The sequence below is a fragment of the Diuraphis noxia genome, unplaced genomic scaffold (genome assembly GCF_037042655.1).
Source record: "Diuraphis noxia isolate RWA-SAM2 unplaced genomic scaffold, SU_Dnox_SAM2 contig0009, whole genome shotgun sequence".
Lineage (NCBI taxonomy): Eukaryota > Metazoa > Arthropoda > Insecta > Hemiptera > Aphididae > Diuraphis > Diuraphis noxia.
The window spans coordinates 3,110,652-3,235,044 of record NW_028301719.1 but is presented as its reverse complement, the minus strand read 5'-3'; the positions used below and the strand labels follow the sequence as shown (position 1 = coordinate 3,235,044).

The following is a 124,393-nucleotide window of genomic DNA, read 5'->3' as shown; positions in this document are numbered from 1 at the left end:
ATGCTTGTAAAAAAAATGTTGGCTATATATTTTTTTTTTTATTTTCAACTTCTATTGTAAAAATATATTATAAGCCTTGTATTAAATTCTCAAATCTTAGAATAAAAAAAAAAAACTTTTATGAATTTCTATCTAAGATAATTTGAACATTGCCGTATTTTTTATGTATTTAGTCAAAATTCAAACTTTGAATGCTTTTTAAAAAAAAATTGTGCCTATGTATTATTAATATTTTTCAACTGCTATTGATACAATGTGTTAGGAGCCTTGTATTTAATTTTCAAATCTTAGATCTAAAAAGAAAAACATTATGAATTTCTATCTAAGATAATTTGAAAATTGCCGTAATTTTTACGTATTAAGTTAATATTTAAACTTCAATGCTAATAAAAAAAAATCGTGCATATAATTATTCTTCTAGTATTCTTATAATATTTTAATCACTATAAAAACAACTAATGACAAATTTTGTATTAAATTTTCAAGTATTTTTATAGGGCCAAAAAAATTTTTTCGACACTTAAAAAAAATTTTCAGAAAAATTGAAAATTTCAGTTGTCTATAAATATCTCAAAAAAAGTCAAATTATTTTGAAAATTAAATCATATAAAGGAAATGCCAATCTTAATAACTGGTAAAATTTTCAAGTATCTACGACTTATACTTTTTGAAAAATAACAAATATTTAAAATCGTTTCAGGATAAATCGTTATCGTTACACTATTTCGTAAAAATTTAAATTCGAACGCACATAAAATTTTTCCTATAATGATGCTTCGAGTTTTCTCTATAGATAATTGAAGGAAAACTTACGAAAAACTTAGTGTTGTATTTTTAGTCTAAGTTATAGACACAAAAGATTTTATGAATTTTCAACTTCAAAATTACTTGCAAATTTTCGCGTTTTCGACAGATTTCGTAAAAATTTGAACTATAAACGCTTATTGTGACTAACAATTTTTAATTTTTTTAGCTACAATAAGAACAACTCATAAAGAATCTTGCATTAAATTTTCAAGTTTTTGAAGTCTAACCCAACATTTTATACCAGCACTTTTGCAAAAATTGAAAATTTCAGTGGTTTATAAATAACTCAAAAAAAGTAAAAAATTAAACTGTATATAGATAACACTAACATAAATATTGGTGAAAATTTCAAGTATTTACAGTGATTAGTTTTTGAATTACAACCATATAAAAAAATTATTGGTTAGGTTCTTTGTTTGGTTTGGTAAAAACTCCCGTTTTTTCTGTCATTTTTTTTTTGTTTTTCTCGATTTTTTGAAAACAGTTGGAAAATGTTTACTTTTGACTTCTATAATGCACCAAGGATATTCACTTTTACATCGGAAACCACCCCCAAAGTTTGAAATTGAAGCATTATTTCGACTAGTTATGCTGTACACAGACACACAAAAAAAAAAAACACTCACATTGTATAATCAATACATTCATCACTTCGATCAGAATCTAAAAACAGTGTAGATTTAGATGTTTTTCTTTGCTACCTATGAATTATGAATATTGACAATTTAATACAATATTCTGCAATAGTTTTTCTTAATGATTTAAAAACACACAGAAAATATGGAGTTATCGAAATTTTTCCTACATAAGTTTGAATTCCGCAATTATAATTATAATTTCGAAATATATACACCTCCTCAAAGTAATAATACTTAATATTTTAGAATCTGTCATGTGTTGTACAACGGACTAACATAATATTGTATTTTATTTTATATTTTAAGGTAAATCATGAAAATAATTTTTTAGGATTTGGTATCTTATTAGAATCTCTTTAATATTATTATTATCCAGTTAAATGTTTATCCTTAATTTTGTTTTAGTTTCCTGACGCTTTTGAGAACTGCTAGAAACTTGACCCCCTTATGTATAAGAAATAGATAACCGAAGCTTCAAAAGGTGATGACATAAAAAAAAAAACACGTCATATCAATATCATATTTAATATTCCACTTAGAATTTAATAGTAATAATGATACAATTTAAAGGGAAAGAAAAAGTTGAGAGACAATATAGCAGTGAAATAAAATAAAATCAAGATTGAATTGTGATGTGATGTACGGGATAAGTATAACAAGTTTGTAATAACGCAAAAATATAATAAAATAAAAATATATATTATATAACTAAAATAGTTAATACAACTATTAAATATAACTAAGGCTCCTGCCAATAGTTATATTAAATAGTAGAAGATAAGTGGATATTAGAAATAAAAAAATAAAATGGTGTTTGGTTGATTTATTGAGTTACACTAAAGGATCTGTATTGTTCTCTACTCTTATAAGAGCTGGAGAATAAGCTACCAGATATAAATATTAAAATTGCGCTATTACCTTCCTCCTGACCGTCGGAGGTTAGGTTAGGTCGTGATTCGAGAACGATCAAGTACACCGCAATAATAAAATGTTAATTATTAAATTATAAAAAATTTAATAAATACAATATTTTAATATATACAATTATATAAGTATATGAGTATTGATGCACATGCACCTTACCTTATTCGCAGCTGTGTTTGATATGCAGTTGACGCAATAAGATAAATAAAGGTTTTTTATTAAACACTCAGATTAAAGAAAAACAACACTGTTAAATTCGATTTTAAAAAAGAAACGGTCCAGCTGTCGCTCGCAATGTCTGGTGTTGAAAAGTTTTTAGGTGCTCCTGCACTCTTGATGTTGTTTTAGTTTTGGATGGTGCTCATGCACTTATGACTGGTGCTCATGCATTTAAGAGTGGTGCACTGGTGCTCATGCACTTGAGAGTGGTGCTCATGCACTGATGAGAGGAGCCGACTTGGTCAAGCCAAGGTCTGCCAATGCAGATCGTTCCTTCCATCAGTGATTAAATAAATTTATTGGGGTTTAATAGTTATTTGCGGGTGACATCTTGACCGTTATTTATTTTATTGGATAACTAAGCAATATACAATTATGATATGTGAGCATATCATTACAAGTTACATAACATAAGACTTGAACATTAATGATAAACATTACAATAGGTTAACAAATGGAGAAAATTAAAATAGTTTTTCCTACCTTATCATAAGTGCAATTTTTTATCATTAATTCATTGTGTAAAAAAAATCGTTAAAATTAAAAATAAAACTTGACATGAAAAATAGTGAATTCTTGTTTGCTGAAACGTTCCAATTACACCTATATAGGGAAGTTAACAAGAACCTGAATAATAATATTATTAAAATCAAATTAATGTACTCAGTGGCGTAGTTACGGGGTTTCCACCCCCCCCCCCCATCATCAAAACAAAATGTTTTTTTATATTGGTTATAATTTTAAATAATAGTTATACTAAATAATTCTAGTACAAATTAACATGTATATTATTATTACTATTTATAATAATATAGTTGTAGAAATTATCCGAGTGTTTACACTTCTATTTAAGAAAACCAATTGTAAAATCGACGAAAACAGCGATAACGGCCTCCGACGTTCAGAACGCCGCGCCGACGCCGGTCCATAATATATATGTTACGGTAAAAGTACGAATACCGGTTAAACCTAGGATTTACCGGTAAATCCTAGGTTTCGCCGACTACTGTTGGTAAAACCTAGGATACACAACATCGTTTGGTCAAACTCCGAATGATTTTTATAGTTCGGACTTTTATTAACGAGATTTGGTAAATCTTAGGATAAACAATCAGTGTTAGTAAAAGTCCTAAAATTTTTACCAAATTTATTAATCATTATTATTATTTAAGTTTATTAGGTACTACATCAATGCCTATAATATATTAAATACACACATTTATATTATGGTTATATATTATGACAACAAATTTATATAATTATTACACAATATTATTGCTGTAATGCTGTTTATTATTATTGTTATTATAATTATTATTAAATACTAATGCAAAACTTGACATATTAAATGCACTAGGAAAATTTCTACTTTAACATTTCCCAAAGTCAATACTTAAATAATAATAATTATGATAATCAAGAAAAAAGCCGATCGCAGTTTAGTTGTCATAATATATAACAATAATATAAATGTGTGTATTTAATATATTATAGGCATTGATGTAGTACCTACCTAATAAACTTAAATAATAATAATAATTAATAAATTTGCTAAACATTTTTGGACTTTAACTAACACTGATTGTTTATCCTAAGATTTACCAAATCTCGTTTGTAATCAATTGGTACCTATAATATAATATCGAAGAGTCTCGCTAGAGACTCCTTTCTGTGCATAAGTAACACCGACCGATAAGAAACAGCACACCGACCGATAGCGTGACTATTATACATTAAGTTTCGTCTCGGCGCTCGGCGCTCGGACCTCTCACTCGTATTATATATTATAAATTGTCCCGAGATATCAAAGTAAAACGACTTCGAAAAAATAATTGAAATCCTCAAAAAATCTACTTCGGAGAAGTAAAAAAGGCTTTCTGTGCGTAAGTTGAAGAGATTGGGAGAAAAGATAGAACTTTGGTGTTAATAAAGATGTGAAATCAATCTCATAGTTCTGTGCCAAAAAGGGCCACGGTTGAAAAAATAGAATTTGGAGCTTATTAAAGAAGTGAAATCAATACCCAAATTATGTGCCTCAACTTGAAAAAATATCTTATTCAAAAAAATGTCAAAATGTTCAACTGTACAAACATTGAAAAAAAATATTAGCACAGAACGGCTTACAATAATAATGAATTACCCATAAATCGGAGTTGTTGACTTGTTTAGTTGTTTACGAGTTTAACTGTCTGACTAGAACTTTTGTTGATTATCTGTAATTCACGCCGTTCTGTGCTAATATTTTTTTTCAATGTTTGTACAGTTGAACATCTTGCCATTTTTTTGAATAAGATATTTTTTCAAGTTGAGGCACATAATTTGGGTATTGATTTCACTTCTTTAATAAGCTCCAAATTCTATTTTTTCAACCGTGGCCCTTTTTGGCACAGAACTTTGAGATTGATTTCACATCTTTATTAACACCAAAGTTCTATCTTTTCTCCCAATCTCTTCAACTTACGCACAGAAAGCCTTTTTTACTTCTCCGAAGTAGATTTTTTGAGGATAATATATACGATATTATTTATAGTATATTACGATATGTCAACCGACATAATATTTCATTTGAGATTGAAACATAAGTAAAATTACATTAAATTTGATAATAATATATATATTATATATATAATATATTTTAACCGCCCCCCCCCCCCCCCCCCAGAAAAAAATCGTATCTACGCCGCTGAATGTACTAGACAATTGAATTTATATTTATCATAAAATAATTATACAAAACATTACCTTTTGTATTTATTTCTGAGATTTAAGTTTATTCCAAATGACATTGCTTTGTAGATCATCAGAACTACAAAAGGAAGATAACGGATTTGTGTGTTTTTTAACTGCATAATAAATTGGAAAAAGTCATTAGATTTGTTGATTGTGTGCATTAGTAATTAGATTGACCTAATAACGCAGTGATGTAGTCGTACATTAATTTTTAGTGAATATACGCTTAAATGCGCTTGATATGTTAACATTGGGGGGCTTCCCTCCACCAACCTATGTCCCAATAAACTAAGTTATTATATGTTGCTATATTACTACTCTACCGCAATTAAGCATTTACAGAGAGCAAAGTCCCCCAAAAGTTACTTTGGGGGAAAAGATTTTAGTACTGTCATGTTTAAGACTGAATGTGCGCCTATGCTGCCAATTAATTAAGGTAAGTGTCTTGGTATTATCCGGTTTTGTTTCGTCATTTAATCGAGCTGGATAAACTAGAGGTTTTTTTCAAACAATGATTTGATTTTTTTACGTACAAATTATGTATTGTAATTAGAGATGGGAGCTTGGTAAATTTACCCGGTAAATTTTACCGGTAAGGTAAATTTACGTAAATTTTACCGATATTTTTTTTACCCAGTAAATATTTTTTACCGTTCTAAAAATCGAGTGACCACTTATTTCAAATGTTTTCATGTGAACATTAACACTAGTAACATTTCTACAATTATAACATTTCACTTTAAATAGGTTAATAAATCTAACTTTTATTTTATTTAGGTATCTCAGTATCTGTTAAAAAATAAAGCAAAGTATGAATAAATTTATAATAAGTTTATTTTTTGTTATTTTTCCTTTGTTCAAATTATTTCACATTTGCATAATTTATTCATCATACATTCATAGGTACAATTCATATATTTTATATTTTTATACAGTTGTATATATTTAAATATAATATTTAATATTTACGTAAAATTTACCGAAAAAAATTTTACGGTAAAATTCCCATCTCTAATTGTAATCAACTGATGTTCAAATATGAAATATTACGGCCGATCCGGATTAAGCATTTATTAGAGGATCGGTGCCTTGTTAAATCGTTAACTTGTTCCGGTGACAACACAATACTTACCCACCCAAATTATTTTTGTATTGATTAATATGTATTCTATATAAATATTAATTGTAACAGCATTAAACCACCATATTCTTGTTTACAACTAACCATGCTCTGTTTTACATTGATTATGAAGATATTACACAATACACAGTTACTATTAAATAAAGTAGTTGTATAATCAATTTTAATTTTTAATACATATGGATTATACATACTGTGACGCGTATCATCCAAAAATTTTGAAAATAATTTTATTAATCCTGTAAGAATAAACTATATTATGGCAGTTTCCATTTTTTTTTTTTGTATATCTATTATTTATATTATACATCATATATGATATAAGTCCAGCAACGCTTCAGGTTAAAATGGTTAAATAAAATATATTGAATGGTTTCAATAAATTATTTTTGTTATTCAATTATAAAATTATATTCAGATGAACATTTAAAATTGAAATTTGAGTTCCAAGTGAACATTTTTTTAACAAAGAGCTTTGGGAGGCTTTTCCGCACACATCCCCTTCCGTTCCTAAATATTTTGATCATTAAATTTTAGCTTAATTATAGTATTATATGTTTTTTATATTCTTGTTACAATATATTTAACTTGTATAATATTTAATTGAATATGAAATTATGTTTTATATTCAGTTTATTTTTTTTAAATATTTCCTAGTTACATTTCATACATTCAGTTAATTATAAAAGGTCATTTTAAATATAATAATATTTATTTATTTGTTATTTATATTTGAAAATACGAATCTGAGCTTGATATGAATGCATATGATGTTGAATCACGTGTTGATAAATAAATAAACTGATGAAGAAAATTTTAATTTTTGTAAAAATACACGGATTCCTGTGTAAGTTATAATTTTTCAATAATAAAACAACTAACTATAGGAAATCAAAATCAAAGGTTCTAATTAGACTGGTTTAGAAGGTATCAATGGTTGGTATAGGTAGCTTTTGCAAATTTTGCCCCAACGAGTGATGGTCGATGGTAAGGGATGCCAGGTTATTAGATAGCTATAAGAAATCAACACAGTCCATAGATTATATGTTTAGTATTTATTCCTGTTGGAGAGGGGAAAATTAAATTATTATTATCACTGCTGCAGGTAGACCGGTGCAACTATAAGCGAGCGATAAGACGTCACTCGGACGACTTAATCGCATTTTATTTTATATATAATTTTAGTAGTGTCATGTAGCTAACCAAAACAACTCCAGTTTCGACGCGTTAAATTGCAACTATTTATGATATTCAATAAAATATTAAAATCAACAATAATTTATACCGAAGTACGGATTTATTACATTAGGTAAACGCTTCGGCCCTATCAATTTCTATAACAATGATTATAATTTATAAATATTGTGTTCGATAAATTTAATAAGTTTAATTAATTAACCATAGGTTTGGTCAACCATTTAAAAAAGCATTTTAAACAATTTTTATGATGGGAAATTCCATTCAATGATTATGAATATACTTTAAATACAATTAAATTAATTAAAGTTAAATTATTTATTACCAAGAAGTTCTTCATCTAAAATAGAAAAAAAAAAAATAATTAATTGGTATCGATTTTGTTATTGATGATCTGATATTATTTTAAACGAAACTATCTATATGGTTGATGTAAGATTATATATCTTAAATAGAGAATAATCACAATTAGTAATTCAATAGAGAAAGAGCAAAACATTTTGAAAATGTTACCATATACATATAGAAAATGCTAATATAAATATTAGGTGAAAATGTGTGAGATTATGAGTTTTTGACAGCGGAAAGATATAATCAATTTTTTCAACATTTCCATTTTTCCTTCAATTTTTCTTTTGCTTTTCCTTTTAATATGTTAGTTGCCACCTTGCCGGTGTTGTCGATGAAATAGAAGACAGGGTTACATCCGGTGTTTCTGGCTGTACACGCGGCTGTTTGAGAATTCTCAATGCCTATCCACGCACTCTATGGCAGTATCAGGTCGACCGCGCCGGCCTGACGGTGATGGTACCTCGGGGCGACGTGCCGTAAGCGGTTTATAATATAACGTGCCGTAAGCGGTTTATAATATAATAGGAACACGAAGCATTTTGTTTTTGTTACATACTTACATCAATAACATACTTTAAATATTATAACACTGTATGTCTGTATAGTATATGTATACCCTACTGATTATTAACTTTACCCACACACTACTATATTATATCACCCACATTATATTCATCACACCCTATATTGTACTATCTAGATCTAATTGCAGTATACCTATCTCTCGATGGTACACAAAATAATCAATGAACAATTAATACTATTTTGAATCACTTTATTATACACAAAACAAACACACAAAAATACGGGTCTCTATGAATCGCTTACAAACATATATCGTCTTTCACTCGAAACCCGCACTGTCCCTCTACTCTGGTGCTTACGTCCTTAAATATTATTTTACAAAGTGCTGCCTCAGCTCATTTGCTTCGTTGGCCTAAAATTACGCAATTTAAACATTTAGCTAAAAGAAGTAATATTTATCTATTATCATTAATTGGCACATGCCACATACAACATAATTTTTTTGTTAAAAATCATTGTAAATCGATACCTCTAGTTATATTAAAAGACAGTGATAACCTTTGTATGGTTTAGTAAGATGATAACAAGAATAATGAGAAAATACTTCCTTTTAGTAGACGAATTTATCTTAAATTTGAAGAAATTGTAAGTATTTTTAAAACTTTTGCACCCGATATATTGTTTATTTCAGAACATTTCAAGCTGGCCATTGTATGATGTGTTCGAACTTCAAACCGTAGTATTCATTTCAATGAGATCCTAAGTTTAATTTTTTTTGCAATTTTTCATAATATTACAATTTAAAAAATTTGTACTGAAATATTAAAATATTAATATTGGAATACATATTTATAATATTTTAAGATCATTTATTTTACCTTTTGGGCATTTTGTAAGCTTATTTTAATATATTTTTTTTAGGTTTTTTTGGGTCATTAAGATCTTGGATCTAATGATCACTTCTACTTACTATATGCACTGTATGCATAAATTTAAAAGACTCGTTAAAAATAGTGCACCATAAGAAAAACACAGAAGTTATGTACCTGTTAACGAAATCTTAAACTCCTCAGAAACACCAGAAAGAGTGGTGCCTAAAAAAAGTTAGAAATAGTATTTAGTTGACAACATAAATAATAAATAAACATAATCTACAATTCACGAGAAATATATTTTTTAATAATTTTATTGATGTCGTGATCAACTAACGATCACAATAATATGAACAATATACAAAATTCAAATAAATATTAATATAATCTGTAATACTGTAATAATACTTAATAATTATTAGTTATCAACATAATCATTGTTATCGTGTATATGTAAAGCTCACAATATAGTAATATAATATTTCAAAATCACTCAATATAGAAAATTATAAAGTTGTCACTTGTCAACATAAACATAAAAAAAAATCGTATTTCAATACAAGAAATTTGAGATTTAATACAAAACTAAAAACTAAAAAAAAACAGACCGTTACACAAAGTGGCCCCTGAGTTCCGTGAGCGCCCGTGACCCGCACCATTTAGCTTTTGGTATTGGGCATCACTTAAGTGAATCGGCCACTAGGTTCGTGTCGGTCAGTGGCCACTATTCGTGTCATCCCCTAATTATCTGTTTTGCAGCCGTATCAGACAACAATCTTGGATGGACCGACTCAATATTTTTTTAGTTTGTAAGGTCACAGAATTTAGACACCATATTAATATAGTCCCCGTGTCATAAACCATTTATATTTTTACTTTTCTTATCATATCAATTTACCCGCGCGCAGCTGGTACAGTGAATCGACCAATATTATACAAACACCTGTCCCCCGATCCCCACCACCAGCAGTGTCCCGTCGTCAACGGCCGTCGCTGGCTGTCGGACGGCACCGCGGGCGCGTCTTTCGTGTCTGCCAGTGTGCGCCGGCAGGGCAGTCTGGTCTGAAATTCCCTCAAATTATTGTACATTCCCCCCCAACAACCTACACTGCTCCGCCCCACTTCGCCGGATTTAACGACAACATCGACCGTTGCGGCCCATGGAACGCCGCATCAATTTTACTACTGCGTATTTTTTTTTTACTTTCCACCGACCTCTGAAGCAACACAACGTAGTTTTTGCTCACGTCCCGTTTCACGGAAACTGCGTCTTGCGTACTTATAAAAGTAAACCACGTGAACGTGACTCCATCGTCGATTCTATGTTAACATTAATGCACCATCACACAATGATGGGCTAATACTCCACCAACAGGCTGTGGGGGCCTCAATACCCGAGACATGATCACCGCAGCTCAACCACGTACCAGTATTATTCTCCAACGACCAGGTGGGCCATGCCGACCACGTGTGCGTTGGTGGCGTCAAGCCAGCCCACCCATATCTGTGGAATACAGCAAGACCAACTACTGCTACACGTCGTAATGTATATAATTCCCCTGTCCCTGTAGGTGCTCGTAGGGGGCCCCGGACCACACTTACATTAATAAATGTTCGACCTTCCTCCCCACCAAATTATTTGGTATACGCCCGGTAACCCTGTGTAGACCACCACGAGTAATGTGGTGTGTCGAGCCCCGTGGGCCGAACGTTTTCAAATGATTTGGGTGTGCAATTTTTGTTATATATTATACTTATTGTATTTGCCATGTGCCACTATATAATTTCTGTACATTTGCCATGTGCCACTATATACTTTTGTTTATATTACATATAAAATGACCATGTAACTAATAACTCATCATTTATATGAACATTTAAAATACATAACTTAATTATTACTCCAATCTCAATTCGTTTTTTTTTTATTTTAGTGATCTTATTTGTCCCAACATAAATCTTGAGGGTTTCATTACCCCATGCGTGTCCAAAGCCTGTGAGCTCCATCGACTTGACCCTCGGGTCTCACGCGGTGCGGCTCACAGGTCACGATCGAAGTATTCCCCTTCGGTCGTGGGTGGTTTTTGATGATCCCCAAAATTATCAAATCCTCACATATGTTGACCGTGACAGGACTCATGTCCAAAAAATTCCCTTTTTTATCACTAATGATTTTTTTTTCTCTATTTTTCCCCGTTAAAATGTAAAATATAAATTTCAATAAGGCAAATGGCAAAATCTTAATATATAAAACTCAATAAATTAATATGGAAAGCATATGGCAATTCTTTATCCAACTTCATCTCCAAATCTATAAGTCCCCTCTAATAATTAAATAATTCAAATCAATTTCCTATGTTCCCCCATATACTAACTCCCCAAACCCACAATTATTGTTCAAAAAAAAAAAAAAAAAAACACATGTTTCTTCTTTTCACATAACCCTCTTGCAAGAGGACAAATTAAATTAAATGATCCCCAAAATTATCAAATCCTCACAAGTTGTTTATATGAAGGAGAAAACATAACAATGTATCGTGCTTTCATAGCACCCACAATTTATTAGCACAAATTTTAAAAAAATGTCAAACTTCTAACTTCAAACGGTTAAAAAAAATTAGGTAAATACATTTAAAAGGCTATAACTTTTAAATCAAAATATGCACAAATTTGTACAAACACTTAAAACAGCATACATAAACACGGTTAAGAAAAAAAATTATTTAAAAAATGGGCGTCTCGGTAAAGTAATTTTATGGTACCAAAAATAATTTCGGATATGCGCTATATATTTTTTTAAATTTCTACTAAAAACAACCTATTAGGAACTTTGAGTTCAATTTTCAAACTTTTCGATCTAGAAATTTTTTTTTATTGTAAATGATGAAAAAAACTATTCACATTTTTAATTTGCTTATACTCGTAAAAATTATTTGGTTAGAATGTCGTGAAAATGATTATTATTTTTTAACTCAACATTGTCAGAAAATATTGATAAATAAAAAATTATCCGGTTAAGAAGTAATTAAGTAAACTGTAAAGAATGTCAAATTGCCTTTTCTGTTTTCATTGAGAAATAATAAGTTACTATTTTACGTCACTAGATATTAAAGATATTATTTTCGTTTTTAATTAATTATAAATAGTAGCAATAACTGTCGTAATATTACGCAGACTTAAGAGGACTGGAGTCTGGAAGTGCTCCGTTTCCAAGGAGTAAACCATAGGCAATTAGTTTAACATTTGAAGTCCCAACGTGCGTGAAGTTGGCACTACCATTTTGTGCTACACACTTCTAACCTCGTCAAATATTTTCCAAATCATTTGCTAACATTTGCTACTCACTCAATGCATCCAAAAACATTTTAGATTCTGAACGGAACGATGCATGTATTGATTTTACAATGTATTCTTTTTTGTGTCTGTGTGCACGATAAGTTGTCGAAATAGTGTTTTGATTTTCAACTTCAGTAGCTTTTCCGGTTGAAATTAAATCTGGTTGGTGCATTAGAGAGGTCAAATTTTGAAATTTCCAGTATTTTTCAAATGCACCGGGAAAAACAGAAAAAAAAATATAATATCCTCTGCAAATATTTTGCAAATCATTTGCTAAACAATTTTTAAAATTTGCATACTCACTCAATCCATTTAAAAATATTTTTTATCTTGGTGGTGCCAATTTCACTCTGACGCTACCACTGTTTCCAAAAAATATATATAGTGGTATTAAATATAAATGTACCGATATATTATATATTATAAATATTTTAACTATATATGTATATAGTATAGTGTTGACAATTTATTATGCATTATTGAAAAAATAATCGTAAAAATGTCGTTAAATCGAAAAATAACGTATTCATTTTGAATCAACATTGAAAGAACAGAATTGAAATAAAAAAAGTTACTTTGTGCAAAACTAAATTTTGCCTTAGTTGCTGTGTTGACGTTACAATATCATCATTACTTTGAATATAATGAAATAACTACCAAGTCTATCAGTTACTACATGATAAGTCTCAGTTGTCAGTTTTTATCTGTCAGTACCGGAATACCGCCATAAATCACAATATTAGCAGGCTATAATATATTGTTATTGGTATATTTGTATTTTGTAGCAGGTATTGTAACAATTCACAAAATATTACTTTATATTTGTTAGTCAACGATTATAAAATATAGAATAATAACATAACGTCTTCTATGATTTTATAACAAATCTCTGGTCAATCTTTAAAAACTTTTTTTGAGATTTCGCATCTGTAAATTTTCTTACGATTTCTTCAAATGAAATATATTATTGCAATTCAATTAATAATTATACATAATAAATCAATTAAATAAATAAATAACTGTGAACAAAGTTAGTCTGAAGTATCTTGCGAGCGAGACGCTCACATAATCAGTAATGCGAAAGTGCATATTGTTTTGTTATAGACTAGTCACTAGTCCATCGAACGGTTATAGACATCGGGTTGCGACCGTCTTATCTTAATTAAAAATATATACTACACCACATACACAGCGAGATATCTATGTGACTAAAGGTCGGCAAAGATATTATATTTTCATAGTAAAAAAAAAAACGAGACAACACGTTGTAACCCCTTCATAGCCGCCCCGTCACCACTCACCACAAATGATTTAACTCTGTTAACTGCATCTACAGGTGTATCAAATTTCAAACTTAAAAACGTATTCAGGTACCCACGTCTTATTTACCTATTATATCCCTTACTAATTTTACCTAATAATTTTAATCTATATTATACTGACCTAAAGCTAAAAATCATACGTTTTAATCTAGGGAATTCACGTCATTTAATGGTAAATTTCCAAATTTTTGACACAAAGAAGTTTTTTAGCTTTTAGCAAAATGTCCCCCTGCATTATACTATTATCTAAAAACAAAAATACTGGAATTACAGACATTAAATTTATGTTAGCTATATTTTTGTCAACAATGCGGTGACACTGTCACGTGGTCCACCGGTCCGGTTAAATAAAAAATAAACGTGCCGATGTATTTTTGGGTAGAACACGATTGAGAACGGTCCTTATCGGCTGTACCTTTTTTAATAAGACAATTGTGAACGTTTTTACCTGATAACTTTTATGCAACGTTGCCACATTAATTAAAAATATAAAATATACAATATATTAATTAGATATAAATTACTATATTTCTTTGAGTTTTTGGTTACAGAATAAACTTACGTGGAATTAAATTTGATAAATAAAAAAAATACACACACACATCATTGTAAAATCAATACATTTATCACTTATTTGTCAGCTTAAGGGATGTTTTTGAAGATCAAAATTTAAAAAATTTATATTCATTTAATGCATATTTATATTTTTATTTGTCAGTTTAAGATTAAAAATTTAAAAAAAATCAAAAATCAAAAGAAAACGGCGGTCTTTTGTTAATCTCAAAAATTTTTGTTCATTTTATAAACAAATTTAAGGTGAATTTGGTCAAGAAATTAAAAAAAAAATCAGTTCTAATCAGCAACATTTCAAAACACCAAAAAAAATATGCCCTTGGATCAAAATCCCAGCTCTAAAAATTATTACTAAAAGTTAAGATAAATGACAACGTCGCTAGAAAAATCGTTCTCAATCGTTTGATTTTAAGGTACAAAATATTGTTTCTTTGATCTGCCGACAATCGTTCTCAATCGTGTTGCTAAAAAGGTAAAACGTTCTCAATCGTACAACACCGGTATTTTTAATATTTTTCAACTGCTATTATATCAACTTATATTAGGAACATTGTACTTATTAAATTTTCAAGTTTTTTAACCCAATGAATTACATTTTATCGACATTAAAAACTAAAAAAAAATTTTTAAAATGGAAAATTTCAAAGGTCTATAAATAACTTAAACATTGTTGAAATATATATGATTCTATGTAATGCCGGACTTCCACAACACTATTAAGAATTTTTCGGGCACTGAGTCTAGGGCTCAAGCCAGAGATTGGCTTCAGTCAGTACAGTCGGTGGCTCGACTTCATCATTGGCCTGAAGCATTCAAGTTAGAAATCGTCCGAACAAAATTGGTTGCTGCCGCAAGTAACTGGCTGTGTGGACGACACTTTAGTACGTGGTCTGATTTTGAAAAACAGTTTGTGTCCACGTTTGCAAATTCTTCCACATCATTAGTAGATTGTATGAAATTATTATTTTCACGTATTCAAAACGAAAATGAATCTTCAGCCGAATACTTCCACGACAAATCACGTCTGTGTCGTGAGGTAAAACTATCGTTTGCTGAAACGAAGCAGCAAATCATTGAAGGTGCTATGTACTGACGTCCCGCTGAGACATCTAAACACGCATATACACGTAGATATGTACAAGTGACCCTGGGGCGTATGATTTCGCCAACCAATTCTATTGTGTAGGACCTCAATAGTTATATCGAAGGCCAAACTTCTAGCCTTTCCAAAATATTACTATAGTAATTAGATATACGAAATATTAAATATGAAATCGTAGTATTGACAGGCGTAACTAGAGATATGATGAATGTCGTCGGGTTATGGAGATTACGTATCGCGAATAACCAGGATGTGGCCGACCGGTCGCATGGGCGTGGGAAGCTGCGATATTAAAATAATACACGCGTACGCTTTTGCACGACTCGGCCATGGACACATACGTATCTTATCGATAGGAGAGGAAATGCAGAGAGTAGGACTATCTGGACTATATAGGAGAGCCCTGATTAGACCAAATTCAGACGTGAGCCACCAGAGTCAGAACAAGCACCTTCACGCCAGACACCAGTCCAATTTAATTATTCGGACTTAGAATATTTTGCAACCAAATCATTTTGTGCAGTAAAAGTGTTTTATTTACATAATAATCAAATAAATATCTAATAAATTAATCACAAATTAAGTTGTTATACTTATTACACCCAATCCATCTACCTCAACACCAGTCGTTTGTCCTCCTGTATGCTGGGACGCTACAAAGGCCTTCATTGCCGAGATTTGTGTTATTATTTGCTTGCTCGTGACTATTCAGATGAAGATTCCTTGCTGGCCGACATTCTATCTTTCACTACGATGAACAGTGCTTGATATGTTCATTTTAAGACTGATAATCAGCCTCCATCGAATCCTCCTGTACGCCAGTCATCTCAAAGGTCTCAATTGACCAAAACTCCTGTTTCAACAACTTCAACCAGTAAGCCGTCACCTTCAATCAATCTAGCCACATCAACTGTAAGATGCTTCAATTGTTCATCATATGGTAATTATGCTGTGTCATGTCCCAAACCTAATCGTGAACCAGGTTCTTGTTTTAAGTGTGGCTCCACATCACATCAGCTTCGAGGATGCTCTTCAGCAGTTACAAACAACAAAGAAGCTTTAGTACTCCAGTCACCTTTAAAAAATGTAAATTCTGCCTATTCTATTAAGTTAGCCATCAAGTTTCCTAGTGATAAGGTAGTTGATGTATTAGCAATTGTTGATATTGGTAGTCCTGTGAGTTTGATAAGACGAAATATAGTTCCTTCATGGTCACCACCACAAGTTCCTCCAATAGCATCATCTGGCTTGGTAGGTATAAATGGTTCCGAACTAGTTGTTTTGGATCAAATGTTCGTAGATGTTTTACCACCAGATGATGAACACCCTATTAGTATAAATATCAATATTGTACCAGATAGCACCATTAAATGTGATTTAATACTAGGTAGAAACTTCTTATCACACCCTAGAGTAGTTTTAACTATAAATAGTGGTTCTTTTGAAATTGATTTTAAGCGTTCAGATATCGTACCTTTTGATGAGATTCTTAGTATAGAAATTAGTCAAGATTGTAAGAGTAATGAGGTAAACCTAAATATTGAGGAAACTTTATCTACCCATGTTAAGACTGAAATTAAAAATATCGTAACTAATTACTATTTAAATAATAGTCCTCTTCCGTCTGGACTTATTATATGTGATCCACCTGAACTTAGGATTGAACTCAAAGATAACAAATTATTTCATTTTAACCCGAGAAGCTTGTCTTTCTTTGAGAAAGATAAATTGCTAATAATATTGGATGATTTGTTAAGTAGAAAAATTATTGAACCTAGTAATTCAGAATATAGCAGTCCTATTGTTTTGGTTAAAAAGAAAAATGGTGAACTTCGGTTGTGTGTAGATTACCGAGAACTTAATAAACGTATGGTTAAGGATCGCTACCCACTACCTTTAATCGATAATCATTTAGATTCATTAAGAGGGAAAAAATATTATACTTTTATTGATTTGAAGGATGGATTTCACCATGTTCGAGTAGCAGATCATAGTCAGAAATATACTTCGTTTACTACTCCTTTAGGTCAGTTTTCATACTTGTGTATGCCTTTTGGTATTTGCAATGGACCTAGTGTATTCCAACGATTCAAAGTTTTTATTTACGTATTAATTATAAAATAATAATAAAAAAAATGAGCAACACAATCGATATTGAACAATGGCTAGAAGAAGATGAAGATGAACTTATTGATGGAAATGACATTGACAGTGAAGATGAGTTGGAGGATCAGGTAGAAATTAATAATGAAAACAGGGATACGGAAAATAGTGACTATGAAATTGAAAGTGAGTAAAGTAGTGATGATGTTGGTCCAATATTACAAAATAAATATTTTTTTGGGAAGGATAAAACTAGATGGAATAAGCAAGCACCTACTAGTACCCATCGAACACGTTCTCATAATATAATTGTTCATATACCTGGTCCAAAATCGACCGCAAAAAATATGAAAACTCATTTAGAATGTTTTTTTCTTTTTTTTGATGAAGTTGTAATAAATATTATCGTCAAAAGTACAAATATAAAAATATCTTTTGTGAAGGAAAATTATGAACGTGCTCGAGATGCTAGGGAAACTGATGATGTTGAAATTAAAGCTATCTAAAATCATGTGAACGTTGTTACAAATGGGTGTGTCCAGATCATTTAAAATATATTTGTATTGGGTGTTGTGATGAAGAGCAAAGTGAAGAATCATCTTAAATTATTTCAAAATGTATTTTTTTTTATGATTAAAAGTTTTAACATGTAAACATTTATAAAGTACTCGTTTTTTTTTTGTAATTGTTAATATAGAGAGCTACACTATACAGAAATATTATAAAAATTTAACTACATTAAGTATCATTACAATTTAAGAAAACAAATTCTAATACATTGAATGAAGCCCGATAATATTGTAAATCCCCGCAAAAAGCGACACTGCACACGACCCATTCTATCAACATTTCGACAACGGTCACCGGCAAGTCGAGCCGTCTGCCGACGTCTCGACACTCTTTTCATGACCACTGACTTTTAAGCACGTCCGCCGACTGCCGAGCCGTCCGTCGACGTCAAAAAGTCACGCGGTTATCATTTGGTGTTCCCGACGTTCCTGTTTTTTTTTAAATGTTCACCGACGCCATGATGGCCTAAGTCTACTATCTGGGGCCGTGGAAGGCCCGGCGGCTAGCATCCACAACCGTCTTCAACGTAACCGGTGCAGATGGGCCGTGTCGATCACGAGTATAAGGTATCGACGGCCGACGAGGCCAGCTCATCGCAGCCACCGGTTACCAACATCTCAAGCCACCAGCAGTCGTCAAGTATTATTTCCCCCCAACTTCTCCTTGTTTTTTCATTTTGATTATGTATCACTATAACTTATTTTTTTTTACTAATGCTCCGTCTTTTTCCTAAGAGGTGCCCCGGTAACCGTCATGCGGAATCGTGGGTTTTTTCCTGTGTCATACCGACGTATGATTATCATTCCATGCGCGGTAACCGCTTGTCGGAGCCGTAGCATTATTTCTTGTATTTTTCTCTATTACTTTCCTACAATTCGGCCAAGTGTAAAATTTTATATTATTAATTTATTTACCCTTTTAATGCACCTTTCCACGTGCGAAATTTTATATTATATTTTAAATGTAACTGTCATGTGCCAAATTTATATTATTAATTTATTTTCCCTGTTTGATGCACCTTGCCACGTGCAAAATTTTATATTATATTTAAAATGTAATTGCCATGTGCCTTTTGATATTATTTTTTTTTTTGTATATTTTGCTATGCAAATTTGGTGCCCCGTGTAAAATAAATCTTATAATTACCTTTAAAATTCTAATTTTGTTACTTAAAATATTTTTTCCCCTTTATAATAAATCTTTGGTTTTCATTAACCACTGCGTGTACAAAACCTATAAATTCCATCGACCTGACTCTTGAGCCAACACGCGGTGCGGTTTATAGGTCATGTGATCAGTGTTCCCCTGAGCACATGGGTGGAAAGTAAGTCCCTAAAAAGACCGAAATCTCACAAATTATTAAAAATATAGATACAACACCTGGAGGTTACAAAAAACATATTCCAAAATTTAAAGGGCCGTATGAAATCAAAACCGTCCTCCCCAATGATAAGTATGTTATTCAAGACATTCCAGGTTTCCAGGTAACCCAAATTCCATTTAACTCTGTATATGAAGCTAGGAATATGAAACCCTGGATCAAAATCTAATTACAAATGTGTTATTTATTTTTTTTTGATTCTGTATTATTATTATTATTATTATTATAAGACAAGTAATACCTGTACTATTACCACTTATTATTTTATTTAACTATTTTATTTAACTATTTTGTATGTTATTAATTACCATTTTTTTTATATTCATATAAAAAGTATAATTATTTTTCATTTTGTGAGAGAGGAGGAGACCACTTCTTGGTCAGGACAGTCGAGTTGTAGTAATATATATATATATATAAGTTAAGATAAGGTGTACGACTGTAGGCTATACTATCGGTATATCGTTGGGTTTTCCTCGTACCTTATACTTATTGTCCGCGCAACCAACGTCCTCTCCAATGCGGATACGGTACGAATCTACGCTTGAATGCGTTATTCAAAATTATTTAAACTATTAATAAAAAGTAATATAGAATCAATAATAATGAGACTGTTTCTTTGGCCTGTTATGATATTTATTTTAATTCATTTTTATTGTTCAGTTGTAAATTAATATAATATGTGTGTATTGCACAAAATAGTAAATATGTATAAATGTGTGTAGCATGCTGGCTTGAAATAATATGTATAATAATAATATTTATAATAATAATTATGTGTGGCCTATTGGCGCAAATATATATTTATAATAATATGATAATAATTTAAGGCTCGTCAGCCTGTTACCTGGTAAAGCTGGTGTTCGTTAGCGGCTTCAAACCAGAACGCTACCGTCTCGGGATGCACAAACTTTAACAATAAAAAATACAATATAATACTATAGTATGTGACAATCCCGAGAACGTACGACTAACGAGCCACCAGCTCGGACGGACAACTCACTGTACATGCAATTCACCACAACAAACAAATCACGTGGTTCTATAAGTACGCCTATGTACACCCTGAATGGGTAAAATAATATTAGAAGTGCACAATGTTGTGAATAAGAACGATACTTACAGAAGCAAATCACAGCACAGCAAACATGAATAGACAACGAGAAATTAACACAAAAACAACAAGACTGAATGAAAAATATTATATGAAATTACGTTTCCGCCGAACGGGGTTATGACTTATGTAATAATAATTATCAGCTTTGACACTGGCTGGAACACCGTGCAGCTCGAGTGTCAGCAAAAGAAGTGCGGATGATAAACGAAACACATAATGAATAAAACGAGAAATTATATAAATGAAGTACGAAACAATAATAAAATTCACAATCAACAGTTTTGACTCACGCAAGAACCGTTAATTACGAACGATAATAATTATAATACAAACATGCGATAATGAGTATAACACTGCCGGCTGATCGCACCGTTATCCATTAAATAATAATTATCGGAAATATTTTGTTTGGGCGCAAACACTTATAGTCGGCTTCAGCCTTCTCTATTTGTCAACTAGTATAGTAGTAGTATTCATATAGTGCGTGTGAGCTATATAGTTTGCGCCACGTACTGTACCAATAAGTGACAGCATTACTTAATGTTATAACCGAATAGTGTTTTTTCTTAATTATATAAAAATACGTTAGACCATTCAGTTTGATTCTTTTCTTTTCTTGTTAATCAACCACATCCTACAAAGAGAAATCGAGTGAACATCCAATGTTGTAATTCAAATGATCATAAAAATTTAATTTGGTTTTCCGGTAGCAATGTTTTATTTAATAAAAGATGAAAAAGTTATGAAGAATCTTGTTTAGAATTTTCAAACTTTAGATTTGTTCTAGTTTGAGAATAAATCGTTATCGTTACGCAATTTCATAAAAATTTAAAAATCAAATGCTCAAAATGTTTCTCCTATAATGACGCTTCAAATTTCCTTTATAGCTATTTGAAGAAAAACTTATGGAAAACTTAGTATTGAATTTTTTAACCTTAGATATAAATACAAACAATTTTATGAATTTTGAACTACAAAATAATTTGCAAATATTCATGGTTTTGACGAATTTTTGTCAATATTTGAACTTCAGATGCTCATTAAAAAAATTGTACATATGTATTCTTATAATTTTTTAACCACTATAAGAATAACTTATGATAAACTTTGTACTAAATTTTCAAGTATTTTGATAGAGCCAAAAAAATTTTATCGACACTTAAAAAAAATTTTTCAGAAAAATTGAAAATTTCAGGTGTCTATAAATATCTCAAAAAAGTCAAAGTATTTTGAAAATTAAATCATTTAAAGATAATGCCAATCTAAATGACTGGTAAATTTTTCAAGTATCTACGACTTATACTTTTTGAAAAATAACAAATATTTGTTTCAGGATAAATCGTTATTGTTACGCTATTTCGTAAAAATTTAAAATTCAAACGCACATAAAATTTTTCCTATAATGATGCTTCGAGTTTTCTCTATAGATACTTGAAGGGAAACTTACGAAAAACTTAGTGTTGTATTTTTAATCTTTAGTTATAGTCACAAAAGATTTTATGAATTTTCAACTTAAAAATTACTTGCAAATTTTCGCATTTACGACAGATTTCGTAAAAATTTGAACTATAAACGCTTATAAACAAAAATTGTGACTAACAATTTTTAATTTTTTTTAGCTACAATAAGAAAAACTCATAAGGAACCTTTTAAAATTTATGGTCATCCAAAATTTTTTTACCGACACTTCAAAAAAATTCTCATAAAAATCTAAAATTTCATTTGTCTATAAATAACTCAAAAAAAGTCAAAATTTTTTGAAAATTAAATTGTATATATTATCACTAACATAAACATTTGGTGAAAATTTCAAGTATTTATAGTAATTAGTTTTTGAATTATAACCATATAAAAAATTCGATTTGGTCGAAAACTGATTTTGCAATAAAAATTCCCGTTTTTCTGTCATTCTTTTTGTTTTCGCAATTTTTTTGAAAACTGTTGGAAAATGTTTACTTTTGACCTTTATAATGCATCAAGGATATTCACTTTTACATCAGAAACCACTCCCAATGTTTGAAATTGAAGCATTATTTTGACTATAGTTATGCTGTCCACAGACACACAAAAAAAGACACACATCATTGTAATATCAATGCATTCATTTCTTCGTTCGGAATCTAGAAAAACATCATTGTAAAATCAATACATTCATCACTCCGTTCAGAATCTAAAAATGTGATTATGTATTTTAATATTTTTTAACTAACTAACTAAATGATGGTTATCATTTTAACAATATAAGGGACCTTACATTAAATTTTGAAGTTTTTGTACACTACAAATAACAATGTCTAAAGTCACATTGAAATATTTTGAAAATTTTATCAAACATAGAAAATGCTAGTATAAACATTCAGTGAAAACTTTATATATCAATAAGTAAAGTATGGTAATTTTTTTTAGAGTCCCCATCAAAACCCTAAATCGATTTTTTCAAAACGGTTAAGTTCCCACGAATAGTGTTTTTCAATTAGATACATCAAAATTGGTTAAAACTAAGCATAGTAACAACATCAAATAAAAAATTATGTTAAGGTATACCTAGTTTTTTTTCGATTTTTTCTTTACACTTTTTACTAGAAACGTTGTTTTAAATTCACAAATTCTTATTTTTTTATTTATTTTTTTTTTTTAAACGCCATACAACTTTTACAATATATTACTTATTAATGAATATAAATTATAACATATTCATTTTTATATACATTTCCAAACATAACACATTGAATATCAATAAATTATAATTATATAGTAGTACATAGTAGGCTCCTAAAAATTAAATTTAACGGAACAAAACCTAAATTAGAAAAAAATGTTTAACTAGTTTGACTATTAACTAAAGACATAGCTCTCCTTAAAGGATTATCATCCAAATAATTTTTTGATACTGAAGCAAGGTAGTAGGGGTCACGAGAACGGGTTGTACCTGGAATGCGAAAACCTATTCTAGATAACAAGTCTGGCGAGTCAATTACACCAGAGACTAAACCATTTAAAAGTTTAATATCACTCATATTTCTTCTTTCGCTTAGGGTGGATAAATTGAGTGCTATTAAGATAGGGTTATAGTCATGGGGTTTATGATTAATGCCCATAGATCGAGAAACCATGCTTAAGAAACGATTCTGAACACGTTTAATTCGAATAATATTACATTTGGTCTTGGAGACCATACCACAGATCCATACTCTACAATTGATCTCACTAGAGTAGTATATAATATTAACAAACATCTTGCAGACATGACCGACCCTGCATGTCGCCTTATAAACCCTAATGATCGCAATGCTTTGCCTACTATCCAGCCAATATGAGGTGCAAACGATAACGTTGGAGTAAAAATAAAACCTAAATCTTCAACTTGGTTTATTCGCTGTAATATCACGTTATCAATAGAGTAATCATATTGAATAATTGAGTGACGTCTCGAAAAATACATAACTTTACATTTATGAATTGCCAGCTCTAACCCAGCTGTATTACACCAATGGACTAACTTATTCAACGATACTTGTAACGAAATAGCATCAATCTCAGATTGAACGCAATTAAATAATTTTATATCATCCGTAAATAATAGCATTTTACTGTCAACCACGATTTAAGATATACAGGTTGGAAGATGAGACTCACAGCTGTGGAAAACGACGCTAGCGCTCCCTACTATCACAATTTAAATCTTGAACGACTCGAACTAATTATCAGTTTATCACACTAAATATTTAATAATTTGAATTTATGGTATATGCCATATGACCATATTGGTAGGGTAATAGGTATGGAATATTGGAATTATAGATAATATAGATTCTATTCCACGATCTAAGATACATACATATAAATATACTTTAAGTACTTACTACTACTACTTAGTCGCAATCGCAAACAAAACTTTGTTATTTTGTATAAATCAAGCAAATAAAAAACAGTGCCGAACTAAAAAAAATTGTCAAAATTAGTTAAATCATGATTAAGAAGGTAATAAGTAGCTAGGACATAAATGTAAAAAGTGTATAAATTAATTAGTTCATAAATAAATATATTGGTTGTTTTATATAGCTTGATAATTATAATAAAATAATAAAATCTATATAGCTTACATTATAATTTATTATTTATTATTACTGTTATACTTGTACAGCTTGAACGCAGACTTCAATAAAATCTTAAATGTTTGGGAAATAATATAAAATTGTAAAATTAAATTAGTAAAAAGAATAATTCTTTTGTAATTATTATTTATTACACGAAACTGAAAATAGAAAATTTAAAATTCAGCAGGCAATGTGGCAACCGGCAGCGATACGGTAGTTAACTTTTCTTTCACATGGAGCGCTTACTGTAATTTCCAGCACCACAAAGAACTCAATTTGGTTCTCACCTTATCATATGCCGATGGGAAACCTGTATATCTTAAATCGTGCTGTCAACAGATTCGCATAAAGTATTTATTAGAATATTAAATAAAAGTGGAGACAAATGCCCACTTTGTGGGACTCTGCAAGTGATTAAATATTCCGCGGATTTTCGGCTAAATAAGGATACAAACTGTCGTCGACCGGTTATATAGGATTTGAACCAGAATAGCAGAGGTTCACCCCCCCCCCCCCCCAATCTATCCAGAATATCAATTAACACAATATGGTTTATGGAGTCGAAAGCTTTAGAGATATCAGTGAATATCACATCAACTTGACTTATATTTTTGAAGCTATCCCTGATAAACGCAAAGAATTGTAAGGCACTAGTTGTTGTGGAACGACCGTCATAAAACCCATGTTGATTTGTTGATAAAACTAGTTTAAATCTACGTTCAATACATATTTTATTAACAATCTTTTCGAAAAGTTTACCAATTAGAGGTAAACTAGAAATTGGACGATAATAATTAGATACTGACCCTGGGTTTCCTGATTTATAAATAGGTGTTACCTGGCTCGTTTTCCATATTGATGGAAATATACCTTCGGCTAATGAGAGGTTAAATAAGTACAATAGAGGATATTTTAACTGTGCCCTAATACTAAATAAAAATTGAGCTGATATACCATCAGGCCCACGACTCTTAGTTGTTCTCAGGGATAATAAATTTTCTTCTACCTCATCAAGTTCAATAGTAAGTCTAGAAGGCAGAAATGTAAATGGTTTAATGCCAATACTTTCAGCATTCCAATGTGGGGGGAGGGGGTAACGGTGATTTATATACGGAATTGAAAAGAAGTGCAAATAGATTTGCAATATCTACGTCTGATGCAATAATATCACCATAATGCATCACATTTGGGATACCTGATGTATTTCGGCGATTATTGGTAAACGACCAAAATTTATGTGGGTCATTCTGGAGAGAAGTATTTATCTTACTTAGATAGGACTCATATTGCCAACCTTGACTCAAGTTTAACTTGAGCACGTAAAAAACGAAAATCTATGACGATAGTGCACTGTGCCGAACTGTTTCAGTTTTTTGTGTGCAATTTTTTTTATCAATGATTACATTTTTCAATTTAAGTGTTACCCATTTGGGGAAAGTTGAGCGGCGAAATGTATGAACTGGTACATATTGCTCAATTAACGTTATTAAAATTGTTTGTAGACGACTAGCTGCAGCTTCAATTCCAAGATTGTTAAACTCACTTTTCCATTAGTAATCGAGTTATAATCGGCACAATTAAAATTACGGAATGAGCGTTGATCATCCAATTGAGGTGGCACATCGGGCATGGAACATGTAATGTTTAATGGTGGATGATACTTATCTGGCATAACTAATGAGTCTGGTGATGTATCAACAACTATGTCTAATTCAGATGTGTAAACAAGGTCTAGGAGTAAACCAGCCTGGTTTCTAATGGAATTATTTTGAGAAAAATCTAAGATACGATATACATCACCTATTGCCTTGACATTGTCATTAACGGTACCCAATAATGACAATCCCGAAACACTATTATGCCGATTAACATTTGGTAAATTGAAGTCACCACACATAATTCCCATATTAAACCCAGAAGACTGCCACAATTCATCAACAGTTTCAGCATGTGCCGTGTATAACTCGATTGGGGCTGACGGTGGTATATATACTCCTCCTACTAGTAATAAATGTTTCTTAGATATAGATAATTTAATAAATAGCTGTTCGACTGACTATACAGCACAACATAATAATGAGGGACATAATGTCTGTCTCACCGCTATCAAGACCCCACCACTTCTAGTGCATGTACTGGTATATGCATTTCTATCAGCTCTAAATATTGTAAATCCAGTAAAACCTAATTTTGCATTCACAATATCCGAAGAGAGCCAAGTCTCAGTTAGTATAAATATGTCATAATTAAGTATAGGAAAATTAGATACTACATCATGTAACTTAGTCCGAAGCCCACGAACATTCTGATACATAATTTTAAGATTAAACTTAGAACTCAGACTAATATTAGGTAAGTTGCATTGCAAATTATAAGATAAATTATTTTTATTATTATTTGAATAAATATGCGACTTAATATTATTAACAGTAATCTTGGAATTAGTATGTTTTTTAATAAAATCAGTAAATTCTATTAAAAAATTATCAAACAATATGTTAGCATTAGTACATTTATTACAAGTTGGATTAAAAGAAACATGCAAATTAGAATTAAGCAATTCATTAAGGCATGATTGATTATTCACTGGCCTCAGTCCCGACCAGTGACTCCGTTTTTTGAGTGTTACTTTGTAATCGCAGGGACACCTTTAACGTAAGATATTACAAAATTTGATTCGCCTGATTTATTTCTATTCTCGAGTTCTATATGAGCAGTACGGAGTAGCTCCCGTTCCGACGAAGTCTTGTCACGGATTATTCGAAGACCATCGCGAATACTACTTCCGCTTCTAACTGCCTGCCTGAATTCGGATATGAGTTGAGCTGCATTTTCTTTTGACTTACAAATTATTTTTATCGATCTAGGTTTCTTGGCCTTATTATTACCAAGGCGAACTAATTTGAAATCAATAGGTAAATCAGTTTGAATGGGTGACAAAGCACTAGATAGCTCAGCACAATCATCGGAGATTCTTTGATTAATTGAAGGTGAATCCGACTCAGGAAGAACATATATAATTACGTTATATTCGGAAGAATTTCTCTCAGAAATTTCGTGAAGTAACTTTGACGACACTTCAGAATCTGAAGTGACGGCCGGTTTTGATTCCAACTGAGCCACTCGAGCAGAAAGTGCAGATGATTCCTCGCGAAGTGCCATGTTCTCGTGCTCCCATGCTCAGAGATTTCATTTTTTAAAGAGGTCAAACATCCACGGAGTTCTTGAAATTGTACCGATTGAGAATTTTGTATTTCAAGAATAGCTTTCATTAAGTCATCATTAGAGTAAGTATTGTTGGTCCGCTTAGACATCGAAGTAGATGTACTACCATCTGAGGCATTACGAAGAACAGGACCACTTCCTAATGGGCTACTTTTAGAAGAAATATTGGATTTAGTTGTCGGGTTCAAGACAAGGCAAGATAGGTAAATTGTTGGACAATTAAACTAAAAATACTGCCTTGAATGACTTGAATAGGCAAAACAATTTGCAGCAAATATGCGACTCGGACCACAGAGTAATAAGAATATAGAGGTGGCAATGTGAAATTATTATGAGGCTCAAACAGACACGATGCAGTGTGACCATTACAGATATAAATAATTATGGAATAATTCTATATTATATTATTTTAAACTTTAATAAATTAATACAATAAATTAATTTGGAACAACTAACAGTGAAACTTAGAAAACTTGCATAATGTAATAGAAAATAGTATAATAACTATCCGACTTCAGAATAATTTTATCAATTTTGTCTCGTCTTTCGTGCTTTAATAGACATATTGGACATTTTTTGGGCTACAGTTTAATGTAAAAAAAATGTAATTTCATATTATTTTTAATGCACTGCTCCACTATTAATTATATTTACTATATGTTGTAAGCACTAAAACTTTAAAAAAACTTGGGTTCTTAATATGTGAATCAAATGAGTTCAATCTTTCGTCTTCATTGAAAACTGTATACTACTCATTGATAATATGCAAAGGCTCAAGTAGAGGCCAAACACTGGGGGTACTAAAATTATGTAGAGGATAAGAGGATACAGACCTGTAAGGAAGTAGTACCCAACCACCAAACACCTACCATACTTAAATTTTATAATTACTATAACCATTCCAATACACACTATAAAACCATAAGCACACTAATGTTTAAGTATATAACAGTAAAATTAATAATTATAGATAACAATTTCAATATCAATCATTAGGTAATAAGAATAAAAATAACCTACTTATTTTAATATTCTTATAACTCTATGGGTTAATGATACAAATAAGATTCTTATTTCATAAGTATAAATCCGATTTAAATAAATGAAAGGTATGTTGTGTTGTATTGTACATATTTTAATATTATATAATATCTTACTAAGTTACTAATAGTAGTTATCTTATATACTATATAAATGTATACATATACTATATAGCACTTACCTATGAAAAGTAATATGCTCCTCTTTGGTTTTTATTTTATTTCTGCTTCTACCACAAATAGCACAGCTTGACATTTTAACAGTAATAATGTACTATTATAGTCTATAGTGTATGCTTAAATAATATAGTATAATACTTAAGTAACTACTTAATATAATTGTTTACTGTACGCTGTACGGGTAATATATTATAATAGGTAATAGCATGATATAATATAATAAATATTATTGAATATTTAGTTATTTGGTATCACTGACTAGTAGACCATACACTAGACTATTTTTGTCTAAAATAATAAATAGGTAGAACGCAGCGCTATCTAGCTTTAAATGTATTTGTTAATAGACACACATGGTGGTGAAAGTAGTATCAATACAGCATATGAGCTGATATACAATTGCCATCTCTATATTCTTATTACTCTATGACCCAGACTAATGATAGTATGTAATGGTTTCAAATTGAAGATAACGCTGTTCCGTATTATTACGGGTATTAAATTAATGACACGGAGTGTTCGATCTGACCTTGAGTCCTTGACACGTGCCGGATAACTATTATCGCGTTTGTGCGCTGTGCAGACCGAAATATAACAATAAGATATAATATAGTATTATTATCTTAATTAGTCTGTTGAGATGTAGAAAACGGTCTTTAACGGAAAATACTTTAAGCGATCAGACTCAACATCTCATCACACACGCACTTTTTTACATAATATGTAGGATTTTTAAATTTAAAAAACAGTCAACTTAAAACGTGAAAGAACACGGAGCGAGTTTTTACACATCAACGCTCTATCTAATAATTCAAACATTCTATACTGTTTCAACAATCAAATGATTTGCATATTTTTGTTATTTTGAAAACTTAGTGAAGCTCATGTACTAAATGTTCAAATCGAAGATAGACATTTTTATGATTTTTAAACTCCAATTAATTTTCATGATTTCGATGAATGTTTTTAAAATCCGAACTTCAAACACTCATAAACAAAATAAATAGATAAAACTTCCATAAAATTACAAAATTCAAAACTTAATATTTCCAATAATTAACGATAAACAAAAACGTTTTACAACATTTCCATTCGAAATAATGTAAAACGTATATTGTTTGGTTAATAAATGCAATCTTATATGTTAATCTTTCTTGAAGTATTTGGGTAATAATACAATTTTAGGTGTTATTATCAATTAGTGAACCCAATATTATGACGATGACAAGTATTTCATATTCTTCCCTTCATGTAACATTGTAACATCATTCAACTTTAACCTTTTGGAGGCCCCCCAAAGTGATTCACACCGGTGAACATTTAACCAATTGTTCATTACAATTTGTAAGTGCTTGTTTTTGATTTTGTAGTTTGAGCCACATGATAAAACATTTGTGTACATAAAGGTATAACTTCATAATATTATATAAGTGAGCTTATGCTTTGAATTTTCAAATTTCTTATAATACAATATCCAATACATTCAATGTTTTCACGATAACCTTTATAAAGATATATCAGACATTTCAACTACCCACGAGTAATACTTTTAAATTACATCAATACAACTAAAATTCTTATTCTTGGTTATTTAATATGTAATTTAATTTAAATTTGAACTTAAAATAACTATAAAAAAAAACTGTATATGACGTATAGTTTTTAGATTTTTTCGTTACAGAATTAAATTCTTACGCGGAACATTGTTTTAAATTTTCAATCTTTAGCTATACAGTTTAAACGTTATATAAATTTTTGACAACTAAAGAATTTGTTAATTTTCATTTGAAGAACTTTAAATGTTTATAAAAATAATAACGTGACTATGTATTTTTAATAATTTCCAACTGCTACTATATCAACTTATAGGAAACCTTGTACCTATTAAATTTTAAGTTTTTTGACCCAATGAATAAAATTTTATCGACATTTATATAATAAAAAACTAATAACACGGAAAATTTCAAATGTCTATTATGAATTAATTAAATCTTTTATCATGTTTCGGAATTAATAAAAAAAAAAATACGGTGTAAATTTCAAGTGTCTACAATTATTCGTTTTTGAATAACAACAAAATAAGAATATCGGTACAAAAGAAATTCAGTGAATATCCAATGTTGTAATACAAATTCTCATAAAAATTTAATTTTAATTTCAGGTAGACATTTTTTATTTGATAAAATTAGAAAAACTCATGATGAATATTGTATTGAATTTTAAAATATTAGATTTAAAAAGATAAATTTTTAAGTTTAAAAATTTTTTAAATTTTCGTTAAATTTTTTACGTTTTTTATAAAAATTCTAACTTTAAACCCTTATCAAAAAAAATTTAACTATTTTTAATATTTTTTAAGTAACATTGTTACAATGTATTAGGTTCATTATATTGAATATTGAAGCTTTCTAACCAAACGAATAACATTTTACTGTCATTTATATAAAAGTGAACTAAAAAGATTGAATATTTCAAATATCTATAAATAACTTAAAAAGATTTGAAATATATTGAAAATTTTATCAAGTAGGTATTATAGAAATTCCCAGTATAAACATTCAGTGAAAAATTCAAATATCAATAACTGATTTTTTGAAAAATTCACGTTTTTTCTTAAATTTTTTTTCCCGGTGCTTTTGAAAATTACTGGGAATTTAAAATGTTGAACTCCCTCCCTAATGCACCAACTATATTCACTTTCCGACCGAAAAAACTACTGAAGTTGAAAATCAAAGCATTATTTCGACGACTTATCGTGTACAGAGACACAATAATATAAAATAAAAACACATCATTGTAAAATCAATACATTCATAGCTCTGCTCAGAATTTAAAACGTTTTTGCGTGGATTGAGTGAGTACGCAAATTTTAAAATTTTCAATTTTAGCAAACGATTTGCAAAATATTTACCGAGGTTAGATGTTTGTAGCACAAAGTTTTGGTGCCAACTTCACGTATGTGAAGTCGCGGACCTATACTGCTGTTGTATGAATTAGTAAATAAACATTTGTGCAAGTGTCTAGCGCGCTACCGCCTACCACTATTACTCAAATATTAAATTATAACTTATAACAGTATGATATTTCGCGAAACATCTAGAGGTTCGCACACGCACGCATTTGATGGAAAAATCTACGTTCTAAATTTACTTATAACATACAGTTATAAATTAGTATTCTATAAATTAACAAATATTCATTAAAAATGCCTACCTTTCTTAACTAAAATAATAAACAGAACCAATTGATTACATTAATACAAAGATCCAATTTTTTTAATTTATAAAATAATTTAATTAACTCCACTCCAAAAAGGCCGATCGTTCTAATAAATTTGTAGCTCAACTTTACTCCAACACTCTTCCAGCAAACCCATCAAAATGCCTCAACTGCAAATGACCTACTCAATATACGAAGAATAACTAAAGTAAATCACTCAAGGCCAGACTTTTCTAATGTGAAGTGCCTTAAAGTTTCTCATTGTTAAGCTAAACTTTTTAGTTATTGTGCACCCTAGTACAGATTGTATAGAATTCATTATAATTTTTAATAAACGTTATTAGAGTGTCGGTAGCGATATTTTCAACTTTCTAAAATTCTATAACATTTTTTTGTAATAGAACATTTTCTGGTCGGAACAATGTCCGAATTTTAATTTTACTTTAAAAAGTGCTAATTATAATAAGTTACTAATACATACGTGACCAATCTGCCGAATCATAATCTGAAGAATTGTCTGAAATTGTATTATTAGGTATAGTATTAATGTATTTCACTTTCAAAGCTTTTAAAAATAAAATTTTACATTACATTAATACGATCTATAATATCTTATGGAAAACTCATTATTTTAAAAATCTGTGTCGTTTTTTATATAGTTTCTATAGTCGTTTAGAATCAATATATTTTATCGTTACTAATTCTTTAAAGTTCTTACATGTTAGAATGACAAATTACAACATACCTCCACTTTTAATTTCATATTCTAAAGCAAAACTTTTTTTAAAATTGTTTCGATACAAAACAGCTTTGGAATATGAAATTAAAACTCAAAATGCTCGTTTATAGAATAAAAAACTAAACAAATTGAAACCATAAAAAAAAAATGAAAACTTAAAAAATACTGAAAATACTGAATGTCTTACGTCAAATGGATAACTCAAAGTAAATAATATACTGAGAAATGTAAGGGTAGGGCCACACATATACTAACGATACATATAATACTAACGACATAAAAGAGACGAACTCGACGAACCGTCGATCTTGCAGTAAAAACTGAAATTACCTCCTTATTATCATCATCATAGTATCATACATATAAATCATTTCATTTAATAACATACGAATGTTTATAAAAAATAAATGTCAAATTAGGTTGCACCAGAAGTGGATATCTTATTACACAAAATTAAATCGTATTAAACGTAATACCGACAATTTGAAATTCCCTATCAAAATCCGTAGAAAATTTGAGGTCATATAATAACTAAACTCATAATCGGCCACACTGCTCAAATTTCTCATTGCTTCCTGATGGCCAAGGAAGAACCTCCGATGTGCCAACATGCGGTGTCCAAATTACCATCAACCACATCCTCACCTAATGCCGAATATACCACAATATCCAAACAAGCCACAACCTTCCAGAATCACTATCAGAAATACTAAGCAATCACGCTCAATCCATACCAAATATAGCCTAAGCCATATAGATTACTCTGATTCAAAGTTTATTTGTATGTATACAAAGGATTTGTATGATTGACCAAAAATTAATGAGGACAAATGGAAACAAAAACGAAATGCTTCTCCTATATCGTGTTTTGAATTCGCTGTATCTCAAAATCTATTGAATTGAAATAAAAAATTTTTAAACAATATTAGTTATAGGTATGCAGATTTAATTAAATTTAGACATTCCCAATCAAATTTAAAATGTTAAACTGTATAATGTTGTTGGAAATCAATAAATATTATTATTATTAATAACTAACTTACCTTCATAATTAGTAGCCGCAGTTATCACTTCTATAACATTTTAAAATTAAATAAAACTTTACTTAAGTGACAGAAATATTTGATTAATTTAATGGTGCCACTAATTTTTTTTCTAAATAGTTAGTGATACTTTATCTTTATTCAACCAGGTATAGGTCTATTAAACTAGTACTCACACAGTCTCACAATTTCCCATACATAAAATGACTAGTATATTGTAAAGATTTTGTAAGAAACTAACATAAGTTTCTTAAACGTTGGAAAATTATAAATTAATGAATAAGATATAGGTATTTCAATTATTTTCGGGTTTTGTGAATTTATTCAACCTTCAAGTCCCGTATTTATTATGAAAAACCATTTCACATTAAAAAAAAATAAAAAAAAATACTAGATTCATTTTACCTATGACAAATAAAAAATAAATTTAAAAAAAGATTAATATATTTGTATAATTATTTCGTATGCATATTGTTACCTACATTATTGTAATAAACATTGTTTTTTTTATTATTTGCAACATATTTTAAGTCGTTAGATAATATTTTTAACGTTATGTATACACTTTATAAATATATTTTCCCGATATCTAACTATCAGAATTTAATAATAAAATATATCAACGTGAATCATCATGAATCAAACATAAGTTCGGAATTTATTGTTTTCGTGAAATACGTAATTGGGATAGTGGTTATTAATTTCAACCATAATTTAAAAATACCTACTCAATTTAATATCTGAATATTGTAAGTTGCTATTTGTTTATTAATAATTAATATTTATTAATTTAAAATATTACCATTACATTTCTCTAAAAATAAAACAATACATTTTTTAGTTATCATCAAAGTATTGATTACCACAAATATTGCGATAGGTAAAACATTTTTCACACATTAAATTATAAAACATATTATCTACAGAAGATTTAATGTTTCCTCTAATATCAAAAAATATACACGTATTAAAAAATCTTTATATACTTATATAACATAAAAATAATTATTACTGACATTAAATCATAATGTCGTATAGAATTAAAATCTAATAAATATTTATATTTCATTTTTCTCGAAAGCAGTAATTACATAAATGAAATTAATTTAAAACGTTAAATAAATTAAACAAAATATAAAGAAATCACTGTAGATCCATATCGTAACAATAAAATATTATAATGCAGATACATTATAATCATTCAATATCAATAAATAAATATATACTTTTCAAATCTTCATCGCTTAAAGATGCAGAATCTATCATGACCCAAAATGCACTAACTAAAATTGTTAATGTTATAAAATTCTTGATAAAAATCATATTGATTTAATAAAACAAAGTAGGTATTTATATTATGAACATTGAACAATATATGAAATTAACAATATTTCTAAATGTATTTTATAAGCAATCCAATACTCCTCTTTCCACCACCAGCGCAGATTAAATATTGTTCACAATACATTGACTTTTATTTATTAAGCTACAGAATAATATTTTTCTTCAAATGTCGGTGAACGCCATATTTATTATTTGTTTAATGTTATTCATGTGTGTATTTTATAAACATCTTTTATTCTTGTGCAAGTAATACAATTATAAAATCCATTATCGTTATACAGGTTGATCCATTTAACGTAAGACACTTATAATATAGAAAAGTTTTAACCTCTTTAATTTTTTTTGGAAATGTTGAAACTTAATAAAATCTACATATCAATTAACGTTGTCAATATAAAATAACGATAAAATATATTGATTCTAAACGACTAGAAACTATATAAAAAACGATAACATATTTTTAAAATAATGAGTTTTCCATAAGATATTATAGATCGTATTAATGTAATGTAAAATTGTATTTTTAAAAGTTTTGAAAGTGAAATACATTAATACTATACCTAATAATACAATTTCAGACGATTCTTCAGATTATGATTCGGTAGATTGGTCACGTATGTATTAGAAACTTATTATAATTAGCACTTTTTAAAGTAAAATTAAAATTCGGACATTGTTCCGACCAGAAAATGTTCTATTACAAAAAAATGTTATAGAATTTTAGAAAGTTGAAAATATCGCTACCGACACCCTAATAACGTTTATTAAAAATTATAATGAATTCTATACAATCTGTACTAGGGTGCATTATAAGTAAAAAGTGAAGTTGAGCGATAAGTTTATTAGAACGATCGGCCATTTTGGAGTGGAGTTCATTAAATTATTTTATAAATTAAAAATATTGTATCTTTGTATTAATGTAATCAATTGGTTCTGTTTATTATTTTAGTTGAACAAGGTAGTCATTCTCAATGTTTATTTGTTAATTAAGATTTATTAATTAATTTATAGAATTACCAACGCCAAGCAACACCAAGAACGAAAAAAAATGGTTAAAAAATCTCTGCTAACAAATCACGATGATGATAATTCAATTGATAATAAGACTTGAGCATACATTTATTATTAGCATTTAAGATTTTGTTAAAACATTATAAAGTTTATATTTTAAACTGCAGTATGTATTTACTTGAACACATTGAGCGCGCCGGGTACGGAACAATAATAGCCCGATCGTCAATTGCTTCGTGCGTTTACTCACACACCGACCGACCTGTGTATGTGTGACCTGTATTAGCAATTCGATAGAGGTGGACGGGATCGCCGAGCAAAACTATCGAAAGGCTGTGTGGTGAGTGTGTAAGTGCGTAAGTTAATGTTGGTGTATGGTGTGTAAGCTTAAAATTATTGGACAAGAGGTAATAAGATAATAAAAAGAGGTTATAAGATGATAACACGGTTGCTGGTAAAAATGAGTTGCTATATTGTACACAAGATAAATAATTGTTTAATGATACAAGAATATATAAATCACAGCAACATCAAGGTATACAAATATGGATAATAATATTATGGCCCTTCTGGCCCAACAAAGTATAATAATAATATATGCCAGCTATTAGAGCTGAGTGTAATATAATGAGTATAATCGTATGTGCGGTCCTTATGACCAAACAAATATAAGTATAAAAATAATGTACGGCCCTTGTGGCACGACAGAATATAATAATATACGGCCCTTTTGGCCTAACTAAATAATTGTAGGTAACAAAAATATTATAATAATAATACAAAAAAAACTCCCAGATATGACGGTGCTCGGCTGGCCAGCTGCTACCTATCCTATATTGATAATAATAATAATAATAAAATAGTACCCGATACACACACTATATCGAAATAATTATTAAAACGGTGGCGATTAGCGCCGCCTCAAAATATAAAACGAGTGGCGATTCGCGCCCGCACAAGTATATAAAGGGTGTGGCGATTGTGTGTGTGTGAGGGTCGGCGGCGAGATATAATAATGAGCGCTACTATCGAATTATCGCGGCGATGTTATTGGCATATAAGATTTTGTTAAAACATTATTTATACCTATTGCAATTATGTTTTTGTTATTTCATTATAATATGAGGTCAGAGGTAATATATTTTCATTAATTTTATTCAAATTTGTATATTTATCAGAATATATTAAAGATTTTGATTAAATTCACTTAAAGTAGGTATGATTTTATTAATTTTTATAATTATATCTCAATGGATGGGAATTTAAAATGTTCAATACTGACAATACTAAAAACATAAATTAAACAACATAATGTTAAAAACAAATAAAATTCATATTACACAACAAGCTTATAATATGCTATTATTGGATTAACTTATATTTAGTAGAAATATAAGTTATCTATTATAAACTTAATATTATCATTATAGTTAAATAACTATTGCGATATATTTGATACAAGTATTTTGAAATTGCATGATCAAACGTTGCAAAAATATTGAGTTACAGTGTTGTGAAAATATATGGCTAATATTTTGTGAAAATATATCTTAACCCTTAACTTGGCACAGTTATATATAGTTAAAATATTTTGATAATATACAACTGCAATATTGTGATGACGTTTGATCTCCTGCCAAAAATGTTTCGACAATTTTTTGACAATACTTTAAAATATTATGTGAGTTTAAATTAAATATTTAAATTTGTATTGATATTATTTCCACAATATTTTGAAAATTTAATTTTGCTATGTGGGATATACCTATAAAATATAAAACTACTTATAGGGTGATCTATTTGACGTAATATTCTCATTATTTCAAAAAGTATTAATTTTGGTATAACAGTTTAACATTTTTAATACCCCCCTTTTATTTTTACCTTTATTTTTGTAGGTGAAACCACTATCAACTTTTGATTTTTGAATGGCAACATATGTATGAAATCTATAAAATTATTTTTTTTAAATTATTTTTTTTATGTATTTTAATTTTAGAATAATCCATTAGTAAGATATACCCACCCAAAGTTAGGTGTTTTGAAGGTACTATTGTATTTTTCGTTTGTAAACACTAAGAGATTTTGTCCATGTTAATAGATATCAATAGTAGGTAGGTACCTATAATAAATATTTATCTAACAGTAATAACAAATGATAGGATACGACAATTAGACGTATATCTTATCCATGTCTATATTATCAATATCTTTATACGTAATATTTATGTAATAACTTTAAAACGTTTTGGATTTTTTACTTTTATGGAAAATTTTATATTCCTCACTTGTTCAGATTCTAATAGTTTTATAAATCACAATCAAAAACCTATATGTTCAAATTTGAAATGAAACATCGAACACGATTATGCTTGCGATTTGATTAATATTGTGATTATGAATTTTCAAACATTAACATTATTAACAACTGTACTTTGTATCATGTTACGATTTTAAATGTAATGTGTAATTTTGTGAACAATTCAATTAGTTTATGTTCATTTTTATCAAAAATACATACTACTCAATACACGTCAAAAGGGAAAATTTTATGTTTTTATATATCTTTGAGGTTAAATTATATATATATATATATGCATAACATCATTAAGACATTACATGAATATATTGGATTATAAGAAATTTGAAAATTCATGGCAAACGCCGACCTACATAATATTATGAAGTTATACACTATGTAGGTACACAAATGTTTTATCGTGTGGCTCAAACTGCAAAATCAAAAACGAGCTCTTATAATTCGCAATAAACAATTGGTTAAATATTCATGGTAGTGAAACACCTTGGGGGCCTCAAAAAGGTTAAACTTGAACGATGTCACGACGAGGGAATAAAATGAAATACCTGTAATCATCGTGATAATAAGTTATCCAATTGATAATTTAACCGTAAATAAATAACGCTAATATAAACATTTTGTAAAAATTTCAAGTATTTACAATGATTCGTTTTGGAATTAGTATGAAATAAAATATAGCGATTTTTCGAAAACTGAGTAAGCCTAAAAATTCCCGTTTTTTGGTTATTTTTTAGTCTTTATACAGACGCTTTTAAAAACTATTGGACGTTTTTTACTTTTGACCCCCCAAGTCAAATTAAATTTTTATGATCGTTTGATTTAGAACATTGGATGTTTACTTAATTTCTGTTGTATTGATATTCTGATTTTGTTGTTATTCAAAAACGAATAACTGTATAAACTTGAAATTTGTACCATAAGTTTATTTTATCAATTCTTTCACTTGATAACAGTTTCAAAATATTTCCACAATTTTCAAGTTATTTATAGACATTTAAATAAATCCATTTTTTTTGTTTTTTATTCTATAAATGCCAATAAAATGTTATCCATTGGGTTCAAAAGCTTGAAAATTTAATACAACGTTCCTCATAAGTTGATATAATATAGCAGTAGGGAAATATTAAAAATGCCTAGGATCGTTTTTTTATATAACCGCTTACCTATCGGCTATCCTCAAATTTTGACAAAATGTATCAAAATGAAAAGTTACAAGTGTTTTTACCATATAAATTTTTCTACAAATCAGATTTACAAATTGGCTATATTGAATATTTCAAAAATTTTTTTATAAATTTTTAAGTTTTTTATGTTCAGTATTAAAAAATAAAAAATGTATTCTAAAAATGTAGTGCAAGTGTCTATGAATTATATTTAAAAGAAATTTTTTTAAAACATTGATTAGAACAAAAGTTATTTCATTTGTCAGAATGTCAGATCTCTGTGGGACAACCTGTATATAATATTCATAAGAAACAAAAATTTCAGTATAACAATCGTTCTAGAACACACATATGTCATAAACTTATGGTATATCGATACTTATCGGGCTTAGAATATTTAACACTGATAATATACAGCTGTAACAGAAATGTGTATCTATAAAATATAAAACTGCTTCTAGGGCGATAAATTTAACGTAATACTCTCATTATTTCAAAAAATATTAACATGTTTTAACAGTTTAACATTTTTCATACCCCCTTTTTATTTTTGTAGGTGAAACCACTATCAACTTTTGATTTTTGAATGACTACTTATGTATGAAATCTATAAAACTATTTTTATTTTTTTTATGTATTTTTATTTTAGAATAATCCATTCATAAGATATACCTCCTCAAAGTTGGGTGTTTTTTGTATAGGTACTATTGTATTTTTCGTTTGTATAGACCAAGAGTTAACACATATTTTGTCCAAGTTAATAGATATAAATTGTAGATATGTGTAATAAATATTTATTTCACACTAATAACAAATGATAAGATACGACGATAAGACGTATATCCTATTCATTGTCTATATTATCAATATCTTGATTTTTATCAAGAATTTTATAACATTAACAATTTTAGTTAGTGCATTTTGGGTTATGATAGATTCTGCATCTTTAAGCGATGACCAATTGAACGGTATATATTTATTTATTGATATAGAAGAATTATATCTACATTAAAATATTTTGTTGTTATGATATGTATCTACAGTGATTTCTTTATTTTTTTTTTAATTTATTTAACGTTTTAAATTAATTTAATTTATGTAATTACAGCTTTCGAGAAAAATGAAATATAAATATTTATTAGATTTTAATTCTATACAACATTATGATTTAATGGTAGTAATAATTATTTTTATGAGTAGGAGTTTTATATTCTAATAAATATATAATGTAGATTTCCAATTGTAGGCGTTGTTCGAACGCGGATATGTTTCCCGCCACCTTGGCAACCGGTCCCCCTAAAGTGGTGCGACTGCGTGACAAAGGTTCGCAAAGTTGTCAGCGCCGGCGTGTCTTCGCGCGTCACCGCCGACACCAGCTCTGATCAGTTGTGAGTTGTGACCAACGTCGTCTTTTTTTGTTTTTTCTCGGCGTTCGGAGTGTTCGGAACACCCGGAGCTTTTTCCCGCGCGTCCATCCCCGCCTTACGGTTACTTAGGTCTGTTATGTGCACAACCTACTTAGTTGTTTAATAATACATTAGATAAACACAGTTTACAATAGTTAACAACTCTTAATAATAAACATTAAAATTTTAGTTTAAAATTATTAATGATTTCACAATACTCAACAGATAAACGAAATGTGAAAGCGTAAATGTATAGTTGTACATACTGCTACCCAATATAACATTAGAAAAGCGTAGTTATCATATCGTTAATGAATTATTACAATATACATGAAAAATTACACTTATAACGAAATATTTTTGTTATAGCTCTGAATTAACGTTTAGAAAGTTATAATGTACTAGACTTATTTCTCTACTATAATTATTAGCTATTATTTTAACAATTTAAATATGTCCTAAAATAATTGAAAATATTATATAGATTAATCTTTTAACATGGTAAATGACTAGGTAATATTTTACCAATCCATGACTTAAAATGTTATCATTACCTAAATATATTAGAAATCAGTATTCTCATAGTCCTACAATTATTAATAATCAGTCAGTACGTCTACACTCGTATACTTCAGCATACAAATAAATATCGTTCCGTCTTTTAATAATTATAATGAAATTTATATTCATAGTGTTTATTATAACTTTTATTTCGTTTTCATTTCAAACATCATTATGTTTAAATGTACACAGTGCTCATCTGAATTTACACATAAAGACAACTTGGTTGTCCACCAAAAGAAACATGATGGTTTACGTTTTTCATGTACAATATGTAATAAAACATTCAATGACAAGTCTCACTGTAATAGACATATGAAAAATGTTCATGGTATGTATATATATATTTAATAACTTTTAACAATCGATTTTTTCATAAATTAATAAATTAATTTACTTTAAAAGGTGTTACCTACAGTATCAAACCCATTCGACAAGGCCGATATGTTGAACCAACTCAATCACAAAGTGATGGAATAGCACTTGCATCACAAATCATCACTCCAAACACTCCAACGGTTGCAATATCCAACAACCAAACTAAGGAAAAAATGGGTTTACCGAATAAAATATCTAACGATTTATACATTGATGATGATGATGATCATCACATGACAATCATAAATGAACATAAAGATAATATACAAGGTTGGTTTATAATATTATATACACAATATAGGTTTATATAGTAGTAGTAGTAAGTTTATTTGTACTCAAAATATTATAAATGAAAAAGGTTTAATAGTTTTTTATATTACATACAGATCGTTAAAAAAGTAATAAAAAGCTATACACATTTTATATTACGATTTTAAGAATTTCGAGTGATGGTTATATAATATTATTAATTCTTTCCTAATAATCCAACTGTATGCTTTAAATAGTAGTATATTATTTGATTTACTTATTGTTCAACTATTCAACAATTCAACATACATATTTTATTTATTTAAGGTTAGGTAGATGATATACTCGTATACTACACAATGTAGGTTTATTAAAATTTTTAAAAATATTTGGTGCTAGTATTAATATTAATATTACATAGATTAATATTAGTTTTTTGTTAAATTTAAAGATTCATATACAACTACAAGTAATGGCAAACGCATTTCCACTGCTAATTCGATTTCAGCTGCTAAAGCGAAAAAAGCACGCATGAACCTAGTTCAGTCTCCAGGCTTTGTAGAAATCTCATCTTCAGCAAATCGAAAATTGTGTGGTACTACAACAAAAATACTGTAGATACTAGATAATGTTCAAAACTATCATAACTTTCTACAATCGCTTAAAACCAACCTTGTTCAGTTATTAAAAACTCGCGTTCAAAATGATAATTCAATAAAATTCAATTTAAAACTAGAATTGACATATAATCGTCCAAACGTTGAAAATTCATCAGGAAATCGAGCATTTAAAACATCAGCTAAAGAAATGTATATGGCTACAAAAATCGAAAAAATAGTTGAAGAATCTTTTATGATATTATTATCTGAAGAAGACACGTATACTTCTCGTGGTAGCGGGTTTACGTTACAGTCCATCGATGGTTTACTAGTAGCTATTTATAAGTATAAACCAATGTTAGGTTCATCATATATACAATTACCGAAATCTATCACAGACAAACGAGCTATAATTAATCCTAAAAAACACAGACCAACAGTGTTTTAAATACATAGCAAAACACATTACTGGAAAAAATAAATTCCATGTCAATGAAAATTACACCGAGCACGAAGATAAATATATTTTTGACGGTATTTCGTTTCCAACACCACTATCAGATATTTCAAAATTCGAAAAAAATAATCAAAATGTATCTGTGAATGTTTACGGGCTTGAGAAAAAAATACAACCACTATTAAAACATCCTATGCATTGTGTATTTCCTCTGAAAGTAGCTGTTAACGCCCAAAAAGGAGGCTTCTCGAAGGACCACTCGTACAGGTCACTAAACCTAGTTACGAGACCAGATGCTCCTTACTTGATGTAGGTAGGCAACCTAACCAACTACCCTGATGCGAACTTGGATAGGCAACCAAATACAGGGTGATTGATTAAGCGTAAAACACTCATTATCTCAAAAAGTATGCACTTTTTTGAAATTTTTTTTTTGTCAAAATTTTAGATTTACGCTGTTCTAGGATTATATAATTATTTAATATTTTTCACCCTTATATTTATTAGGTAAACCACCATCAACGTTTATCCGTTGACGAGATACAACTCCTCAAAGTTGGGGTGTTTTGGAAGGTGTTTGTGTGTAAATGTGTTATATCTACCGCGAAAATTAGAATTTTTATGCCCTAGGGTAAAAAATATTACATTTTTCAGATCAATTCAATAAGTACCTAATGTAAACGTAAGTTGGGCCCATAAATGTATTTTATAATGCCAATTCAGTAGGGTTCGCATATGTAGATCACCCCATTGAAGGTGTTTGCGGCACTGGTCATAATAATACTTATCAGTTACAAAGACCAGAAGCTATAAGTAATAAATACGATATTGTTCAACCACAAGGTATATCGGTGATAAATGATAATCTTTGTACCTACTCACTACAATGACGTATTTTAATATCATACATAATGTATTATAAGACCATTAATAACAGCCGTATTACGTATTTTTACATCAGATGTTATTTGTATTATTCTGTGCACGATTACAGATATCATATATAGTTCATGGTTACATGATATGAAGTATACCCAATACTTGGTTATCCTGAAGCACATGGCAATACGTTGAGCGTTGAGTATATTCTGATAAACGGTTATGTTATAAACTTTTAAGATTATAAGCACGATGTGATTATAAGATTGAATAATTATTGAATTGGCTCGAATCGAGTCGTTAATGTTAATAAAGTTTTACTTTTTAATATTTATAATTTTTAAGTGTTTAAATTTTAATAATGCACTTATTAGGTTATAATAAAGTTCAAGTTTAATATAAACATTATACAAAGTTCTTGAATATATCTTTTCTTATCTACCACATATTGTATTTTATTTAATAATTTAATTAAATAAGAAATTTCCTAAATTGGTTAATCACATGAAAATTGGATACTTGATGAGTAGGTACATAATATAAATAATATTATGTACAATTTGTTGGTAAGTTTTACTAGTTAGTAGTTTCTACAATTAAATAAATAATACAATGCATATATCATTAAGTTAAAACATTTTGATTTCAGTTTAATCATTTATACATCTACAATTGTAGTTTAAATGTATTTCATACACATAATATATTATGATTTCAAATCGCAATTTGAATATACCATAATTAAATCTACTATCACATACAAGTTGGAATATTCTCCATGTTAAAATGATATTCATACTGCTATTTCTAATTACATTTAAAAATACCAATATTTTGGTAACAGTGAAAAAAATAAATATTGTCTCACGTATTGGATTTAAATATGACTACAAAATAAATTAAGTAAGTATAAATTTGTTTAACTGTAATATTATTTAATTATTATAATGACAAATAAATTGTTTAGGTGTAATCAAGTTAATAATTGCAAGAAGTGGAAAAATATCTATTTGGACAACTAACGTCACATCACCAATGATATTTATTGAAAACTAAAAATTTTGCCAGTGTTAATGTTTTATAATTTGTATGTTATTTTATAATTAATTTAAGTGAGGCGACAACATCAATCATTACAACTTAAAAGATAAATGTATCTTGCGTTTAACACACTTACCTACACATATTGTGTAAATTGCGTAAAGCAAATAAAAAAAAAAAAAAATAGTTTTTAGGTATGAGATTAATTATTATTATACATACATATAATATATACATGTATATAAATTACTACTAAGTAAGGGCTCAATAAAAATTCTTTCTGTCAATGATTGGTGTTGTCATTAAATAGTAATTTGTACTAAATTCGAGTTAAAATATTATTAACAGCATTTTAAAAATTTTACTTTTGTTTTAAGTCTGGGGTTATTGGAAAGTCGGTTTCAATTTTTTGAATACATATTATATCTTTACTCATATTTTGCAAAACTGCAAAACGACAATTTTGATTTAACTGTATCATCATTTTGGAATAGATTTTTCATAGTCCTGGGCTTAAAAATGAAAGTAAAATTTTTTAATGGTTCATAATATTAACAGTGACGCTGAAGTCCTAAAATTTAGTTAAGCAAAAAATATTTTAAAAGGCAACAATATCTAAATATCAGCCTTAATATTGTACTTGTAAGGGGGGGAGTATAATTTACTCTTACTACAAAACAAAATATTTATGTTTAATTTTATGTAATTTTGAATTATATACACATTTTATGTACTCTTCATACAAACCAAGACATCCAAAAGACGAGTTTTTCTCAATTATTAATACAGAAACTTATCTTTTTTGAGGCAGGATTAAGATCATTAATACGCACAAAATATAATTCATTATTTTTATGCACTAACCAATCACCCATTTAAGTTAAAATAGCTAGTTGAATATTTACTATAGGGTTCAACGTCACTGAAAATTGTTATAAAATGAGGGACAATTGGTCATGAATAAAATTAGTTCAGAGCCAATTTATTTATCATAGGTAATGTAAAATTTACCTGTTTAAAATCTTATTTAAATTTGTTAGTATAGTTTATTCAAAATTGTAAATTGAGTGGACAACGATTAAATAAATATGAACTAAATAGTATTTTTATAGTATTAGTATAAAAAGTTGATGGTTGATCATTAAGTTTATGAATGTTATTAGTGTTGTTATATATATTAAATTTTATTAATTTCCTTTGTACAGCTTGACGCTTGTTCATAACATCTTGTAAATTATTATTTATTATTTCATATGCATACACTGCAACTTTATTATATTGTTAGGTACTCGTATGCAAAACCATATAAGTGTTACTTAAAATCAATTTAGGTGTCGCCTAAGCACAATTTATATAATGTCGCCTACGTCTTCACTTACGTGCAATATATGTAAAAAAGTTTTTGGGTACCATCGGAATTTAGTAGCACACAGAAAGAAGTGCGGCAGTGGAATCTTTGTAGAAAATATCAATAAAATGCTCAGACAATAAATGTGGACAATTATTCAGCGGATATGCATTGCTACGAAAACATGTTGAAGAGTACCACAAAATCGTTTTAACAAAAGAACATGTTTTAAAGCCGTAAATGGTAGGTAAAATAGGTAGTAATAATATCTTATTTATCGAATAGATCTTTTAGAGTCATGATTATATCACCTTTAATTTTTATTATTCATTAATGATGTTGGTCTTATATTTAAATATTGCAAGTATCTATTAATTGCATAACATTTAAAAATGTATATACCACTAAGGGATATGAATGAATCAATTCTTTATTTAAAATCATTAGAAGATATATTAAACAATAAATCTTTTAAATAAAAGTTCTCTCTTTTATTATAATATTGATAATGGTTAATGGAGATTTTATATTATACCTAGTACCTACTAATAATGTATACTGTATAGTGTGAAAACCATTATTTAATTAAGCTGCTGTTTAATTGTCTAGGTAGGTAGTGTAAATATAGTATCTAAGATACATTGACAAGTAATCATAATACATAGGGCTCTGTAGAGTCTAATGATTATGCTAAGTAGGTATAATTTATGTAATATGCGCTTTCTTATAATTAATGTTATTATTGGTATATTAAATAGAAATATATTAAATGACTTCAGTGTAATTTAAACTGAGAATAAAATATTATAATAATTAATATGTATGGTCATTTGAATTATGGATGTGTAATATTTTTCGTTCAGCTCCTACTGCTGGAGTATTTTTAAAACTTTGTTTAGTTTCAATTTTTTCACGTTCAGTGGTAATACTTTGAAGTTGAGATTTATAGTTATTTTTTTTTGTTATAAGTCGAAGCTGTTTATCAATTTTTTTATTGGAAGGCTCTATGCTGAACGAAAAATATTACACATCCATAATCCAAATGACCATACATATTAATTATTATTTTATTATTATTATATTTTATTCTCAGTTTAAATTACACTGTAGTCCAGTATGGTAAAGTATTTGAGTAAATAGTATATTCCTTAATTATTATATGAATATAAGGTAATAATCCTTACTTGTTTTTACTTACTTTGTTCTTAAATATTTATTTTTAAAAATGAGCAGGTAATGTATAATATGATATGATTATATGATAATAATCCTTACTTTCTGATTGGTAGCTGAATTTTGCTCTTGATCCTCTCGTGGGATTTCATGTGACAAGACGTGATAGTCCAATAATCCAATTACTTATAAATTATAATATGTATGTATAACAATAAATGTTATTGTCGGAAGTATATACACTGATAATCATTTATCATTTATCATTCGGTATCGAATTTATTACTTGTAACTTCTGGTCTTTATAAGCGATAAGTATATCAATAATATCATGACCAGTCGTACTATTAGCGTGGGGGAGAACTTGTGCAATATGATGGGGTATTTTGGGGCAGAACTTAGGCTTAACTATCGTACTTATATAACGCATTTACACACAAACACCTCCCAAAACACCCCAACTTTGAGGAGTTGTATCTCGTCAACGGATAAACGAAAAATGAAAATTTAAACGTGATAATTCATAAGAAAAAAAGCCTTACTAAATTATGAAATTTTCAGTATGGATTGCCATTTGAAAACCAAAAGTTGATGGTGGTTTACCTAATAAATATAAGGGTGAAAAATATTAAATAATTATATAATTCTAGAACAGCGTAAATCTAAAATTTTGAAAAAAAAAAATTTGAAAAAAGTGCATACTTTTTGAGATAATGAGTGTTCTATGCTTAATCAATCACCCTGTATACCTGAACGACGCCAAGGAGAGGGAGCTTTAGACCATATGCGGAAACAGGATGGTACAGATTATTTTATGTGGACGGGGGCCCTGTGGTCGATCCGGTCTGGTGCAATAACCACAGGGTGCAATTACAATCAATGGGCTGTACTTAAAATTAACTTATCAACTACAGAAGATCAGCCTGCTGGTGACTGGCACGACTGGACTACCAGGGCGGCCTCTCACACAACCCACAGTGGGTGCTGGCGGGCGGACGCTGAACACAAAACGACTGGACGACTGGGTGACGGCGGATGTTGCAGTAGGCCGATGTCGAACTAGACGGTCTGGGTGGTCTGTCACACAACGGACGTACGTTGCGGGCGGACTTACGCAGGGATAGTTCAGTGGGAGTGACTAGATGGAGGTTCTACTATCAATTAAAAACATATTGTTTTATAATAAAATTATGGTTGCTTTATTAACGTCGCACATCAATTAACTAGATCGCTTTATAAGCAGATCAACAATACAACAATTTTGGTCACTTTAATAGCGGACCAAGAAAAAATAGAATAAACAAAAAAAAAGAGGCGACAGATGATAGACAAATTCGACGACAACGATAAGAACGATAACAACAAAAAGGGCGTTGGCCGCATAATAAAGACAATAATAATAATAATAATAATAATAATAATAATAATATTAATAATTGATACGAAAAAATTATACGTATACCGTATACCCGGCCCAGGCACGCCCCGAGATTTTTCAAGGGCCGAAGCACCCTATGTTTCAAACATGCTTCTTATCAGTACAGGAGAACTGGTGGATATCACCCAAGATCTATAAAGAAGAGGTTAGCCAGTGTAAGGTGAGGAACTGATAACAACGGTGCGGGGTGGACTAGTGCGTGACGTAGGCAATAGACCTCAAATCACAATCAAATGGTCGTTGCGTTTTGTGTTTTGCGTTGTGCCTTGTGCGTTACTTCGTTTTGAGTGTTCCGTCTTCCGTTCAGACCGTTCGATAATCTTTATTTCTTTTCGTCAAATTGTTGTTTTATTTCACGAATTTACGAATAATCAACAATGTATCCGTAAGTTTAATAAAAGTACCAATACACTATCAATATTATTATAGTATATTATATGCCTGTCTATTTTACAGTATTCGCTGTACCACTCAAAGACAAGATATATATTTTTATATACTTATTAATTGAATACCTAACTAATTTATTATTGAATCTTTTAATACGCCAACAAATATTTTTAGTTGTTTCAATATGCCTGGAACAATGTGTGCAGTTGCAATAGTTGCATGTTGCAAAAATAATTTAAAAGCCACAAAAGCTTTATCAAGAGATGTTTCATTCCATACATTCCCAAAAGATAACGAACCTCAACGCTTGAAGACTTGGATTTCAAAAACAAAACGAGCAGATAGTTTTAATCCAAAAACAGCTCATATTTGTTCAGAACATTTTCTTCCAGATGACTTTGAACGAAATTTGCAAGCTGAACTGTTGAATATTAAAGTAAAAAGACAACTTAAAAAATCTGGTAAATTTAAAAAGCCAAAATATTTTATTTTATTTTTATTAAATACACGGGTTAAACCCTTTGAACATATAGGTATACACATTATACATCTCTATTAAAATATATTGTTTATAAAGAACATCTTTTTTATAACAACTGATATTAGTACATTTTTTTTACCATTAAAGTTGTCTGAAGTATTAAACCTTAGTACTGATCCGTAAATTATTTTTATTTATTTAGCTGTACCATCTATAAAGCTATCAGTAATTGAGAAAGTTTCTGAAGGTTCTGAAAATCGTTTGAAAAGGATTCAAAAAAGAAATTTTCGATCAATAAGCAATAAAATAATACTTGAAAATCAGAAGGTAATGATTGATCTGTGTTTGTGTGTACTATAATAAATTAAATATACAAACCTATAGCCTTATCCAATTAGTTGTAATTGACCTATTAAACATAAACATTACCTATATTGATTTTCAATAGAAATATAATGCTAATTGTAGATGTATTTTTGTTCTCAGGAAGTAGAAAGTAATGATTGTTATGAACAACTGTCTACATCAAATGAATCGCTCTGTTATAATCATTCTGTGAATATGAATTCAGATAACCAGAGCAGAGAAAATGATTTAGCTCAAGAAAATTTAATAAGATCAACAGTACAAATAACAGCTCTAAAAGAAAAACTAGTATTCATTTCAGGTCAATTAAAAGAATCAAAATTACAATCAAAGAATTTGACAAAACAACTTGTTTCACTGAAAAAAACCAATTCTGAGGAAGTGGATAACAAAGTTCTTGAATGCCTTGGTGGAATATTTTCTCAAAACCAAATAAATATAATTTTGAAGAAAAAAAAGAAAGTGAAGTGGACTTCAAATGCGATTTCTCAAGCTTTTACATTGAGGTATTTAGGTGTACGAGGATATAAGTTTGTACGACAGAACATGAATTTTCCTCTTCCTTGACTTTCCACACTTCGATCATGGGCTACCAAAATTGATTTAAGACATGGTTTATTAAAGGATGTACTAAGGCTCATGAAAGTTGCTTCAATTGATATGACCAAAAAAGATTCTTTATGTGTAATTCAATTTGACGAGGTAAAAATTGCTTCAACTTATGAATATTATAAAAAATATGATGAAATTATTGGACCACACAGTCAGTTTCAAGTGGTTATAGCACGTGGTTTGTTTGCTAAATGGAAACAACCAATTTATGTGGATTTTGATCAGAAAATTACTAAAGAACTCTTATTTAAAATCATAACTGAGGTATACAACGCTGGATATTTAACAGTTGCTTGTGTCCATGATTGTGATGGAGCCAATATTGGATTGTGGAAAGAACTGGGAATTTCTACCGAACACACAGAATTTCAACATCCCATTACCAATAGCAAAGTTTTTATGTTTGCTGATTGTCCTCATCTTTTAAAACTCATCAGAAATTGGTTTATTGATACAGGATTTATTTTGGAAAATAAAGATATTGTATCCAAATATCCAGTAACACAGCTGTTAAAAATGTCCAGTATAGAAGTAAGCTCAATACATCAACTTAGTGAGGATCATTTGACAATTAGAGGAACTCTACGACAAAATGTTAAGATGGCTGCCCAATTAATGTCAAGAAAAGTCGGCACAGCTCTTTGTCATTACTTACCAGGAGTAAATACCAAAGAAAAACAGGTTGCTCTAAGCACTGGTAATTTTATTTTGTTGGTTAATAATTGGTTCAATATTATGAATTCATATATACTTAATGCTGCAACACCAAATAAAAAACCATACGGTACTGAATTATTACTACAAAATGAAGTTCTAAATAATATTATTAAAGAATTTACTACAATGAAATGTCTTAACCCAAAGAATAAAATAAGTGGTCTCCAAACGTTTCAAAAGGGTGTGATAATTTCTTGTAAATCCCTTCAACAATTATACCTATACCTGAAAGAAGAATATGACATTAAATTTATTTTGACGCATCGTCTCAATCAAGATGCATTAGAAAGTTTGTTTTCCCAAATAAGAGGTCGTGGTGGCCTTAACGATCACCCTACACCACTAGATGCTTTATATCGTTTAAGAATGATTATTTTAGGAAAAAATCTTGGGGTGATAATCAACAATTCTAATAACCATGAAGTTGATCCAGATGACTTTCTTACTGCCAAAGTAGTCAAAACTGCTGAAGTGACCTCGCCAATTGAAACAGTAACTGTTCCAGAGGAAAATTTAGATTATTCATTTGAATCAATAGCATCACCAACAACTAATGATACTGAGAATATAATAGAAGAAGATGGAATCGAATATCTTGCTGGTTGGGTTGCTAGAAAATATAAAAGAGATTTTCCTGATCTTGCTGAAGTACAGCATACTAATACAGACCACAATTACTTAGAAATGCCGTCATGGCTTAGTCATTTGTCGTTTGGTGGTCTTTCAATTCCATCATCTGATTGGTTGTCAATGGTAAAGAAAATTGAAAAAAATGTTAAGTCCCCTTTTATCTAAATACTCTGTTTTCAAATCCAAAAATATATTATCAAGATTGTTGAGAATGATATTTAGACGATTACATTGCCAAAATGAAGCAATGCAAAAAGTGGTTAAGACTTATATTTGTCAAAGAATATTCATTAGAATAAAGTTTGAAAATCAAAATAGAAAAAAAAAAAATAGAAAAAAGAAAATTATCTAAAAAAATGAAAAAAATTTTAAATTATTTTTGTCCTCAATGCATTTTGTTGTAATTATATAGAAGAAAAAATCTTTTTATACCTATTTTTTTTTTTTTTTTTTAATGTGAAATTATATTGATTATTATTATATACCTACATTAGAATTACTATCTTTTCCACTTATTAAATTGTTTTGTATTTTTGTAAATTGTATTACGTTTAATTTCATTTTAATGCCATAAATTACTATCAATAACAATTAAGTGTCCTAAATTATTTAAATTATTTGCACAAAAATAGTGGTAAAAATGTAAACAAAAAGGGTCAAAATGCACAAAAATATGTTCCAATATTCACCATAAACTTATAAGTAGGTATTAAAAATGTATGATGATAATCATTCATTTGTACTTATTTCTGTATTAATTATATTTAACTTGTCAAATTAAACGAGAAAATGAGTAGAGTAGTTTTCGTGTTTTAAAATATGTATTGCTGCTCCCTCTAAAACTTGAGCTTGGTGAATTTCACTATCTGGACATCCAGTTCATGAAATTGTCGATTTCACCACAGAATATAACTATTTCATTTAATGGATGCGACATTTACATAATAGATTGGTGATTTATTAAATAATTACATTATTAATAAATATATTCACATTCATGTTATAATTGAATTATAATTAAAAATGTTAATGCGCCTACTACAGCTACAGCATATAAACCACCTATAGACCTATAGACCGTGAAATGTGAATTAATATTATTAATAAGGTCTATTGACTACGTCACTCGTAACAGCCAATCACCGCGTTTTCTGCTTACTGGCTAACCTCTTCTTTATAGATCTTGGATATCACCAAGTCATCCTTATCCATGACAATAATACATAAAAAAAATATGGTTCAATATTTTTAACTTTTGAAAGGGCTACACTGCAAATCTCGTCCGCGAAGCGGTTTCAACATTATACTATAAGGTATAAAGTAAAATCAAAACATAGAAGTACGATGAAACAAGGACGATTAGATTCGTAACTTTTACTATTCACCGAACAAGAGTTGACAATTGGGATAAACTTGGATTCTGTCATCGATGAGTTACGACGAATCTGTAAATATGATATACTAACCAGTAACCAATAATAATTAATAAATAAGTTATAATATAAAAAATGTGACTTGTTTCTGCTCTATTTTTTTTATAATATCTATACTATACTCTGTATATGTGTGTATAATGTATTATTCAAATTTTCCACGGGCACGCCCCGAACTTAAACTCTGCGCACGCCTATACGGTTATACGGAAAAAGCCGAAACAATAATTGTACTTATAGCACAAAGAGAATAAATAAAAAAAAAAAACAATGATGATAATTAAACAATTAATGACGGAGTGGTATGTGGACAGGAAGGGAAACCGATTAAGAGGTACCGGCATCGCTCAGAATTACGTTCTGCGATAAAACTTGTTTGGCGCGAACAGTAGCTGATAATGAAAAACAAAATCACTTTGATTTACTATTGCTAACAGATGGTGATAACAGTCATTATACATATATATCAAATTTTTCAAGGCTACTTCGTTCACAAAAAACTCGTCATGAAAGTCAAACAATATTTTGCAAAAGATATATCCAAACACACATATTGTTTTAAATGCATTTTATGCAAATGTGATGTTAATAACCAAACCCGTATTCGCGATCATGATCACTTGACCGGGAAATTTAGACAGACTTTATGCAATAGATGCAATTTAAGTCTTAAACAACCAAAATACGTACCAGTTTTCTTACATAATCTTTCCAACTATGATGCACATTTTATAGTAACAGAACTTGACTACGATTCACAGAGAATAAATGTAATTCCAAACAGCGAAGAAAAATTCGTTGCCTTTTCGAAATACATAAGTAACGATTTTACAATTAGATTTGTGGATACATTTAGATTTATGGCTACAAGCTTATCAACTCTTCCTACCAATCTAATTCACCATACATGGAAAAATTCCGCATAACCACAAAACATTTTTCCAATAAAGATTTGCCGCTTGTTACCCGTAAGGGTGTATATCCTTATGACTTCACAGATGATTGGTCTAACCTTGAACAAACAACAATACCTACAATTGAGGATGCAACTCGTTTGCGCACAATCTACATTTTTTACCTAGATATCGATGACTCGTTTGCGCACAACGAAATCAGCCGTTTACCTGTAACGGACGACTCGTTTGCGCACAACATAAACAGTGAGTAACATATATTATATATTTTTAAATTTGGACTTACCTAATAATTGAATTATCGGTACAAATTATCAGTACAAATTACCTTACATATCAATAATCAATATATAATCGTCATGTATTAGGAAAGCATAATACTTTTAAACAGTCGTTCGCCAGAAAGCTGTACTATAACACTACTGAGTACTGACTGTATTGACTATGGATATCGAAATTTGTGATGTTTTTGAAACGCGTCGAGGAAAAAAATGTTTAAACATAGAAAGTTATAATAAACTAATACGCTAATATAAAAAATAATATAAAAAAATTTATAACTAATAGACTACTATTATTACTTATTAAACCTACAATGCATGTTTTTTAATATATTTTAATTTTTGCAATTAATTGTATTGACAATATTGTTTACGCGTATACCTAATCATTGACGTTATTATTACTTTTATCTGTATTATATTATTGTATATATTATATATCTTATTCTCGCCGATCGATGTTAAATTATATAATAAATACTTAGAAATTCAAAATAATTAAATCTTAATTTATATATTAATTTTTTTATATACAATATGTATATATATATATATTATTATTTTATACAGTCTATTAGTTAATTATAATTAAGCAAAAGAAGGGAAATATGCGCAAACGAGTTGTACCTTTATTGGCTTTATTATTTAAACCTAAAATATGTGTGCGCAAACGTGTTGTGATTTTGTGCGCAAACGTGTCGTAAAAAAGGTAAATGTGCGCAAACGAGTCGCACCCCTTTAACAGTACTTTAACAGAAGAACATATAAAAGATACTGAATATCAGTTTGCTAAAGACGTATAGAGTCATTTCAATAGCCGAACACTAGGTGAATATTCGGATCTATACTTAAAAGTTAATGTTTTGCTTCTGGCTGATGTATTTGAAAATTTCCGAGACTTATGTTTAAACACTTACAATTCAGACACAGCCTACTATTATACATCACCAGCGTTCTCTTTCGATGCAATGTTGAAACACACTGCAATAAAACTGGAACTACTATCGGATTATGAAATATTGTTAATGATTGAAAATGGTTAATATATTGAAATTATTTTTTATTTCAACACATATAAAATACGATTACACTTTATAGGTATTCGAGTAGGACTAACACAGGCTAGCATGCGGTACGCGAAACCTAACAATGAGAGAACACCTGATTATAACCCGTTAGACCCAAAGTCTTGGCTTGTTTATCAGGATTGTAAGTTTATCTACACATTATTATTGTTATTATAATGCTCATTTTATACTTTTAAAACTTTAGGTAACAATCTTTATGGCTGGGCAATGTCACAGTTCATGCCCTATGGAGGCTTCAAGTGGGTTAAACCTTCTCTCAATGGATTAGCTGATTTAAACACAACATCCCCCACAGAACGGATCTATGAAGTCGATATAGCTTATCCAAAAGAACTGCATGATAAACATAATGACTTGCCATTTTTACCACAAAACACTATACCACCTGGCTCAAAAGTACGAAAACTAATGGCAACATTTAAACCGAAAAAAATTATATTGTTCATTATCGCAACCTCCAAAAAGCCTTGAACAATGGTAGAAAAGGTAATTATTATATTTTCTTTCTCTTATATTAATTAACATTAATATATATATATATATATATACATAATATTATAGGTACATAGAGTTGTTCAATTTAAACAATCACCATGGCTGGCTTCATACATTGCTTTGAACACCGAGATGAGGAAGAAGGCGAAAAATGCATTCGAGAAGGATTTCTTTAAACTATTAAACAATGTTGTATTCGGTATGGTATTATAAATAATAATAATTCTATTAATAATTACTGTCTTATTATGTATATGATTTTCATGAAGGAAAATCGATGGAAAATGTTCGCTAACGCATAGACATGAAACTTGTATCGTGTGACCGACGTTTACAGAAATTAATAAACAGATCGACTTTTAAACATTGCACTACATATTCTGAAAACCTAAATGCCGTATCATTGGAAAATAAAATCATTGATTTTTGCAAACCTATTTATATTGGTAATTTTTTTCATTAACAATTTAGATATAAAGGTATTAAGAGGCCGTTATGGTAGAAGTGAAAAACATACAACGCTCAAAAGATGGCGTTGTGCGCCGTATCGTCAGGGCCTGGACACTGATAAAAATTAACACGGTAAAGATACCAAATACTCAAAAACGTGGTGGCCATCTTCCCGTTGGCTAAACAGTGTAACCATATCAGAAAAACAAAATGTTAAATACAATGTTTTTCCAAAAATGTATAGATCCAACTCTAGTTTTATTCAAATTAATTACTAATTGCTTAAAATTCTTAATTTTAAAATTAGCAACTGCATAAGATTAGTATAAATCAAATATATGATTAAATAGGTATTCATATTAAATACACATTGGAAAAAAATACACGTTTATTAAATAAAATATATTTTTTATTTATTAGAAGCTAAAATGTAATTTTGAAATTTATAGATAACGATTGTTTGAAGGCAAGCTTGAATAGTAGAGGTACATTAAGATTATGGTTTAAAAATAAGAAAATAGATTTAGAAGGAAAAAGATAAAAAGAGTATGTTATTATATAATACTTCTAATGCACAGTATTATTCAAAAAACCGACAGATCCAACAGAACATGTTTTGCATGTTTTAACTGCAGTTAAAAAGCAGTACACACTAAAAAACGTGTAACAAATGCTTTTGCTAAGATTTTTAATAATCTTAATATAAATGTTTTGAATTAAATCATGAATTATGATACCAGTTTTTTAACTGATAACACTAAATTGATAGAATAGCCAACGGGAACATGGTCGCCACGTTTTTGTTTACATTGAAAGTGTCCCTTCCGATTTAATCTATTCTGTGGTATCGTCGCCGTCGCGGCAGTCTGTAACCACGCCCATAATCTAAGCGACGCGATCCGCGCGAAGTGATCGCGGGAGAGGTACATTATTATTGCACAGACCGTCGTTCAGGTCGTTTAGAGTCGTTGCGTGAATTGTCACCAGTGCTTTTTGTATTTTGTATATGCTATAGTCGGGGACACGAAAAGTGGCGTGTGACCGACGCGATCCAAGCGGTTAAATCGTCTTATGGGTTCTTAAACGGTCAAAGGTGAGGAAGGTGGTAGCTTGCTCGTAGCCCTCCCTGCATACGTTAATTCGCTAAAATCCACGAGATCAAGCAAATAATTAACGTATCAATACCACCACCAGGCGCTGATGCCCAGCATTTCAAATCATCAGCAGCAAACGGCAGTAATGCCAACTGTAAACGGTCCTTTTAAGGACCACTTGACGCTTAATGTTGGTGAAGATCTTAGGATCTGTCACTTCAACATTGAAGGAATTTCTAAAGCGAAGTGTGAAGTTCTAACTAAAATCATGAACAAGGAAAGAATAGATGTAATTGCCTTGCAAGAAACACACACGAAAGATGACAATGACCTTCAAAAAAGAGGCTACATCGCAGGATATATAGTAATTGGAGCGATACACCACAAGCAGTATGGCATAGCTACGTATGTAAAAGAAAACATCGATGATACGATGGTAGTTCACAAAGCCAACTCAGGAAACACCCAAGTACTATCCACGAAAATAGGTAGTATTACTGTAACGAATGTGTATACACCTCCAAACAACAAATGGGAGGGTAATCCAATGAAAACCTTTGAACACCCAGCTATTTATGTGGGTGACTTTAACAGCCATAATATGGCGTGGGGCTACGAGGAAAATGATGAAAACGGAGATATATTATATGAATGGCTAGACACAATGAATATGGAACTTGTCTTCAGCATAAAGGATAAGGGAACTTTTCGATCAGCAAGATGGCTGAAGGAGTACACGCCAGATCTAAGCATAATATCGAAACCTCCAAATGATAGTAAACAACTGGCATCGCGCCGTATTCTCTGTGATTTTCCTCACAGCCAGCATCGACCGGTGGTCTTAGAATATGGCCTAAAAATACTAATAATTAGATCAATCCCAAAACCAAGATGGAATTTCAGGAAAGCCAACTGGACTGAATTCGCCAAGGAACTAGATCACCTAATACAATGGATCCCAGCAAAGGCAGAATGTTATGATCGATTCGTGGGAGCGATAAAAATGATAGCGAAAAAGCATATTCCTAGGGGCTTCAGGAAGCAGTTCATCCCAGGCTGGGACGAAACGTGTAATGAACTGTATGCGGAGTTTCGAAGGTCAAAATATAATAACATAGCGGATGAATTAATTAACAACTTAAACTCAATAAGAAAACAAAGATGGCAAGAAAAGACAGAAAATCTAGACTTTACCCACTCCAGCCATAAAGCATGGAGCCTAATGAAAAAATTAGGCACCTCAAATAGTACCACGAAAGGTCAGCATACCTTAAGACCAAATAGTGTAGCAACCAGATTAAAAAGCGTTGGAAAACTTCCAGTAGACAAAGAGCATAAATAATTAATAAAAACAGAATTAAGAAATCACAGGAAAATGCTAATGCCGCATCCAACACTGGACGCTGCTTTTACACAAAATGATGTATGCAACGCAATAAAGAAAACCAAAATAAACAAAGTTGCGGGCTTCGATGGGATATATTCTGAGTTTTTTAAATTCGCAGGACCGAGAACTTATACCTGGCTAACTATGTTTTATAATGATATTATAGATACTGCAAAACTACCAAAACAATTTAAAAGAGCGAAAGTGATTGCGTTACTAAAACCCGGTAAAGATGGCCACGAAGCCGCAGATTACCGACCTATATCATTACTGAGCGTTACGTATAAGATTTTAGAAAGAATGTTTTTAGAACGTATACAACCATATATCGAAGACGTGATACCAATAGAACAGGCTGGATTTAGGGAATACCGAGGATGTGAGGAGCAAGTGCTAGCGCTCACAACTCTGATAGAATCTGGATTCCAAAGGAAATTTAAAACTAGTGTAGCGTTCATTGATTTGTCAGCGGCGTATGACACAGTATGGAGAGACGGTCTTTTGAATAAGTTCGCCAAGGTCATCCCATGCAAGAAATTATTCACACTCCTAGATAGAATGCTCACGAACCGCCGCTTCAAAGTATTTTTGGGTAATAAGGAAAGCAATTGGCGCACAGTACTCAATGGTCTTCCCCAGGGTTCGGTACTTGCTCCGACTCTATTTAACTTATATATATATGACCTACCTGTTACGAAAGGGCTTAAGTTCCAATACGCGGACGATATTGCTATTGCTTATCAAAGCACTGATTTAGAGGATGGCGGGAAAGCACTTACTGAAGACCTCAACACTATGAACAAATACTTCTCCAAATGGCGTTTAAAACCAAACCCTACCAAGACTGAAGTATGTGCTTTTCACCTAAACAACAAAAAGGCTAGAGAAGAGTTGAAAGTGACATTCCAAGGAGTACAATTAAAGCACAACTTCACGCCGAAATATTTGGGAATAACATTGGATCGTACGCTCACATTTAAAGAACATCTTGTCAAAACTGGAAAGAAAGTACGATCCAGAGTCAATTTAATTCAAAAACTCGCCGGTACAGGATGGGGTGCTAGCGCTAAAACATTACGAACAGCAGCACTGGCGCTAACATACAGTGCAGCTGAATACGGTGCCCAAGTGTGGTGTAATAGTGCACACGTGAAAAAAGTTGACACACAATTGTATAGTGTAATGAGAGTGATTAGCGGCACGGTGAAGTCCATTCAGTTACAATGGCTACCAGTTCTAACCAATATAGCTCCGCCAGACCTACGAAGAAAGCATAAACTTATTAATACTATCAGGAAAGCCGAAGATAGGAGGAACTCACTGCTAGCCGAAAGATTAGAAGAGATACCAGCACTTAGACTAAAGTCAAGGAAACCGCCTTGGAAGACAGCTAAATACCTAATAAGATCAGGATTTGAAACCAAAAAGTGCTGGTACGATGAATGGACCAACTCTACTTTACCAATCAAAAACAAAAATCTGGTGATGGACCCCAACCAAGGAGTTATGGGTATGGAACTGCCTAGACATGAATGGTCTGTACTAAATCGTCTTCGAACAGGTCATGGCCGTTGCGCTGATATGATGTTTAAATGGCGACTCCAAGACAGCCCAACATGCGATTGCGGCAACGATAGACAAACCATAAATAACATAATAAAAGAATGCCAGATAAGGAAATTCAACCAGGGCATCGAAGGAATCCACGCGATAACACCGGAAGCAGTAAAATGGATAAGGGAACTGGACATACACCTGTAACCTGTAAACTGTAACGCATTGTTATGTCATGCCATATTATATTATGTCATATTGTATTATCTATACTATTATATAAAATTGTAAGGGTTTTTCTTAGACCGCGCTAACCGAAAAAACTACTGAACCGATTTGGTTGAAATTTTTTTTGGCTGAAACCCGACACTCCGCTGAAGGTTATAGTAACACTTTTTTCAATAAAAAAAAAGTATAAGGTTCATACAAAATCAAAATAGAATCAAAGTAGTGGCGCCCCCTTTCGGCCAAAAAATATACTAAATATTTTTAGTTGTTACGGTTCTATAGGTTGCAGATCCAAAGAGGATGAGTTGTTCTTATATAAAATGGAAACATATGGTAAACTTATTGTATGACATATAGTTACTATTGGTTACTGATAGGACAAGGTTATTATGAAAGAATATTTTATGAAAATCCACCCGAAATGTAGGAAATCTGTATGTCAAAAATACAACAGTGGCGCCATCTGTCTAGAAAAAAACAAACTAAATTATAAAAAATTTAGTTTATTGTTGCAGATTAAAATAATAATAAGTAGTGTATTATATAGTGGTTGCTATTGGTTTATCGGGCATGTTTGTATATTATAATATTACTAGCCGACCCGGCCATGCGTTGCTGTGGCTAAAGTTTTTGTAATATTACATTATAGTAAACAATCTAAGAGAACATCAGTCACTGGCATCAGCACACTGGCATAATTTGTACTTAGTTTTTTTACCTTTTTTTCTTACCCAAATTTTGAGTAAGTGGCCAATTCATTATCATGCCGAGAGCGCAAAGAGCACGCATTAGCAGAAGAACTGCCAATGCATCTCGAATGTATAACAGAAGGCAACAAAATAACACACCAGAACGTTCTCAAACACGTGCTCAGGAGCAACGTAACGCTTTGAGTATGAAATCAGCGTTTAATTATCAATCCGAGATTGATTATTTAAATATTAAAGCGCTTCAAATTGGACGAATGACTATATTATGTCCTAAGTGCCATGCAAAAAAATGGAAAGATGAAACCCATGGCTTTTATTCCAAGAATTCACATAATTCCCTCTGACTTGCCGTTTTCTTTCAAACGGCTTCAATTCCCGGTTAAAGTTTCTTTTGCCATTACCATAAACAAAGCACAAGGTCAAACATTCAAGTACGTTGGCGTAGATCTTCGTACAGAGTGCTTTTCACATGGGCAATTATACGTGGCATTTTCTCGAACTGGAGACTCGAATCATCTTATGATTTTAATTTCAACAGGAAATATAACAAAAAACACCATATACTCAGAAGTCTTATAAAATTCATATTTTAATTCTTTTTTTTTCTTTAATAAATTTTAATAAATCTTTAATAAATTTTCTTTAATAAATTATTTCTTTTTTATCAGTATTTATTTTTATCATTTATAACGCTAGAAACCGTTTTTTATATTTACTAGCCGATCACAATAAACAATAATATTTGAATAAAAAATTCTACATATCATGGTCCGAAGGCAAAATAAACAACCAATCACGGGCGAAGCTGTGACGGGTCGGCTATATATTTATAAAACCTTAACCTTTCTAATTTAAATTTAGTTAAATTTTGCTTTATGTTTATATTTTACTTATTATTTTATTTTATTTTATTGTTTAATTTTGCTGTAAATGATTTGATTTGTTAAGCCATACGAATAAATAAATAAATAACGGCCAAAACCAATTGCTGCGCTTTTTAAAAAATGTTTTCATATTATTTATAATAATAAAAACCAAAACAACAAAATCGTACTATTAAAGTAAAAAAATTAATTTAAAAGCATCTTATCGTTTTATATGCTTATGTTATATATTTACAAATTATTATTTTTACAAAATACTATAAACAACATTATATAGGTATACAATTTTAATTTACCTAATTAAAGTCAAAATTAGTTACCAAATATGTCTTCATCATTATCTGTGTCTTCATCATCGCTTGAATCACTATCACCTGGTAATATGGTCAATATAATCGGTTCTAATATGATATCCCTGTGAACTTCTTTTTCATAGCATTGCGATTGAATAGTTTCTGCATGTCGTACACATTTCTCCCAGTCTTGCACAGTCACTAAATCTAACGCTTCGCGAGTCAAACGTTCAATGTCTACCATCTTGAACGTATTATTTTTTTTGGCAACTTCATTTTTAATTTGAGCCCAAATCAACTCAATAGGGTTATACTGACAGTGATATGGAGGAAGTCGTATCACCTCATGACCTCTTTCTAGTGCCAACTCATCAAGAAGATACGATTTTCCAGGTGGCATTATATTTTTCACCTTCATTTTGAGTTCGGCCAATGTTTCTAGATTACTGTAGGCCGTAGCGAAAATTTTTATCGTTAAGCCATATTTGTACATCCGATTTTCTAGAATTACTCTTAGGATAATTTTCAGCCAAGGTCGAATGATATGATGCGTTATTCATAACAATAATAGAGGACTCTTCAAGATGATTCAGTAATTCAAGAAACCATTCTTTGTATACCTCAGCATTCATTTGGTTATGGTAGTCTGTAGTATTACCAGTGTTACTACGAAAAATTAATTTTGAATCCTTAATAAAACCGTAGCGGGCGCATCCTGCGTGACATACAATCAGTCGAACACCCTTGCCAGTTGGAACCTTTAATCCTTCGGTACCTTCATTGTTCTGCCAAATAATGGATCGTGAGTGATTTTGATTTACCCAAGTCTCATCAACATATACAACAGGGCGACTATCATTATTTTTACGCAGTGTGCACATTTTTCTGAGGAATGTGCACCGTAGAGCAACTATGTCTAAACGCTCCATTAAAAATTTGCGTCCGTCATTACACTTCTTAAATGAAAAATTCAAATTTTTAAGAACGCGTCGCATTGACCTAACGCTTCCGGAATAATTATTCTTTTCTCGGTAAGTATTGAGTATGGACAAGGCAGTCGGGTACTCACCTCTATCATAAAAAGTCGTGAATAATTCTTCTGGCTATATCTCCATAAAAATCGTACAACTAGGTTTGAATTTTCACGCGTTTATATGTTTTACGCGGAGATTTAAAAAATGGAACAACACGTTGTTCATCTTGCGTATTTTCTGATTTTTTCGTTTCGGAACAAATGTGGCTTACGGTGCCAAGCGAAATTTCACATGCATGAGATGTAAGGTCTTGAGCACATTTAAAAAATTCGGGCGTTAAATCAGGTTTTTTGGATTGGTTTTTATAAAAATATATACACGCTATGTATAATTTTTTTAGATTGACTATGTATATCTCTATCATTAAAAGACATTTTAAAAAATTACAAAATAACAGCACAGTAAATAAATCACTAAAACAAACAGGCAATACACACTTAACAGTTAACACACGAATGTAATTACTCGTCGACTACTTGCAAGCTACTAAAGGTAGGTACATGCTATGGTATTTCATTATACATTTAGAATAAAAACGGGCGTATATCGATTCCGCCGATTTTATATCGATTCCACCGGCTATTAATTCCGCCGGCTACTGTTTATACCGCCCTTGTAATTTGTAAATGTATTTTTAAAATTACAGTCCTACATAATATTCAAGACTATAGAATTCAGACTTTATAATAATATATTCACATATACGAATTAATTAGAATATACATTTTATTTTTGAATTATACAATTATTATTTTTGTATTTGTATTATGTACTATATAAAATACATATAAAAGGCGGGGAGTAAACAGTGTCCGGCGGAATCAATATGTAAATAATATTAACAGTAACCGGCGGAATTAATAGCCGGCGGAATCGTTATGTAGATATTTTAAACAGTAGCCGGTGAAATTAATAGCCGGCGGAATCGATATGTAGATATTTTATACAGTAGCCGACGGAATTGATACAAACCTTTTTTCTAAACAGGTAGTTTCGGCGGAATCAATAATTCCCCAATAAAAACAATCCCTCGCTCCCAACACAATGTAAGGGAAAATAACAGCTGCAACAAACCACAAACCTATATAACAGGTCTATACAACAAACAACCTGAAATCCATAGAATAAAAAAGGAACCTTTTTTTTTTTTGAAGATGACGTGTACAATTTACAAAATGTTACGCTACGTGCGCGAAATACACTGCATGCGCAGCCAGCGCCATATGTTGAGAACCACCGGCCGCAGGCCAGGTGTTGGTTGGGGTACAGTCAAGGTCACACGCCACTTTTCGTGTCCTCGACTATAGCATGCGAAACGTGACTGCTAAATCATGAGCCGCAACCTATTTATTAAATAAAGCTTCTGTTTGCTTAAAAATATTAACGAACACATAAGGCATACAAATTATTATACACCACAACTTGAATCATATTTCTAACCCAATTACTTATTAAAATACTTGTAAAGTAATAATTTCATTCCGATTTGATAGTTTTTTTTCAGTAAATATGTCGCGTTTTTTACATATTAATTTATAATTGACAATCACTACGTATCGTAGGATATTTTGATCTGTAATATACATATATACATACATATATACTTAATTGTTTTTATATTATTTAATATAGTAGCAATTCGCAGTAAAAAAACAATTTGCATACAAACATTATTACAAACTTAACACGTTCATGTGATCTATATAAATAAAAATTTAAACAGCAGGTAAGTCGTGGATGTCGCTCTGCTGTACAGTAGGTTACAAGTGGTTTGCTGTAATGAATGGAATTAAATTTGAATCCAATGATATTATATCATTGTATACGAAAAACGATTCTGAGCGGAAACGGTATATATATTTTTACATATGTAGTCAAAATTCAAACTTTGAATTCTTATGAAAAAAAAATTGTGACTATGTATTTCTTTTATTTTTCAACTGCTATTGTAAAAATATGTTAGGAGGAGCCTTTTGTTAAATTTTCAAATCTTAGACATAAAAAGAAAAATTTATTATGAATTTCTAGGATAAAATAATTTACGAATTTTCGTGTTTTTTACATAATAATAAATGTTGTCGAAATTCAAACTTTGAATGTTTATTATTGTAGGTGAAACAACTATATACTTTTGATTTTTGAATGGCAACATACATAGGTATGTATAAAATGTATAAAACTATTTTTTTTTTTTATGAATTTTTATTTTAGAATAAACCCCTCAATGTTAGGTGTTTTTTTTTTTTTTTTTTTGTAGGTACTACCTATTGTATTTTTCGTTTGTATAGACCAAGAGTTAACACATATTTTGTCCGATAATAGATATCAGTTGTAGATGATATCAATAATTAATATCTATTTCACACTAATAAAAAATGATAAGATACTCGGCGATAAGACGAATGTCTATATTATCAATATCTATATGCATAATGTTTATGTAATAACTGTAAAACGTTTTGGATATTTTACTTTTATGGATAATTATATATTCCTCACTTGTTCAGATTCTAATAGTTTTATAAATCACAATCAAAAACCTATATGATCAAATTTGAAATGAAACATCGAACACGATTATGCTTACGATTTGATTAATATTGTGATTATGAATTTTCAAACATTATCAACTGTACTTTGTATCATGTTACGATTTTAAATGTAATGTGTAATTTTGTGAGTAATTCAATTGGTTTATGTTAATTTTTATCAAAAATACATACTACTCAGTACACGTCAAAAGGTAAAATATTATGTTTTGATATATCTTTGAGGTTAAATTATATATATACAGGGTGATTTTTTTATCAAACAACACTCATTATTTGAAAAAGTATTGACTTTTTTCAAATTTTTTTTTTTTCAAAATTGTAGATTTACGCTGTTCTAGAATTGTATATCTTTTTTATATTTTCCACCCTTATATTTATTAGGTAAACCACTGTCAACTTTTGATTTTCAAATGGTAAACTATACTTAAAATTTCATAATTAAATAAAACTATTTTTTTCATTAATTAATACGTTCTAATTTTCATTTTTCGTTAATCCGTTGATGAGATATTGCTCCTCATAGTTAGGTGGTTTTGGGAGATAGTTATAGTGTGTAAATGTGTTATACCACTTATACCTCGTCAGTAGATACCGCAGCTATCAGGATTTTTATGTCCCAGGGCAAAAGATATCACACTTTTCAAATCAATTCAAGTAGTAGGTACAATAAGCTTAAGTTGTGCCCCTAAATGTATTTTATAATTCCCATTTGAATGGGTGTCATGTAGTTCGCCCCACTGAATGTGATCTCGCCACTGGTCATAATAATACTTATCTAATATAAAGACCAGAAGTTAAAAGTAATAAATTCGATATCATTCGAACCCAAGATATACCTGATCGGTCGCGATCGACGATCGTCGCGACACAACGAAAGCGAGCGCACTCACCCTCCCTACCGGACCGACCCGTCGTCACTAGTCGAGTCGAGTCGAGTCTGCGCGTCGTTGTCGTTCGCAACAACTAATCGGCCATTAAGCCATTTAAATATTTTAATATATTATTAATTATTATAATTACTTATGTGAAAATAAATCAAAAATCGTTTATATTATACGAAGTGCGTATTCTATTTTATATTATACAGTCCTATTCGTAACATGGTCCTTCGAGCCGGATTATTAGTAGTGTTGTTCGTATTGTTTGTATTACGGCCGTAGTGCGTAGGCTCAGTAAATCGTTTGTGATCTAGCTTTCTTAAGCTTATTCGAATATTCGTTTATTTAGTGCGATGGCGAATACCGAATATCGTCTATTCGTATAAGAATACGCATTTTTCACATTTGTTTAATTTCGTTTCCGTGAGTGTTCAAATATTCACGCTAGTATCGAGTGAATTTATACACAAAAGTCGTTGTATTCGCGTGGCCTTCGGGTTTTTACGCGGTCACCATTAAGTGTGTGTGTATTGTGTTTCGACTGCGCGTGTTATCGCAGTTTTAATATATCGTAAAATCGTCGCCGCCGTCGCGTCGTGTCGTTAGTATTATCGTTATATTTATATAATATTATATTCTTTCGATCGCGACCGCACGCGCGGATTATAATACGAATAATCGTTATTATTCTTTACGGCTCGGTTGCCGTCGTCTGATCTTCAGTCGCAGGCCTGGTAACAGTGGTAACACATTAGTGTTTCTACTGTCGTTTCGTTTCTATTGTCCAGCCTCCGGCGTTATATTTCAAATATCGCGCACGCGTCGTGCTTATCATCGATTCATCGTCTTATCGTTTCGTTTCCGTAGTCCAGCGTAAATACAGTGATAACTATTGTTTACGTTCGTGTAAACGTTGTGCGGTAACGTATTTATTCAAAATTATAAATTCGTATAATTTTATAATACTAATCTCAGTACGAGTACGGAGTGTCGGTGCAGCAGAAGAGTAATTGGCGTTCACAGTTCAGAAAAACAGCATAGAGGTTAGTCGCCAGTAGTTTATTTATTCTTGTACAATTTTCCTTTATAGCTACTAGCGTCGTATGTAGGGCTGCCTTCACTCGTAACGTTGTTCAAATTATTCGTAAAATGTCCGAAATAAGTTCTCTGTTGACTCGAAGGGGGCTGCTTAAAGGCCAACTGACTCGTTTCAGTAACTTCGTTCAAACCGCTAAAGCAACAGAAGATATAGACGTCACACAACTTAAATTGAGAAAAGAAAAAATAAAAGAAGTTTGGCAAGATTTCGAAACAGTCCAAACTTCTATAGAAGAGATAGATGCTAATGAAGAAACTGAAAAATATAGAGCTAGTTTTGAAGACTTATATTTTGAGTGTCGCCGTTTGCGAAAATTTAATTATCAATCATACCGAAAAATCGTTGAATAATGATAGTAACAAAAAAATTGAAAATAGTGAAATTAATGACAGCTCGAAAGCAAGTACCGTTTTGACTGATACGTCGAAATTTATGCCGATGGTCAAATTAGCTCCACTAGAAATACCAAATTTCTCGGGCATTTATTCCGAATGGTCAGCTTTTCACGACATATTTTCCGCGTTAGTACATCAAAATTCTTCTCTCACTGACATACAAAAATTCTTTTATTTGCGTTCGTCAGTGTCAGGTGACGCACAAAAAACTATTCAGTTTTTAGACACTACGTCGGATAATTATAAAATTGCGTGGGACGCTCTAATTTCGCGGTACAGTAATAAAAAACTCGCTGTACAACTTCATACGAAAAAGTTATTTGATTTAGAAAATATAAATAACGAATCGTCAACTGGGTTGCGTAAGCTCGTTGATGCGATAAACGGTCATATTAAGGCTCTCGCGTCGCTAGGCCAAAATCCAAAGGAATGGGGATCACTTCTTTTACATCTTATTTCTATAAAATTGGACTCGAGCACATTAAGACAGTGGGAAATAGAATCGTCGAAGTCAGAAGTAGCATCGGTAAATAAATTACTAGAATATTTAGAAAATCGGTGTCAGATACTAGAAGCCATAGAGGCCTCGGGAGGCCTAAAAATAATACAGCCTCAGCAGCGTCAATTTCAAAAAAATAGCTTCAAATTTAAAAAATCAAATGATCAATCGTCCTCATTTATCGTTACGGGAACTTTGAAATGCTATAACTGTGACGGCGCACATACTATTTATAAATGTCCAGCCCTATTAGCGTTTTCAATATCCGATCGCATAAAACGAATAAGTGAACTAAAGCTTTGTAAAATCTGTCTTCGAAATCACATTGGTGAAAAATGTACTTCGCGGCGATGTGCCAAATGCATGAAAGCGCATAATAGTTTGTTACATCTACCCAAGTCTAAATCGATCATGGCGGGCGGTTCCGAAAATGAAACGGCGTCCCTAAAGGCAAGCACTGTCGCGAACGAGTCAAAGGAAAAAAATGTTTCCAATCCTGAAACTATTAGCGCTCATTCGTCCCAACGAAGCTCAAATAAACAAATTTTATTATCAACCGCGGTCGTAATCATGAGAAACGCGCGCGGAGAATCGACAGCATGTCGCGTATTGCTAGACTCGGGATCCCAAAGTAATTTTATGTCCGAATCGATATCGCAAACGTTAAGATTAAATAAAACGCGCGTATCGTGTACGATAATCGGTATAAACGAATCAGCCCATAATGCATCGTATATGGCATCGGCTAATGTCGAATCGCGTGTGTCTAACTACAAAGTAAATATCGATTTTTACATATTACCGCGTTTAACTGGAAATATTCCGCTATCCAAAATCGACGTATCCAGATTTCAAATTCCGTCTGAATTTAAATTAGCTGATCCGTCTTATAGTGAATCACAAAGAATCGACGCTATTTTAGGCTCGGAAGTATTCTATGATTTATTGCGTACAAATCAGTTTAAGCTTCCTCAATCCAATTTAATTATGCAAGAAACACAACTAGGTTGGATTGTAGCTGGGTCAACACAAGCTCGTGAAAATATCAGTAAAACATCAACCGTCGCGTTATGCACAAGTTTATCTAAGCTCGAAGAACAAGTTTCAAAATTTTGGCGCACAGAAGAAATTGGTTCAAAAACAGCGTTCACATTGGAAGAAAAAGCGTGTCGTGAACATTTTGAAAATACTGTACAGCGAGATGAACAAGGCAGGTTTGTTGTTCAGCTACCATTTCGAGACAGGACGAAAAAATTAGGTGATTCGAAGACAACAGCTACGCGACGTTTCCATGGTCTTGAGAAACGATTATTATCCAGCCCTCAACTCAAAATTGAGTACTCGAAATTTATGAAAGAATATGAAGATTTGGAACACATGACTAGAGTTAAGTTATGTTCAAACATCGAAGAAAATTATTATTTACCACATCACGCAGTTTGGAGAGAAGACAGCGTAACTACTAAATTAAGAGTAGTATTTGACGCATCATGCAAAACCACATCTGGAGTTAGTTTAAATGACGTCTTGCTAAAGGGTCCCTGCATTCAAGAGGATCTTATAAATTTATTAACTCGTTTTCGTAAGCATAGATATGCAATGACTGCTGACATATCCAAGATGTACCGTCGAATATGGGTCGCTCCAAATCACAGAACCTATCAACAAATAGTTTGGAGACCGGATCCCGATCAAGAATTGCATCAATTCCAGTTAAATACAATAACGTATGGCACAGTTCCTGCATCGTTTCTTGCAACCGCGTGTCTTCATCGTTTAGCAGATGAAGAATCAAATTCGTATCCTGACGCTTGCAATGCAATTAAAGAAGATTTTTACATGGACGATTACCTGGGCGGTGCTGAATCTCTGCAAGAGGCAATAACATTGCGTGACAATATCATAGAAGTGTTACTAAAGGGTGGATTCGATCTTAGAAAATGGACAGCCAGTGATCCCGAACTTCTTACCGGTCTTGAAAACAAAAATAATGATCCTACATTAATCTTGGACTTATCCGAAAATTCAACCAAGATTCTAGGTCTTCGATGGGATCCGTCAGGCGACGTTTTCAAGTATAAAGTGAAACTTTCGGAAAGAAAAACCATCGTTACCAAACGTCAAATACTATCGGAAATAGCGACTATATTTGACCCGTTAGGCCTAATTAGCCCTGTTGTTATTAAAGCAAAAATAAAAATGCAACGTTTGTGGGCGATGGGCATCGGATGGGACGAAGCATTGCCAGAGGAGACTATGTTTGATTGGTACAAATTTCGTGAAAGCCTATTATTATTAAATAATTTATTTATCCCTCGATGTATCGTAATAACTGGAGAAATTATAGATGTCCAAGTCCATGGATTTTCAGATGCATCGATTGAAGCGTTTGGCGCTTGTTTGTATCTTGTAACAACAAATAATCAAGGCAAGCGTAGCTCACGTTTAATTTGCGCTAAATCACGCGTAGCACCTCTAAAATCGATTTCGTTACCACGTCTAGAATTATGCGGAGCTGTCCTTTTGGCACGTTTAGCCGACAAAATAATTGCAAAATTAAAAATGAACATCAGTCAAAGGACATTCTGGACGGACTCTTCAATAGTTCTTGCCTGGATCTCTTCACCATCGGCACAGTGGAAGACATTTGTCGCTCATAGGGTTGGTGAAATTCAAGAAATTACGTCCATATCTGAATGGGCGCACGTAGATACCAAAGACAACCCGGCAGATATTATTTCCCGTGGACGAGAACCTCAAATGATGTTAAATGACAGTTTTTGGTGGGAAGGTCCTAATTGGCTTCAGTATGATTCTTCCAAATGGCCGCTTATGAATAAAAATCAAATCAACTTCAGCACAGTTGAAGAACGCCGAACAATTAGTTTGATTACGTCTGAACAACCAAAATTATCGTTTTTATCTCGCTATTCAACCTGGAGTCGCCTTTTACGGGTAGTAGCTTTATGTTTACGTTTTATTTATAACGCTGCTCATCCTAATGACAAAAAAACGGGACCTTTGCTGCCCTATGATTTGAATAATGTAATAAATTGCGTTATTAGATTTGTTCAAAGTCAGAATTGGTCGTGCGAAATTGCTGATCTAAGAAAAAACGGACAGTGTTCTCCGAAAAGCAATATTTTTCGTTTATGTCCTTATCTGGACGAAAATAACATTATCAGAGTTGGGGGACGTTTAAAAAATGCAAGCCAGCTCGATCAGTTCCAAAAAAATCCAATGCTTGTTCCTCCGAATAGTTCAATTGTTTACTTAATATTTCAAGATGCTCATGATGTATTATTGCATGGTGGTCCGCAACTAATGTTGGCACATGTAAGGCAACGTTTTTGGCCCATAAATGGCCGAAATATTGCGCGGAAAGTTTCGTCCAAGTGCGTAAGATGTTTTCGTCTGAAGCCTACAATATTTCAACCTATAATGGGTAATCTACCCAAGCAAAGAATTGAACCTAGCCGTCCTTTTTCAGTTTGTGGTGTTGATTTCGCAGGACCGTTAATGATCAAAACAAGTTTGAGGCGAAATGCGGCTCTTAGCAAGGGGTATATTTGCGTGTTTATCTGCTTCGCAACAAAAGCAGTGCACATTGAACTGGTTGGAGATTTAACAAGTGCATCGTTTATAAGTGCATTAAGAAGATTTTCCGATCGAAGAGGAAAATGTACGGATATTTATTCGGACAATGCAAAGAACTTTGTTGGAGCAAATCGTCAACTTCAAGAGTTGAGCAACTTGATTCATAGCGAAGAACATCAATCAAAATTGCAGAATGTATTATCTGAATCCGGCATCCGTTGGCACTTTATACCACCTCGCTCTCCTCATTTTGGAGGATTATGGGAGTCTGCAATAAAGTCTATTAAACATCATTTATTTCGTGCGTTAGGCAACGCAAACTTTACATACGAGGAGTTGAATACAATATTAATACGAGTGGAGGCATGCTTAAATTCACGACCTTTAGTTCCTTTATCTTCCGATCCCTCAGATCTAGCTCCTTTAACTCCTGCTCATTTCCTTATTGGCGACTCGTTAACCGCTTTACCCGAAATTGAAGTATCATCAGTACCAACAAATCGATTAACTAGATGGCGCAGAGTCATACAGGTTTCTCAGCAAATTTGGTCCCGTTGGAACCGCGAATATTTAACGCAGCTTCAGGAACGTAAACGGTGGTCTATCGAAAAGGGTCCAAGGATAAAATTAGGTTCCATCGTTCTTGTGAAGGATGACAACGCCCCGCCTCTTCAGTGGAAGTTGGGCCTTGTTCAAACTTTCCACGTAGATCCGGATGGAGACGGTGTTCCAAGGGTTGCCACCGTAAAGACCCTCAGTGGTATATATCGTCGTGCTATTCGGTATCTATGCCCACTTCCTTTCGAAGGTAATTGTGTCACAAATAATCAAAAATAAAATTTTGTAAAATTACAATGTTAAAATTAAGTTTATATAAAAAAAAAAAAAAATGCTTGTTTCTTTGTACAATATTATGTTATTCTGAAATATTTTGTTATTTTATGATTTATTGAAATTACTATTTTGTTAAATTTAATGTATGTTAAAAAAAAAAATTTTTGTTTGTTAAACTATCGTTTAAGGCGGGTGGTATGATCGGTCGCGATCGACGATCGTCGCGACACAACGAAAGCGAGCGCACTCACCCTCCCTACCGGACCGACCCGTCGTCACTAGTCGAGTCGAGTCGAGTCTGCGCGTCGTTGTCGTTCGCAACAACTAATCGGCCATTAAGCCATTTAAATATTTTAATATATTATTAATTATTATAATTACTTATGTGAAAATAAATCAAAAATCGTTTATATTATACGAAGTGCGTATTCTATTTTATATTATACAGTCCTATTCGTAACAATACCTAATAGTGATAAATGATATTAATTGTACCTACTAACTCGCTACATTAACTTATTGTCATGATGTCATATTTTAAGTAATCGGACCATTAGTGTCACTCGTGGTGCCGTGGTGGCATACCTACTCACGTCGTATACCCCCGACGACCCCCCTCCATACCTATGGAGTACGCCGTAACCATAGACATAACATTCTATGGCCGTGACGGACTACGGATAAGAAGACAGAACAATACGGGTAATACGATATGGTTTATTAGGCTGATTTGCGATTAGGTAAAATCGTGAGTAAAACTAATTTTGATCAGCTGTTATTTGTTTTGTACGCTGTGGACGATTAAAGTCTGGTACCATGGTTACATGATATGGAAGTTAACCTTATACCTGGTTAATTTAAATCACATACCAACAATACGTTGAGTGAATAAACGGTTATAATTTAGGTTAAAATTTTATAAGACAAGTCATAACAACAATATTTGAATCGTGAGTCGGTAATAAGTAATAACTAATAAAGTATTTTATTTGTTAATACTTAACAATTTTAAATGTTTAAATTTTAATAGTGAATTTATAATATTATTAGTTCTTGTATATACTTAAATTATAATATTTACCACATATTGTATTTTATTTAGTAATTTAATCAAACATTTAAGTACCTAAATTGGTTAATCGCACGTGAATTGGATACTTTGCAAGTGCATTTGTACAATGTACCGTACCTATTGGTAAGTTTTACTAGTTGGTAGTTGCAAAAATTAAAATTAATAAAACAATCTATCTCATTAGCTTAAAGAACACTTAAACTTCACATACCTATTCAATCCGGGCGATGAGAAAAGTTGTACAGATGCAGTATGTAGAATAGCGCATGCCAAACAGGCCTACTATAAAAAAATAAATCTTTTTACCTCAAATAGAATAAGTTTGGACAACAGAAAATCACTTATAAAAGGCTTTGTGTGAAATGTAGATCTATATGGAGCAGATATTGGGACACTAATGAAGACTGAGAAAGCCAAAATAAAAGCTTTTAAAGTATTATTGTTGAAAAACGCTGAAAATTCAATAGACAGAAAAGATAAAAAAATTTTGAGGTATTCAGGAGAATCAAAAATCAATATGGAGTACGCTAAGATTGAGAAGAAAAGCATGGATCGGACACGTTATAAGGAGGAAACCTGTAAAAGGAAGGGCTAGAACTCCATTTCTGAAGCAAGTGATTGAAGGTACTAGAATAGTAACATACTGAAAGTTGAAGAGGAATGTAAGTGGAGAGGGACATCAAAAATCATTTAACCAATTTTGGGAATGAAAAAAAAATGTATTGAAAACTAAAAATTGTGCTAATGTTAAAGGTTTATAATTTGTATGTTAGTTTATAAATAATTTAAATTAGGTGACAACATCAATCATTACAACTTAAAAGATAATATACATAGATATAGATATTTATTTTGTGTTAAATATGTAGATTATGTCCTAAATCAAATTAAGAATTTTTAAGTGGCTATGTGATTAATAATTATTTTATTTTTATTTTTTACGGACAAGCCCTTTAACAAAAAAGATATAATAATCAAAACATCCAAAAACATTAGTCTACTGTGCTACATTGTATAATGTCATAATGATAAATACTAAATTATTTCTGTCAATGATTGGTGTTGTCACCAAATAATAATTAGTACTAAATTCAAGTTAGAATATTATTAAATACCATTTTTAAATTTTACTTTTTAAGTCTGGGGTGATTGAAAAGTTTGTTTTAATTTTTTGAATACATGTTTTATCTTTACTCATATTTTGCATATTTACTGCAAAACGAACATTTAGATTAAACTGTATCATCATTTTGAAATAGGGTTTTCATAGTCCTAGGCTTATTAAAGTAAAATTGTTTAATGGTTCATAATAATATCAGTAAATTATGTGAGGAATTTTGTCGTGAACAGGGTTCAGGGCTAAACAGAACCTAAAATCATCAAATCAAACGCTTAAAAAAACATTTAAATAATCAAAATTAAGCAATATAAAAAATGGTTATTCTCTCCCTAGTTTTTGTTAGTGGTTATCACTTGCATCATATTAAAGTAGAAAATATACATTAAAAAATTTAAAACGTGGGGTGCTATAATATTTTATATTTTAAAAACATTATATTGAGGGTATTTAACTATAATAATGATAGTTAAATCTAAAAAAACAAGAGGTGCTAAAGACCCTTTTGCACACTCTAGTTGCGCCAATGGTCTGAAACCCTGTTCGCGACATTGAAAATATGATTTTTTTTACATAAAATATAATTATATAAGTTGATCAGTACCTTATATGTATATTTGGACGTATGTCATTGTTATTTAAATACCTACATATTGATTAAATTCATGTGATTGGTCAAAAAGACCTAGTCCTACAAAGTATATTACAACTATTGAAGCGATGTATGGTGAATTATTTATATTATACTAATATTTGATTTGAAATTGTAAATGTATTAAATTGAAATTGTAAACATAAAAAAAAATGTTGTTTATACTTAACATTAAATTAGTTCAGAGTATTGTATTTCCAGATTTGTAATAAACATATGTACCATAGTGTTATGTACTTGTCTAACTTCTTTATTCAATGTGCATGTGCTCAAATGATACGTTATATGAGAAGAGGTACAATATTTGATTTGTTAAAAAACAAAATTATCATTAAAAAACTTAAATCCTAATAGGCATTTCCATGTTCAAAGTATCCATATGGTAAACAGCATTAAATAAATATATATTAAATCTATAATAATAATTAACACATTATTTTGTATTAATTAAATCTACCAAAGCTATACACAGTTATATGTATATTATATGTATAAAAAAAATAAATTAAGTTACCTATTAAGTTAATTTATTGTTAATATTATGCCATTAAGGTCCATTATTAGATATGGTTATTATATAATATATTGTACATTTATTATTAATTGTTATTGCACTCATTTATCATTGAAAATACCATTGGTTATTACCAATGACCATAGAATAAAGGTTATTACTTTTGATAATACCATAGAATACCTAAATAACTAAAATTAATTTTGCCAATAGTGTGTGTAGGATGGTAGGATTAATAAGTTTGAAGTCGTATTCAGTGCTTACTGTTTAGATTTTTGTTTTTATTATTAATTTAAAAATCTTAGAATTTTGAAAATTCATTGCTTAATTCATCTACATCACTTTCCAATACTGTAGGCCAACAAGATGGCAACTCATATGTGGTTGGTTGTGTTTGGCGTTTTCGGTCTAGAGTGCAACATCGAACCTGTTATAGAAAATTATTCATTATTGTCTGTTGTACATTGAATATTTGAATCATGGACCACCAAAATATTACCGTGTTTCCTCTTGTCCAATAAGCAAAACGCGACTTGGCTCGTTGAATCAATACTTGATCGTTAGCGGTTGTCGGTCTCACTTTTTTTACTAAAACTCCAAAGTCCGAGTGCATTGGACACCACCATTCTGTGCACTAAATTAAATGTTATGTAAGTATACATTTTAAATAATCAATTCTGAGTTCTGAACTTTTTGTTTTTAAACAGAAAATGTGTAATTGACAGTTGTAGTTATTATTATTTAAATTATGTACCTACCTGTCTTTTTTTTTAGATCGGTGCATTCCTTATTAAACAATTTAACCTGAAAAGAAGGAGCGGCTGAAGAAAGGAGATTGGGTGAAGAGGAAAAATCTTCTGAAGATTGAAGACCTGGCGTGACTGCAATACTATGTTTTTCAATCGCAATCGGCAATTTTTGTTGTTGGCTTTCGTCCGAGGTTACAACAATTGGATTTAAGCCTTTGACAATACTATTTTCCAGTTTAGCCAATTTGGTGTCCAATAATTGCTCAATTTGGTTTATTGTCACCATTTTTAAGCTTTCCTCTTCCTGTGTGCAGTATTATTTATTATACAGAGTGATTGATTTATCAAACAATACTCATTATTTCAAAAAGTATTGAATTTTTCAAAATATTTTTTACATGGTTTCAAGTTGTTAAAAAGTCAACGTTTTTATTAAAAAATTATATTTTTTAATATTTTTTAACCTTATATTTTTTTAAGTTTTTTACTTTTTTGAATGACAACATAGTTCAAATTTCATATTCAAAGCAGAATATTTTTCTAAGTATTTTGATTCAAAAAAATCGAAAAGTTTATGAGTTATAAGTATTTAAAGTTTAGATTGGCAGAGTGTAGTGGTACAGGGTTACCCCCCTAAATGTTTGTCCACTACTCCGCTTGTCTAAGCTTTAAATACTTATAACTCATAAACTACTCGTCCTAAATTCGATTTTTATGAATCAAAATACTTAGAAAAATATTCTGCTTTGGAATATGAAATTAAAACTCTGTTGTCATTCAAAAAAGTAAAAAACTTAAAAAATGATAAGGATAAAAAATATTTATAAATATAATTTTTTAATAAAAACTTTGGTTTTTTAACAACTTGAAACTATGTAAAAAAATATTTTGAAAAAAGTTAATACTTTTTTAAATAATGAGTGTTGTTTGATTAATCAATCACCCTGTATTACCATAGATTTCGTGTTAAATAAATTGATCTTACCAATTTCGTTATTGTGACCTTCAAATAATCATTTTCAGACACTTTATTTTCAATTGAGTTATTTAACTTTTCAATGTTCTTTTTCAACTTTCCCTATAATAAATATAATTATTTACTAATATTATGTTATATTGTACATTTATAATGAAAATCAGTAGGTACATGTGCGTGGCCCTAATTTAACTTCCTAAAAATTGTTCTTTATATGAATAATTGAATAATTAACTTAAAATGATTTACTATTTGTAACTCTGTGGATCCTGCTTCTTCTATATATTTATCAATTTCACCCTCAAGTCTTTGATTTTCTTCCACCAAACTTTTGTTTTTGGACTCCAACGTATGTAATTTCTGATAAAATATTTTTTTAAATAATGACACTATTCTTTTTTCATATTATATTCTTTAAAAATCCTTAGTATAACACTTACTAATTTAATTTGAGTTACAATTTAAACTATAGAACTTACTTGCATTGATGATTCCATTAAAACAATAATTGATAAATAGCCTTCCTTGTAAAACTGTGCCTCTGTCACATTCTTAGACACCACTGTATCCAGCTTTAAAAATTGTTCATAAGAACTTGGATAGTTATCCATATTAAATCTTAATACTTTATAAAATATTTATTTAGTAATCTGAGATTCTAATTAATTCTACTTAGAACACATAAAATGTGAAACACCAATAGTATGTGAATAAGGTAGCACTAAGATAAAACTTTTCACACAAAATGTAAAACACCAATAGTATATGAATAAGGTAGCATTAAGATAAAACTTTTCACACAAAATGTGAAACACCAATAGTATATGAATAAAGTAGTACTAAGATAAACTTTATCTCAATCATTTGAAAAATATCAATCATTATATCAATAAGGAAAAACCAATACTTTATGGTTAAATTTTTATATTTAAAAAGTGTTGTAGAAAATTGTACATGAACATGATACATTCTATTTGACTACATGTAAAATTTGTTAATTTATTATATAATAAATATCAGTTATTCCATTTAAAAGTTGTTTATTTATTACATTTAAAAGTTGTCTATTGTTTATTACATTTAAAAGTTGTTTTTAAATTATGTTTTATTCAAATAAGGAAAAAAGTGATATGCTCAGTTGCTTTATTGAAATGGCAAAAATTCCAGAGCTGCAGCAAGTTTTGAAATTATTTATTAAATTAAACAAATATCCAGGGTTCAAATGTTCAACACTATTACTTAAAATTATTTATACTAATTTTAATCATTGTTGCTAATTTAAAAAATAACATTTTTAAATCTTATTAAATTATAATTAAAATTTTAAAATGTGAGTTCTTTGGTAACTAAAACAATGTGTTGTATCAACCCTGCATATTTCTGTATCTTAGTGAAGTTATGTGATGTAATAAAACAAAAAATAATATACATATATATTTTTTTTTAATGGACAGCAAAAAAATACAAATATATAAGTGATTATACATAATTACATATATTATACATCTAGTGTTATATTAATTATAGATTATATAAAACCCGATATCCTGATCCAGAACATACAAGATTTTATGTTCTGTACAAAAATATGCAAGAATACGGAAGTTTTGTAAAACCAAAAAGTAGAGTTTTGACAGTCATCAATGTTGATAATTCATTTTCGGTGTTGGCCAAATTGATTGAAAATCCTCATATATCTTTGAGAACTGTAGCAAGTATGGTTTTCCTATTAAATAAACATTACAAATTACAAAATAAGTATTCTACTTTTTAAATTTTAGAAGAATTAAACATGACATATTCTTCAGTTCAAAGAATTGCCAAAAAACATAAATACCATGCATACCTGGCTAATCCTGTTCAGCAACTTCTAGCAAGTGATTATGAAAGGCGACTCAATTTTATTGCACATTGCATGGTAAAACTAGAAGAGGAACCTCAATTTTTAACAAATATTCTTTGGACTGATGAGGCGAAATTCCACAATAATGGACATGTAAATCACCACAACAATCACTATTGGAATCATTCAAATCCCCACTGGATAAATGAGACCAATAAGCAAGTTCGTTGGGGTGTGAATGTTTGGTGTGGGATTATTGATGAGTATTTAATTGGTCCATATTTTTTTGAGGAAAATCTTAATGGCAATAAGTATCTTGGTTTTTTGAAAGATGATTTACCCATACTTTTGGAAAATATTTCACTTCAACAGCGCTTGAATTTGATTTGGCAGCAAGATGGTGCACCAGCACATAATACCTTGGCTGTATGTGCATACCTCAATAAGATGTATGGAGACAATAACTGGTTTGGAACTCACAGCCCCATTATTCAATGGCCACCTCGTTCCCCCGATTTGAGTGTTCTTGACTTCTTTTTTTGGGGCCATCTAAAAAATGAAGTGTATAAAGAAAAATGCAATAGTGTGGAGGAACTTAAACAAAAAATAAGAGATTGTTGCAACAAAATTGAAAACTCAATATTGAAAAAATCTACTTCCTCTGAAGTATTAAAACGTCTTAATTTTTGTTTAACTGAAGATGGCAAGTAATTTGAACATATGCTAAAATATAAATAACATGTATTTTTTATTCAAATTGTATACAAATACATACATGTATATCTATGTATTATTTATGTATGTATGCTACATTTTTTCCATTCTTAACCAAAGTTTGTTAAAATTTATATTTAATATGAATTCTTATACTTACGAATGAATGAATTTCTGGTAGGCACATGTACATCAAGTTAATAAATTGGTCTTGGAATTTTATTGAAAATAACAAAATAAGTAAGTTGGTAAATTAAACATATTGAAATATTTAACTAGAGCTCCAGTTAACTAGATCAGCTAGTTCGTTAAAACTACAAAGGCACAGAATATTATTTATTATGATAATATTATTGTGAAAATGTGAAATTTATTAAGTTTACTACTGTAGACTGTTGTACATAAGTAATTAGTACTTAGTAGTATCGGTCGTTGACGCCATGGCACCATGCTATAAATTATAATAGTCAGTAACGAGTAACAGACAACGGAAAATAAATTACTGTACACTACAGCAGTGATTTAAAACAGTTAACAGTTGTTGCAACTGTAGTATAGGCTGTCTACTAGAGTAACAAAAACGGGATTTTATTTGTGACATAAATAAACAGTAAGTTACTATTTATTTTGTAAATACACATATTGGTAACACTGTATTTTCTTTATGATAAGACAGTTGTATTGGTTGTAATGATAAACCATGGACAACAGTAACTTTTATGGACTAAACACTAAAATAATTCTGTATTTCCGTATGTTATTCTATGGTGTGTTGGAGCATAGAATAGAGGTGAAATCGTGATCGAAGCTACAAACAGAAGCAGACCAATAATAATAATAATATTATGATCGTGTGTTATTGTATGTAGGTATTATCGGCTATCAGGGACAAAGATTATCGCCGCTATATCTTGGGTCGAACGATATCGGATTTATTACTTATAACTTCTGGTCTTTATAATTGATAATAATTATTACGACCACTGACCATTGCCTTCGTGGGGTGAACTTCGTGTTTCCCTGCAAAATGGGCATAATAAAATACATTTAGGGGCTCTAAGTACTTTATGAACTGATTTGAAAAGTGTGATATTGCTATGGACTAGCGTCCCGCATTACATAGTTCACGGTCAACTAGGTACCAGCCGCATCAATCTAGGAAAGGGTGCGACGATCCTTGTAAATGTAGGAGAGACAGCATTTCTGGAAATCATTAAAATTAGGGACATACTAAATCATGGGAACAGACGACTATAAAAATGTCCTCAATAAGGGTGCACAAGACGTAGTTTTATGCATCATTACAAAAGTTCAAAGAACCAAATGTTTAAATGTAATATTATAATATATACTCTTAATGTTAATTATAATATCAATCGCTAAGGTCTGCAGCTGCACGGGATGCACATTTGGCTTGTATGTGGGCGAGTAACATTTCCGTCAGTCTAGATAATTATACCACATCCGTGAGAACAGCGACAAGAACGAGTAGACTATGGGGAGTAGAGGGTAGCACTATATAAGGGACCCCGAAACGGCCTGTATTCAGACGCGACTTGACCAGACTAGCCAGAGCACCTTCACGCCAGTCTGTTGTTTAATTTAATTCATTGGACTTAGAAAAATTTCTTACAAACAATATTTTGAACTTAGAAAATATTCGAATCAAACCGAATTTATTCTATCATTCAGAATACTTAACTTACATTCAGCTTTCATGTTATAAATAAATACATGTTTTATCACAATAAATAAACAATTAATCTAATTAAGAAGAATTCTACGTTGTGTAATTAACTCAAGAGTCACCTTCCAACCATCATCCTTGACTACTGATACCTGTAGGCGACGTGATCACTACAATATCTTTTGCCCTGGGACATAAAAATCCTGATAGCTGCGGTATCTGATGACGAGGTATAACACATTTACTCACTATAACTATCTCCCAAAACCACCTAACTTTGAGGAGCAATATCTCATCAACGGATTAACGAAAAATGAAAATTAGAACGTATTAATTAATGAAAAAAATAGTTTTATTCAATTATGAAATTTTAAGTATAGGTTACCATTTGAAAATCAAAAGTTGACAGTGGTTTACCTAATAAATATAAGGGTGGAAAATATAAAAAAGATATACAATTCTAGAACAGCGTAAATCTACAATTTTGAAAAAAAAAAATTTGAAAAAAGTCAATACTTTTTCAAATAATGAGTGTTGTTTGATAAAAGAATCACCCTGTATATGCATAACATCATTAAGACGTTACATGAATATATTGGATTTTAAGAAATTTGAAAATTTATAGCAAACGCCGACCTACATAATATTATGAAGTTATACACTATGTAGGTACACAAATGTTTTATCGTGTGGCACAAACTGCAAAATCAAAAACAAGCTCTTATAATTCGCAATAAAAAATTCCCGTTTTTTGGTTATTTTTTAGTGTTTATCCAAACGCTTTTAAAAACTATTGGATATTTTTTACTTTTGAACCCTCCCAGTCAAATTAAATTTTTATGATCGTTTGATTTAGAACATTGGATGTCTACTTAATTTCTGTTGTACCGATATTCTGATTTTGTTGTTATTCAAAAACGAATAACTGTATAAACTTGAAATTTGTACCATAAGTTTATTTTATCAATTCTTTGACTTAATAACAGTTTCAAAATATTTCCACAATTTTCAAGTTATTTATAGACATTTAAATAAATCCATTTTTTTTTGTTTTTTATTCTATAAATGCCAATAATATGTTATCCATTGGGTTAAAAAGCTTGAAAATTTAATACAACGTTCCTCATAAGTTGATATAATATAGAAGTAGGAAAATATTAAAAACGCCTAGGAGCGTTTTTTTTATATAACCACTCACTTATCCTCAAATTATGACAAAACGTATTTAATGTAAAGTTACATATTATTTAGTTGTTAAAAATGTATAATACGTTTAACTGTTATAGCTGAGGATTGAAAATTTAAAACAAGGTTCCACGTAAAGAGTTATTTCTGCGACAAAAAAAAACCTAAAAACTACACAATCGCAGTTTTTGTTTATGTTATTCTTTATTTCAAATTACATGTTAAATAATCAAGAATAACAATATTAGTTATTGAACGGGCGGGGGCTGTCAAACAATATGATAAGTTCCCCGACACCTAACGCTCTCATTGGAATGGACTGTATAAACTATAAAGGAGCTCTGCTTACACACAACCTTACTTGTGAACGGAGGGTTCGCCTGCAGTATACAAGGGGTTGAGTGCAGCAGGTAACAACTTGGGGTAACCAAAATAATAAAATAATAATTCGCAATGTATAGCAACAAACAATATATAATATAATATAATATAATATAACTCACGGTAATGTGGAGTGCAGGAACTGGCCAGCTGCACTGAAATTGATATTATTTGCCTGTATGGCTTACAATTTATAACATTATTACAATATATATAACAAGTAACAACATAATAAAGGTATAACAATATAATAAAACTATTTATCATGTATAATATTTCTCACTAGGTATAATATAATTCACTCATCACTACTGATTGAACTATCTCTGTTGATAGGATTAAATACATATTACAACACATTAACAATTAATATTATAATTTCAACAATAATTAAAGCAACACTATCGTGCTTAATTGCTACTAAAAAAAAACTCATAAAAAGATAGGTATATAAATTCAAAAAACAGAAGAAACTTGATTGAGTGTCATCATCTTAATTAATTAACAATTTTTGTTTTTCTACAATGATTACATTTGATAAACTTTAAAATCAGGTGATTGCCAGAGCGTAGGTGCCGGATCGACTACTAGAGCGCAGCACATAATTGTTCACGCGTGAACATCCCGCCCCCCATGAAGCCCTGTGCTTCATTCTTCTTTACCCGTAGGTAGCGGACATATCTTTACTGTGGGTCGTTTTAGCTGTTGTCCACTGGCAGTACGTACAGTCACTACTCGTACTGTGCCATCTGATCCAGGATGTATTTCGATGATTCGTACCATCTTCCACTGGAGGGGTGGGACATTATCATCCTTTAAAACTGCCAATGTTCCGATTTTCACTTTGCTTTGAAGCGATGACAAGTATTCTAAACGCCACCTCTTCCAGAACATTTGAGTCATTTTTTGAACCAATTCCCATCTCTTCAGTCTGTTATCTGGCATCTCTGAATAGTCTGTTTCCGGAAGCATGAGTACCGGCCCCCCTATCAGGAAATGTCCTGGTGTAAGAACTTGCAGGTCTGCAGGGTCTGACGACACTGCAGTCAGAGGGCGGGAGTTGAGATATGCTTCGATTTGTGCAAGTAACGTAGCCAGCTCTTCAAAGTTTAGAATAGCGGCGCCTGCGACTCGCACAAAATGATGTTTGAACGACTTAACTGCTGCTTCCCAAACACCGCCGAAATGCGGTGCCGAAGGAGGAGTGAATACCCATTGAACTCCTTCTTCTACTAGTTCATCGGATATCGTACGCCCAGTCAGCTGCCTTTTGAAATAGCACTCTAGTTCTTTTCGGGCTCCCACAAAATTTGTTCCGTTATCTGGCCAGATGTGCGACGGCTTTCCCCGCCGAGACATAAATATTTTCAATGCCGCCATGAATGCGGCGGTAGTCAGAGCACTAACCGCTTCCAAATGTATTGCTTTCGTTGAGAGGCATACGAAAACTGCCACATAAGCCTTGGTTGTGGTAGACTTTCGTAGTCCAAGCTTTATCAGTAGAGCTCCAGCAAAGTCTACCCCTATTTGTGCAAATGCTCGACTAGGAGTAACTCGGGCTGAAGGTAGCTGTCCCATAGCTGGCTGCAACGAACTAGGGCGGGCTCTAAAACATTTAAGGCATTTGTAAACTGTTGCTCTGGCTACATCGCGTCCTCGAAGTACCCAAAATTCTCCTCTTACTGCTGCCAATAATCCTTGTGGCCCAACGTGCATGTACCTCTGGTGATATTCTCTATATATCATCTCTGTCACCACGTATTGCCTGGGTAGTATAACTGGATGCTTTCTGCTTGCGGATATATTTGAATTTTCCAGTCGGCCACCAACTTTCAATAAATCATTATCAAGGTATGGTGACAACATTCTAAGTGGTCCCCGCGTAACCTGCTTCTTATTTCTCAAAGCATTAATTTCTTCAGGAAACGCTTGCCTCTGCGTTATTCTAATCCAGCGCTCCTTTGACCGTTGTATCTCTGCTACCGTTAAGGGACCTACTTGTGGTTTGGTGCATGCGGGATCCTTCTGCCACTTGCGCCATTGAAAAAATCTTATCCATATGGCAGATATTCTTAACAGCTTGGTCCAACTAGAGTATCTATGCATTAGCTCGTTCTTAGCTGCAATGGTATTTAATGTGAATTTTATCGTACGTTTTTCTGGAGCCTCTTTGCTACAACTTGAGTCGTGTCGTACTTGTGGCCACAACGCTTTGTCTTCCTTAAGAAAGCTCGGACCGTTCCACCATAATTCAGACGTAGCTAGGTCTGCAGTATTAATTCCTCTCGACAATTGATCAGCAGGATTTACGCTTGTACTTACATACCGCCAACTATTTTCTCCAGTGAGTTCTATGATCTGAGCTACACGATTGCTTACGAATGTATTCCACTGTGCTGCTCCACCCTTTATCCAAGCTAGCACCACCGTAGAGTCACACCAACAAAATACCTTATCGTTTGAGATTTCGAGACTCGATGATACACGACTAATCAGCTCCGCTAACAGGTGAGCGCCACTCAGCTCGAGTCTCGGAATTGTGAGGCTCTTCATAGGGGCCACTCTGGACTTCGCACAAAGGAGTCGCACACTCCACTTTCCTTGTTCCGATGCTTGTTTAAAATATATACATGCGCCATATGCGCTTTGCGACGCATCACTAAAGCCGTGTAACTCAACTTCTTCGGACAAGCATACTTTTATCACACGTGGTATGCTTATCTGATGAGCAGTTGCTAGGTCATCTAGGAACCGTCTCCATCGCATTTTAAAATCTTCAGACAGTGTGTCATCCCAACCTAGTTTTATCTGCCACAGCTCTTGCAGAAAGATCTTTCCCCTTATGAGAGTGGGACCCAGAAATCCCAATGGATCGAACACACTATTCAACGATGAGAGTAGATCTCTTTTAGTTTGCACTCGAGTGTCATTCGCGTTTCTCACCTTGAATTTCAATATGTCTTGTTATGTATTATAAATATAAATAATAACATAAACGTATTATATAGACATTTATTGTTGACAGTATAAATCGTAATGACGTACAATATATTTCTACTCGCTAATAACCGATGGACAGTCCCCACCGATCGTAATATGATACTTATGATTATTGTTAGTATAAACAGTATAGGTGTAATATCATATAATATAAATGCTGAATATGCAACATATTTTTCCTTAAAAAAAAAAAAAAAAAAAAAATATATATATATAAGTAGTATTTTGTGTATTGCTTAATCGCTATGTTAGTGTGTTAGTAAGTTTAATTACATTAATTATAATCACTTGGAGAATATCGCTGAGGTGGTTTTCTAGATCTAATTGGTCTGGGTGTTTTATTTATTATTATAGTATCAGGATTTTGTTTTGCACCTACGGTTTCGATATTTTCAGTATTTTCATTTATTTGTCTAGTGGGTGTAAGTGAAATTGAATTATTCGCTGGTGTCAGCGATTTATCAATGAGTAATTGATCATTGTGTCTCTTCCAAATAGTTCCGTCATCGAGCTCTACATCGTGTGTATTACAACTAATGGATTTGATAATTTTACCCTTTTGCCATTTATTGTTATTATTCCTATAATTTCTAGCTAAAACATTATCACCTGTATTGAATGATACTATCCTATTACCACCATTGTTTATTTGTGATATTTGTCGTTCAATAACCACTTCACTTGTATTCGGCATTAACGCGTCAAATTGTAAACGTGTTGATCGACCTAACATTAGTTTAGCTGGCGTTTCTCGTGTTGTTGAATGAGGTGTATTACGATACATCAAAAGAAATTTATTTAATTGGGATTGTGCAGTCGAGCATTTTTAAAAAAAATTTTTTATTGTTTTGACTGCTGATTCCGCACAGCCGTTTGATTCTGGGTGAAATGGAGCGCCTGTCATATGCCTTATACCTAGATTTTTGCAATATGCTTGAAATTCGAAACCAGTGAAACATTTTGCACCATCTGATGTAATTGTTTTTGGAATTCCAAATCGTGCTATCGTTTCTGAAAATTTTTGAATAACAATTTCTGCTGTCATAGAATTTATTTGAAATACTTCTAACCATTTTGTGGTTGCGTCAACAATGACAAAAAAATATTTATTTTGAAATGGACCAAGAAAATCGCAATGCACTCTAGTCCACGGTTTTTCTGGCCATTTCCAAGGTGATGTTACAGATTTTGGCGGATTTTGCCTGACATTAATACAATTGTCGCAACTTTGTGTGATATTTTCGATTTCTTTGTCCATTCCTGGCCACCAAAAGTATGATCTCGCTAAACTTTTCATACTGGAAGAACCCATATGACACGAATGAAGTTCCTTGAGTATATTATTTCGAAATTTAGCTGGTATAATAACACGGTAACCCCATAATAGACATCCCTGTTCCACTGCAATTTGAGTTTTTCGTAAATTATATGAATTAAGTTCTAAATTTTTAGAAAAATCACTATTCCATTCTCCTGTTTTGACTGCGTTTAATACTTTGGCGAGAATTGTGTCTCTACTTGTTTCAATTTTTATTTTAGACCAGTCTAATGTGAAAGGTGATTGTTCGTGAATAAAATTAAGACTAATACATTCTTCATTATGATTTTCAATTTTTAATTTTGAACTTTTTATTCGTGATAAAAAATCGGCTGTATTATCTTCGGATTTTACATATTTTATGTCGAAATCGAATGATGATAAAACATAGGCCCATCGTTGTAATCTATTAGCCGCGTAAATTGGGATACCTTTCTTATCACCGAAAATATATATTAACGGTTTATGGTCGGTTTCTAATAGAAAATGCCTACCATATAAATAGTCATAAAATTTCGTAACCCCGTAAATAATTGCTAAAGCTTCTTTTTCAATTTGTGGAAATTTACATTCTGACTCAGATAGAACTCTTGATGCATATGCTATAGGTTTTTCAGTACGATCTAGGTACACATGGGAAAGAACTGCGCCTAGTGCATAAGATGATGAGTCTACAACGAGTTTAATCGGAATATTATGATCATAATGTGCCAATACGGGTTTCGAAATTAAAATTTGTTTGACTTTATTGAATGCTTGGTCACATTTTGGTGTCCAATTCCATTCACTGCCGTTACGTAAAAGAGTGTACAATGGTTTTAAAATATTTGCAGCGTTTGGAATAAATTTTATATAATACGTAACTAAACCTAAAAATGATTTTAGCAATGTTTTATTTTCTGGGACAATGGCATCGTTTATAACATCTGTGTGTTTTGTTAGTGTGTGTAAACCATTTTCATCTAACCTGTGACCCAAATATTCAATTGACTTTTGCATAAATTTGCATTTATTCAACTTTACTCTTAAACCTGCATTTGACAATACATTTAGTAATTTGTCTAAACGAGCATTGTGCTCTGTGATAGTGGAACCTGCAACAATAATGTCGTCTTGGAATATACCTATGCCCTCAAGACCTGCTGTTGAAGTTTCCATAGCTTTTTGAAACTCCCCTGCTGACGACTTTATTCCAAAAGGGTTGCGTGTATAGCTAAATAAACCTTTATGTGTGTTAATAGTGGTATATTTGCGATCAGATTCTTTAATAACCATTTGTTGGTATGCGTCTTTTAAATCTATTTTCGAAAAATATTTTGAACCACTAATATTTGCATATAAATGTTCTATTTTTGGAAGAGGGTATTCAGTCCCTTCTAATACCGGATTTATTGTTATTTTAAAATCACCGCAAATTCTAACCGTGCCGTCTGGTTTTAATATTGGTACTATTGGAGTTGCCCATTCGCTGTGGTCGACGGAAACTAAAATGTTGCTTTTGATTAAACGCTCAATTTCGGTTTCAACTTTTCCCTTTAATGCTAATGGAATAGACCTATGTTTGTAAAATTTAGGTACTGCCCCCGCTTTGATATTTAATGAAATTTCGTATTTGTTAAAAGTGCCTATTTCATCTTTAAAAACATTGTTATATTTTTTATAATACTATCGACACTTACGTCATTTTCAATACTAAACAAGGTAAAACATTTTATGTTTTTATATCATTTCGACCTATTAATGGAGGACCACCATTGTCGATAACATAAAGGCACATTGTAAATTTTTTATTTTGGTACACCGAATCGACAAATATTTTTCCTATCGGTTTAATGTCGTTGCCGACGTAATCAGATAGCTAAATGTCATTTTTTTTTAATTTGATATGACTAAACAGTTGATGATATAATCTTTTTGAAATTACGCTATGTTGTGAACCGGTATCAATTTCGAAGCTTACATTATTGTTTTGTACAATTAAATTAACTGTAAACGGTTTTACCGCTTTATTTTGAAAATTTTGATCAATTATGGAAAAAAAAGTATTCGAAAGATCATAATTAACTGTTTCGTCATCATCATTATTATCATACAAAAATTTATTTTGTGTTTTTATATTTTTCTTTTCTTTCATACCCTTTTTACATACGGTGGACAAATGACCTTTTTCACCACAATTGTTGCACTCGAAGTCCTTGTATCTGCAGTCTTTTTGAAAATGATTGGAACGGCCACAAATCCCGCATTTGATTTTTGACTCCTTGTATGTGTTGAACCCCTTCTTGGCAGTATGTCCATTATTTTTTTGTTGGTACTTCAAGTCTGCGTATTCTTCTTTTTTCCAGCCACTCTTGTCATTTATTGCAGCTTCTTTGGCTGTCGCGATTTCCATTAGATTTGAATATGTAACTCCAATTTTTGAGGCATCCTCTTCTAACAGACGATCTTGGATTGGTCCTGAACCCATTCCGACAGCAAATATGTCTCTAATGACTGTTGTTAGTTCCGACGAAAACCCACATTTTGAAGCAAGATTTTTGACACGTGCACCCCATTGGCACACCGATTCATCTTGTCTTTGTTTAGCTTGATAAAATGTATACCTAGCCGCAAAATACGATTTTATTGGTTTGAAATATTTGTTCAAACTTTTCATTAGAGTTTCATACTCAACATCGTTTGGCGTGCTAGGAACACATAAACTAAAAAGTACTTTGTGAATTTCCTCACTGACTGATGATAATAGAATGGCTCTTTTTTGAATATTATTTTCGATGGCATTTGCCAAAAAAAAATTTGTCAATTTTGACTCAAAAATTGTGATATCTATACCTGTTTCAAAGTTTCCAGGTGACCCAATAACTTGATTGAAGTTCGTTATGGATTCTGTCTTAGGAGTTGCCATTTTGTATTAGTATGAATACAATGCTTGAAACTTCTAATGCACTAGTGATTACGATTAAATTATTATTTTCTTCGTCGCCAATTTGTTATGTATTATAAATATAAATAATAACATAAACGTATTATATAGACATTTATTGTTGACAGTATAAATCGTAATGACGTACAATATATTTCTACTCGCTAATAACCGATGGACAGTCCCCACCGATCGTAATATGATACTTATGATTATTGTTAGTATAAACAGTATAGGTGTAATATCATATAATATAAATGCTGAATATGCAACATGTCTGACTCGGGACACCAAATAAGGCCAAGTGATTTAACTGTGTCGTCGTCTCCAAGGTCTAAGGAATAATGTGGCTCGCTTGATGTTGTTGCTATCTCTGCTCTAACATTTGGGGCACTAGAACACCATTTCCTCAGACGCATACCACTACTCTCTAGTAGTTCTAATACTTCATGATATAGGCTTACAACTTCTTCTACCGTGTCTCCACCGCTGAGAAAATCGTCCATGTAGAAATCCCTTTGGATTGCTCTACTGGCTGCGGGTTTATCCTGAGCTGCTAAAAGGCCAATCTCCATTAACACTCTTGTTGCTAGAAAGGCGGCAGGCGCAGTCCCATACGTGATGGTGTTTAGGCGGTAATGAATTATTTCTTTTTCTGGTGAGTCCCTCCACAGTATTCTTTGGTAATCCCGGTCTTCATGATTAACCCAAACTTGGCGAAAAATTTTCTCGATATCAGCGGTGATGAGGATCTTATGGCAGCGGAACCGTAGCACTATGTCGAAAAGCTCACTCTGTATTGCTGGTCCTTGAGCGAGAACATCATTCAACGAGTTTCCCTTACTCGTTTTTGCCGATGCGTCGAAGACGACTCTGACCTTCGTGGTCTGACTTATTTCTTTAATCACCGCATGGTGTGGTAGATAGTAATATGGTGCATCTGAAACTGGATCATCAATTTTACTCATGTGTCCTAGTGATGCATATTCATTCATAAAGTTCACATAGTCATCTTTCAGATGTGGCGCGACACTAAACTTATTTTCTAAATTTGTGAATCGCTTCAGTGCCATCTGGAATGATGAACCTAGCTCTCTTACATCTGCTGTGAATGGGAGATAAACTGAGAATCGTCCTGTTGTGTCTCTTTCATGCGTTTCCCGAAACATAATCTCACTAGCTTCATCCACATTACGCCTTGACTTGACTTGATCGTTTTTCATCTACCTAGCTACGTTCAACAAACAGGAGTTAGATCTTGGACTGATACGGGACTTAGTATTGCCAATCGAGCCCGACACTATCCATCCAAATGACGTATTATACAACCAAGGTAGCTCTTTGCCTAACGACCACTTCTCGCCTTGTAACACTTCAAAGAAAATGTCAGCTCCAAGCAATAACTCTACCTTAGACGCTAAATAGAATTTAGGGTCAGCCAAATGTGGTAGTATGTGTGGCGGAATTGACCAAGATGAAAAGTCTATCGATTGACTTGGTAGCGCATTTGTAATTTCATGGAGTGTATGACATCCAATCTTCGCAGAGAACTGAGAATTCTGACTGAAAATTGTTACTTCCGCTTCTTCAGAAGATATAGTACTGGCTCCATTAACACCACTTATAGGTAACTTACTTTGCACACCCTTCAATCTTAACCTTTTGACTAGTGATTTAGTTATAATATTTATCTGAGAACCATTGTCTACAATTGCACGGCAAGGTCTTTTCGTGCCGTTACTATCTAGCACAAATACTATGGCGGTTGATAATAAAACTTGTTCGGCGTTTGAATGACTGTGTAGCGCTGCTAGATTTACCGTAGCTGGCGGTTCGGTTGCAGCTTTAGCTTCATTAACTTCAAGACTACCTTGAATCGGGTAAGGGGTCATGTGTTCGAAAGTCGTGTGTTCGAATGCTGTAAGTTCGAACGTTAAGTGTACGAAAAATTGTCTGTTCGAAAGATTATATGTTCGAAAAGTCGTATGTTCGAAATTATCGATAAATGAAACACGAATTTTACCAAAATATTTATAATTCGTTAATTCGATTTTCAGCGTTAAAAATTAAATTTAAAAATAGGTATCAAAAAGTCGTAAAATAAATTAGTCGTTAATAAATGTAAATGCTAAATAAAAAAAATACTAAAAACTTAAAAACATATTTAATAGTTTAGTTGTAACAATTATGTTATGGTTATTGATATATTGTTCCTATACCTATTAAGTCGACCGTGCCATGATTCAGCAATATTTGTGTTATTTTTGTTTAGTTTTATTTATCGACAATTTCGCACATACTACCTTTCGGACATATAATCTTTCGAAAATATAATCTTTCGAACAGATAATCTTTCGTACAGACAATCTTTCGTACACTAAACGTTCGAACATTTGGCATTCGAACACATGATTTTCGAACACATGACACGCTACCCTTGAATCGAAGGGGACTTTGAGTGATCATGCTCGGCTGTTCTTGACTTGTTGGTCCCCACGGGATCTGCCTTTTTCTGATAAGGAAGACCATGTAGCAGCGTGTTGTGCTTGTACTTGCAGTTTCTACAACCACTCTGAGTACAGCTTGAAGTACTGTGTGCCGGAGAAAGGCAGTTAAAACATAATCTGTGCATTTTTACTGTGTTATACCTTTCCGTCAGTTGCATCGCTTTGAATTTGTGACAAAAAAAAAACATGTGTGGTTGTGAACATAAACAGCAGACTGTCCGACTTCCTTGAGCACTTAGCACTGATGCACCTTTTTCGTTAGTTCTATAACCTTTTCTCTTATTGCATATGCTAGAATTTTGTCCTTCAAAGGACTCCAATGAGCTAGCCCTTCTCTCTAGAAATTCGGTCAATTTGTTGAAATTGACTTCTTCTGTTACACCGATTGATAGGTCCCATTGTTCTAAGGTTCTTAGATCCAATTTACTCCTTGCTATACCAATTAGCAAATCATCCCAATGATCCACTGGTCTTTTTAGGGATCTTAACGCTTCGATATGCTTTGTAATGTTGGCCAAGAATCCTCGTAAGTCACTATCTGATGAACCTGTCAATTTTGGTAACTCTAATAGCGACCTGACGTGGGCTTCGGTGATCAATCTCTTTCTCTCATACCGACCCTTAAGACATTTTATAGCTGTAGTGTATGTAGAGTCATTAATCTCTAATGCGTCAACTAAATCTAATGGTACACCCTTGAGACATGACCTTAGATAATGGAACTTATCTGCATTTGATACTCCTTTCTCGTTTTCTACGCGGCTCACAAACGAACTATAAAATCCAGGCCAACTATTATAGTCACCTTCAAAGCTTTCTAGTGGTAGCGGTGGCAATGATGAACGCGAGCGTAGAGTGCTGCCCTCGCTCCTTCTTAATAATTCTTCCCACAGTTGAGCTGATGCTTTTTGTTGTTTGGTGTCTATAGAATTTCCTGAGTTTGCCATTGCAAATTTTGTCGGTTGGATTAACCTGTTAAGTTGGCCTGCTACACTGAAATATCGGGTTTCAAAATCTTCCCTTGCCGCAAGATGAGCATCATCGTTGTCGTCATCTATCTCTTCTATGCGCGATTAAATATCCTCAAATTGATTTAATAGTGTTGGTATTACATTAAGTCTGGACTCAGCCTCAGATATAGCATTTGGCGATTCAATATATTTATTAACAAACGTGCTATGTCTAGTAAGCGATGCTTTTATTTGGCCTCTAAGCCTAACTAGAGTTGATACTAAATCAGTGTTTGACATTTCCAACAGGTTTTCATCTGCAATGTGGGTCGACATTTTAACTATTAATTCTTTAATTTTATGATTACTTACCACTTACAGATAAACTCATTAATCTCCACCTTCAGGCTTCAGAACAAGTACTATATATTTATTATTATTTTAATAAATTGATTTCTAAAAACTAAAACTCAAATCCGGCTCGTTAGGACCAAATGAACGGGCGGGGGCTGTCAAACAATATGATAAGTTCCCCGACACCTAACGCTCCTCATTGGAATGGACTGTATAAACTATAAAGGAGCTCTGCTTACACACAACCTTACTTGTGAACGGAGGGTTCGCCTGCAGTATACAAGGGGTTGAGTGCAGCAGGTAACAACTTGGGGTAACCAAAATAATAAAATAATAATTCGCAATGTATAGCAACAAACAATATATAATATAATATAATATAATATAACTCACGGTAATGTGGAGTGCAGGAACTGGCCAGCTGCACTGAAATTGATATTATTTGCCTGTATGGCTTACAATTTATAACATTATTACAATATATATAACAAGTAACAACATAATAAAGGTATAACAATATAATAAAACTATTTATCATGTATAACATTTCTCACTAGGTATAATATAATTCACTCATCACTACTGATTGAACTATCTCTGTTGATATGATTAAATACATATTACAACACATTAACAATTAATATTATAATTTCAACAATAATTAAAGCAACACTATCGTGCTTAATTGCTACTAAAAAAAACTCATAAAAAGATAAGTATATAAATTCAAAAAACAGAAAAAACTTGATTGAGTGTCATCATCTTAATTAATTAACAATTTTTGTTTTCTACAATGATTACATTTGATAAACTTTAAAATCAGGTGATTGCCAGAGCGTAGGTGCCGGATCGACTACTAGAGCGCAGCACATAATTGTTCACGCGTGAACAGTTATATTGTTGTAATTTAAAATAATTCGTGGGTAGGTAGTTAAATTTTCTGAGCAATTCAATTGGTTTATGTTAATTTTTATCAAAAATACATACTACTCAGTACACGTCAAAAGGTAAAATATTATGTTTTGATATATCTTTGAGGTTAAATTATATATATATGCATAACATCATTAAGACATTACATGAATATATTGGATTTTAAGAAATTTGAAAATTTATAGCAAACGCCGACCTACATAATATTATGAAGTTATACACTATGTAGGTACACAAATGTTTTATCGTGTGGCACAAACTGCAAAATCAAAAACAAGCTCTTATAATTCGCAATAAACAATTGGTTAAATATTCATCGGAGTGAAACACCTTGGGAGGCCTCAAAAAGGTTAAACTTGAACGATGTCACGACGAGGGAATAATATGAAATACCTGTAATCATCATGATAATAAGTTATTCAATTGATAATTTAACCGTAAATAAATAACGCTAATATAAACATTTTGTAAAAAATTCAAGTATTTACAATGATTCGTTTTGGAATTAGTATGAAATAAAATATAGCGATTTTTCGAAAACTGAGTAAGCCTAAAAATTCCCGTTTTTTGGTTATTTTTTAGTGTTTATCCAAACGCTTTTAAAAACTATTGGATATTTTTTACTTTTGAACCCTCCCAGTCAAATTAAATTTTTATGATCGTTTGATTTAGAACATTGGATGTCTACTTAATTTCTGTTGTACCGATATTCTGATTTTGTTGTTATTGAAAAACGAATAACTGTATAAACTTGAAATTTGTACCATAAGTTTATTTTATCAATTCTTTAACTTAATAACAGTTTCAAAATATTTCCACAATTTTCAAGTTATTTATAGACATTTAAATAAATCCATTTTTTTTTGTTTTTTATTCTATAAATGCCAATAAAATGTTATCCATTGGGTTAAAAAGCTTGAAAATTTAATACAACGTTCCTCATAAGTTGATATAATATAGAAGTAGGAAAATATTAAAAACGCCTAGGAGCGTTTTTTTTATATAACCACTCATTTATCCTCAAATTATGACAAAACGTATTTAATGTAAAGTTACATATTATTTAGTTGTTAAAAATGTATAATACGTTTAACTGTTATAGCTGAGGATTGAAAATTTAAAACAAGGTTCCACGTAAAGAGTTATTTCTGCGACAAAAAAAAACCTAAAAACTACACAATCGCAGTTTTTGTTTATGTTATTCTTTATTTCAAATTACATGTTAAATAATCAAGAATAACAATATTAGTTATATTGTTGTAATTTAAAATAATTCGTGGGTAGGTAGTTAAATTTTCTAGTTTTAAATTTTTAATAGTGAAAATGTCGTTATTCACTTGTATTGATACTTTCTAATAAACTGTATGTAATAGAATGACTGAGCGAGTCCCAGTAGATAAATAATGTGATTTGATTAATTTGGAAATTATTTTATTGGTAACTACATTTTTTTGTTTTTTAAACAATAATATATTTCTATAGCATTAAATATCATAGCCTGACAAACCGTGTCCGGCCAGAATCTTTTTTCGTATACAATGATTTTATATCATTATTGAATTCAAATTTAATACGATCATGCGTTACAGTAACTCACATTTGATCTACTGTACATCAGAGTGACATCCACATACCAGCTTTTTTTAATATGTTTTTAAAATTTTATCAAGTACCTAAATGTTATAATAAAACTAACATTTTTGTTTTTGTTTTAAGATATAAGTGTTCAGTAGGTATAACAATAGTTCAAAAACACGCATATGTCAAAAACTTATGGTACCTATATCGATACTTATCTGGCTTAGAATAATTTACACTGATAATATACAGCCGTAACAGATATATGTATCTATAAAATATAAAACTACTTATAGGGTGATCAATTTAACTAAATACCCTCATTATTTCAAAAAGTATTAACATGTTATAACAGTTTAACATTTTCATACCCGCTTTTATTTTTACCTTTATTTTTGTAGGTGAAACAATTATATACTTTTGATTTTTGAATGGCAACATACATAGGTATGTATGAAATGTATAAAACTATTTATTTATTTTTTATGAATTTTAATTTTAGAATAAACCCCTCAATGTTAGGTGATTTTTTTTTTTGTAGGTACTACCTATTGTATTTTTCTTTTGTATAGACCAAGAGTTGACACATATTTTGTCCGATAATAGATATCAATTGTAGATGATATCAATAATTAATATCTATTTCACACTAATAAAAAATGATAAGATACTCGGCGATAAGACGAATGTCTATATTATCAATATCTATATGCATAATGTTTATGTAATAACTGTAAAACGTTTTGGATTTTTTACTTTTATGGAAAATTATATATTCCTCACTTGTTCAGATTCTAATAGTTTTATAAATCACAATCAAAAACCTATATGATCAAATTTGAAATGAAACATCGAACACGATTATGCTTACGATTTGATTAATATTGTGATTATGAATTTTCAAACATTATCAACTGTACTTTGTATCATGTTACGATTTTAAATGTAACGTGTAATTTTGTGAGCAATTCAATTGGTTTATGTTAATTTTTATCAAAAATACATACTACTCAGTACACGTCAAAAGGTAAAATATTATGTTTTGATATATCTTTGAGGTTAAATTATATATATATGCATAACATCATTAAGACATTACATGAATATATTGGATTTTAAGAAATTTGAAAATTTATAGCAAACGCCGACCTACATAATATTATGAAGTTATACACTATGTAGGTACACAAATGTTTTATCGTGTGGCACAAACTGCAAAATCAAAAACAAGCTCTTATAATTCGCAATAAACAATTGGTTAAATATTCATCGGAGTGAAACACCTTGGGAGGCCTCAAAAAGGTTAAACTTGAACGATGTCACGACGAGGGAATAATATGAAATACCTGTAATCATCATGATAATAAGTTATTCAATTGATAATTTAACCGTAAATAAATAACGCTAATATAAACATTTTGTAAAAAATTCAAGTATTTACAATGATTCGTTTTGGAATTAGTATGAAATAAAATATAGCGATTTTTCGAAAACTGAGTAAGCCTAAAAATTCCCGTTTTTTGGTTATTTTTTAGTGTTTATCCAAACGCTTTTAAAAACTATTGGATATTTTTTACTTTTGAACCCTCCCAGTCAAATTAAATTTTTATGATCGTTTGATTTAGAACATTGGATGTCTACTTAATTTCTGTTGTACCGATATTCTGATTTTGTTGTTATTCAAAAACGAATAACTGTATAAACTTGAAATTTGTACCATAAGTTTATTTTATCAATTCTTTAACTTAATAACAGTTTCAAAATATTTCCACAATTTTCAAGTTATTTATAGACATTTAAATAAATCCATTTTTTTTTGTTTTTTATTCTATAAATGCCAATAAAATGTTATCCATTGGGTTAAAAAGCTTGAAAATTTAATACAACATTCCTCATAAGTTGATATAATATAGAAGTAGGAAAATATTAAAAACGCCTAGGAGCGTTTTTTTTATATAACCACTCACTTATCCTCAAATTATGACAAAACGTATTTAATGTAAAGTTACATATTATTTAGTTGTTAAAAATGTATAATACGTTTAACTGTTATAGCTGAGGATTGAAAATTTAAAACAAGGTTCCACGTAAAGAGTTATTTCTGCGACAAAAAAAAACCTAAAAACTACACAATCGCAGTTTTTGTTTATGTTATTCTTTATTTCAAATTACATGTTAAATAATCAAGAATAACAATATTAGTTATATTGTTGTAATTTAAAATAATTCGTGGGTAGGTAGTTAAATTTTCTAGTTTTAAATTTTTAATAGTGAAAATGTCGTTATTCACTTGTATTGATACTTTCTAATAAACTGTATGTAATAGAATGACTGAGCGAGTCCCAGTAGATAAATAATGTGATTTGATTAATTTGGAAATTATTTTATTGGTAACTACATTTTTTTGTTTTTTAAACAATAATATATTTCTATAGCATTAAATATCATAGCCTGACAAACCGTGTCCGGCCAGAATCTTTTTTCGTATACAATGATTTTATATCATTATTGAATTCAAATTTAATACGATCATGCGTTACAGTAACTCACATTTGATCTACTGTACATCAGAGTGACATCCACATACCAGCTTTTTTTAATATGTTTTTAAAATTTTATCAAGTACCTAAATGTTATAATAAAACTAACATTTTTGTTTTTGTTTTAAGATATAAGTGTTCAGTAGGTATAACAATAGTTCAAAAACACGCATATGTCAAAAACTTATGGTACCTATATCGATACTTATCTGGCTTAGAATAATTTACACTGATAATATACAGCCGTAACAGATATATGTATCTATAAAATATAAAACTACTTATAGGGTGATCAATTTAACTAAATACCCTCAATATTTCAAAAAGTATTAACATGTTATAACAGTTTTACATTTTCATACCCGCTTTTATTTTTACCTTTATTTTTGTAGGTGAAACAACTATATACTTTTGATTTTTGAATGGCAACATACATAGGTATGTATGAAATGTATAAAACTATTTTTTTTTTTTTATTAATTTTAATTTTAGAATAAATCCCTCAATGTTAGGTGATTTTTTTTTTTTTTGTAGGTACTACCTATTGTATTTTTCTTTTGTATAGACCAAGAGTTAACACATATTTTGTCCGATAATAGATATCAATTGTAGATGATATCAATAATTAATATCTATTTCACACTAATAAAAAATGATAAGATACTCGGCGATAAGACGAATGTCTATATTATCAATATCTATATGCATAATGTTTATGTAATAACTGTAAAACGTTTTGGATTTTTTACTTTTATGGAAAATTATATATTCCTCACTTGTTCAGATTCTAATAGTTTTATAAATCACAATCAAAAACCTATCTGATCAAATTTGAAATGAAACATCGAACACGATTATGCTTACGATTTGATTAATATTGTGATTATGAATTTTCAAACATTATCAACTGTACTTTGTATCATGTTACGATTTTAAATGTAACGTGTAATTTTGTGAGCAATTCAATTGGTTTATGTTAATTTTTATCAAAAATACATACTACTCAGTACACGTCAAAAGGTAAAATATTATGTTTTGATATATCTTTGAGTTTAAATTATATATATATATGCATAACATCATTAAGACATTACATGAATATATTGGATTTTAAGAAATTTGAAAATTTATAGCAAACGCCGACCTACATAATATTATGAAGTTATACACTATGTAGGTACACAAATGTTTTATCGTGTGGCTCAAACTGCAAAATCAAAAACAAGCTCTTATAATTCGCAATAAACAATTGGTTAAATATTCATCGGAGTGAAACACCTTGGGAGGCCTCAAAAAGGTTAAACTTGAACGATGTCACGACGAGGGAATAATATGAAATACCTGTAATCATCATGATAATAAGTTATTCAATTGATAATTTAACCGTAAATAAATAACGCTAATATAAACGTTTTGTAAAAAATTCAAGTATTTACAATGATTCGTTTTGGAATTAGTATGAAATAAAATATAGCGATTTTTCGAAAACTGAGTAAGCCTAAAAATTCCCGTTTTTTGGTTATTTTTTAGTGTTTATCCAAACGCTTTTAAAAACTATTGGATATTTTTTACTTTTGAACCCTCCCAGTCAAATTAAATTTTTATGATCGTTTGATTTAGAACATTGGATGTCTACTTAATTTCTGTTGTACCGATATTCTGATTTTGTTGTTATTCAAAAACGAATAACTGTATAAACTTGAAATTTGTACCATAAGTTTATTTTATCAATTCTTCAACTTAATAACAGTTTCAAAATATTTCCACAATTTTCAAGTTATTTATAGACATTTAAATAAATCAATTTTTTTTTGTTTTTTATTCTATAAATGCCAATAAAATGTTATCCATTGGGTTAAAAAGCTTGAAAATTTAATACAACGTTCCTCATAAGTTGATATAATATAGAAGTAGGAAAATATTAAAAACGCCTAGGAGCGTTTTTTTTATATAACCACTCACTTATCCTCAAATTATGACAAAACGTATTTAATGTAAAGTTACATATTATTTAGTTGTTAAAAATGTATAATACGTTTAACTGTTATAGCTGAGGATTAAAAATTTAAAACAAGGTTCCACGTAAAGAGTTATTTCTGCGACAAAAAAAAACCTAAAAACTACACAATCGCAGTTTTTGTTTATGTTATTCTTTATTTCAAATTACATGTTAAATAATCAAGAATAACAATATTAGTTATATTGTTGTAATTTAAAATAATTCGTGGGTAGGTAGTTAAATTTTCTAGTTTTAAATTTTTAATAGTGAAAATGTCGTTATTCACTTGTATTGATACTTTCTAATAAACTGTATGTAATAGAATGACTGAGCGAGTCCCAGTAGATAAATAATGTGATTTGATTAATTTGGAAATTATTTTATTGGTAACTACATTTTTTTGTTTTTTAAACAATAATATATTTCTATAGCATTAAATATCATAGCCTGACAAACCGTGTCCGGCCAGAATCTTTTTTCGTATACAATGATTTTATATCATTATTGAATTCAAATTTAATACGATCATGCGTTACAGTAACTCACATTTGATCTACTGTACATCAGAGTGACATCCACATACCAGCTTTTTTTAATATGTTTTTAAAATTTTATCAAGTACCTAAATGTTATAATAAAACTAACATTTTTGTTTTTGTTATAAGATATAAGTGTTCAGTAGGTATAACAATAGTTCAAAAACACGCATATGTCAAAAACTTATGGTACCTATATCGATACTTATCTGGCTTAGAATAATTTACACTGATAATATACAGCCGTAACAGATATATGTATCTATAAAATATAAAACTACTTATAGGGTGATCAATTTAACTAAATACCCTCATTATTTCAAAAAGTATTAACATGTTATAACAGTTTAACATTTTCATACCCGCTTTTATTTTTACCTTTATTTTTGTAGGTGAAACAACTATATACTTTTGATTTTTGAATGGCAACATACATAGGTATGTATGAAATGTATAAAACTATTTTTTTTTTTTTATTAATTTTAATTTTAGAATAAATCCCTCAATGTTAGGTGATTTTTTTTTTTTTGTAGGTACTACCTATTGTATTTTTCTTTTGTATAGACCAAGAGTTAACACATATTTTGTCCGATAATAGATATCAATTGTAGATGATATCAATAATTAATATCTATTTCACACTAATAAAAAATGATAAGATACTCGGCGATAAGACGAATGTCTATATTATCAATATCTATATGCATAATGTTTATGTAATAACTGTAAAACGTTTTGGATTTTTTACTTTTATGGAAAATTATATATTCCTCACTTGTTCAGATTCTAATAGTTTTATAAATCACAATCAAAAACCTATCTGATCAAATTTGAAATGAAACATCGAACACGATTATGCTTACGATTTGATTAATATTGTGATTATGAATTTTCAAACATTATCAACTGTACTTTGTATCATGTTACGATTTTAAATGTAACGTGTAATTTTGTGAGCAATTCAATTGGTTTATGTTAATTTTTATCAAAAATACATACTACTCAGTACACGTCAAAAGGTAAAATATTATGTTTTGATATATCTTTGAGGTTAAATTATATATATATGCATAACATCATTAAGACATTACATGAATATATTGGATTTTAAGAAATTTGAAAATTTATAGCAAACGCCGACCTACATAATATTATGAAGTTATACACTATGTAGGTACACAAATGTTTTATCGTGTGGCACAAACTGCAAAATCAAAAACAAGCTCTTATAATTCGCAATAAACAATTGGTTAAATATTCATCGGAGTGAAACACCTTGGGAGGCCTCAAAAAGGTTAAACTTGAACGATGTCACGACGAGGGAATAATATGAAATACCTGTAATCATCATGATAATAAGTTATTCAATTGATAATTTAACCGTAAATAAATAACGCTAATATAAACATTTTGTAAAAAATTCAAGTATTTACAATGATTCGTTTTGGAATTAGTATGAAATAAAATATAGCGATTTTTCGAAAACTGAGTAAGCCTAAAAATTCCCGTTTTTTGGTTATTTTTTAGTGTTTATCCAAATGCTTTTAAAAACTATTGGATATTTTTTACTTTTGAACCCTCCCAGTCAAATTAAATTTTTATGATCGTTTGATTTAGAACATTGGATGTCTACTTAATTTCTGTTGTACCGATATTCTGATTTTGTTGTTATTCAAAAACGAATAACTGTATAAACTTGAAATTTGTACCATAAGTTTATTTTATCAATTCTTTAACTTAATAACAGTTTCAAAATATTTCCACAATTTTCAAGTTATTTATAGACATTTAAATAAATCCATTTTTTTTTGTTTTTTATTCTATAAATGCCAATAAAATGTTATCCATTGGGTTAAAAAGCTTGAAAATTTAATACAACGTTCCTCATAAGTTGATATAATATAGAAGTAGGAAAATATTAAAAACGCCTAGGAGCGTTTTTTTTATATAACCACTCACTTATCCTCAAATTATGACAAAACGTATTTAATGTAAAGTTACATATTATTTAGTTGTTAAAAATGTATAATACGTTTAACTGTTATAGCTGAGGATTGAAAATTTAAAACAAGGTTCCACGTAAAGAGTTATTTCTGCGACAAAAAAAAACCTAAAAACTACACAATCGCAGTTTTTGTTTATGTTATTCTTTATTTCAAATTACATGTTAAATAATCAAGAATAACAATATTAGTTATATTGTTGTAATTTAAAATAATTCGTGGGTAGGTAGTTAAATTTTCTAGTTTTAAATTTTTAATAGTGAAAATGTCGTTATTCACTTGTATTGATACTTTCTAATAAACTGTATGTAATAGAATGACTGAGCGAGTCCCAGTAGATAAATAATGTGATTTGATTAATTTGGAAATTATTTTATTGGTAACTACATTTTTTTGTTTTTTAAACAATAATATATTTCTATAGCATTAAATATCATAGCCTGACAAACCGTGTCCGGCCAGAATCTTTTTTCGTATACAATGATTTTATATCATTATTGAATTCAAATTTAATACGATCATGCGTTACAGTAACTCACATTTGATCTACTGTACATCAGAGTGACATCCACATACCAGCTTTTTTTAATATGTTTTTAAAATTTTATCAAGTACCTAAATGTTATAATAAAACTAACATTTTTGTTTTTGTTTTAAGATATAAGTGTTCAGTAGGTATAACAATAGTTCAAAAACACGCATATGTCAAAAACTTATGGTACCTATATCGATACTTATCTGGCTTAGAATAATTTACACTGATAATATACAGCCGTAACAGATATATGTATCTATAAAATATAAAACTACTTATAGGGTGATCAATTTAACTAAATACCCTCATTATTTCAAAAAGTATTAACATGTTATAACAGTTTAACATTTTCATACCCGCTTTTATTTTTACCTTTATTTTTGTAGGTGAAACAACTATATACTTTTGATTTTTGAATGGCAACATACATAGGTATGTATGAAATGTATAAAACTATTTATTTTTTTTTTATGAATTTTAATTTTAGAATAAACCCCTCAATGTTAGGTGATTTTTTTTTTTGTAGGTACTACCTATTGTATTTTTCTTTTGTATAGACCAAGAGTTAACGCATATTTTGTCCGATAATAGATATAAATTGTAGATGATATCAATAATTAATATCTATTTCACACTAATAAAAAATGATAAGATACTCGGCGATAAGACGAATGTCTATATTATCAATATCTATATGCATAATGTTTATGTAATAACTGTAAAACGTTTTGGATTTTTAACTTTTATGGAAAATTATATATTCCTCACTTGTTCAGATTCTAATAGTTTTATAAATCACAATCAAAAACCTATATGATCAAATTTGAAATGAAACATCGAACACGATTATGCTTACGATTTGATTAATATTGTGATTATGAATTTTCAAACATTATCAACTGTACTTTGTATCATGTTACGATTTTAAATGTAACGTGTAATTTTGTGAGCAATTCAATTGGTTTATGTTAATTTTTATCAAAAATACATACTACTCAGTACACGTCAAAAGGTAAAATATTATGTTTTGATATATCTTTGAGGTTAAATTATATATATATATGCATAACATCATTAAGACATTACATGAATATATTGGATTTTAAGAAATTTGAAAATTTATAGCAAACGCCGACCTACATAATATTATGAAGTTATACACTATGTAGGTACACAAATGTTTTATCGTGTGGCTCAAACTGCAAAATCAAAAACAAGCTCTTATAATTCGCAATAAACAATTGGTTAAATATTCATCGGAGTGAAACACCTTGGGAGGCCTCAAAAAGGTTAAACTTGAACGATGTCACGACGAGGGAATAATATGAAATACCTGTAATCATCATGATAATAAGTTATTCAATTGATAATTTAACCGTAAATAAATAACGCTAATATAAACATTTTGTAAAAAATTCAAGTATTTACAATGATTCGTTTTGGAATTAGTATGAAATAAAATATAGCGATTTTTCGAAAACTGAGTAAGCCTAAAAATTCCCGTTTTTTGGTTATTTTTTAGTGTTTATCCAAACGCTTTTAAAAACTATTGGATATTTTTTACTTTTGAACCCTCCCAGTCAAATTAAATTTTTATGATCGTTTGATTTAGAACATTGGATGTCTACTTAATTTCTGTTGTACCGATATTCTGATTTTGTTGTTATTCAAAAACGAATAACTGTATAAACTTGAAATTTGTACCATAAGTTTATTTTATCAATTCTTTAACTTAATAACAGTTTCAAAATATTTCCACAATTTTCAAGTTATTTATAGACATTTAAATAAATCCATTTTTTTTTGTTTTTTATTCTATAAATGCCAATAAAATGTTATCCATTGGGTTAAAAAGCTTGAAAATTTAATACAACGTTCCTCATAAGTTGATATAATATAGAAGTAGGAAAATATTAAAAACGCCTAGGAGCGTTTTTTTTATATAACCACTCACTTATCCTCAAATTATGACAAAACGTATTTAATGTAAAGTTACATATTATTTAGTTGTTAAAAATGTATAATACGTTTAACTGTTATAGCTGAGGATTGAAAATTTAAAACAAGGTTCCAAGTAAAGAGTTATTTCTGCGACAAAAAAAAACCTAAAAACTACACAATCGCAGTTTTTGTTTATGTTATTCTTTATTTCAAATTACATGTTAAATAATCAAGAATAACAATATTAGTTATATTGTTGTAATTTAAAATAATTCGTGGGTAGGTAGTTAAATTTTCTAGTTTTAAATTTTTAATAGTGAAAATGTCGTTATTCACTTGTATTGATACTTTCTAATAAACTGTATGTAATAGAATGACTGAGCGAGTCCCAGTAGATAAATAATGTGATTTGATTAATTTGGAAATTATTTTATTGGTAACTACATTTTTTTGTTTTTTAAACAATAATAATTCTTTGGTCCCAGGTAGAAAGGGCTTAAGTCAATTTTTCACAAAATTTTTTTTTTCAATCGATTTATAGCTTAATTTTTGCTGATTTTTTTGGTCCAATTGGCATAAGTCAGTGAAGAATATTACTCATATTATTGAATAAATAAATAAGGCATATCTAAACATAATCGTTTCTACGTTCGGTAGAAAAGGCGTATGATGACTTATGCCGTTTATACCATTTTATCGCTCAGGTACATAAGGCTTAATATGACTTACGCCTTTTGTAGTGTAATTATATCTCATGTAAAAATGGCATAAGTCAATGATAAAAATTAATTTATTATTATAATATTATAACAAAAATTATAATTGGTAGTAATGATTACAACTGAAACCTTTCATCTCTCATAATAATATCATGTTAAGTTTAAACTGCAGTTATACCAACAGAAAAACTTGTTTGTCTATTTCCGTGGTACCATATTATAGGCTATTATAGTATACATATAGTTGTTGATGTTATAAAAACAATTTATTTTTGTCTATCTTTCTTTCTATTGATAGAATGATAATGAGTTTGCGCTCCAATATTAATTTATTTTTGACATTGTTATTCTCATTTTGCTAATGTGTTTAATTACTTTGGTTTAACCGAACCTTTTTTTTGAGTATAAACCACAAAATTTTTATCTGATAATTTATTTTATTTTAAAAGTCATGGACAAAAAGACATAAGTCAAAATAAGTGAAATAAAAAGGGCATAAGTCGTGAACAAAAAGGCTTAAGTCAAAACTAGTGAAATCAAAAGGGCATAACTACAGTTATCTCGGTAAATATTCATAGTATCAAGAATTTTAATGGTTAAATGTATTCAGAATGCAATATATACAATATAAAAATACCTTAAATATGTAAGAATATAATGAACTTACACGTAGGAATTTTCAAACATTGATACTGCTGTCTCAAAAAGTTGATCAAATTGACTTAAGCCCTTTCTACCCGGGACCAAAGATATATTTCTATAGCATTAAATATCATAGCCTGACAAACCGTGTCCGGCCAGAATCTTTTTTCGTATACAATGATTTTATATCATTATTGAATTCAAATTTAATACGATCATGCGTTACAGTAACTCACATTTGATCTACTGTACATCAGAGTGACATCCACATACCAGCTTTTTTTAATATGTTTTTAAAATTTTATCAAGTACCTAAATGTTATAATAAAACTAACATTTTTGTTTTTGTTTTAAGATATAAGTGTTCAGTAGGTATAACAATAGTTCAAAAACACGCATATGTCAAAAACTTATGGTACCTATATCGATACTTATCTGGCTTAGAATAATTTACACTGATAATATACAGCCGTAACAGATATATGTATCTATAAAATATAAAACTACTTATAGGGTGATCAATTTAACTAAATACCCTCATTATTTCAAAAAGTATTAACATGTTATAACAGTTTAACATTTTCATACCCGCTTTTATTTTTACCTTTATTTTTGTAGGTGAAACAACTATATACTTTTGATTTTTGAATGGCAACATACATAGGTATGTATGAAATGTATAAAACTATTTATTTATTTTTTATGAATTTTAATTTTAGAATAAACCCCTCAATGTTAGGTGATTTTTTTTTTTTTTGTAGGTACTACCTATTGTATTTTTCTTTTGTATAGACCAAGAGTTAACGCATATTTTGTCCGATAATAGATATAAATTGTAGATGATATCAATAATTAATATCTATTTCACACTAATAAAAAATGATAAGATACTCGGCGATAAGACGAATGTCTATATTATCAATATCTATATGCATAATGTTTATGTAATAACTGTAAAACGTTTTGGATTTTTTACTTTTATGGAAAATTATATATTCCTCACTTGTTCAGATTCTAATAGTTTTATAAATCACAATCAAAAACCTATATGATCAAATTTGAAATGAAACATCGAACACGATTATGCTTACGATTTGATTAATATTGTGATTATGAATTTTCAAACATTATCAACTGTACTTTGTATCATGTTACGATTTTAAATGTAACGTGTAATTTTGTGAGCAATTCAATTGGTTTATGTTAATTTTTATCAAAAATACATACTACTCAGTACACGTCAAAAGGTAAAATATTATGTTTTGATATATCTTTGAGGTTAAATTATATATATATGCATAACATCATTAAGACATTACATGAATATATTGGATTTTAAGAAATTTGAAAATTTATAGCAAACGCCGACCTACATAATATTATGAAGTTATACACTATGTAGGTACACAAATGTTTTATCGTGTGGCTCAAACTGCAAAATCAAAAACAAGCTCTTATAATTCGCAATAAACAATTGGTTAAATATTCATCGGAGTGAAACACCTTGGGAGGCCTCAAAAAGGTTAAACATGAACGATGTCACGACGAGGGAATAATAGGAAATACCTGTAATCATCATGATAATAAGTTATTCAATTGATAATTTAACCGTAAATAAATAACGCTAATATAAACATTTTGTAAAAATTTCAAGTATTTACAAATGATTCGTTTTGGAATTAGTATGAAATAAAATATAACGATTTTTCGAAAACTGAGTAAGGCTAAAAATTCCCGTTTTTTGGTTATTTTTTAGTGTTTATCCAAACGCTTTTAAAAACTATTGGATATTTTTTACTTTTGAACCCTCCCAGTCAAATTAAATTTTTATGATCGTTTGATTTAGAACATTGGATGTCTACTTAATTTCTGTTGTACCGATATTCTGATTTTGTTGTTATTCAAAAACGAATAACTGTATAAACTTGAAATTTGTACCATAAGTTTATTTTATCAATTCTTTAACTTAATAACAGTTTCAAAATATTTCCACAATTTTCAAGTTATTTATAGACATTTAAATAAATCCATTTTTTTTTGTTTTTTATTCTATAAATGCCAATAAAATGTTATCCATTGGGTTAAAAAGCTTGAAAATTTAATACAACGTTCCTCATAAGTTGATATAATATAGAAGTAGGAAAATATTAAAAACGCCTAGGAGCGTTTTTTTTATATAACCACTCACTTATCCTCAAATTATGACAAAACGTATTTAATGTAAAGTTACATATTATTTAGTTGTTAAAAATGTATAATACGTTTAACTGTTATAGCTGAGGATTGAAAATTTAAAACAAGGTTCCACGTAAAGAGTTATTTCCGCGACAAAAAAAAACCTAAAAACTACACAATCGCAGTTTTTGTTTATGTTATTCTTTATTTCAAATTACATGTTAAATAATCAAGAATAACAATATTAGTTATATTGTTGTAATTTAAAATAATTCGTGGGTAGGTAGTTAAATTTTCTAGTTTTAAATTTTTAATAGTGAAAATGTCGTTATTCACTTGTATTGATACTTTCTAATAAACTGTATGTAATAGAATGACTGAGCGAGTCCCAGTAGATAAATAATGTGATTTGATTAATTTGGAAATTATTTTATTGGTAACTACATTTTTTTGTTTTTTAAACAATAATATATTTCTATAGCATTAAATATCATAGCCTGACAAACCGTGTCCGGCCAGAATCTTTTTTCGTATACAATGATTTTATATCATTATTGAATTCAAATTTAACACGATCATGCGTTACAGTAACTCACATTTGATCTACTGTACATCTGAGTGACATCCACATACCAGCTTTTTTTAATATGTTTTTAAAATTTTATCAAGTACCTAAATGTTATAATAAAACTAACATTTTTGTTTTTGTTTTAAGATATAAGTGTTCAGTAGGTATAACAATAGTTCAAAAACACGTATATGTCAAAAACTTATGGTACCTATATCGATACTTATCTGGCTTAGAATAATTTACACTGATAATATACAGCCGTAACAGATATATGTATCTATAAAATATAAAACTACTTATAGGGTGATCAATTTAACTAAATACCCTCATTATTTCAAAAAGTATTAACATGTTATAACAGTTTAACATTATCATACCCGCTTTTATTTTTACCTTTATTTTTGTAGGTGAAACAATTATATACTTTTGATTTTTGAATGGCAACATACATAGGTATGTATGAAATGTATAAAACTATTTATTTATTTTTTATGAATTTTAATTTTAGAATAAACCCCTCAATGTTAGGTGATTTTTTTTTTTTGTAGGTACTACCTATTGTATTTTTCTTTTGTATAGACCAAGAGTTAACACATATTTTGTCCGATAATAGATATCAATTGTAGATGATATCAATAATTAATATCTATTTCACACTAATAAAAAATGATAAGATACTCGGCGATTAGACGAATGTCTATATTATCAATATCTATATGCATAATGTTTATGTAATAACTGTAAAACGTTTTGGATTTTTTACTTTTATGGAAAATTATATATTCCTCACTTGTTCAGATTCTAATAGTTTTATAAATCACAATCAAAAACCTATATGATCAAATTTGAAATGAAACATCGAACACGATTATGCTTACGATTTGATTAATATTGTGATTATGAATTTTCAAACATTATCAACTGTACTTTGTATCATGTTACGATTTTAAATGTAACGTGTTATTTTGTGAGCAATTCAATTGGTTTATGTTAATTTTTATCAAAAATACATACTACTCAGTACACGTCAAAAGGTAAAATATTATGTTTTGATATATCTTTGAGGTTAAATTATATATATATGCATAACATCATTAAGACATTACATGAATATATTGGATTTTAAGAAATTTGAAAATTTATAGCAAACGCCGACCTACATAATATTATGAAGTTATACACTATGTAGGTACACAAATGTTTTATCGTGTGGCTCAAACTGCAAAATCAAAAACAAGCTCTTATAATTCGCAATAAACAATTGGTTAAATATTCATCGGAGTGAAACACCTTGGGAGGCCTCAAAAAGGTTAAACTTGAACGATGTCACGACGAGGGAATAATATGAAATACCTGTAATCATCATGATAATAAGTTATTCAATTGATAATTTAACCGTAAATAAATAACGCTAATATAAACATTTTGTAAAAAATTCAAGTATTTACAATGATTCGTTTTGGAATTAGTATGAAATAAAATATAGCGATTTTTCGAAAACTGAGTAAGCCTAAAAATTCCCGTTTTTTGGTTATTTTTTAGTGTTTATCCAAACGCTTTTAAAAACTATTGGATATTTTTTACTTTTGAACCCTCCCAGTCAAATTAAATTTTTATGATCGTTTGATTTAGAACATTGGATGTCTACTTAATTTCTGTTGTACCGATATTCTGATTTTGTTGTTATTCAAAAACGAATAACTGTATAAACTTGAAATTTGTACCATAAGTTTATTTTATCAATTCTTTAACTTAATAACAGTTTCAAAATATTTCCACAATTTTCAAGTTATTTATAGACATTTAAATAAATCCATTTTTTTTTGTTTTTTATTCTATAAATGCCAATAAAATGTTATCCATTGGGTTAAAAAGCTTGAAAATTTAATACAACGTTCCTCATAAGTTGATATAATATAGAAGTAGGAAAATATTAAAAACGCCTAGGAGCGTTTTTTTTATATAACCACTCACTTATCCTCAAATTATGACAAAACGTATTTAATGTAAAGTTACATATTATTTAGTTGTTAAAAATGTATAATACGTTTAACTGTTATAGCTGAGGATTGAAAATTTAAAACAAGGTTCCACGTAAAGAGTTATTTCTGCGACAAAAAAAAACCTAAAAACTACACAATCGCAGTTTTTGTTTATGTTATTCTTTATTTCAAATTACATGTTAAATAATCAAGAATAACAATATTAGTTATATTGTTGTAATTTAAAATAATTCGTGGGTAGGTAGTTAAATTTTCTAGTTTTAAATTTTTAATAGTGAAAATGTCGTTATTCACTTGTATTGATACTTTCTAATAAACTGTATGTAATAGAATGACTGAGCGAGTCCCAGTAGATAAATAATGTGATTTGATTAATTTGGAAATTATTTTATTGGTAACTACATTTTTTTGTTTTTTAAACAATAATATATTTCTATAGCATTAAATATCATAGCCTGACAAACCGTGTCCGGCCAGAATCTTTTTTCGTATACAATGATTTTATATCATTATTGAATTCAAATTTAATACGATCATGCGTTACAGTAACTCACATTTGATCTACTGTACATCAGAGTGACATCCACATACCAGCTTTTTTTAATATGTTTTTAAAATTTTATCAAGTACCTAAATGTTATAATAAAACTAACATTTTTGTTTTTGTTTTAAGATATAAGTGTTCAGTAGGTATAACAATAGTTCAAAAACACGCATATGTCAAAAACTTATGGTACCTATATCGATACTTATCTGGCTTAGAATAATTTACACTGATAATATACAGCCGTAACAGATATATGTATCTATAAAATATAAAACTACTTATAGGGTGATCAATTTAACTAAATACCCTCATTATTTCAAAAAGTATTAACATGTTATAACAGTTTAACATTTTCATACCCGCTTTTATTTTTACCTTTATTTTTGTAGGTGAAACAACTATATACTTTTGATTTTTGAATGGCAACATACATAGGTATGTATGAAATGTATAAAACTATTTATTTTTTTTTTATGAATTTTAATTTTAGAATAAACCCCTCAATGTTAGGTGATTTTTTTTTTTTTGTAGGTACTACCTATTGTATTTTTCTTTTGTATAGACCAAGAGTTAACGCATATTTTGTCCGATAATAGATATAAATTGTAGATGATATCAATAATTAATATCTATTTCACACTAATAAAAAATGATAAGATACTCGGCGATAAGACGAATGTCTATATTATCAATATCTATATGCATAATGTTTATGTAATAACTGTAAAACGTTTTGGATTTTTTACTTTTATGGAAAATTATATATTCCTCACTTGTTCAGATTCTAATAGTTTTATAAATCACAATCAAAAACATATATGATCAAATTTGAAATGAAACATCGAACACGATTATGCTTACGATTTGATTAATATTGTGATTATGAATTTTCAAACATTATCAACTGTACTTTGTATCATGTTACGATTTTAAATGTAACGTGTAATTTTGTGAGCAATTCAATTGGTTTATGTTAATTTTTATCAAAAATACATACTACTCAGTACACGTCAAAAGGTAAAATATTATGTTTTGATATATCTTTGAGGTTAAATTATATATATATGCATAACATCATTAAGGCATTACATGAATATATTGGATTTTAAGAAATTTGAAAATTTATAGCAAACGCCGACCTACATAATATTATGAAGTTATACACTATGTAGGTACACAAATGTTTTATCGTGTGGCACAAACTGCAAAATCAAAAACAAGCTCTTATAATTCGCAATAAACAATTGGTTAAATATTCATCGGAGTGAAACACCTTGGGAGGCCTCAAAAAGGTTAAACTTGAACGATGTCACGACGAGGGAATAATATGAAATACCTGTAATCATCATGATAATAAGTTATTCAATTGATAATTTAACCGTAAATAAATAACGCTAATATAAACATTTTGTAAAAAATTCAAGTATTTACAATGATTCGTTTTGGAATTAGTATGAAATAAAATATAGCGATTTTTCGAAAACTGAGTAAGCCTAAAAATTCCCGTTTTTTGGTTATTTTTTAGTGTTTATCCAAATGCTTTTAAAAACTATTGGATATTTTTTACTTTTGAACCCTCCCAGTCAAATTAAATTTTTATGATCGTTTGATTTAGAACATTGGATGTCTACTTAATTTCTGTTGTACCGATATTCTGATTTTGTTGTTATTCAAAAACGAATAACTGTATAAACTTGAAATTTGTACCATAAGTTTATTTTATCAATTCTTTAACTTAATAACAGTTTCAAAATATTTCCACAATTTTCAAGTTATTTATAGACATTTAAATAAATCCATTTTTTTTTGTTTTTTATTCTATAAATGCCAATAAAATGTTATCCATTGGGTTAAAAAGCTTGAAAATTTAATACAACGTTCCTCATAAGTTGATATAATATAGAAGTAGGAAAATATTAAAAACGCCTAGGAGCGTTTTTTTTATATAACCACTCACTTATCCTCAAATTATGACAAAACGTATTTAATGTAAAGTTACATATTATTTAGTTGTTAAAAATGTATAATACGTTTAACTGTTATAGCTGAGGATTGAAAATTTAAAACAAGGTTCCACGTAAAGAGTTATTTCTGCGACAAAAAAAAACCTAAAAACTACACAATCGCAGTTTTTGTTTATGTTATTCTTTATTTCAAATTACATGTTAAATAATCAAGAATAACAATATTAGTTATATTGTTGTAATTTAAAATAATTCGTGGGTAGGTAGTTAAATTTTCTAGTTTTAAATTTTTAATAGTGAAAATGTCGTTATTCACTTGTATTGATACTTTCTAATAAACTGTATGTAATAGAATGACTGAGCGAGTCCCAGTAGATAAATAATGTGATTTGATTAATTTGGAAATTATTTTATTGGTAACTACATTTTTTTGTTTTTTAAACAATAATATCTTTGGTCCCAGGTAGAAAGGGCTTAAGTCAATTTTTCACAAAATTTTTTTTTTCAATCGATTTATAGCTTAATTTTTGCTGATTTTTTTGGTCCAATTGGCATAAGTCAGTGAAGAATATTACTCATATTATTGAATAAATAAATAAGGCATATCTAAACATAATCGTTTCTACGTTCGGTAGAAAAGGCGTATGATGACTTATGCCGTTTATACCATTTTATCGCTCAGGTACATAAGGCTTAATATGACTTACGCCTTTTGTAGTGTAATTATATCTCATGTAAAAATGGCATAAGTCAATGATAAAAATTAATTTATTATTATAATATTATAACAAAAATTATAATTGGTAGTAATGATTACAACTGAAACCTTTCATCTCTCATAATAATATCATGTTAAGTTTAAACTGCAGTTATACCAACAGAAAAACTTGTTTGTCTATTTCCGTGGTACCATATTATAGGCTATTATAGTATACATATAGTTGTTGATGTTATAAAAACAATTTATTTTTGTCTATCTTTCTTTCTATTGATAGAATGATAATGAGTTTGCGCTCCAATATTAATTTATTTTTGACATTGTTATTCTCATTTTGCTAATGTGTTTAATTACTTTGGTTTAACCGAACCTTTTTTTTGAGTATAAACCACAAAATTTTTATCTGATAACTTATTTTATTTTAAAAGTCATGGACAAAAAGACATAAGTCAAAATAAGTGAAATAAAAAGGGCATAAGTCGTGAACAAAAAGGCTTAAGTCAAAACTAGTGAAATCAAAAGGGCATAACTACAGTTATCTCGGTAAATATTCATAGTATCAAGAATTTTAATGGTTAAATGTATTCAGAATGCAATAAATACAATATAAAAATACCTTAAATATGTAAGAATATAATGAACTTACACGTAGGAATTTTCAAACATTGATACTGCTGTCTCAAAAAGTTGATCAAATTGACTTAAGCCCTTTCTACCCGGGACCAAAGAATTATATTTCTATAGCATTAAATATCATAGCCTGACAAACCGTGTCCGGCCAGAATCTTTTTTCGTATACAATGATTTTATATCATTATTGAATTCAAATTTAATACGATCATGCGTTACAGTAACTCACATTTGATCTACTGTACATCAGAGTGACATCCACATACCAGCTTTTTTTAATATGTTTTTAAAATTTTATCAAATACCTAAATGTTATAATAAAACTAACATTTTTGTTTTTGTTTTAAGATATAAGTGTTCAGTAGGTATAACAATAGTTCAAAAACACGCATATGTCAAAAACTTATGGTACCTATATCGATACTTATCTGGCTTAGAATAATTTACACTGATAATATACAGCCGTAACAGATATATGTATCTATAAAATATAAAACTACTTATAGGGTGATCAATTTAACTAAATACCCTCATTATTTCAAAAAGTATTAACATGTTATAACAGTTTAACATTTTCATACCCGCTTTTATTTTTACCTTTATTTTTGTAGGTGAAACAACTATATACTTTTGATTTTTGAATGGCAACATACATAGGTATGTATGAAATGTATAAAACTATTTATTTTTTTTTTATGAATTTTAATTTTAGAATAAACCCCTCAATGTTAGGTGATTTTTTTTTTTTGTAGGTACTACCTATTGTATTTTTCTTTTGTATAGACCAAGAGTTAACGCATATTTTGTCCGATAATAGATATAAATTGTAGATGATATCAATAATTAATATCTATTTCACACTAATAAAAAATGATAAGATACTCGGCGATAAGACGAATGTCTATATTATCAATATCTATATGCATAATGTTTATGTAATAACTGTAAAACGTTTTGGATTTTTTACTTTTATGGAAAATTATATATTCCTCACTTGTTCAGATTCTAATAGTTTTATAAATCACAATCAAAAACATATATGATCAAATTTGAAATGAAACATCGAACACGATTATGCTTACGATTTGATTAATATTGTGATTATGAATTTTCAAACATTATCAACTGTACTTTGTATCATGTTACGATTTTAAATGTAACGTGTAATTTTGTGAGCAATTCAATTGGTTTATGTTAATTTTTATCAAAAATACATACTACTCAGTACACGTCAAAAGGTAAAATATTATGTTTTGATATATCTTTGAGGTTAAATTATATATATATATGCATAACATCATTAAGGCATTACATGAATATATTGGATTTTAAGAAATTTGAAAATTTATAGCAAACGCCGACCTACATAATATTATGAAGTTATACACTATGTAGGTACACAAATGTTTTATCGTGTGGCACAAACTGCAAAATCAAAAACTAGCTCTTATAATTCGCAATAAACAATTGGTTAAATATTCATCGGAGTGAAACACCTTGGGAGGCCTCAAAAAGGTTAAACTTGAACGATGTCACGACGAGGGAATAATATGAAATACCTGTAATCATCATGATAATAAGTTATTGAATTGATAATTTAACCGTAAATAAATAACGCTAATATAAACATTTTGTAAAAAATTCAAGTATTTACAATGATTCGTTTTGGAATTAGTATGAAATAAAATATAGCGATTTTTCGAAAACTGAGTAAGCCTAAAAATTCCCGTTTTTTGGTTATTTTTTAGTGTTTATCCAAACGCTTTTAAAAACTATTGGATATTTTTTACTTTTGAACCCTCCCAGTCAAATTAAATTTTTATGATCGTTTGATTTAGAACATTGGATGTCTACTTAATTTCTGTTGTACCGATATTCTGATTTTGTTGTTATTCAAAAACGAATAACTGTATAAACTTGAAATTTGTACCATAAGTTTATTTTATCAATTCTTTAACTTAATAACAGTTTCAAAATATTTCCACAATTTTCAAGTTATTTATAGACATTTAAATAAATCCATTTTTTTTTGTTTTTTATTCTATAAATGCCAATAAAATGTTATCCATTGGGTTAAAAAGCTTGAAAATTTAATACAACGTTCCTCATAAGTTGATATAATATAGAAGTAGGAAAATATTAAAAACGCCTAGGAGCGTTTTTTTTATATAACCACTCACTTATCCTCAAATTATGACAAAACGTATTTAATGTAAAGTTACATATTATTTAGTTGTTAAAAATGTATAATACGTTTAACTGTTATAGCTGAGGATTGAAAATTTAAAACAAGGTTCCACGTAAAGAGTTATTTCTGCGACAAAAAAAAACCTAAAAACTACACAATCGCAGTTTTTGTTTATGTTATTCTTTATTTCAAATTACATGTTAAATAATCAAGAATAACAATATTAGTTATATTGTTGTAATTTAAAACAATTCGTGGGTAGGTAGTTAAATTTTCTAGTTTTAAATTTTTAATAGTGAAAATGTCGTTATTCACTTGTATTGATACTTTCTAATAAACTGTATGTAATAGAATGACTGAGCGAGTCCCAGTAGATAAATAATGTGATTTGATTAATTTGGAAATTATTTTATTGGTAACTACATTTTTTTGTTTTTTAAACAATACTATATTTCTATAGCATTAAATATCATAGCCTGACAAACCGTGTCCGGCCAGAATCTTTTTTCGTATACAATGATTTTATATCATTATTGAATTCAAATTTAATACGATCATGCGTTACAGTAACTCACATTTGATCTACTGTACATCAGAGTGACATCCACATACCAGCTTTTTTTAATATGTTTTTAAAATTTTATCAAATACCTAAATGTTATAATAAAACTAACATTTTTGTTTTTGTTTTAAGATATAAGTGTTCAGTAGGTATAACAATAGTTCAAAAACACGCATATGTCAAAAACTTATGGTACCTATATCGATACTTATCTGGCTTAGAATAATTTACACTGATAATATACAGCCGTAACAGATATATGTATCTATAAAATATAAAACTACTTATAGGGTGATCAATTTAACTAAATACCCTCATTATTTCAAAAAGTATTAACATGTTATAACAGTTTAACATTTTCATACCCGCTTTTATTTTTACCTTTATTTTTGTAGGTGAAACAACTATATACTTTTGATTTTTGAATGGCAACATACATAGGTATGTATGAAATGTATAAAACTATTTATTTTTTTTTTATGAATTTTAATTTTAGAATAAACCCCTCAATGTTAGGTGATTTTTTTTTTTTTGTAGGTACTACCTATTGTATTTTTCTTTTGTATAGACCAAGAGTTAACGCATATTTTGTCCGATAATAGATATAAATTGTAGATGATATCAATAATTAATATCTATTTCACACTAATAAAAAATGATAAGATACTCGGCGATAAGACGAATGTCTATATTATCAATATCTATATGCATAATGTTTATGTAATAACTGTAAAACGTTTTGGATTTTTTACTTTTATGGAAAATTATATATTCCTCACTTGTTCAGATTCTAATAGTTCTATAAATCACAATCAAAAACCTATATGATCAAATTTGAAATGAAACATCGAACACGATTATGCTTACGATTTGATTAATATTGTGATTATGAATTTTCAAACATTATCAACTGTACTTTGTATCATGTTACGATTTTAAATGTAACGTGTAATTTTGTGAGCAATTCAATTGGTTTATGTTAATTTTTATCAAAAATACATACTACTCAGTACACGTCAAAAGGTAAAATATTATGTTTTGATATATCTTTGAGGTTAAATTATATATATATATGCATAACATCATTAAGGCATTACATGAATATATTGGATTTTAAGAAATTTGAAAATTTATAGCAAACGCCGACCTACATAATATTATGAAGTTATACACTATGTAGGTACACAAATGTTTTATCGTGTGGCACAAACTGCAAAATCAAAAACAAGCTCTTATAATTCGCAATAAACAATTGGTTAAATATTCATCGGAGTGAAACACCTTGGGAGGCCTCAAAAAGGTTAAACTTGAACGATGTCACGACGAGGGAATAATATGAAATACCTGTAATCATCATGATAATAAGTTATTCAATTGATAATTTAACCGTAAATAAATAACGCTAATATAAACATTTTGTAAAAAATTCAAGTATTTACAATGATTCGTTTTGGAATTAGTATGAAATAAAATATAGCGATTTTTCGAAAACTGAGTAAGCCTAAAAATTCCCGTTTTTTGGTTATTTTTTAGTGTTTATCCAAACGCTTTTAAAAACTATTGGATATTTTTTACTTTTGAACCCTCCCAGTCAAATTAAATTTTTATGATCGTTTGATTTAGAACATTGGATGTCTACTTAATTTCTGTTGTACCGATATTCTGATTTTGTTGTTATTCAAAAACGAATAACTGTATAAACTTGAAATTTGTACCATAAGTTTATTTTATCAATTCTTTAACTTAATAACAGTTTCAAAATATTTCCACAATTTTCAAGTTATTTATAGACATTTAAATAAATCCATTTTTTTTTGTTTTTTATTCTATAAATGCCAATAAAATGTTATCCATTGGGTTAAAAAGCTTGAAAATTTAATACAACGTTCCTCATAAGTTGATATAATATAGAAGTAGGAAAATATTAAAAACGCCTAGGAGCGTTTTTTTTATATAACCACTCACTTATCCTCAAATTATGACAAAACGTATTTAATGTAAAGTTACATATTATTTAGTTGTTAAAAATGTATAATACGTTTAACTGTTATAGCTGAGGATTGAAAATTTAAAACAAGGTTCCACGTAAAGAGTTATTTCTGCGACAAAAAAAAACCTAAAAACTACACAATCGCAGTTTTTGTTTATGTTATTCTTTATTTCAAATTACATGTTAAATAATCAAGAATAACAATATTAGTTATATTGTTGTAATTTAAAATAATTCGTGGGTAGGTAGTTAAATTTTCTAGTTTTAAATTTTTAATAGTGAAAATGTCGTTATTCACTTGTATTGATACTTTCTAATAAACTGTATGTAATAGAATGACTGAGCGAGTCCCAGTAGATAAATAATGTGATTTGATTAATTTGGAAATTATTTTATTGGTAACTACATTTTTTTGTTTTTTAAACAATACTATATTTCTATAGCATTAAATATCATAGCCTGACAAACCGTGTCCGGCCAGAATCTTTTTTCGTATACAATGATTTTATATCATTATTGAATTCAAATTTAATACGATCATGCGTTACAGTAACTCACATTTGATCTACTGTACATCAGAGTGACATCCACATACCAGCTTTTTTTAATATGTTTTTAAAATTTTATCAAGTACCTAAATGTTATAATAAAACTAACATTTTTGTTTTTGTTTTAAGATATAAGTGTTCAGTAGGTATAACAATAGTTCAAAAACACGCATATGTCAAAAACTTATGGTACCTATATCGATACTTATCTGGCTTAGAATAATTTACACTGATAATATACAGCCGTAACAGATATATGTATCTATAAAATATAAAACTACTTATAGGGTGATCAATTTAACTAAATACCCTCATTATTTCAAAAAGTATTAACATGTTATAACAGTTTAACATTTTCATACCCGCTTTTATTTTTACCTTTATTTTTGTAGGTGAAACAATTATATACTTTTGAT

At 30.0% G+C, this 124,393-nt stretch overlaps 8 protein-coding genes and 2 pseudogenes across 11 annotated transcripts; 5 read left to right on the top strand and 5 right to left on the bottom strand.

The window, feature by feature from the left end:
- Window positions 1–3,086: 3,086 nt before the first annotated feature.
- On the bottom strand, window positions 3,087–35,918 carry LOC149054277 (uncharacterized). Of its 2 annotated transcripts, none has more exons than XM_089230592.1 (9): window positions 35,678–35,918; window positions 35,254–35,265; window positions 34,452–34,481; window positions 33,151–33,186; window positions 9,579–9,626; window positions 7,982–7,996; window positions 6,654–6,698; window positions 5,331–5,431; window positions 3,087–3,191 (listed from the first exon to the last, which is right to left on the bottom strand). In XM_089230592.1, exons 1-8 carry the CDS (start codon window positions 35,772–35,774, stop codon window positions 5,340–5,342), a joined length of 375 nt encoding a protein of 124 aa, XP_089086718.1. In that variant the 5' UTR covers window positions 35,775–35,918; the 3' UTR covers window positions 3,087–3,191; window positions 5,331–5,339. The 2 variants fall into 2 exon arrangements, with proteins under 2 accessions (XP_089086718.1, XP_089086717.1); XM_089230591.1 differs by having other exon boundaries at window positions 5,331–5,394.
- LOC149054278 (uncharacterized) lies at window positions 23,728–24,350 on the bottom strand (annotated as a pseudogene).
- A 6,604-nt stretch (window positions 35,919–42,522) lies between the features above and the next one.
- LOC149054273 (uncharacterized) lies at window positions 42,523–67,005 on the top strand. 3 transcript variants are annotated; one of them, XM_089230535.1, is made up of 8 exons: window positions 42,523–42,587; window positions 42,662–42,904; window positions 43,335–43,478; window positions 56,741–56,851; window positions 56,915–57,216; window positions 57,292–57,424; window positions 57,495–57,671; window positions 66,972–67,005. In XM_089230535.1, exons 1-5 carry the CDS (start codon window positions 42,572–42,574, stop codon window positions 57,199–57,201), a joined length of 801 nt encoding a protein of 266 aa, XP_089086661.1. In that variant the 5' UTR covers window positions 42,523–42,571; the 3' UTR covers window positions 57,202–57,216; window positions 57,292–57,424; window positions 57,495–57,671; window positions 66,972–67,005. The 3 variants fall into 3 exon arrangements, with proteins under 3 accessions (XP_089086661.1, XP_089086662.1, XP_089086663.1); XM_089230536.1 differs by lacking the exon at window positions 66,972–67,005 and adding an exon at window positions 63,368–63,462; XM_089230537.1 differs by lacking the exon at window positions 43,335–43,478.
- LOC149054276 (uncharacterized) lies at window positions 50,393–51,630 on the top strand. Its single transcript, XM_089230514.1, has 3 exons — window positions 50,393–50,669; window positions 50,892–51,016; window positions 51,176–51,630. The coding sequence occupies exons 1-3, from the start codon at window positions 50,393–50,395 to the stop codon at window positions 51,620–51,622; spliced, it is 849 nt and encodes a 282-aa protein (XP_089086640.1). The 3' UTR covers window positions 51,623–51,630.
- Window positions 61,339–61,917, top strand: LOC149054275 (uncharacterized). Its single transcript, XM_089230492.1, has one exon. The coding sequence runs from the start codon at window positions 61,339–61,341 to the stop codon at window positions 61,915–61,917; it is 579 nt and encodes a 192-aa protein (XP_089086618.1).
- Window positions 64,048–64,754, bottom strand: LOC149054274 (uncharacterized; annotated as a pseudogene).
- A 2,821-nt stretch (window positions 67,006–69,826) lies between the features above and the next one.
- LOC149054272 (uncharacterized) lies at window positions 69,827–73,386 on the top strand. The gene is made up of 2 exons (XM_089230526.1): window positions 69,827–73,237; window positions 73,348–73,386. The coding sequence occupies exons 1-2, from the start codon at window positions 69,827–69,829 to the stop codon at window positions 73,384–73,386; spliced, it is 3,450 nt and encodes a 1,149-aa protein (XP_089086652.1).
- Window positions 73,387–73,450: 64 nt separating this feature from the next.
- On the top strand, window positions 73,451–75,130 carry LOC149054271 (uncharacterized). The gene has a single exon (XM_089230527.1). The coding sequence runs from the start codon at window positions 73,523–73,525 to the stop codon at window positions 74,714–74,716; it is 1,194 nt and encodes a 397-aa protein (XP_089086653.1). The 5' UTR covers window positions 73,451–73,522; the 3' UTR covers window positions 74,717–75,130.
- An 11,121-nt stretch (window positions 75,131–86,251) lies between these two features.
- Window positions 86,252–94,067, bottom strand: LOC149054270 (uncharacterized). Its single transcript, XM_089230525.1, has 4 exons — window positions 93,127–94,067; window positions 92,271–92,524; window positions 90,459–90,592; window positions 86,252–88,546 (listed from the first exon to the last, which is right to left on the bottom strand). The coding sequence occupies exons 1-4, from the start codon at window positions 94,065–94,067 to the stop codon at window positions 86,252–86,254; spliced, it is 3,624 nt and encodes a 1,207-aa protein (XP_089086651.1).
- A 1,208-nt stretch (window positions 94,068–95,275) lies between these two features.
- On the bottom strand, window positions 95,276–96,298 carry LOC149054269 (uncharacterized). The gene has a single exon (XM_089230523.1). The coding sequence runs from the start codon at window positions 96,296–96,298 to the stop codon at window positions 95,276–95,278; it is 1,023 nt and encodes a 340-aa protein (XP_089086649.1).
- Window positions 96,299–124,393: the final 28,095 nt, after the last annotated feature.

Bases quoted from the DNA above. Each gene is read 5' to 3' on its own strand.
- LOC149054277 (XM_089230591.1), bottom strand. From the start codon at position 35,774: ATGATTTTTATCAAGAATTTTATAACATTAACAATTTTAGTTAGTGCA. The intron at 33,187-34,451 runs GTAAGTTAGTTA...ATACAATTTCAG, and splicing joins TGCGGCTACTAATTATGAAG to ACAATTCTTCAGATTATGAT. The intron at 3,192-5,330 runs GTAATGTTTTGT...TTCCCTATATAG, and splicing joins CTCAGAAATAAATACAAAAG to GTGTAATTGGAACGTTTCAG.
- LOC149054273 (XM_089230535.1), top strand. The intron at 43,479-56,740 runs GTACTACAACAA...TACACTTTATAG, and splicing joins AGCAAATCGAAAATTGTGTG to GTATTCGAGTAGGACTAACA. The intron at 56,852-56,914 runs GTAAGTTTATCT...TTAAAACTTTAG, and splicing joins TTGGCTTGTTTATCAGGATT to GTAACAATCTTTATGGCTGG.
- LOC149054276 (XM_089230514.1), top strand. From the start codon at position 50,393: ATGCCTGGAACAATGTGTGCAGTTGCAATAGTTGCATGTTGCAAAAAT. The intron at 50,670-50,891 runs GTAAATTTAAAA...TTATTTATTTAG, and splicing joins AAGACAACTTAAAAAATCTG to CTGTACCATCTATAAAGCTA. The intron at 51,017-51,175 runs GTAATGATTGAT...TTTTGTTCTCAG, and splicing joins TAATACTTGAAAATCAGAAG to GAAGTAGAAAGTAATGATTG.
- LOC149054275 (XM_089230492.1), top strand. From the start codon at position 61,339: ATGAGAGTGATTAGCGGCACGGTGAAGTCCATTCAGTTACAATGGCTA.
- LOC149054272 (XM_089230526.1), top strand. From the start codon at position 69,827: ATGGTCAAATTAGCTCCACTAGAAATACCAAATTTCTCGGGCATTTAT. The intron at 73,238-73,347 runs GTAGTAGCTTTA...TTGCGTTATTAG, and splicing joins CCTGGAGTCGCCTTTTACGG to ATTTGTTCAAAGTCAGAATT.
- LOC149054271 (XM_089230527.1), top strand. From the start codon at position 73,523: ATGCTTGTTCCTCCGAATAGTTCAATTGTTTACTTAATATTTCAAGAT.
- LOC149054270 (XM_089230525.1), bottom strand. From the start codon at position 94,067: ATGAAAAACGATCAAGTCAAGTCAAGGCGTAATGTGGATGAAGCTAGT. The intron at 92,525-93,126 runs GTCAGACATGTT...TTTTGCGGCTAG, and splicing joins GGCCTTATTTGGTGTCCCGA to GTATACATTTTATCAAGCTA. The intron at 88,547-90,458 runs GCAATTATTTAC...TTGAAATTCAAG, and splicing joins AAATTGAAAAAGAAGCTTTA to GTGAGAAACGCGAATGACAC.
- LOC149054269 (XM_089230523.1), bottom strand. From the start codon at position 96,298: ATGGCAAACTCAGGAAATTCTATAGACACCAAACAACAAAAAGCATCA.